The sequence below is a fragment of the Microtus pennsylvanicus genome, chromosome 3 (assembly GCF_037038515.1).
Source record: "Microtus pennsylvanicus isolate mMicPen1 chromosome 3, mMicPen1.hap1, whole genome shotgun sequence".
In the NCBI taxonomy this organism is placed as follows: domain Eukaryota; kingdom Metazoa; phylum Chordata; class Mammalia; order Rodentia; family Cricetidae; genus Microtus; species Microtus pennsylvanicus.
This window is the reverse complement of record NC_134581.1, coordinates 24,162,820-24,274,159: the sequence shown is the minus strand read 5'-3', so window position 1 is coordinate 24,274,159 and position 111,340 is coordinate 24,162,820. Positions and strand designations below refer to the sequence as shown.

Sequence of the window (111,340 nt, the reverse complement as noted above, 5' to 3'; positions counted from 1 at the left end):
GCATTTCCTCCTTTACAACATGTTCCGTCATGTGTAATGATGCTTATCCGTACCGTCAGCACTCAGGAAGCTGAGGCAGGAGGATCAGAATGTAAAACCCGTCTAGGCTGTGTGGGAGAGACCTTGCCACAATCAAATGGGCCAGGTCTGAGCATTTCTTTTGCTCACCTATCACGCGGATAGATGGTTTCTCTGCTCTTCCACTTTTGAAATCCCATCCTGGAGGAGAATCCCTAGCCAGGGTTTTCTCCCATTCCGCAGACTGTCTCTTGACTCTGTTATTATTTCCTTTCCCGTGCCACGTAGACCCTTTGCAAATCGACTCAACTCCATTTAGTCAGTTGGCTATTATTTCCGAGGCTTGTGAAGGCCTATTCAGGAAATCGTTGCCTATGGCTATATTTCAAAGTGTTTCCCCTGTGCGTTCCTCCAGCACTTTCCAGGTTTCAGATCTTGACCCATTTTGAATAGATCTTTTTTAAATGTGTGTGTATATAGCTCAGGATGGCCTTTAGCACACTATATGGCCTAAGTCAGGTTCACACTTGCAGTCTTTTTGACTCGGCCTCCTGAGTGTTGAAATTACAGAAGTGTATCACCATACCCAGTTCTCATAGTCGCTTTTATACAGAGTGTGAGAGAGATGCCTCTAACTTCAGTCTTTTATATAATGGAAATCCAGTTTTTCCAAATGCCATTTACAAAAGAGGCTGCTTTATAGAGAATTACATCGCTGTAGGTAGAAACTTGGATTTGTTTCTGGGTTCTCTCCTTTCCTGTCGGCCTCTATTTCTGTTTGCTTTCTGTTGCTGCGATAAAAATGCCATGACCAAGCATCCTGGGGGAGGAAAGGACTTATTCCAGCTTACATTTCCAGATAACAGTCTGGAGGGGAGTCGGGGAGAAAACAAGCAGGCGCTGAAACAGAAAACACCCACCGAGGAAGGCTGCCTGCTGCCTCTCTGCTTGCTCGGCTAGATTCTTAGAGCTTAGGTCTATCCGCCAAGGATGGCACCACCCACAGTGGACCCTCTCAACAATGACCAATCAAGATGATTCCTCGCAGCCCTGGGTGCAAGCCAGCCTCACTGAGGCAGCTCTTCAGTTCACGTTCCCTCGTCCCAGGTGGCTCTAAGTTGCATTAAGTTGACGCTGAAAACTCGTGCAGGGTGTTAGGAATCTTTTCCTAACAGAGAGCTCTCCGCCGACGCATAATCCCAACCAAGCCAAATCAAAACAAGACAAATTAAGAGATAGCCAGGTTTAATGGAAGTTCTGGGCTCTCGGGCGGCCCGAGGAGAAACCGGGAAGCTGAGCAAACTCAACCAGTGAGAGAGGAAGAAAAGGAAACCACGTGTTCCTCTTTTGGGAGTTCACTTAAATATTCTTGGGAAGTGGTCCTGACCTCCCCTCCAGGGAGGGGTCAGGACCTGGCCTTCTGGGATTTGGAGTCCAGAGCACTAACTCTCAGGGTCAGGTGGCTAGGATAGATTCAAGGGGCTGGGGTCTAAGCTCCCAACTTAACACAGGGTCTGCCCAACATCAGTCCTCCTGTTACAGCTCTATGGCGTACGTTACAATCAGACATTTCAATACCGCCAGCATCACTCCTTTGCTTAGAGTTACTTTGGCTCTTTGGGCTCCTTCTGCCTCCATGTAAATTTTACTTTTTTCCCCCTAGTCTGCAAATTATTGGGATTTTGATGGGGATTTCATCAAAGCTGCTAAGATCACATTTATTATGTAGCCATTTTCACAATATTAATTCTGTTAATTTATGTCACTCTGCCATAATGTCTTTTCTATCTTCTTTCTACCATTCTTGTAGTTTTCATTAGAGAAATCTTTCTCCGCGTTGGTTAGGTTCCTGCCTACGTGTTTTATTCTCTCTGAGGCTATTTTGAATGGAGCTGTTATTTGGGTCTCAATGAGTTTGTTACTGGTATATTAGAAAGCCACTGGATTTTTGTATGTTAATTCTGTATCTTGTTAGCTTGCTTTTAAGGTCTAGAAGGCTTTTGGTGGTATCTTTAGGTCTCCTAAACTTAGCATCATACCGTCTGTAGGTAGGAGGTGGTTGAATTCTTCCTCCCTTGTTTCCACCCCTTTTAGTTCGTTCGCATGATGTATTGCAGTGACTATGGGCTCAAGTACTACACTGACGATTGGTGACGAGGTGCAGACATCCGTTTTCTTCCTTATTTTAAAGGACCTGATTTTCAAGGTAATACTTTCAGATTTTGCCCATTCTGAGTGATGTGGTCCGCAACTCTTCATGGAGAGCCTTCTTGTTCCCTATATTACTTTCATTGCTCTGCACAGGTTGAATCAGCCTTGCGTCCCTGGAATTTGATCCTTTTTAGTAAAAGGCGAAAGATTTATACGATCTGAAGAGAAACCAGAGTATGATCCTTTTTAAATAGTAAAAGAGGCTTCATAGAGATATCAGCAAAATACAATGTTTAACAATGTTGTGATCTTTCTAATGTGTTGTCGAATTTGGCTTGCTTTTTGTGAAGGATTTTTGCACCTATGTTTATCAAGTACCTTGGCCTAGAGTTTTCTCTATTGACACATTTTGGCATTAGTTTGGAGTTGGCTTCATAGACTTAGAAGCATCCACTCCATTTCTAGTTTATAGAAAGCTCGAGGCACACTGACCTTAGTTCTTCTTTAATAACACTGAAATTTCAACAGTGAATCTCCCCATCCAGGGATTTCCCTTGGTGAGAGACTTTAATTACTACTTTAACATCACAACTTGCTATTGATCCATTGAGGCCTTCTCCACTCTCCTGATCCAATTTTGGCATATCATAAACACTGAGAAACTTGCTTTTTTTTCTACCAGATTTTTCAAATTATTGGAGTATAAATTTTCAAAATAATTTCTAACTATTCTCTGGATTTCAGTGGTGTGTTGTAATACACACACACACACACACACACAACCTTCCAACATTTCAATTTGAAATATTTGTTCTTCACTGAAAACGGACTATGACAACATCCACTAACAAACTGAGCTAGAGCCCACTACATAGGTTTTGAATTTGTTCTTCAATTTGTCAGTCAGTACAGCCATCTGTACTGATGGAAACTGGACCAGGCCATGCTATCATTACTAAAGGCTCTTTATTAACTCAAGAACTATTTCAGTTATTATTATGCGGGTGCATGATGCGTGGGGGCGGGCACATGCATGCTGCAGTGCTTGCGTGGAGATCAGACGGCAAAATTTGGGAGACAGTTCTCATCTTTCACTGTGGGTTCTGGGGATCAAACTCAGGTTGCTAGGCTTGAGTGGCAAACGCTTGCATCCTCTAAGCCATCTTGCTGGAACTCATGAATGGAATCTTAAGGATTCCACTTCTTTATCATTGAGGACAGGTATGTCTGTTGTAAAATCAAGAAGGCTTAGTATTTTACAGCAGGACTAACCACCAGTACACGCAGAGGGATTTTTGATGTTCTATCTTGTTAAACAGAAACAGGACAAATAAAGTACCTTCTTGTTGATTCAACAGCGGTGTACAGGGTTCAGTTATATCCATCTGGAGAGGGGAGTTATTTGTTTATTATTGGTTTTCATTCTGCGACCATCATCTGTGTGAGCGCTTCATGGTTGAGTGCCCATCTCCACCAACTTCTGTGTCTCTGATGATATCATATTCCATTTGTTATGATTTTGGCATAAGAGGAACCCTGGTAGTGTCCCAAGGCAGGTGGGTCCAAATCCAATGGGTGATAGAATATGGCATGCAGGCAGGGGAAGGGAAGGGAGTGAGGAAAGGAAGGGAGAGGAGGGAAAAGAAGAGAAAGAGAAAGAGGGGGGAGGGAGAATAGAGAAAAAGCGGGAAAAGTCCTGCCTGACCCTTCAGAAGAGCAGCAAAAAGAAGAGACAGGCGGAGTGGGTGGAGCTTGTCTCTTAAAGGGACCTTTGCACCTGCATAGAGACTAGCACCCTGGGCTGGCCAGGGTCCTGCCTGGGTACATCCTGCTAGCTGACAGGGCAGGCCAGCATGATGCTTGAATCCTGACACTATTAGCATCACTGTCACATATGATCATGTGACATAGTTCTGCTCCATTGATGTAACCGTCTCCATCACTGTCAAAGACTGGAAATGCCACAAGGTTCTCTTTTTTCCTCTCTCTATCTTTTATTTTTCTAGCTATCATGGTGAACAAAATATCCCCAGAAGTCCATGGCACCATTATCAGCACCTACTTCCTAGATCATATCTTCAATTCAACTTCTGTTGGGTTTTGACAGTGTGACCTCATGACAACTGCCAGTTGCTTTGTGGCAGTTGGGCCATCACTGCCTTTACTGGATATGGAGAAAGTTTATTGGTGAATTCAGCCACCTTCTTCAGCCAGCTGATCATCCATGGAGACAGTGAGGGATGGAGGAGCTGAGAGTGAGGGCCGCTGGGCCAGCAGAAGGTACATGATGGTGGCCAGCTGCGCTGGTGATGGGGAAACACAGAATCAGGCTGCGTCACTGTCTTGTTCTGTCCTGCAGCCTGGCCCCCAACAGCAGCTTGGAGTCCCTGAGAATGCCAGTGCTATTCTTTGTTGTTGTTTGTGGTGGTGGGAATGGAATCCAGGGACCTGCGGGTGCCAGTCAAGCCCTCTTCAGCTGAGTCACCCCACTCTTGAAATGGGGACATGGAAGTTCATTGGCCTGGTGGAGAAACAGGGTCTCTCTTGGGATGAGGGTTTGATATTGCCATTGGGTCCTCGGCTGGGAAAAGGCTGCTTGTAATATTTCTTTTATATCACCACAGCTTCTTATCCTTTTTACAAACTGCCAGGATTGTTAAGATTGTGTTCTACTGTTAATATCTATTTTCTGAGCTTTAAAAATTATATTTTAAGCAATTTACTTCATATATGTATGTGTGCGTGGAACCACATGTGGAGGCTCTAGGGCAACGTAGAGGAAGGGGTTCTCTCCTTCTACCATGCGGGTCTTAGGGTTCAAACTCAGGTCATCAGGCTTGATGGCAAGTGCCCATATCCTCAGTGCTGGCCCAATACCTATTTTATATTGAAATTGCTCATCTACTCTTTCTGCCTGTTTTACTAGATTTCAGTATGAAGATGTTTCTCACTTTGTGACATTTTGTGAAGCATTTCCCTCTGTTAGTTGGACTGGCAAGGGAACTTTAGGAAGTGAAGCTTAGCTGTAAAATGATCTTGGAATGATGCCTTATAAAATGATGAACCTTTAACAGGATTTCTGAGTTTTCCTAATGTTCTTAGCTAGCAACATTTTTCTATCTCTCTCCAGGTCATGTTTAGCAGTATACACCTTCCCAGAGACCTCTTCTTTTCCTTTTAGACCCTCAGATGCATTACAATGCATTTACAATTACAATGATGCTCTTGCATTGCTCCACTGTGACTTTCATAGCAGATCCCCAATGATCCCTCAGCAGATCCCAATGATCCCTTAGCAGATCCCAGTGATCCCATAGCAGGTCTCAGTGGTTCCATAGCGGATCTCCAATGGTCCCTTGGCAGATCCCCAGTGATCCCTTAGCAGATCCCAATGATCCCTTAGCTGATCACAGTGATTACATAGCAGATCCCCAGTGATCCCTCAGCAGATCCCAATGATCCCTTAGCAGATCACAGTGATTCCATAGTAGATCCCCAATGGTCCCTCAGCAGATTACCCAATGATCCCTTACCAGATCACAGTGATTCCATAGCGGATCCCTAATGATCCCTCAGCAGATCGCCAATGATCCCTCAGCAGATCCGCAGTGATTCCATAGCAGATCCCAGTGGTTCCACAGTGGATCCCCAGTGTTCCCTTAGCAGATCACAGTGGTCCCATAGCAGATTTCCAGTGATCCCTCAGCAGATCCCAGTGATTCCATAGAGGGTTTCCGGTGATTCCATAGCAGATCCCCAATGCCCCCTTAGCAGATCCCCAATGATCCCTTTAGCGGATCCCAGTGGTTCCATCGCAGATCCCCTGTGATTCCATAGCAGATCCCAAATGATCCCCTAGCAGATCCCAGTTGTTCCATAGTGGGTCTACAATGATCCCTTAGCAGATCCCAGTGGTTCCATAGCAGATTCCCAATGGTCCCATCCATGGAAGTGACCCTCACCAAACATGATGAGATACTGGGTTCAGAGTGTGCAAGAAACCAAAGATCAAGGGGAATTTGGAGCTGTCGAAGGGGCGGAGGTCATCTGACTGAGAAAAGCTGGATTCAAGAAAGACGTTTTCTCCACATGTAGAATTGTGTGAACAGAGCCAAGAGATGGGCTGAAAGTCTTTATTGGGATCCTCAGGAACGTCAGGTTCCTTATATCTCCCTGGGGAGCTCAAGAAGATGGAGCCAGAAGGCATATGAGGCCAGCTGTGAAGGACTGGGGCTGGTTCTTAGGCACAAAGTACCTGGAAGACCCAGGCTAGCCTGGGGTGGCACAATTCAGTTCCAGAAGGTTGATGGAACCCTTGTCTAGACGGGCCCTTGGTCTGGTCGTGTGACTCATTTGATGCATACAAATGGTGGATTTGAACTCCAAATGCACATTTCTCTGGCACCAGCAGCTCTAGAAGGTTAGGAAGTCCCACGGAGCGTGGGCAAGAGAGGAAGCCGGCGAGCTGAGGCTCAGGCACTGCTTCCACACAGGGAAGAGCTTCCCTCAATCAGGAGATACAGGCATAAGGCTGGTTTTCTCTTGCTCTGCAATGGCGCCCTCTGGTGGTCAAGAGGGGCATTGGCTCAGCTTCCCAGGCTCTTTTAAACGGCGAGGGCGTCCAGTGAGGATAATAAAGACAGTGATACTAGAAATCACTACGTGGCGCTGAGAAGCTTCGTCGGCACGTGACCAGTATACTTTGCTAGGTTCTTAGAAGGCATTAACTCATTTAATTCCCCAGATTAGCCCAGCCTCAGAGGCGTGAACTCAGGCCCATGAAGTCATCATAGGCGAGACGCCCAGGTCTTTCAAAAGAAATTATAACCTCCAGAGCGGGGAGAATGCCGGAAATGAAGATTTTAAGCAATTCAGCCTGTTGTACTGGTGTCGTGTTTAGTTTTCTAATCATTCCCTAATGATGGTTCACTTAGGCCCTTGACACACATAGGTTTATGAATGCAAAGGCCATCTTTATTAACTGTGCTTCTCTGATTATTTACTAGGACAGGCTGGCATTTGGGGGGTAGAAAATTTTAGTCTGAACCCTAGATTTTACTGGGTCAGTCTGTCTGTCTGTCTATCTATCTATCTATCTATCATCTATCTATCATCTATCTATTATCTATCATGTATCTATCTATCTATTATCTACCTATCTATTATCCATCTACCATCTATCTATCTATTATCTACCTATCTATTATCTATCTACCATCTATCTATTATCTCTCATTTATCTATCTATTATCTATCATCTATCATCTCTCTATCTATCATCTATCTATTATCTATCTACCTATCTATTTATCTATCTGACATCTATCTATCTGTCCTCTATCTATCTATCTATCTATCTATCTATCTATCTATCTATCTATCTCTCGATCTGAGACAGAGTCTCCCTATATAACCCTGGCTTGCTTGGAACTCACTCTGTAGACCAGCCTGGCCTCAAACTCATAGAGATCTGCCTGCCTCTGCCTCCTGTGTGTGCCCCCACACCCAGCCTACACTTTATTGGAAGTCTTTACCGGGCAAGGATGAGGTCTTGCTGTAGCCATGTGGATGGAGTGCCTTCCCCCTTGGGCTTCACCTGCCTGTAAATCCTAGGCCCTTCCCCAAGGTCACGTGCAACTATGGTGGCATTGCATATAACAGGTGGTAGGCAGCTCAGGTGAGGTCTTGTGGCCCTCCTCACCCACCCATGAAGGTACAAACAGTTACCAAGCCCAGCTTGCAAAAGATAGTCCTTTTGCAAGAGGGTGCAGCTGAACTTCCCAAGAGGGTGGCTAATTGACTCAGCAGATTGTCACAACACCTCCCTCCCCACGTTTTACATGGGTGCTAAGGATCCAATCTTGGGGACTCATACTTAAGTGAACACTTTATCCACTGAAATATTTCCCTGGCCTTGGGTTTTGTTGTTGTTGTTTGTTTGTTTGTTTGATGGTGTCTTACCTTATATTCTGGGTTGACCTGAAACTTGTGCAGTCCAGGCACAAGTTTCAAATACACGATCCTCCTTCTTGGGGCTGCAGGCATCCAGGTAGGCAGACGTATGTGAATCCACAAGAGCCTGAATAAAAGGGTATCAAAGATGTATTAAGGAACACCCACGAATAACAAGGTAGAGAGTCATCGAGGTCCCTTCTGCCCGGGGGTGAGTGGAACCAGCAGTCTGATCTCCACTCGAGAGATCTATCACTCAAGAGAGTGAGCACCTGCCTGCCCCCCCTTCTTTTAAAGAAGTTACCTCAGCAAACAAGCTCTGCCTCCAGCAGGCGACTTAACCCAAGGTCACGGGCAGGGCGAATACACACCATACCAACACACCTCTGAATCTACTTTGCAAGGAGAGATGGCAGGGGCTGAGCCCCAGGATCCAGACAAGAGAGGGCAACAAAAGGCTGCTTTGGGGCCTAGGGAGCTTATATTGATTTCATCCTGGGGTCCTGGCTGGCGTTTAGAATATCTGTGCATCGGTCATAATTCTGAGAACATACACAAAATTGAAACCTAAACCAATAGCTTCGTAGACTTAAGAGACATCCTCATTATCCATCCAGTTAAAGTTTGACAGCTAAGCTGAGACACAGGGAGGTTGGACCACCTGGCTCAGGTTACCAGCTAGCAGCACAGACAAGCTAGACCTAGGTGCACAGGCCACCACACCATAAGCTCCTAGCATTGGCAACACCGGAGACTCAGCAATGCCAGCCACAGAGGGAACCAAAAGTCTGGGCTGAGTGGAGACAGGAATTGCTCTATTAAATGATAGTCACAGGGCCCTGCATCTCTACAGCAAAGGAGCAGAGCCAAGCGTGTCGTGGGCAAAGGTCAACTGGGAGGCCATCTTAGGGCCCACAAGTATTCAGCAAAGTTCAGGGTGGTTATGAGGGTGGGTTTTCTTTAGGGAAACTGAGGCAGGAGTTAACTTGAGGGGCGGGGCTGTGGGATAGAGGCAGGTGCAGAGGTCACTGTGAGATCGTGACCTTGGGAAAATTCTTGAAATTTGCAGCAACCTAGGGTTGCCACAGCTGGGGAGACTAGGGTCAAAGCAAGCACAGGTCCCATGGATTTGCTAATCTGTGCTTCTCAGAGGGCCCAGACACAGCCTCACCTGAAACCTGTTTAAAAAGCAAATTAAAGCTGATAAGTCTCATAACTTTAATCCTAACACCTCGGAGGCAGAGGCGGGTGGACCTCTTGTGAGCCCGAGGCCAGCCTGACCTACAAAGCAAGTTGCAGGCCAGTTACACAAAGAAACCCTGTGAAAGACAAAACAAAACGAGAAGCTGCAAAATCCCATCTGTATTCTAACCACGCCCACCCAGACGGGATGACGGACAGCTGCTAGGGCTCTTGGCTGTGGGTGGTTCTCTAGGCAGAAGACCGGAGTCCTGGGATGTGTCCAAGACCCCCTGGACCTCACCCGATATACTGTCTACTGGTCTTCTTGACCTGGGCAGTCTCACCGGGAAGGACAGTAAGAGAGACAGAACTGGAGGCGGTCGTGTCCAAGGCCATGGTGAGGGCTGCCCTGGGTGGAGGTCCGGTGCAGACACTCTGGAAAATGACTGTCACTGGAGCTATGATGAGTCACTCAGGGGGAAGTTGGGCTACTTTCAGCTCCCTTGAAAGAAAGCAAGGAAGTGTGACAGGCGTTGAAAGTGTTCCCTCAAGCATGGGTAAGATCGAAATGGGTGTGGGGAGATAGCCTGGGCTAGCTCGGTCTTCAGGGTGGCAGCGAACAGAGAGAGGCTTCAGGAGCAAAACTGGATGTATGTCTGGGCCCAGTCATTCCTGCCTGTCCCTAGCCTCAGTTTCTTTTTCTATAAAACACTGTCTCACCTAGTTCACAGGTGGTCATCAGTAAAGGAAGGTGGGTGCAGAAGGGGCTCCTGCCTGGCTTACAGGAAGTACGCTACAAAGCAAGCAAGTGCTCTCTGTGTGTGTATCCCATGGACTTGCTAATACACTGTTCTCAGAGGGCCAGACAAGAGGCACGTGATTACCTACAACAGGTTTTAAAAGCAAATTAAGGCCTCTAAATCCTAAACCTGTGTTCCAACTACCCTGAGGGGACAATGACAGTTACTAAGGCCTGAAGACCTGCAACTAATTCATAGGGTTATTAATAATTCATAATTATTAGGGTTGTTATGCTAGAATGGACGAACATTTAATTCTTAACACCGGGGTTTGGCCAAGACCTATAGCAGACCTTTGACAAGGCAGCGTCCAGAAAATCCCTTGCCTGAGCAAACTGGGGACTTTAAGTCATTCTCTTATTTCATCCTAAGAAGAAATTGTGGGGTGTGGCTTTTTAAAAGCATCTTCATTGGGAGGGGCTGAGGGGAGGACTTGGGGGAGGAACTAGACTGGGAAAGGGTCTGGTGGCCATCTTAGGACCCTCAAGTCCTCTACGGAGTTCAGGGTGGTTATAGGGATGGGTGTTCCTTGTGGAAACGGGGGTGGGGATTAACTCAAGGAGAGAGGCTGTGGAGTGAGGCGGAAGCAGAGGTCACTGTGAGATGGTGACCTCGGGAAACCTGAAATTTGCAGCGGTCTTGGGTCTGCTATAAGGTATGAGAGAAAGAAGGCACATTTGAACTGTGGTGGCTTGGGTTGTAAGGCATGGAGGCCAATATCTGTAATAATTACTGATTTATTTTATAAACATTAGGTATCACCATTGTGCCACTAGCTCCTTCTCTGGGCCTGCGGACATAAAAATGTAAGGAATATAGATAGACAAATGGAATATCGTTGTAGCTTGTGACCAGCCTCAAAGGGGATATAAGAGTTGCCTGTGGGGCTAGGAATCCAGGTCAGTGGTAGCATTCTTGCCTAGCATGCACAAGTCCTGGGTTCAATTCCCAGCACTAACACACACACACACACACACACACACACACACACACACACACACACACAGTGCTGTTTGCCACTGTGGGGAAGGGGTTAGTGAGTCATGTGGATCACACACTTGGTCATGTATGGGGAACTGGGAGAAAGGCAGTTTGACCCCATCCCCTCCTGCAGGATGTCGTGGGAGGGCCTGCAGGGACATCTCCACTCAGTTAACCATTTTGTCAGCGCTTCTTCAGGGTAGCTGGCTCCCTCGTTCCTTTCATTTCCCCTTCCTGGTCTCTGAGGCTGTGAAACTGCCAGAAGAACCCAGCATGGAGAGGAGCTAACTGGCTGCTGCTTCCTCTTCAAGCTGAGCGGTCCCCGCAACACAGGGAGAATCCGACAGCGCGTGATAGTGACGGAGGCGGGGGGGGGGGGGGGGGGGGCGCGGGGGGGGGCGCGCCTCGATGAGTGCGGGTGGAGGTGTCGTTTTGCATCTGATTCCAAGATGTCAGTCACCCCACCTGTAACCAAGGTCAAAAACCCTCCTTCTGGGGTCTTCGGCTCCAGATGTTGAGGGACCCTCATTAGTTAGATGCGGGAAGCGAAGATGAATTTGATTGGGTGAGCATTGTCGCCCAATCACAGCTGCTTTGCAGAGAAGAGCAATCCCTGCGCTGTTTATTGCCACAGGGTTGGAACTCTGACTTTTCACCCACGCTTGCCGAATTTGGTGGTTCGCAAACTGTGGGCAGCATTGAACTACCATGAAGGCCTTGTCAAACACAGCAGCTTCAGCTCAGCAGGCAGTCTGGGGCGGGACACCCGCTGCTGCTGGAGCCCTGGCTCCGGAGGACACGCCTAGAAGCCTTATCCAAGATCTTACCTCTGTTAGTCGGCCCAGGCATGGGTCTCAGAACCAAACAGAAATAGGATTTGCATGAGTGTGGCCAGCTGCACTCTGCACTGAAAGACTGTAGGTTCTTTGCTTACTGTGAACTCAGCCCCCTTTTTTATGCTTAAATGTTCACCTGAGCATAGTGATGAGTTATTAGGCGTGATGTTGGAGCCCCAGAAGCTACAGAGATGAAAATCCTGGGAACGAGTCTCTCACTTGCATAGAATGCTCTACCCTTTATTTAGATGCCCAAAGAATTCTCAGCCCGGATGGCAGATGGTGAGATTCCACTTTATCTGCAAGATCATTGTTGTTTTTTTTTTTTTTTAAGATAAGGTCTTACTATGTAGCCCTTGCTGGCCTGGAACTCACTGTATAGACCAGGCTGGTCTCTAAACTCACAGGTATTCTGCATATTTATGCCTCCTGAGTGCTGGGATTAAAGGTGTCCACCATCACAGCTGGCATTGCCTACAATTTAAGAAAAACCCAAGAGAAAAAAACAAAACAAAACAAAACCCTGGAAGCCTGTTCATCCTTTAACTGATGTAAAATCATCCTCTGATTAATGGTTGCACGCATCACCTATGGGAGGACACTTCTGAGTTCATGGTGTGGCTAGGCAGCCTCTTGCAGCGGTTGGCAGCCAAGTCTTCTCCAGCGCAGCGCTTCTCAACCTTCCTAATGCTGCGGCCCTTTCATCCAGTTCCTCATTTGTGGTGACCCCAACCATAACATTATTTTCATGGCTACATCATAACTGTAACTTTGATACTGTTATGAATCATACTGTAAATACCTGTGTTTTCTGATGGTCTTAGGGGACCCCTGTGAAAGGGCTGCTCAACCCCCAAAGGGGTCATGACCCACAGATTGAGTGGATGAGGTGGAACTTGGTCCAGAGGCAGCGAATCTGGGCTGAACTTCTTCTAGGGCAACGCTGCTCAAGTGACTGTGCACACGGAATCACTGAGATCTTGTTCAAAATGAAGATTCTGACTCAGGGCCTAGTGACAGGGCCTGGGTCTGCAGATCAGAGTTGTAGGGCAATGACAAGGTTGATGTCTGTGACATCCGAGGCCTCGACACTCCACCCCTTCGAAGGAAACCGAAGCGGTTTCTTCAAACAGTCCTTCTGGAGATGGAAGGTGGGACACCATAAAGTATCTGTATGAGGACCTGAGTTCCAGCCCCGGTGCAAAAGCTGGGCAAGCAGCATACATCCGTCCTCACAGCACTGGTGAGGCAGAGTCTGACCCCTGGAGCTTACTGGCCAGCCCAGCCTCGCCAGCTGACACACTGCAGGTTCAGTGAGAGACGACGTTTTAAAAAAGTGGAGAGCAAATGAGGACGCCTAACATTGACCTCTTGCCTTCAAAAGTGAATGCGTGTGTGTGTGTGTGTGTGTGTGTGTGTGTGTGTGTGTGTGTGTGTGGCGGGGGCGGGGCTCATGCTTTTATAGATTAGACAGACCTAGGAGAGACGTCTTCACTCTTCAACAGCGATGGAATTAGTGGGCCTCGTATGTGACTGGTCTTCACTAGTCTGTGATTTTGATGTTCTCTGTGACGTCTGTGGGGCTCAGAACTCAGTGTCTAATGGGAAGAGCAGGAACATTTGGGTGCTCTTCTCTTGCAGCTAACGACCATCTACGCATCTACGTTGCTCATGTGTAAAGACACAGCCCACCTTGGCACCCCTGTAAAATAAGGGGGAGCTATTGGGTGGAGGATGGGTTAGACAAAGTGGAGACACAAAGTTCATAAACTTCCCCCAACTTCTCTGCCAGCTGTGCTGAGAATGAACTGTGGGAAGACAAGAACAAGACATAAACAAAGGCACCATCGGCTCAAACGTCAGCACTGGAGGTAGCTGGAAAGGGTAGCTTCTGGACGTATTTTGCAGAGGGAATCAACAGTCTTTGCTTACAAGACAGGTTCGGCTGGATGAAGGGCAAGTTCAAGACTTTGGGGTTGAGAATTGGAAGCAAGGAGCTGGGTGAAATAGTCATGGTGGGGGGTCACAAATCCCATTGGAATATAAGAACAGTTTCCCACAAAAGACAGAGGGGCAGATGGTGTGCAGCAGAGGAAGTGGGCTCCTGCAGGAGATGTCACCACGGCCACCAGTGGGCTCTGGAAAAGGTGAGCGTTTGGATAAAGTACTGATAAATCACAAAACTAGAGATATTTGAGCAAGAAGGACAGCATTTCTCTTTGTTTCTTTATTAATAAGTAGAGATACACAAAGACTTGATAAAAAGTTACATAAAAGGCTCAAGCATCATCAAGATGTCCAGGGATCACTCTCGCTTCACGACAATGGCCACCTGCTAATACTGTCACTCAAAGGGCTCAGTTTCAAGTATCTGGCATTCTAGGTAAACCCCAGCCAATGTGGAGTCTCCAACCAGGCGGGCTGCTAAAGGCAGGGACCCCTCTGTGGCTCTGGACTTAGGGTAGCAGGGTCTGAGGGGCTCTGGGGTTAGAGTTGACATGGGTTAGTGGGTCACATCTCCTGGCAGGCAAGACAGGTACACTAATTCCATCAGGTACTCTCCTCAGCAAGAGCCATGGGGTGGCTGGAAACTCCTAAGGCAAACATCCTGATGTCCCCTGTGTGGCAAAGTGCTTGGGAAGGAAGTAGCCATGGCATAGCCCCATTCTGGGGGAGAAGGAATGACCAGGGGGAGAAGAGCCCATAAGGAGATGTCAGAGTAATGGGAGAAAATGGGAGCACACAAAAGAGGCGCAGGGGTGAGGGGATTCCTGAGAGGGTGAACTTCAGGGGATGTGATAGGAACAGGTTTCTGAAAAACTAGAGGGAACCTCAGAATGAGAACTCGGCTGTAGATTCAAAGGTCACACGGTGTCATGGCCAACCAGGTTTCCAGGCTTCCTGTTGGCTGGTGATAGAGGTGCACTGAGCATGCTTGACTTGGGCTCTCTGGAGACTCTGCTGAAGGGCTCCTTTCTAATTCTGGAGTGTTACCTACCTATCTCACTTACGGCAAACATGGGATTCTGGGAAATGAACGTTTACCATCGGCCCTGAGTCAGAGACTGCAGAAGGCCAGATGTTAGCTTAGCATGTGGGCAGTTGAGGATGGATGTCCCGGATGCACTGCCTCTTCTGAGAAGGGCAGGAGTACTGGGAGCCTCCTTCTAGTCACCTGTGTGACTCAGGGCAACTGCTCTGCTTCCAGTGATAGTCCCTATTCAGCACGGTGGAGGTGTGGCTCCAGATGCAGGGGTGCTGTGGGCAGGAGATGGGCTCTCTGGTAGTGGCTGCTGCCCCGAGTGCAGGGCCTTTCATCTCTGTATTCCATGGGGAGCAGCCTGCACCTCTCCGGGCAGCAACTGCAGTGGGTGCGACTCCGGGAGCCTGAGGCCAGAGAAAGCCCGGTCCTCTTAGTGTTGAAAAATTCCTAAGTATTACAGGATCTGGGAAATGGTGAGATACCTCAACTGGAATGTTCTTTGGTTTCCTTTTTAGGAACAGAAAAATGTGGGGCAGAGGGTGGCACTTTGACAGGTTAGAAGTTGGATCTTTAGCTAGCAATCACTTCCTTCTGTAGCAGAACTGTCCCTTGGCTGGGGCCTTCGGTGACGATGGTCCTGCGTGTCAACAAGTTAGGACTTTCTGGGTTGAAAAGAACCGTGAGGCTGGACATCCGCTTGGTGCTCACTTGCCTTGGATTTCTTTCCATGAGTTTCTTTCTCCAGAGTGGCCCAGGCACCTGGTGGGGACCTTCCATGTTGCTTACTGGCTGCACTGCCTTCTCTTGTGACCCTCCCACAGAGTGCATCTTGTCCCTCCTGTCCCCCTAACCCAGATGCCACCTGGAAAAACTCAATCTTTACCCCACCAACAGAAGCAGAGAGGGAAGGATGCACCCTGGTGGGGGAGCAGTGTCCCACTGAAGCAGTGTAGGGACTGTGTTACCAGCTCAACTTTCCCTTCCCCTCTGATCTAAGACAGGAGATGGAAGATCTAAGGCAGTGGAAGTATGCGCCAAGAGGCAGCTGCACTGCTGATGCCAGAAGGGGTGTGCTCATTGGCTGGGCTTAGAAAGGTGGTGGTCAGCTGATGCCAGAGGGGTGTGCTCATTGGCTGGGCTTAGAAAGGTGGTGGTCAGCTGATGCCAGAGGGGTGTGCTCATTGGCTGGGCTTAGAAAGGTGGTGGTCAGCTGATGCCAGAAGGGGTGTGCTCATTGGCTGGGCTTAGAAAGGTGGTAGTCAGCTGATGTCAGAGGGGTGTGCTCATTGGCTGGGCTTAGAAAGGTGGTGGTCAGCTGACTCGGATAGAGATGGCTTCAGGTCCTGATGCTTCATGGGTAATAGTGATGAGTGCTTTCAGCTAAGAGCGATCACAGAACAACAGCTTTCCGGATGGTGTCACAGTCACCTCCTTGGACATGCCCCTGTGTTTGTGTCAGGGGCACAGCAACACACAGGAGTGAGCAAGCAGGAAGAGACACATCTGAGAAGCTCAGGGCCCTGTCCACATCTGAACACAGCATTTACCCATTGCCCGAAAAGCAAACGGATCTCACCCACTTTCAGGATAAGGAAATGGTCATCTCTAGGGGTGAGATGGTCCCGGTTAGCTCTCACTTCAATGGCTGTGGGGGTGGGGCGGATAGCAGGGAGGGGATTTTTCTAATCTCTGCATTTTCAACTACACTGGCATCCTCCAGATAAATTCATTGCCCTCTCTCCGGTCTCTGGGGTCTGCTTCCTGGGTTTGACTCCACCCCAGGCTTCTGCCAAGGCCTCTGCTAACATCTGCCATCTCAGTCATTCATTCTGGATGGAGTTTGGCACTGCTAGGAACTCTCAGAAAGACAAGAGCGCTGTTCCAGACACTATCCGTGAGGTCCGCTGAAGACCTGGGGCTTCGCCAGGCAGTGGGCACAGACCTCTTTAATAAAATAATCATTACTCAAATAATTTAAAAATCTACAAAAGACATCAGAGCTCAGACACTGGGGACGGGGTTGGGGAGGAAGCTTGTTCATGGCTTGTCTAGTATATTGGGTGTGGATAAACACTTCCACAGCAAATCAGCCCTATGTACTTAAAAGAAACAGCACATCCACCAAGAGACTGGGTACTGGGCTCGATCAACACACGGAGGGCTTGGAAGCTGTTGCTTGTCTCCTGGGAGAGGTGGCAAAGCCAGACCCTGTCTGCTCCTTCCCATCCTGCCAGGCCCCCTTCCTGTGCCCAGTCCGGAGCCAAGGGCTGTGGTAAGAAATGGTTCTCAGTGCAGTTAGGCAGTGGGCTGGCCCCGAGGGCTAGCAGTTCATGGTTGCTATGCCCAGGGTTTCAGGCTGTCACAAGATCACACACTGAAGTTTGTGAGTGCCAGTGGCCCGGTCTCCTCGCCATTTCGTTTTCTTTTTCTTCTTCTGACTTTTCTCTGGAATCTGTTGCCTGATGAACAATGGAGGGCAGAAAGACAAAGTCAGTTCAAGCTTTTTCTCCTCCTCTGTCCCCTCTCTGTGACTCCTGGGATGGAGGGAGAGCTTGAGGGTGCTGCTGTCCTGGCCATCCAAGGAGACCAGGCTATGAAGCATCTTAATCTAAGAAGACTGGAGAGGAAGGGAAGGGAAACCAGAGTCACCTGACTGGAAATCAGTGACATCAGGTGGTGACTAATTTATTCAGACTGTAAGCGCCACCAAGCTTCACAATGGAATTGACTTCTGTTTTTGAATTTTCCATATTTTAGATAACTGGTCAACTGAGTGCAAAAGCCTGTTCCACAGTTTCCCTTAGCCGTTCCCAGGTCAACTGAGTGCAAAAGCCTGTCACACGGTTTCCCTCAGCCGTTCCCAGGTCCAAAGGCTACCTTTGGTGCCACCAGCCCAGAGCAGTACACGGCAGTGTGGGGGGCACATCACTTCCGGCACTAACACGGGGATCAGGCAGTGCAGCAGAGTGTGGGGCTAGAAGTGGGGGTGTACACATGGCGGGGACCAAGAGGTGGTAAACATGGGGCACCATGAGAAGGTTAGATCCGAGTCACCCACATAAGGTACTGCAGATGGGTTTAAGGGTTGGGAATGTAAAATGGTTAGAAGACGACGGACTAGATGGTGGCAGGGAACACAGCCGGGAGGCAACTTTGGTTATCCAACATGAAGTGAGAAAGGTTTTAAAGGAACGTTCAGGAGTCTGTTCTCGGGGCTGCTGGCACTTGAAGACCCACAGGCTGTGAATCTGGGAACACACACACACATACACACACACACACGTGCCTCTGGAATTCGAGCCCAGGAGCCATAATTGTCTGTTTCAGGGGGCAGAAAGAGGGGCCTGATCTTTGCTGTGTCGGATATGTTGAAAGCTCAGGGTTCTGAGAGTATCAGGATACCTGATCTCCACGACATGCCTGCAGCCTCCACACCCCCGTCCCATTATATCTGGGGGCAGCGTAGAGATGGAGGTAGCACAGGGGGGAAGTGCAAAGAGGTACAAAAAATGGCAAATCAGGCTTGGCACTGCCCAGGCTCCTGGCCCAGCACAGGAGCTGTGTTCTTCTTGTATTATTGAGATATGGCTTGCCCCTTCCACCCCAGAGGTCGTTGCCAGGGAGGGGCACAGCTGTCAGGGAGGGAACAAGGCTTACCTAATTACTCTAACGAGGTCATGGAAGGCTTTGTCCACGTTGAGAGGCGGGTCCTTGGCACTGGTTTCTATATATGGGATCTGGAAGGCAAAGCTCAGCTTGGTCAACCTGGCACCATGACCCACAAAGTCCTTTTCCACCTTTAAAATGGACACTCTAGAGGTTCTAAGGATCAGATAGAACCCCCACAAGGTTCTAGGGCTTCTTGCCTTGTAAGGCTGGAGAGTGTCACTAATGGCTTCTCTAGCCCCCTCCTGTTCTCCAGGCAGAGATAATAGTTCCCTGAAATAGAACCCAGTTAGTCTTTTTATACTCAGGAGCAAACTGTTTCGCTTCCCACACCAAGGCATACTGTGCCTTCTTCGGTCCTCTTCTGGGCATGACCTCTGACCTTTGCCCTGAGCTCCTCCAGAGTGAAGTTCAGTGGGAAGGCTGAGAAGTCTGCTGGACTTCTGAACCCGGATTACCCTGGTCCCTTACCCCCAGCTCTCCAGCCTAGGCTGATGGGAGCAGCCCACGGGAGCTGTGGCTGCCGCCTCATAGGCCACTTCCATACCATGCCTTGGACAGGCTGAGTGGAACAGACTCTGGGAGGTAAGGTATGCCAGAGAGTCAGGAAGGGCTCATCCCTCCACACGTCCCTGGCCTCCTGGAAGGTGGGGGAGGAGTAAACTGGCTGAGGTTAGGCCAAAGGGCTTTGCTATTTTTCATAACATTTATTTTTTCCTGATCACAAAATTAGTGCCTTTTATTCTAACACACTTTATTTTATTTATTTATTATGTATACAATATTCTGTCTGTGTGTATGTCTGCAGGCCAGAAGAGGGCACCAGGCCCCATTACAGATGGTTGTGAGCCACCATGTGGTTGCTGGGATTTGAACTCAGGACCTTTGGAAGAGCAGGCAATGCTCGTAACCTCTGAGCTATCTCTCCAGCCCCTATTCTAACACACTTAAAGAAGCTAAGCACGGGAAATAAGTGCACGGGGAGACTGGCAGCTGTTGGAGCAGCTGTCGGGAAGCTTTGCCCAGGACACACAGGGGTCAGCATCCATATGTGTGAAGTCTAGCGTCCACACATCGCAGTGGCTTCAGCACAGGCCTCAGTGTAGTGCAGGAACACACAGAGGGCCCAGCTCAGGCCTTTATCATTTTTATTTGAGCCTCTGATAACCCTGAAAGGACAATACCCTCCACAGTAGGATGGTTATTTGGCTTCCCAGGTTTCCCTGTTCTTGCCTTTGCTGAGTTAACTCTCAGAGGTGAGTGCCATCCGGCAGTGTGGAGACAGAGCTCAGAATGGCATGCCTGCAAGAACTCCACGTTGCCAGGCCAGCAGAGTCAGTGTGAGCCTTCTGCTTCTCCACTTGGGCAGCTGTGTGCTACGTCAGCTTTGGGGCGTCTTGCGAACTGGATGCCGTGTCTACCCATGTTAAGCATCCCTGATAAGAACCAGGTAGAACCTGACTTATGGATCAGGATGTTGTGCAGCCCTAGACACATGTAGAAGGGAGGCAGGAAACTACCTACAGTCAGAGCCCCTGGGCATCCTACACTTTCGGGAGCTCAGCAATCCTCAGCATCTAGGGGCCTCAGAACACATGGACCCACCTTTCTTTCTCTCACCCAATATACAGTCTATGAGCAAATGCTGCTGGTTCTTAGAAGCACAGCCAAACCTTGCCACCCTCACATACTGCTAGGCCTCCTGTGATACTGGGGCAGCCCCTGCATGATTCTCCGCTCTTCTCCCTTCCCAGTGGACAATTCTCAACACGTCACAGGAGAGAAGCTGCTCGGCCACACGTCACACCTCTCTCTAAACCATCCAGTGGCTTTCCTCCTCAGCCTCTGTAAGAGCCACAGCTCCTTATAGCTCTCTGACTCCTCGCCCGCCTCCACCTGCTTAGCCACGGCAGCTTGTTTGCTAGCTCGCAAACGCCAACTTCAGGGCTTTTGCACAGATCATTTCTGTTGTTAGGATGTTCCTGGATATCTGTCTGGCCATCCCTTTGCCTCCTTAAGTCCTTGATGAATTGGACCCACCCTACCCCATTTAAAAGGTACCTCCTCTGCCCTGTCCTGACCTCCCTCTCCTGGTGTGCCTGTTTCCACAGGATGTGTCAACCTCAAACTAATTTACTTTGCCTACTGCCTGTCTCCACCAAAAGCAGGGAACTCTTGTTCCCCAGGACCTAGGATGATGGAATTAATAAAGGAATAAATACAGAAGACAGACAGGCAAAACTAGCTCCCAGCATGCCTTTCTCTATGTGGAGAGTAGGCCAATGGACAGAGATGGGGCTGCCTTGCATCAGACTTTCCAGCCAGCAGACAGGACCCAGTGCACTGTGCCAATATGGGGATGGGGAACAGAGACTGACCCAGCACCGTCCAGAGGGCAAGCACACTGCACTGAACTCAGAAAGCTAACATACTTGTGACAGGCTATAGCTGGAGCCATCTCAGTTTTAATGTTTATCAAGTGGGGATAATGATGTCCGTGGCTATAAGGGTAGAGGATCTGATAACCGTGCTCCCCCAGTACAGTGCTGGGCACGGACTCAGTGAACAGAGCAGATCGCTGTGACTCAGCATCACCAGGTTTCTCATGCATGAACCGGAAGAGCTCGATTGTGAGCCAGCTGGAAGAGCTACCACCTCTGCACAGCCTAATGTTGGCTATGTGCTGCCCCAGGCAGAGCAGCCCTCCACGGAACCCCAAAGCTTCCAGGCCACTCTGAAGGAAGCTGTCCCCCTCCCCACCTCCCCAGAGCCTCTTATGGCTGTAGAAGGTGCTTTCTCACTGGCCTGCTGCTCATTTCAAATAATATCCTGCCGCATTGCACCCTGTGGCCTCTCTGCCTCTGTTTCTCAGGAGAAGGGAGGTCTTACTCCCATTTCCAAAGACCAGCACTGCAGGAGGGATGACATATGGGCTGTCACACATAGTCCTGAGGTCCCCAGAGCACGTGCCTACATATGTGCACGTGCGCATGGCACACACACACACACACACAAGCACGCATACACGCTCATGCGCGCACATGCACACACACCTACATTGTGTTTGGTCGCCATTTCTTTTCCTTGCTCCCTGGTGATTTTCCTCAGGTGCATTAAATCCACCTTGTTGGCCACGAGGATCATTGGGAACGACTCCCTGGGAAGCAGAACAACAGCCACGTGAGATGCATCCTCCTCTTTTCCAGAGGAGATAAGGGCTTGGAAAGGGGGAGCCTGGGGTGTGTTGCAAGGCTAGTGTTGAGGCTGGCCTGAGGCAGCTGGTGAGGAGCCTGGCTTCCCAGAGATACCCCTCAGCTCTCCAATACTCTAATATGCAAACCATGCAAGGCTACTGCAGTTCTCAGCTCATGGAGAGCACCAGGGACGGGGCTGGCATTGCACACTTGGCAGCCGCAAAATAAGGATGGCCCCAGGAAGAGGAAGTGCCGGGCGGTGAGGCATGTCCGTCAGCAGCTGACATGAGAAGTGCCGGACGGTGAGGCATGTCCGTCAGCAGCTGACATGAGAACCACACAAAACTTCAGCCCCATGGCACTTTGGGCAATATTAGATATTTTCATAAGAAAAATACCCTGTAATTTGTAAAAAAAAAAATGCTACTTTTTATTTCTTTGATTAACAAGTAAATTAAGATTTCCCCACCCCCGGACCACTCAGGGGTCTCCTTTGAGGTTCGTATTTTCATGGGCTGAATGCACATCAATCACCTGCAGCCTGCTCTGCAAGCATGCGCCCCTCTGCTAGGTAAAGCTACAAGCCCTTCCCTGTGGGATGGCTATTGACTAGATTTCTCCATCTCTACTGGGATTTAATCAAACCCTGCTGTTTTCCGGCATTTATTTTTTTCTTTCTGCATTGCTTCTTTGACTGGCAGTGTTAGAGGGGCTTAGAACAGACACTTGGTGATTTAATTATGTTATAGGGTGTGAAGGGGAAAAAAGCCTTTAATGTGCGACTTGTAAATCTCGTAGTCAAATGCAATTTAACCAATTTCAGTGTGTTCTGGAGGGGAAATTCACTTTTTTTTTTTTGCATATAATGCAATTTGGTTAAATTGGAGTTGGAAAGCAAAGACATTACCAACGACTCCTTGATTGAGGGATAGTTTTTGAAAACAGGAGGGACATGAGTGTTGGAGTCTTGGGAGCAGCTTAGGAACCAAGAAAGGGTCAGGGAAGACCTTAGAGGAAGTAATGGAAGATCTGTGTTGGGGAGGGGGGACAGAGAAAAGGGAGGAGGGAAGAGGGGGAGAGGTAGAGAGGAGGACAGGGAGGGAGAGGGAGGATGGTGCTCTCCTGAGACAGGAACAGGAGTAGAGCGGTCTTGTCTGCTGCTCTCACCGGTCCTTGACACGCAGAATAAGCTGGTGGAAGCGGTCCACATGCTCGAAGCTGGCCTTGTCAGTGACCGAGTACACGATGAGGAAGCCATCCCCAGTGCGCATGTACTGTTCCCGCATGGCACTGAACTCCTCCTGCCCTGCTGTGTCTAGAACTGGAGAGGAATTAGGTCACTCAGGGGCTGCCCTTGATCCCTTGGAGCCACTATAGACTGTAGAGCCCCAGGCTACAGCTGCCACTACCCGCTGTAGCTCAGTCCCAGCTGTCCTCAGAGGAGAACTTCCAGCCACCTCAGAGGCTGCTTCTGTGTAAGGCTCTGTCTGACTCATTTCAGCCTCTGTGCTCCCTGGACCACGATGCTATGGCCTCATGAAGTCAGAGATGACAAGCCTCATGAAGTCAGAGACAGCTTTCACAGGTCCCTCTGGGGAACCCCAGAGCTAGGCATGGATTCCTGATTTAGCCCTTAAAAACTGAGGTTCTCTGGGGTGCACCTGATCCTCAGCACCTCCATTTCCTCCTTCACGTATACAGAAAAAGGGCCTTCACCTTGAAGCTTCAGGTGTGGAGAGTGCTCCAAAGAAACCAGCCCAGTGAGGAGGGCCTAAGCCCTGTGTGGACAGGGATTGTCTCCAGTAGTCAAGGTCCATCCTAGGATGGAAATGGCAGGAAGGGGCATCCGGGGCAGGAACTGGGTGGTAGCTGGGGGGCCACAATAGCCCCCGCCACCCTCACACTCCTACTGCAGGAACCCCAGTTGCTCACTCTTCCTTCCTGACACAAAGTACTCCTGTCTAGTTGAGAGCCAACCCCCAAAGTACCTGTATTGTATTGGAATAATTATAGGAGAGTGAGGTTAGGTAATTTTGTCTATTAATTTTAGAACTATCTGAACACCTACTATACGCCAGGCAGGCTGTAGGATCTTTGGTTACAGGTAAATGGGGTCAAAATCCAGTAGGGACGCAGATAAACAACTGAATGGCTGGCATGACTTTACCAGAGGTAAATACATGGTAGAGGGTCAATCTAGTCAGGGGAAGGGTGGCTACAGCCTTTGTTGTTTTTCTGAATAGGTCAAGAAGCTATCGCCCTCTCCCAGGAGGTTACCTTTGAGTAATGACTAAATGCAGGAGGGATCAGAGTCACATGACCCCAGAAGCAACATTCCAGCAGAGGGAATACCCAAAAAAACTCAGAGGTAGAGGTGTGGCCAACAGCTGGTGGGCTGGGGGTGGGTAAGGCCATGAGAGTCTGCTGCCCTATGCTCTCCCTCATCTCGAGCAGGACGGGGGCCTCGGTGGAGCATGTAGGCTAAGACAGGATCCAGAGGACATTGTAAGAAGGCTGGTCCAAGGCTAGGGCGTGGGGGACAAGCCACCAGTGGAAGCGGGGAACTAGTTAGGAGGCTTCCAGATCATCCAGGCAACATGAGATGGGCAGTGGCTGAACCACTGCTGGGGAGAAAAGGGACAAGATTTGAACACTTTCTAAGACACGGCTGTACTGAGCATGTGGCGGGACCCTAAGCTGAGCCACCGAGTGAAGAAGCCAGAGCTTGCGGGGCTCAGTTTCTCACACGAGCCTGGCAGATCCCATGCAACACCTCAAGTCAGATCCTGAGAAGAAAGAGGGGAAGGGTCCTCATGTAGAATCACTTGTGGACAGGAGGCAGGGAAAGCCACAGAATGAGGATCTGGGGACTGCCCCCTCAGGATTCCACTTCTAAGGTAGGCTGGATCTTCCAGTCCTGTCTTTCTTCCTAGGTAAAGCCTACTCTGGCTGCCTATCAAAAGTGATGATTGGTTTCTGTGCATGGGAAGAAATGAACGTGAGCAGAAGTCACAATACTCATATTGTAGTTAATATATGCCCTAAAAGTCTGTGAATATATTATAAAAAATAACCTAGGGAACATTCAAAAATCAAAGCTCAATATGAATCTGAAAATAAAACGCCCCTAAAGCCCAACATGGTGGCACACACCTTCAATTCCAGCACTTGGGCAGTGGATGTGGAAGGACTAGGAGTTCAAGGCCAGCCTGGGCTACAAGACATTCTATCTTCAAAACAACAAAAACACAAAAACCCCCTGGGAAGGAACTGCTCATATCTGACTTGCAGGAACATTCCCACATTTTCTAAAAGAACTCTTGGAGAACATAAATCATCACAGTGAAAACTAAATCCAGGAAAGAGAAGGATGGGCGGCATTATAAATGGTCTCCGCCAGGAAAACATCTGAATGAAGATAGCACTTACTGCTCAATTAGAAGACTCTGGAAGCCAGGCTTGGTGGTTGGATCTGCCTTCTCCACTACTAATGAGGTTAAGGGGGGAGGATGGGAAGTTTAAGGTGAACCCAGGCAACTTAGCAAGGCCCTGCTTTAAAATAAACAGGTAAAAGGGGTCCAGGATCTAGCTCAACAGCAGAGCACTTGCCTGGCCTGGCTGAGGGCCTAGGTTAGAGCTGCAGCAGCACAAATACAGAGCAAGAGAACACATGACAATTTAGAACTAACGTCTATAGGAACCATGTGTGAGAAGGGGGCCATGAACAGGGAATCAGCTACAGGCTGAGTATACCTAAGTAGCAAGTTCAACGTCTGAAGGGCTCTGAAATGCTTTATTTCCAAATATAAAAATCTCTAAAATCTAAAGAGGAGGAAAACACTAGTTTAAACTTTTAAAATTACTTTTTTTAAATTGTGTGTGTGTGTGTGTGTGTGTGTGTGTGTGTTGGTATGTTCCAGGAGTGCAGTGCCCAGAGGCCAGAAGTCGGAGCTGTTGCTGGCTGTTGTGAACTCCCCAGCGTGAATGCTGGGGGCTCAACCCAGCTTCTGTGCTGGAGCAGACAAGTTCTTAACCTCTGAGCCATCTTCCCAGCCTCAGTAATCCCAGTAGTAAAGTGATGTCCTTATTCTGGCAAAGGTTAACAGATATTTAACCCTGCCTGAAGTTTGCTTTCTCTGGGAAGAGGGTACAGACCCTGATTATATCCTGATGTTGATAGGAAAACACAAGTAGGCATGCTCTAATGTCTATACCATAACTCTGAAAAACAGAAATAAAACCTCGGACTTCCTAGTCAGTTCAAGAGAACAAAGCACATGGGGCGATGTGCAACAAGGCAAAAACAAAACAAAAAGAAACAAGACGGCAGAGATACGTCTATCAAAACTTCAATGACATTCTATACAGAGCTAGAAAAAATTCTAAAATTCACATAGGAGACAGTTCTCAAAAGTAGAATCATAAAGCGTATGTTATCATTAACAATGAGGGGAATGAAAATCAAGAGTTTACTGGGATCCTATCTTGCTCCAGTACGAAGGGCTATCATCAAGCAAAAGGCACCAAACACTGGCAAAGACCATATATGCTGCTGTCGGAATAGAAACGGGTGCTGCCACTATGGAAATCAGCATGGAAATTGTTGGAAAGACCAAGAATGGGAATACTACACAGCCGTATCACCCGAGTGCATACCTGAGCGGATCTAAACCGCTACTACAGTTCCACAGAGGCATAAAGAGGAACAGAATGCTGCGGTTTGCAGGAAAACATCCCAGTAAGTGAGACACGCCAGATGCAGAAAGATGAAAATCACATCGTGTCTCATATGTGGAATCTACATTAAAAAAAAAAAGTCAGGAGTGGTGTCACACTCGGCAGACAGAGGTAGGAAAACTGTGAGTTCAAGGCCATCCTGGTCTGTATGCTAGGGATATTCTATCATTCTGTGTGTGTGTGTGTGTGTGTGTGTGTAAATAAGACAATTTGAAAAGAGAAAAAAGGGGGTGGGGGACAAAAGACAATAACAGGAGTAATTATGCACATGTGTGAAGTCTCATAACAAGGCCCATTATTTTGTATAACATATACCAATAACATTTAAATAATTACAGAAAGCCATGAATGATCAAAACACACACAACCTGATACACTAGTAATTGCATGTAAAACTGAAGACGCAAATGACTGAAAGTTATTCTTGGCCTGAGGAGACATGCAGCTGGGAGGAGGTGATGCCGAGCTGGGCAGCCCCTGCTCTGACTCACACACCTGGAAACACCTGGGACAGACCCCAGCCCATGTCCTGCCACCCGGCCTTCCTAGGAAAGTGACTCTGCCTGCCTTCCCTATGATCAGGAAGGTAGGAGGCCTCTGGGGACAGCCTTACTCATTGTGGGGAGAGGAGATCTGCCAGTGTGTGCTGATGCCGGCAGAACCGGGAGGCAGAGAGAGGCTGGGGATGGAAACTCGTGGAGGCTGTTCTTAGGTCTAGTCCCACATGCCAGCATCACACGTCTCAGGTGGGTGGGCAGTCAGCATCGAGGGTGTCAGCCAGGGGCTCTGACGTCCCTGTCAAGACTGTTCCCTGTTCTCTTCCCTTCCTCCCATCATCCTCTCCCTCTCCACCCCCGCCCCACTCCTTTCTTCTTCCTCTTTATCCATCTTGATGTGGGTCTGGCCACCTGGATCCAGACTAGCTGTCCAGATTCCAAACGCACGCTGAAGCTGTGACTGCCAACTTAAAAGTCTGTTCTGCTCCTCGCTGGTTGTCCCAAAGCCTGTCACCTCCTCGCCAGATGTCCTGGCTGCCCTTTGGCTCGGTGGCAGACCTCTGAGGAGGCCTCCCTCATGGGAGGTCTCAGCCTCCGACTCCCATCTCTGAAATCTTCCTCCAGCTTGTACGTATTTGTGTTTGTCTTTGTGCCTCTTAACCTGGCTCAGCTCTATACTTCATGGTGGAGTGGCAAATACCAGGAACCAGGCACTGCTCCCTGGGTTCTTCCCCCAGATACAACTCCAAGGAGAGCCCCAAAAGGTGTGCAAAAGCATGGATGCATCCAGACTTTGGTGAAATGCCCTTTGAACTTTAAGGGCAAGCACTAAAAACTGACTTTTCAGCTTTCACTGATGGGGGAATCAAGGATTCCAGGACACAGAAGAAGAAAGTGACTTCTAGAGATGACATATCCACAAGGACCACAAGGACCCTATCTAGAGATTGTTGCCTTCCTGTACTCCCCACACCTCCCATGCGGAGGAAAGATGATCAATCCTATTTTTCAGGCAAGTTAAGTGGAGAAGCCTATATCTCCCCCTGGGTACAGGTTTGCATCAAACCATGTCATCCCACTGAACATACAGGGACAGGCTTGCTTCTTCCTGTTGGAACTGGGCTCACTCTCTGGGTCAGGTGTGTCACAGGGCAAGGCCAGGTGACTGGCAGCAAGACCAGCTGCATCAGCCACTCACTGTTCCCAGAAAAGGGGATTTTTTTTTTCATCTGCAAAGCACTGACGGGCTGTGAAAGCCAGGTCGCCTGGGACTGCCTCCAGGGAAGGAGCCTCCAGCTGGCTCCCTGGCCCTGGGGGAGGATTCCCTTTGGCAGCGACACCAGCTTCCTCCAAGGCTTAAGAACAAGAGCAAGTGATAGTCCACAGTTACTAGCCCCAGAGACACCTGTTCCTGACGCCATACTATTCCAGTCACAGTGCCTGGAGAGAGGGGACCGAGGGGGTAGGTGTGTGTGAGACCTAAGATCCCCTGGGTTGGTGTGCAAATCGTAGGTGTGAGTGCCCACTTGGGGAAGACGTTCCGTGACTGTGGAGTTCTTAGAGGAGCCAGGGACACTCATGCTCTGATGCTGCTCTCAGGGATGGGAATGCAATGGTTTGAATATAAAATGTGTTGAAGGCTTGGCTCCCAGCTGGTGGCTCTATTTTGGGAGGCAGTGAAAACTTTCAGAGGTAGGGCCTAGGTGGAGAAAGCAGGCAACTGGGGACAGGCCTTTAAAGGGACTCTTGTCGCTGGTCTGTTTCTCTCTCTCTCTCTCTCTCTCTCTCTCTCTCTCTCTCTCTCTCTCTCTCTCTCTCTTCTGGCAAACAGCTTCCTGCTCTATATATTCCTGCTATCATGACGTTCTGCCTTACCTCGGGCCCAAACTGAGTGGAGCTAGCAGACTGCCAACCAAACCCTCCGCACTAGTGAGCGGCAATAAACCATTCTTCCTTTTAAACTGTCCTCTCGGGTGCTGTCCGTGATGAAAAGACTACCAGACACAGAGAAGAAATTGCGGAGGGGAGTAGAGGTCTCAGAGGTAGAGCCTCTGCTCAGAGGCTCAAAAGCAGAGCCAGAGCATCACGGGAACAGAACCTGGGAGCGGCCCTGGGAGCTGGGAAGAAAGGAGAGACACAATGCTGGCCCACAACCCTGGTTCCATCTCAAAGCCATGTTGGGAGGCCAGCCACTTACAGGTGAGGAGACTGAGGCACGCTGAGGCTGGAAAGCTTCAGGCTGGTGTGCTAATGAGCCACGGAGTAGCTGAACCCACCTCTGCGTTGAGATCTTTCTGTTCCTTACAACTATCTGCCTACGAGCAAGCCAGAAGCTAACAGCAGCAAGGCCAAAGCCTGATAACAGGCAGGTGATACAAAGGAAGGGTAAAGACACCCGAGGCTAGCCCTCATGGAAGGTTTGAGGCTGTACTTTCCATCCCCACTCCCAGCTGACTCCACCACAGTCTCCCAGACTCCACACCTGCCCCCAGGCAGATACGCAGACCTGGGAAGCGAAGATGCAGGGATGCCCTGGTGGGTCCCTTTAACAGGGTCCTGAGCATTAGGGATTCTAAACACACCGTCACCGGCTGGCTTCCTATTCCCCTGCAACCATTACTTCCTTTACTCTCCCCTCCACCCTCGTCTCGGAAACAAAGCCGACTCAGAATAAATTTCACAGTTCCCCCCAAACAGCTCACCTCGAGTCTGTGGGCCTGTCGTGCATTGCTGGTGGGATGTAATGTTAAACACATGACCCCTAGCAGTATACCTAGGAGAAGTGAAAGTTTTACGTTCACACAAAAGCAAGAGCTGAGTGTTCCCAGCAACGCCATCCATCCAAGAGCCAAGAACCAACGAAAGAACGAGTGAAGCCCATACACCAGAGCGTCAGCCACACACCAAAGAGAAGACTCTAAATGCCTGCTGCAGCTCACCAATCCTGCCAAGCACCGGAGCCATTCACAGAAGACTCATGCTGTAGGATCCATGCATAGGAGATGTGAGAACACAGAGAGTAGATGGGGGAGTTTGGGGTCTGGGGGACGGAAGATGAGGAGTGGCTGCTCATGCATGAGTGTCTGGGGGTGGGGAGGGGGAGAAGGAATGGTTCAGGAATCGATAGCTGTGATTCTAGTGATTATCAATTTGTGAATTGATTGGTGGTTTATGGACAAACAACTTTGACAGGTATTGTAAGTGTGGATTATATCTCTTCCCCTCTGTGTGTATGTGTTTGTTTATTTGGTTGATTTTTCTTTCTGTCTTACAGCGCTGGCTGCCCTGGAATTTACTCTGTAGATCAAGCTGGCCTCTACCTCACAAAGATCCATCTACCTCTGCCTTCCGAGTGCTGGGATTAGAGTTGTACACCACCATGCCCAGCTGTGAATTATATCTTAATGAAAAATATATGAGAAAAAAAATTAGCCTCCCTCCCTTTCTCTGAAACCCATGCTCTACCCCTCCTTCTCCTGATGGTGGATATACCTCTGTGTTTCTGAGTCCATTACTTCCTCTAGGCAACGCCTTGATTCTGCTCTTTCTATGAAAGGCAGCTCATATTTGACGAGTCTAAAATTAGTCTTTTGATTCCCAGTCCCACGCGACAATTTATTTTCTCTTCGCCCATCCCATGCCTGTTCTCCACCCACAAACCCTGTGGTTCCTTCTCAAACTACATCTGGAATCTACCCCCTTCTTGTTCCCCCCCACACAGCCCTAGGCCACAACCTCATTGTACCCAGTTTGATTCCTCCACACCTGAGCCAGAGCAATCCTGAAACCATCAGTCAGATCATACCACCTCCCTCCTCTGCTCAGAGCCATCAGTCCCATCCAGATACCTCAACTCACCTATGAGCCTCCTTATGATTAGCCATGCAGAGCACCTGCACCTACTGCAAGGCAAATGCATCTCTCCCTTCAGCTCCCTGTGTCCCACCTGCCCTAGCAGAGCTGCCAGGACCAGCAGGAACAATCTTTGCCAGGCCCCCAGCCTGGCTTCTAGTCAGCAAGGGAAGCCTGGTCAGCAGCCTCTGCTAATATACAGTCCTAAGAGCCAATCACCAGCAAGAAAAGATTTAGCCATGACCCCAGCACCCTGGACATCAAGGAGCTCCAGGCCACTGAAAGCATTTGTGCAGAAATGGCTCACACTGCCAAGAGAAAGGGTTGTGTACAGACCTGCAAGGCTGGATTCATCATCTGAGGCCAGGGGCCAGACTTGCTCCCACAGGGCAAGAGGGAAATTCCCCAAGTCACTGTCTTTGGGAAAGAGGACAAAGGGTAGGCAGGCCAGCACTGACTGCTGACCGTACTCCGTGCTTGGCTGGAGAGCATCTGATGTGCCCACTCTACTGCTGACCATGGGTGGTGAGCATAAATGACCGTGGGGCTGAAGCCCCAGCCCAGAAAAAGCTCTCAATAAACATTCCAGTTCCTTCCTGCCCTTCCCATGTCCTCCTCTCTTCCTGCTCTTCAGAAAGAGTGTGGATTCGAATGTTCAGGGAAAGCCAGGTCCAGGCCCCCCAGAGAAGACAAGAGCACTTGTGTCTAGTTTTGAGCTGAAGCCAGGATGGAAATGTCCTGGTTTCTGAGGGTGCCAGAGGACAGACGGCCAGGCTTTCGCTCCTCACCAAGACAGCCCTTGCTGAGAAGGCAGCAAGGAACAGCAGCAAGGTTGGGAGCCTGGGTCTGAGAGCTCCTGGGCAGAAAGGGGTCTGGAGAACAGCTCTTTGCTGTTTTGTGGCAATGGATGTTCCAGAAGCTGGCATGGAAGAGAGTGAACGTAGAGGCATGTAAGGAGGGGAGGCCCAGGAACAGCTGCTTCTTTGTAAGTGGACAGAAGTGTATGTCCACAGCTATTCTGAACACTTAAAACTTGTACCAAAGTAGAAGTCAATATGACAGGGTGGAGAACATGCTTAGTGGGGTCAGGAGGCTGAGGCCTGGCTCCGCCATTAGCCAGGTATGGTCCAAGCAAGTCATTTCTCTACCTGCACTGAGTGTAACCCAGGGGGCTGGCATGACGAGCTCAGCCGCCTCCAGGCTCTAACCCAGCAGAACCAACAGGACACAGCATTGCTAAGACAAGGAACTGAACAGAAGGACCCAAAGAGAATTACAGATCCCTCATAGCTGCCCTTTCCGAAACAGCCAAAGGAGGGGAAGGCCCAGATGTATTGTCGGAGGGAATGACACCAGAAAGTGGCACACGACGCAGTGAGGCATTATTCGGCCTTAAAAAGGAAGGAAGGCCATTGCTAAGAAAAAGAAGTCAGCTATGAAAGGACAAGGATGCGATCCCACCGATCCTTAGCTTGTGTATGAGGCATGCAGGGTTGCCACATTCGGAGACAGAAAGTAGAATGGTGACTGTCACAGATTGGGTGAAGCAGAAAGTCAGTGTGTATAACAAATAGGTAAAGAGTATCGTGGGGGCGGGGTGGAAAAGTTCTGGAAACGGAGGGTGAGGATGACTCAGGGCAAGGGTAACGGACTGAATGCCACACGCTGTACATTTCAGTGTAGTTCCAATAGGAGATCTTATTATATATGTTATATATAATATGTATATTATATATAGCATTTATATAAATATGTATTTGTCAAAAGAAAACCAACTCGAGGGAGGGAGGACTTAGTCAGAGATGTTTAGTTCACCGGCCTTGATTCTGTTGGTCATGGGCCTGTGCCGAGACCAAATATCATGACGGCAGGGATATGTGAGGACAAAGCTGTTTGTCTCAGGGTGGACAGGAAGCAAAGGCAAGGGAGGGACTGGAGACACACCTCCTGTGACCTGCTTCCGCCAAGTAGCTCTCACCTCCAAAAATGTTGTCACTGGCTGGTGACTAAGCATTCAACACGAGCCCGTGGGAGACATTCCGTATTCAAACCATAACACTAATCCTTATTTTCACCTGCAACAGCAGCTACCATGACAGTGTTCATAGAGTGTGTGTCCACCAGCTTTCCAGCAGTACCGCTCATTGACATCATCACTATTGTGAGGATCCCCGCCTCTCGCCTCCTCCTCCCTCCCCCCGCCCCTGCTACATGCAGAGTCACTGTCTCTACCATCGTCGTTCATGTTGCCACGCTTTTGGCCTCCTCAGTCTGGAACAAGAGAAAGCAGAATCCAGAGCACTTTGAGACTGGCTTGGTGTGGGGTAACTGAAGGCATCTGCCCCCAAGCCTGGCACATCTCTAGATGGTAGCCAGCAGGGAAGCGGGACCACAGAGCACTAGTTGCCCAGGAAAGCCTTGGCCCTCCCAGGTTTGCAAACCTCCCTGAAAGATACTGACCCCAGAAAGGTTAAGTGTCTTGCCCAAGCCTATATATAACAGGCCTTTGATTAAGGTTTTCTGTACATGGGGTCGTCCTTCTAAAAGCCACAGTCGGCTGAAATGTTTTAGCCCTTTTTAATGGGGGATCTTAGGCTGTAGACCGTGCTAGTCTGGGCGTCTAGTATCTATTCTCAGGGAAGGCCTTGATGGGCAATGCCATATGCTAAATGTGCTGTCTAGTTTTATGTCGACTTGACATGAAGTGGAGTTATCAGAGAGGAGGGAGCCTCAACTGAGAAAATGCCTCCATACTCTCCATACTGGGCTGTAGGCAGTTTTTAAATTAGTGATTATAGAGGGCCCAGGCCATGGTAGGTGGTGCCATCCCTGAGCTAGTGGACCTGGGTTCTATACGAAAGCAGGTTGAGCAAGCCATGGTAAGCCAGCCAGTATCACCCCTTCACGGTCTCTGCATCAGCTCCTGCCCCCAGGTTCCTGCACCAGTTGACTGTTCCTGTCTTGACTTCCTTTGATGATGGACTGTGGTGTGGAAGTGTAAGCCAAACAAACCCTTTCCTCCCCAAGTTGCTTTGGTTTTGGTGTTTCATCACAGCAATGGAAACCCTAACTAATACACTAAATCAGGCCCAGTTTCACTGATCTGAGCTTCAAAGTAATGCTGCAGCTCTATTTCTCTGTCTCTGCTGCTAGGAACTGTTATCACAAAATCTAAAAGGCACTCTGGAAAATACTTTCTCCCCTTCAGAAGCAAATGTTCAAAGTTACTTAGAAAAACACTAAAGAAGCTTACATGGCAATAAAAAGAAATAACATTGACTGAGCCACAACTTGTACCAAGCAGTGTTCTTTTCTGCATGTATTATGCAATATTTTTCTGAATGTTTTCTGTGGAACACAGCTCAAAATGAAGTGGCCAAAATGGTTCTTTGGGGAAATCCTAACAATATACTCTACTAATGTGCTCCTAATATACATTGTAAGTAAAGGGTTTTATGAGACCTGTAGTAAAGAAACTTATTTCCACTTGTCTAACTCAGTCTATTCTAAGGCATAGTATATTCCAATAGATAATGCCTACAATTATTTTAGAAAGTGCAAGGTGAGAGCCAGGCAGTGGTCACGCACGCCTTTAATCCAACTACTCAGGAAGCAGAGGCAGGAGGATCTCTGTGAGCTCAAGGCCAGCCGGATCTACAAGAGCTAGTTCCAGGATAGGCTCCAAAGCTACAGAGAAACCCCGTCTCAAAAAAGCTAAAAAAAAAGAAAAAAAGAAAAAAAAGGAAAAAGAAAGAAAAGAAAAGCAAGAGCAAGCTGGATACAATGGCATGCACCTTTCATCCCACCTCAAAGACAGGGACCAGAAGTGGTGTGGGACAATTCTGTATTCTGTCAATTATGTTTTAAATAAATGCTGTTGGCCAGTAGCCAGGCAGGAAGTAGAGGCAGGACAACCAGGCAGGAAGTAGAAGCAGGGCAATGAAAACAGGAGAATTCTGGGAAGGAGGAAGTCCATGCCTCTGGAGTCCTGCCCAGACACGGGAGATGGAAGATGTGACCTGCCCCATTGAAAAAGGTACCGAGCCATGTGGCTAACATATACTAGAATAATGGGCTAATATAAGTTATAAGGGTTAATAAGAAGCCTGAGCTAATGGGCCAATCAGTTTATCATTAATATAGACCTCTGTGTGATTTCTTTGGGGCTAAACAGTCATGGGACCTGGTGGGAGGACAGAAGCCCCAACAAGCAGGTCCTCATGTTACACCAGCAGATCTCTGTGAGTTCAAGGTCAACTTGATTTACATAGCAAGTTCTAGGCTAGCCAAAGCTATACAGCAAGACCTCGTATGAAAGGAAGGAAAAGAAAAACAGAAAAAAAAAGCAACCGCACAACAACAATAAAAAGGAGTCCATGAGATGGCTCAGTGGGTGAGGGCTCGTCCTCCAAGCCTGATGACCTGCATTGACCTGCACCATTCCTAGGACCCACACAGTGGAAGGAGAGAAGCAACTCCTACAAGTCCTCCTCTGACCTCCACATGTGTGTCATAGCTAAAGAAAGTACACAAGCTCATGTGCATACACACATGTACTAAATAAAATGTAATAAAGGAAGTGCATAAATGTAAATTTATTGTAATAGTTATGAGTATAAGCTTTGCTAAGACAAGAAAACAAAGAAAATAATGTAGCAAACCAATCAAATCTGTAACTGCGAATAAACTGTTCAGTATTTGATAATTCATTTATTTATTTAAAATATTTGCTGACAGAAATAACGGGTGTGTGAATACTAATGTAGATGTCTTGGTCATGGAAGATCTTGCCAATAGAGTGTTATTTAATAGGCTATGAATGTAGCTCAGCTGGTAAAGTGTTTGCCTACCGTGCCTGAAGGCCTGGCATATATACCTATAATCCCAGAACTCAGGAGGCAGAGGTAGGAGGATCAGAAACTCAAGTCCAACCTCAGCTGCACAGCGGGTTCAAAGCCAGCCATACATGAGACCTGCCTTAAAACAAAAGACAAAATTTTCATGAGTTATCTCTGCAGAAAGAACATGCTAGGGGTGGGGGGAGAGGACCACATACAAATTCCCGAGTAGGGATTCACCTGTCTACCTGCACCCTAGGAGGGGAGAGGACCACATGCAAATTCCAGAGTAGTTTGTCTTCCTGCACCCAATGAAATGCTCAAAACCTCAGGCTGCACACAAAGACTGGTGTGTTTTATGTATGATGCACTTCTCATACTATAACATACATCAATCACTTTAGGGGAGGGTGGGGATGCTGATAGGCGAAATACAGGTGCCCAACAAAGTTCTGACAGTTCCAAGAGAGGTGAAACTTAGGAATGACGAAGCCATTTTAATATGATTGGAGGGCCAGTTGTCAAGAGGTTATATTGGTTCCAAGCATCTGCATATTTAACAACAGAGTGTTTAAAAAAAAATGCACCAGACAAAACCCCAGCCGAAAATAAGGAAATTTACAATTTCACCCTGAGATGCAACACCCCGCTTTTAATAAATGACAGAACAAGTACTCAGAAAAGCCAGTGAAGATACAGAAGACTTGGGCATTATCAGTCATTGTGATCTGTGAGACAAACTCTGAGAACATCTATGAACACAGCCCATCTTCTGGGCACTGAGACAAGCCTCAAAAAAGACTTAGAATAATTCACTGTATGTTCCCTGACACATTGGAATTAAAGATCCAGAGCAGAGAGGTCTTCGGGAAAGTACCAAATTCTTAAAAACTAAGTCAGATACTTCTAAATAGCCTACGGGTCAGAGAAGAAATCTAAAGGGAAATTAGAATTTGATAGGATTAGAAATAAAACATAAGCCAGGTGTAGTGGTTCATGTCTTTAACCCACCCAGTGCTTGAGAGGCAGAGGTAGGCAGATCTCTGTGAGTTGAAAGCCAGTTTGGTTTACAGAGTGAGTTCCAGAGAAAGTTAAATAGTGAGACCTTGTCTTGGAGAAAAGGAAGGAAGGAAGGAAGGAAGGAAGGAAGGAAGGAAGGAAGGAAGGAAGGAAACATATGATGTTACAATTTGTGGGGCACAGCTAAAGGAGTAATTCAGAGAATTTTATAGCACTAAATGAATATTCAAGAAAGAAAAAATGACTTGAAGCATCAGCATCTGCTTACACTTCAGGCAGTTCTAACAAAGTGGAGCATGGTGTTGTGTCACTGAAGCTCAGGTACTTGGGAGGCAAAGGTGGAAGGATCACTGAGCCCAGGAGAAGGTGACTAGCCTGGGCAGAACAGCAAGACACCCCTTTCCAAGGGCATGAGAACAAGAGAAACTTACATCTAAAGTAAGTAAAGGAGAAAGAATAGTAATGAGTGAAAAATCAATGGAACTAAACGAGAATAATCAATGGGTGTAAGTGCTGGCTTTTTGAGAAAATCAATACTTATGAAACCCAACCCTGCCTGATCAAGAAAAGGAGAAAGAAAAGGTACAAGTTACTAATATCGGGAATGAAAGATGACATCACTGTAGAATTTACAAGTTGTAAAGGTTATAAAAGAATATTACAAGCACCCTTATGGCAATAAATTTGTCAATTCTGATAAACAAAACAATTTTTTAAAAATCACCCACTACCCGAGTTCACTGAAGACTAGAGATGACTTAATGACCCTATGTCTGTTGAGGGCATTTAGCTGACAGTTTAGAAGCTTCTCCATAAAGCTTGCAGTCCAGATGGTCTTGTTGGCGAATTCCAATGAATGTATACAAAAGAAATTAAAAGAGACTTATTAAAACTTTCCTAGAGAATCGAAAAAGAAGGGTTAATTTCCGACTTGTTCTAGAAGGCCAGCATTACTTTCATACTAAAGTTAGATAAATAAATTATAATTAAAAAATGGTCTAATATCCCTCGAGAATACAAGTAAAACATTTCTGTATCAAATTCTGTCCAACTGAAGCCAATGGCATATGAAAGGGCAATTCATCAGAACCATGTGCTGTTTATTTCAGGGATGAAAAATTAGTTACACATTAGGTAAAGGGCCAGCAAAGGCTCTGTGTGGTACCTGCTACCAAGCCTGACGACAGAGCTCAACTTCCAGGACCCACATGGCGGAAGGAGAGAATGTCCCCCAAGTTGTGCTCTGACCTCCACATATACAGGCTGCAGCACACGCCCCAATCTCCTCCAAGACCCACACTAAATAAAAGTAATTAAAATGTTTTTAAAAATTGAGGGAAAACCTCAACATAATTTACCACATTAGCAAACTAACAAAGAAAAGCCATGGGATTATCTCAGCCAGAGAAGGCATTTGACAACACCCGACAGCCGCTCCTGATTGAAACCGGCTGCAAACCAGGGAAGGGAGCCTCCTTGACCTGATAAAGGGCATCTCCACCAAATAAATCTCCAGTTAACATCAGACTGATGCCAAGAGACTGAACACCCCCCTTAGGAACAAGGCACAGATTCTGTTCTTATTCTGCCACCCAGCACAATACTGGAGGCTTTAGTCACCGAAATAAGGCAAGAAAAAGAAATAAAAACCATTGATTGAAAAGGAAAAGATAAAACTACCATTACCACCATGATCATCCATGCAGAAAGGAATCTCACAAAGAGCCACTAAGGCTAATACAGAAGGTTATATGATTGATACATAAAAATCAATCATATTGGAGGATCAGGAAGCACAGGGAAGGCAGTGAGGGGAAAATGGATTTGAGTAAAATATAATGACATATATGTGTAAAGTGCCACAATGAAACCCATTACTTCATAGTTAATGTGAAAGTAATTTTAAAAATTAGAAATCATAGCCAGGCAGTGGTGGTGCATATGTCTTTAAATCCCAGCACTTGGGAGGCAGAGGCAGGCACATTGTGTTTGAAGCTAGCCTGGTCTACAAAGAGAGATCCAACAAAACAAACCCAAAAAATTAGAAGTAGTCTAATTTTCTATATTCTAGCAGCAAACAATTGAAGCTGAAATTTAAAACATTCATCATAGCATCAATGCAGATGTAAGTATAAACCTAACAAAATGTACATAAGAGACCTATGTATTCAGAAGCACAAAACAATCGAGAGATCAAGGAAGACCTAAATAAATGGAGAGGGACAGTGTTCACAGGTTAAAAGGCTCAGCATTGTCAGCTAAGACATCTGTTCTCAGAACTGAGGACGTGGTTCAGGGCTATGTCACTTGCCTAGCATGTGTTACGGTTCAGTACCAAACACTACAAAAATTCCTTCAGGTTGTACACAAATTCAGCACTATCCCAAACAAAATCAGAAATTAACACTGAGTCTATAATTCATATTCATTCACATGGCTTCAATTGCTAAGTTATCATAGAGCTATAACTGTTAAAGCAGTGGCGATTTGTCTAAAGTCAGACGTCCAGACCAAAGACAGATTACACGGGGAACTGGTTCTCACTATTGGGACAAAGTCAACTGGGAGCTGGAAGGAAGATTATCTTTAACAAGGAACTCTGGAAGATCTGTCCCACCCCCGTGCCACATGCAAAGTGTACAGAATAGAACAAAACGTAAATGAAAAACCCAAACAATTCAACTTCCAGGAGAAACCATGAGAAACACAGCCGTGACCTTGGGTTAGGCAAAGATTTCTTAGACAAAATACCAAAAGTACACTCTGTGAAAGAACGAATAAACTAGACGTCATCAAAACAGAAACATCTAGTCTTTGAAAGGAACTGTTGGGAGGATGGAAAACAAGACACAGACTGAGAAAAATATTTGCATTTATCTGAAAGAAACTTGTAAGTCAGCAGCTTTCCAAGCTCTCCTCCTAGACCAGCGCCCTGTGATTAATGGGCTTAGCTCAGGAAGAGAATCATGGCCAGCGGGAATCTAGCAAGGGGGGGGGGGGTCTCCAGCTTCAACAATCCCTACAGGGTGTGCTAAAAACCAAGTCATTGCCCTCCACCCTTGGAGTTTCGGAATGAGAAGGGGTCTGGATTCACATCTCTAGGAAGCTCCTTGACCACCATACTTTGAGAAACCCTAATTTTGAACAGAGTAGAAATACAATGCCAGATGCAAGCTCTCCCAACAAAGGGGCATTTATTTCCTAAGTACACTCCCAACAAAGGGGCACTTCCTAGGTACACTCTGGTTAGTAAGAAATCAGTTTTCATATATTGTGAGAGCCTCCTATTCTTGGGAGACCTTTCTCAGTTTTCCTTAATAAATCTAAAAAGAGAAAGCTTCTCTTTTTTATTAGCTTGAAACTTCTGTATCTGCTCATCAGAGCTTCTGCTTAAAGAAGCAACTCCCATACACCGTTTCTGAGCTGGCAGGATTCTCCCTGGCCTCTTCTTTCACAGTCTGCTTTCATTACCACTAAGGTCTTTGAACACTCTACCAGGACCAGATCTCTATCTAGAATTCCCCCTGGATGCTACATACTGCCTTACAGCAACCATCCCATAATATCAGCAAGCAGGAAACCATGTTGCCCCACTTAAGCCTATCACATTTCCCTGATTCTCCCCATGGTAACCCACCCCATGCAAGGCTGTCATCAGGTCTCACCATCCAAAATGGCCCACTGATTGTCAATCTCCGTATGCTTCAGGTACGAGTCTTCAATGGTGGGGTCGTAGTCAGGCACAAAGATCTTCTGGAAAAACTGGATGGTGAGGGCGCTCTTGCCCACACCTCCATCTCCCACCACTACTAGTTTATACGTGGGGAGGTTGTCACTGGGTACAGCGCTGGTGGCCATGCTTCTGGTAGCCACACCTAGGGAAGAAAGACACACAGGATGAGGGAGGGGTCTCTTTCTTTTGAACTAGGGAAAAAATAATCATGGGCTTTCTTTCCTGAATTTGAGAGAAATATTCATGGGAACAAAAACTCCCAAAGGTCAATTAGAAAGTGAAACAAGGCAAAACAACGTGAACATGTCATGTGTGGTCCCACTGCTCAACGTGAACACGTCATGTGTGGTCCCACTGCTCAACGTGAACACCTCATGTGTGGTCCCACTGCTCAACGTGAACACGTCATGTGTGGTCCCACTGCTCAACGTGAACACGTCATGTGTGGTCCCACTGCTCAACGTGAACACGTCATGTGTGGTCCCACTGCTCAACGTGAACACGTCATGTGTGGTCCCACTACTCAAAGACAATCACCGTTCCAATGACCTGTTCACCACTATTCCCTCAACACAACTACATGCCAGGTCTGGTCTGATTCACACCATCCCACTGGTCTTCACGGAGCCCAGCTAAAAGCTGTGTGGAGAGAGTTCCTCTACAACTAGCCTCTGCCCCAGAGCTGCACACGTAAGAGGGGGTGTGTGTGTGTGTGTGTGTGTGCTCTGAGCGGAGCAGGGATAGAAGACACACACCTTTCACATCACCGCCTATCAACTATAACAATTCCAATATTATCAATCTGAATGCCCTGCTGAGAAAGACCTGAGGCTGTTGAGCCCGGAGGACAGAGAGGCTGTGCAAATTCAGCACGCCTGTGCTCTGGGAGGCCCTTTCCAACCCAAATCTGCCATCCTGTCCTTCCATCTTCTTGTACTTTATCATGCTGAAGTCAGGCCAGCATTAAAGGGAATCTGTCCATCCATTTAAGCTGGGACAAAGAAGGAAGAAGCGGGTATTGTAGTGGTTCTCAGCAGGAGCGGTTCTCTCCCCCACCAGATCTCTGCGATGCTGGGATGTTTCCGGTATCACCAAGGGGGCAGAGGCAGGGAAGCTGCTTCACACTCTAGGAAGCACAAGCCGGCCTTCCCCAGCAAAGACCTGTGGGCGCTGAGAAGCTCCCCACTAAGGCAGAGGAAAGAGCTGGAAATGGGGGCCCAGGGTTCTGAAGAATGATAGGACCTTCCCAGGCTAAGACTGATCGTGACGAGGTGACAGAGAGCAGAGTGACCTTGGGATATGATGTCACAGAGTGCCCAGAAAGAGAGGCAAATGGGGGTCATGGAAGGTGCACTCAGAAAACCAGGAAGGAAGCCAATGGAGTGCTATCCGTCAGCAGCCAGCTGTGGGCTGGCAGTCAATGTCACACACCAGTGAGGGAAGGACACTTTGTAAGGGCCAGAGGTGGTGGCTGGCTCCAAGGAATAGATTTTTCAGACACAACAGTTGCACACATGACCTCCCAGCGACTGCGACAACATGCACAAGACGGGCACAAGCCCAGGCCAGGCCAAAGCCTAGTGCAGCCCAAATTCCACCACTAGCGAGTCGCCACTGGCCACTGGCTGCAAGGAGGAGAGTCAGCTTTCTGGTTAGTTAGCCACACACTGGGGCAGACTCCATGCCCAAAAGTAGCTGGGTAACACAAACTGGACTAGACAGAAGAAAAGGAGGAGATGCTCAAAGTTGGGTGGGTAGGGAGGTGAGGGTAGGGAGGGTAAATGTGGGAGGAACTAGGAGAGGCGGTGAATGGTGAATATGATCAAGATGCATTGCATAAAAATATTCTGAAAAGAACAATTAGGACTGCTAACAGGGACAAAAGCAGCCCACTGAAGATCCTGGCAGGGAAAAGCAAGCCGCAGGGCTCGCAGGCCACTCCGAAGCAGCATAAAAACCAATCCTGGGGGAGCAGACGCTTGCTGCTATCTCTGTACAGATGAAAACACCCCAGTGCTGCACTGGGGAAGAGAGAGGCTCAAGGGGTAGCTGGTAAAGAGGGTGGGGGATAGCATAGCCCAGAGCACAAGGGCTTGGGGTTCCTGCCGCTACCACTGGGTCCCTCCCACCCCCACCCCAAAGCAGAGTTTTCTTCTAGACCAGACTAGCAGCCAGTTTGAGAGGTATTTATAATTATTTTTGACTCTACAAGATCTTCGACGCTAGGCTGAGACACAAAGGGTGTTAACAAAAATGTGGGCTGTGTGGCCATGTTGATTTGCATGTGGCTGAAGGGCAGCGCTGTTGCTGGAGCCTCCCCAGTCACTGAAACCTGATGTTGACATTTCGGACTCCCCCAAAGTGTGGGGGAAGTACAAGCTTTTCTGCAGGCAGGAAGAATATAAATCTGTCAAAACTGGGCTGAGAACAGGCTTTCAGAAATGGATCAAAATTAAAAAGGGGCATGCCCTCTAAAGAGTTAAAACACTCTGTCAGGTGAGACTTTATTGCAAGGAAAAAGTCTAATAGGGGAGCGTCACAAAAATGTTAGGAATGGGGAGATGGAGGTATGAATAATCCAAATGTTGGGGGGAGAAGGGGGGAACAGATACACGTAGCAACCAGTTAACTGGCTGGGTGTAGTGGTACACACCTTTAATCCCCAAACTGGGGAGGCAAAGGCAGTAGGATCACAAGTTCAAGCAAATGTGGGATACATAGCAAAACCTTCTTGCATATGCATGCATGCATACATACATACATAGAAACAAAACCAAAACAGGATGCTTAACAAACCTAGAAAAAGATTTGTACTATATATGGAAAAACACCAGACCTCTGAACAGCAAAGGTATAGGGCCACTATTACAGGGAGGCATGCATACACGACTGTCCTGGCCCAGAAGTGGAACCAGAACAGCAAGGTTTGGAAGTGGCTATTCCAAAATCAGACTGCAGGGCTCTTCGATTTCCTGTGTCTGTTTTCCATCTTTCTCTCTGTGTCTCTCTGTTTCTCTCTCTCACACACACACACATCTGCTCATGAATACAGTCAACATTCTTAGCCATGAATTCTATATTGACAGATTCAAATCAACTATGAGTTGTAAATTATTGAAAATTTGGCAATCTTATCAAAAGCAATCTACAGATTCAAATGCAATGCCCATCAAAAATCCCAGCAAAATTTTTCACAGATCTTGAAAGAACGGTACTTCATATGGAAAAGCAAAAAACCCAGCATAGCCCAAACAATCCTGTACAATAAAAAAACTTCTGGAGGCATCACAATCCCTGACTTCAAACTGTACTACAGAGCTACAGTACTTAAAACAGCCTGGTATTGGCATAAGAACAGACAGGAGGACCAATGTAACCAAATCGAAGACCCAGATATTAATCCACACACCTTCAAACACCTGATATTTGACAAAGAAGCAAAAAAAAAATCAAATGGAAAAAAATTTAAGAATATTTAACGAATGGTGCTGGCATAACTGGATATCAACATGTAGAAAAATGAAAACAGACCCATATCTAACACCATACACAAAACTCAAGTCCAAATGGATCAAAGACCTCAACATAAAGCCAGCCACACTGAACCTCATAGAAAAGAAAGTGGGAAGTACACTTGAATGCATTGGTACAGGAGACCACTTCCTAAATATAACCCAAGCAGCACAGACTCTGAGAGAAACAATTAATAAATGGGACCTCCTGAAACTGAAAAGCTTCTGTAAAGCAAAGGACATGGTCAACAAGACAAAATGACAGCCTACAGAATGGGAAAAAAATCTTCCCCAACCCCAAATCAGACAGAGGTCTGATCTCCAAAATATACAAAGAACTCAAGAAATTGGTTATCAAAAAACAAATAATCCAATTAAAAAAATGGAGTACAGACCTAAACAGAAAACTCTCAACAGAGGAATCTAAAATGGCTGAAAGACACTTAAGGAAATGTTCAACATCCTTAGTCATCAGAAAATGCAAATCAAAACAACTCTGAGATTCCATCTTACACCTGTAAGAATGGCCAAGATCAAAAATACTGATACAACTTATGTTGGAGAGGTTGTGGGGTAAAGGGAACACTTCTGCATTGCTAGAGGGAATGCAAGCTGGTACATCCCCTTTGGATGTCAGTGTGGTTATTTCTCAGAAAATTAGGAAACAACCTTCCTCAACACCCAGCAATACCACTTTTGGGTATATATCCAAAGAATGCTCAATTGTGCCACAAGGACATGTGCTCAACTATGTTCATAGCAACACTGTCATAGCCAGAACCTGGAAACAACCTAAATGCCCCTCGACCGAAGAATGGATAAGGAAAATGTGGTACATTTACAAATGGAGTACTACACAGCAGAAAAGAATAACAACAGCTTGAATTTTACAGGAAAATGGATGGAGCTAGAAAACATCATTTTGAGTGAGGTAACCCAGACACAGAAAGACAACTATCACATGTATGCACTCATAAGTAGTTTTTAAACATAAGCAAAGAAAACCAGCCCACAAATCACAATCCCAGAGAACTTAGACAACAATGAGGACCCTAAGAGGGACTTACATAGATCTAATCTACACGGGAAGTAGAAAAAGACATGATCTCCTGAGTAAATTAGAAGCATAGAAACCTTGGGGGAGGGTTAAAGGAGAGGGGAGCAGAGAAAAATGTAGAGTTCAAAAAAAATCAATAAAGAAATAAAAATAATAATTGAAAATTTTTTGGGGGGAGGAGTCTTGGAGATCTAAACCAGTCACCCAGATCTTTGTTGGTGAGGACAATGGAGAATCAGGTGCCCGTGTAGCTCCTAAGGATGGGCTGAAGGCCTTAGGTGGAAAGATCACAGGTTTTAACACAATTAGTTAGCAAAAACAGTCTTTCACCAGCCTCACCTGAAGCTGGCAGGCTCTGTCGATGGTAACTTAAGAACAGCCTGGGAAGACCGTGAAAAAGATCAGCAGGAAACAAGGCTCCTCTCTGGCTTCTGACCACACCTGTCTGGAGGGGAAAGGCGCATCCCTTCCAGTCCTCTAGACTGGTTGGCCAGCCTGGCTGATGCTGACATCAGCGAGACGAGGCCTTGAGAAGCTGCTGCCCCTGACCTCCCCGCTCAGCCTTGAGACCTGCACTGGGAATAGAATCTGCTGTACTCTTCTTCTAGCCTTCTCCCAGTCCCAGATGCTGGGTCACAATACAGACATTAAATCTTATCATTCTTTTATAATTTACGTATGCTATATTAATAAAACACTTTTGTATGTGAAAACATCATTTGGGGCTGGCTCTGAAGCTTGGTTGGTGAACTATCTGCTTAGCTGCACTAACCCTCTGGCCCCCAGAAGCTGGAGGCCGTGAGCATGCCTGTAATTCCAGCACTGGGGAGGTGGGAGCAGGAAGATCAGAAGTTCAAGGTCATCCTTAGCTACGTAGTAAACTGGAAGCTAGCTTTAACATGAGACCCTGACTCTAATTTTTTTTCTCCTGACATGTAAGGGCTATTTTTTTTCTCACCATTATTCCTTAAACAGTATGATATCGCTTTTTATGCAGTATATCTATCGTATTGGGCGTGTATAATGCAGAGGTGACTTAAAGTGTATGGGGAGGTGCTATGGCATTTTATGTGAGGGACTTGAGAATCTACAAATCTGGGTATCTGTCAGGGTCTTGAAACCCTGTATGCCCCCCGCCCGCCCATACCAAGGGATGACTGTAATAGACTTGTATAGTGTAACAATTTGAGAGTGTTAAAATCTCCCTCACAAAATAAAACGTGCAGGCTCCCTGAAAATATTGTCTGCTCTCATTTAAGCTCTTTGGGATAGAGCTGGATGTGGCTCCAGCACCAGAACCAACAATGCAGATGAGCTACAGCTTCAGTGGCCTAAGCTACCACATACAGGGGCCACAGGAGAGCGAACCACAGGACTGCAGGAACGGGGGCAGACAGGAAGGGCAGACACCCTCTTCTCTGCTTCTCCGGTTAGCGGAGCCTAGTGCCTCTGTCCTCTCTCTCCCCAATGGCCAATGACGCTGGCCAGAGCTCAGGTGCTTGCTGGTAAGAGACTTTTCCACCCTCCCCTGGAAGCCATGTAAACGAGCAGCAGCAGGCAGATGGGAAAGGGCGAGGAAATAAACCATTTCTGTTGATTGTGTTCTTCAAAAGACCACAAGGTAAGACACACACTAGCAACAGAGGACCCAAACTTGCCCTTTGAGTCAGAGTTCAGACCACCCACAGCAGAATCACCTGCCGACTTGCTATAAACAGCTTCCCCTTGCTGAGGCAGCTGGCAGGAAGTGGTCAGTGGAGGTCTCCCTTCTTTTTATAGAGCTCTGACCGACCTCAGGCGTTGAAGAGTTCCAGGCCACAGGGAACCGCAGCAGGCCAGGGTTCCCTTTCTCTTGGACTTCACTTCTTCCTAGGACTCAGTGGAAGAGGCTCACTCTCACTGTGTCAGGCTAAAAACCCTCTTCATCTGTCCGCAGCTGATGGGTCAAGTTCAAACTCCTACACTGAGCATTTAATGACAACCTCTCATTAGCAGCCCGCAGTAACCGCCCTAGCCACCTGTGCAGCAGTGGTACTCTATTCCCCGCAGCTAGCCTTTGCTCTCCCGGTGTGCCCACCGTCATGAAATGTCCACTGTTCACAGAATGGCGGTGTGCAGAGGGGGCCAGTCCAGGCCCAGGAATCACTTCTCAGGGGAGACACAGCCTCCACCTTGTGCTTTGAGCTCCATGGTCCACATGCAGAGGCCACCATCACACTTGGAATCTTCTAACATTTGTCATGCACCCCAGGGCATGGGATGCCTCTGTTGCCCTCTGTCCTCACAAAGCCTAGCATGGAACAGGCTGAATGCACCAGGGTTTAAGCACTGGCATTCCCAAAAACGTTATACAACCCGCCAACCACGGGGCTGGCCTAAGTACACACAGGACTCATGGAAACCCTCTCAGCCAGGCATTGGGACTGTGTCCAAGGGGTGAGATGAACCCCACAGACAGGACTCTTTTGGAATAAATGTGAACCAGAACAAACTGGATCCAGAGAGCCCCCAATACAGAAGTGGTTTTGACTGCCTGTCTTCTCCCGAGGGGCATGTTTTTCACCCAGGGGGAAAATGGATCCGATGTCTTTGTCAGAAGATGACAGGGCATATGCCACACTACTACAAAGTAAGATGGTCTTGTATGGCACAAGGAAAGATTCTTAAATGCCACTCAAAGGCTAAGCTGAAAGTCACCACAAGGCACAATCACTGTTGCCACATAGCCATGGAGCAAAGTACTTATATTTATATCCTTCTTCTAGTAAAAGTTATTGTTGAATGTTTGTTTTTCACTTTGGGGGATAATAGGTGGCCCCTTGAAGGTTAAGAAGGTAGCTGGTTTCTTGTCACATTTTGCCATTTATTTTCTGTTGGGTTTCTGTCCACTGACCAGTTGTATAACCTTGGGTAGCCTCGGGATCTTCTCTAAGCATGAAATAAAACGGCATTAAATATGATAAGCTCAGAAAAGGCACCCAGATATTTCCTCTCTCGCCTTTTTACTATGTTCCCAGAAGCAAAAGCATACCCATCTCAGTCCTGTGACTCCCAGCCATGGCCTCTTCCCTCATTTGAAATCTCCCTGCCACCTCATTTCCATCACAGCCAGATGCTGCAGGCCTATGTGGGAAGGTCGCCCATCGTTTGGGGCATTGTTTCCATGGGAAAGGCTCTGAGGTTCCAGCTCCCTCCACATAGGAACCAACTTTTGGAACAGCAGCCATTTGGCAGGGAAGGCAGCTGAGCTGGTTTCCATGGTAACCACTGCTCCCCCCCCCCCCAAACCCCGCCCAGCCCACAGGCTACACCAGCAGTCTAACCCATTACGTGCTCTGGAAACTTCCTCCTAAACGGCAATGCTGCTTTTTTTTTTAAATGATTTTATAACATCAGGCATCTTTAAGCTGAGAAGTAAGCTTTTTCTTTGGTTGTTTTTTTTTCCCTCTCTACCCCTCTTTTTCCATAACATGAAATTATTTCCTGAATTCCAGAACCACCTCCCCAAGCAGATTACAAGCACCATGAGGGTGACAGCCATATCTTCCCCATCACCTCCCAGGGCTGCAGGGATCTTTCTGTCCTGCCCCCACTTAGCCCTTCTACCCTCTCTGCCCGCTCTTGTGCCAAGAAGGGACACAATGCCCCTTCTTCTGCAAAAAGAAGCAGGTACTTGGGTGCTAAGCCTAGCATAACCTTGTCAATCAGTAAGTTTCAAAATATGATGGGTACAGGGGGCTGCAGAGATGGCTCAGCAGAAGACCCAGGTTCAATCCCCCACATCTACATGGTGGCTTACAACTCTCTGTAACTCTGTCTAGTCCCAGGAGATCTGATACTCTCTTTTGTTTTCCCCAGGCACACTTGCTACATGTGTGGTACACCGACAACAGTACAGGAAAAACACACACATAAAATTAAAACAAATAAATCAAATGTGGTGCGTATATCTGAGAAAATACAGGGACAAGACGACACTAAGCTCAGTGGCTGTCAGTATGGCAGCCGAGGGGGTCAGTAGCAGTCTTGATTCTTCAGCCAGGCAGGTGATGAAGTCCCACAATGAGGCTTCTTAATCTTTTAGACCCTCCATTTCCCCAGTTTAAAAATAAAGAACAAGAGCCCAGTGGAAATAACATGGAAGATGCCTGAGCAATGACAGGGGAATTAACTGACCCTGACTTTTCTTCCAACATACTAGGTCCCAGTGTCTTAGTTCAATTCCTTGCCCGTGCGTGGACCTGACTTGAGGGACTCTCACTCCACACAGGGGTGATGGAGGATGCTTGGGACATCAGTCTGCTTCCCTCTTCCCAGATCCTACAGAGTCCAGAGCGTTTTTTTCCCCCCAGAAGAACAGCCCAAACCACTATGAGAGCTGGTCATGTGAAAGAAACGGTGCTGGCAGCAGACACTGCCAAGGAGAGGTCCCTGGCCACCCACCGACCTCACCTAGCACCACTCTCAAAGCAATGTCATATAGTCCTGGATGAAACCAGTGGTGCCCAGAGTGGTAACAGCTGCCATTCCTTAGTAGATCTTTGCTGTGGAGTGAACAGATGCCAAAGGTAGTGCTTAAAACTGCCATGCCTTATGGCCCCTGACCTTGAATTCATTTGCAGCATCTCACAACCTCATCTGCTACTGTGGTTCTCTTCTCTGGGCATTGTCCGTCCTGTGGCAGCTTCCCTGACAGGAGGCTACAGATTGTTAAGAGGCCAGAGCAAGGGTACAAGCACCCCAAGGCCGCTGCCAGCTTCAGTGAAGATCTGGTCCTCACCGTTCTTTCGCCTCTCTATTTTGAAAGTAATTATTCTAAAGACTCCCCCTGAGCCCAGCAGTCGGGCTGGGAGAGGAGGGTGTGCTCATCATTAAGGGCGCTCTTCTGAGAGTGCATTCACGTGGAGCTGAATCCGTCCTGGGAAGCTAACCTCATCTCTGTGATGTCTGGGTGTGCCCAGCACTGGGGGGGATGAGGACACATTGGGGGTAGCGGCCCAACCCTTGTAGAGGAAATGGCTCTGCATTCCAGGAGCTGCCCTTCCCTTCTGCACAATTCCCAGAAATGGGATGCTTCCCCCAGCTGCTGACCTACCAGTAATGCAGGACCCACCAGGAGTCTGGGGCACTTGGCATCCCTCCCTAAGCCTTTCCCCTTCTTCTCGGTATGACATCTGTGCCAACTCAGCCCCTGGACCGATCCCCACCTCTAAGCAGCCACCTCTGCACCCAGTGACCTCCATCCATTCTTACCGTTGACCCACCAGCCAGCTACATATGTAAGCGCTCACCTCAGAGGACTGTAAGCCCAAGTCCATATGACCAATGTGTGGCTGAGTGTTGCTCCTTCCCAGAGCCACGACAGATGTCACTGACTGATGGTGGGCTCCTTCCTTCCTCTTAGAGTCCCTTCCTACCTAGTGCTGCTGACAGGCAGAAACAAGGTGACTGACATACACAGACAGCGTGCTTGGCATCCCAGATCCAGCTCACTACCGTTCTTGTTCTCCCCCAAGCACCTCATGAAGTGGTTTTTCTTTCCTTGGGGGAGGGCCCTTACTTGATCATCTTTGGATGATTCTGTCATTGTCTTATGTTATCTCCTCTTCTCTGCCAGTCTCTTCCACCATCAAGAGAACCAGAAAGACCACACTAGAAGCAAGCAAGGAGAGAGCCCTAGTACCTTTGTTCACCCTGGTCCGACTCACCAGTATAAAGAACCTTCCGGACAGGGGATGGGCACCCATCTACCATCTAGCGCTGAGTCTCTGAGAGGTGTGCAGAAACTTCTGGCTACAGTCATGACAGCCATGAGGGTGTTCACAGCCAACACTTAAAACAAACAATGTGTCAAAACTGTCCGGAGATTCTGCCATTCAAATAACTCATTCAGTTCTCAAGTACTGATTTGATGAACCCAGTTTTATAGCTCCAGAAACACAGGGCAATGAAATGGCTCAGTGGGGGAAAGCATGCACTGAAGACCTGAGTTCAATCCCTGAGACCTACATGGTAGGAAGAGAGAGAGAGAGAGAGAGAGAGAGAGAGAGAGAGAGAGAGAGAGAGAGCTGACTGTCACAAGCTGTCCTCTGACCTCTGCACACGCTCGATGGTGCGTGCACACAAACATACGCGAGTTACACAAATTAACAGGCAAATGTAATCTAAAAACAACTGAGAAGCAGGGAAGTTAAAATCACTCTCCCAAGGTCTCCCAGCAGAAAGGAGTACTGTGACCCCAGAGCCACCTCCAGCCACCACTCTGGGTATCCTCCGGTGGCTGGCAGGAGGATGGACATGTATGTGCAAAGCCAGGCCAGGGCAGAGAGAGTAGAGGCAGGTGTGCTGGTGAGAGCACAGCAGTGGGTAGGGAGGTGGTATCAGGGTCAGACACCATCAGGTCAAATTACTGGCCAAAGGCAGGCCAGAGCAGGGTAAATGCAAGGACCTATGGATACACACACACACACACACACACACACACACACACACACACACACGCATGAGCGCGCGCATGTGCGCACACACACAACTTCCCCTCCCCAGACTGGGATAAACCCTGCTACACAGATCTGATCTCGGCAGATACCTTGTGAACCAGGAAAGAAGTGGGATAATCTAGACAGCTCTGAAGCTCTCATATCCATCTATATTCAGAGTTGCTGCTTTCAGCTGGGCCTGAGGCTAGCCCCTTACCTGGAACTCCAGACCAAGGAACTGGCATGCTATTGGATTAAAAGTCTGTAACCTTGAGCAGTCACTCACCCTCTGGAAAAGTGGCAACAGCAGCAGCGCTTGGCCTCACGATGCTGGAGGCACTGCATTTTGTTCGCTTGTTTGACCCAGCGTCTGACACAGAGGAACTCCCTCATAAGCATCACCATCATCAACATCCTTCAGAAACCCATCCAAGTCTCTCCTCCTGCAGGAAAAACCTCTACTCCTTCCAGGCCCTTCCAGGGCCCAGGGATGGTCTGCAAACTACCAGGTCAACAGGACAGCTCAATAGAACTCACTACTCACTGCTGGAAGGTTCTCATGGGAGTCTGCAGACTCTGTGCTGGAAGAATCTGCCATGATCTGTACAGCAGTTCCCTAGGACAGTAAGCCCCCAAGTGCTCACTCACAGACTGACCAGGGGCCATGCCTTCTCTCGCATGTCTCTAAGAGTTCTGGAAATAGTTGCTCTCACTTCAGAGCACACAAAGACAGCACATTGTTCGTGGGTTCAGCGTTCACCAGTACCTCCCTCAAGATCTTAAATACCAGTGTTCTCTACCAAATACCAAGGCCTCTCTGGGTATCTTGTGCTTTGGAGATTAAGTATATCATGAGGAAGATTAAAAACTGACAAGTGCTGTAGGATAATGTTCTTGTACACTGTAAAGTTTTGTCACTCATATTGGTTTAATGAAACACTGATTGGCCAGTAGCCAGGCAGGAAGTATAGACAGGGTGACCAGATGAGGAGAATTCTGGGAAGAGGAAAGGCAGAGACAGAGTCACAAGCCAGATACAAAGGAAGCAAGATGAGGATGCCTTACTGAGAAAAGGTACCAAGCCACATGGCTAACCATAGATAAGAATTATGGGTTAAGTTGTAAGAGATAGTTAATAATAAGCATGAGCAATAGGCCAGACAGTTTATAATTAATATAAGCCTCTGTGTGTTTCTTTGGGAATGAATGGCTGTGGGACTAGGCGGGACAGAAACTTCCAACTACAGACAAGCCATAGGACATAATAAATGAGTCCAGAGAAGAGTGAACTGGGTGAGGAACCAGTACAGACAACCTCTTAGGATTCACATCAGCTCACAGTCTGTGCACTGATGCTATAATGTAAGATGTTGTTGTGTGTTTTTTTTTCCTTTTTTACTCTTTGTTTTTTGGGGGCCCACCACCCAGCTCCCAAATAATCACATGGAAATTTATTCTTACTTATAAATGTCAAGCCTTAGCATGGCTCATTTCTAGCCAGCTTTTCTTAATTTAAATTATCCCATCTACCTTTTGCCTCTGGGCTTTTACCTTTCTCTATTTCTATATATCTTTTTTTTCCTTCTTATTTGGTGTCTGGCTGTGTGGCTGGTCCCTCACTTCCTCCTCTTCTTCTACTTCTTGCTCCTCTCTTCTCTCTTCCTATTTATTCTATCTGCATGCCAGCCCCACCTATCCTTTCTCCTGCCTTGCTATTGGTCATTCAGCCCTTTATTAGACCAATCAGGTGTTTTAGGCAAGCAAAGTAATACAACTTCAGAGTGTTAAACAAAAGCAACATAAAAGAATGCAACACATCTTTGCATCATTAAACAAAAATTCCACAGCATAAATGAACGTAACACATCTTAAATATTCCACAACATAACAGTAGGAGTCTGGGAATAGGGGCATTTTAGTCAGGCAGGGGGGTCTAGGGAAGCCTTCCTAGTAAAGGCAATGTGAGAACAGAGTCTTTTAAACCACACAGTTATTAGCCAGGTATACAATGAAGACAGGCGCGTCCCAGGTGAACAACAGAAGCTGCAAAGCTGTGGCACACAGTGTGCTCCCAGTTTGGGCTCCCTTCTCCAGCACGGTCCTCCAATTCTTCAGCCCTGCTACTCCTAAGCTGTCCTGGAGCACAAAGACTGTCCTGGTAAATTGTGCATGGGAATCTTTACTTTCGGAAGAGACAGAGCCTTCTAGACTTTCCCTCTGTTGCTCAGCACCCCTTCTCCCATACAATCTCTGCTCCCACTAATTCCTAGCAGCGTGTCCAGACCACGGGGTGCTGGTGCCCACAGGCAGCCTTCCAGTAAGGGCCTTCCAACTGAACCCCCTCCAAAACTCTCTTTGAGGAGCTGCCTCTGTCTTCACAGGCCCTCTGAGCTGAGTTCCGAAAGGCCTCGTTCTCTGAGCCCTGTGGAGCCCCTTGCTTCAGTTTATGGAATTTCAGGCAGACTCCAAGTGGCAGCCATTATCCAGTGACCCCTAGAATCCTTAAAGACAGGGTTCTATGGCTTTGTGCTTGTCTACCTGAGGTCGGACCGCAAAGCTCTTACGTGACCCCGTGGCCATACTGCCTCTTTTAAGGAGCATGCCCCTTTGTGCCACCCCTTCTATCGGGTTCCTCTGGTAGCATGGAGCAGGGGGTTGACACAGCTGGCAGCTGCAGCTGGAGAATGCCTACAGCAGGGCAGATATTTTGTTTCCGTTCGTTTTTTGAGACAGGGTCTCACTGAATAGCCTAAGCTGGCCTGGAGCTTGCTATTCTGCCTCGGCCTTCCAACAGAGAGTTTACCTTTTTAGACTAACCAGAAGTCTGTTTGTGTATGTGTGAGAGAGAAATCTAGACTTTAAAATACTGACCATTGGGGCTGGAGAAGAGAGCTCAATGGTTAAGAGCACTGGCTGCTCTTCTAGAGGACCCGGGTTCAATTCCCAGCACCCACACAACAGCTCAAAACTGTAACTCCAGTTCCAGGGGATCTGACACCCTCACACAGACACACATTCAGGCAAAACAGCAATGCACATAAAACAAAAATAAATTCGAATACTGACCATCAGTTTAAAAGGTTTCCATTGTACAAGCCAAACAAATGACCCCCATCCCTCCTAATGGCCCTGCCACGGATCAACAGCCACCTCCCTGGTTCTTTCCAGCATGGACACAACCCTAGGGCTGTTGCAGTCTGGGACAGATGACTCTTTTCACTGCTAGCCTGGCCTGAATCTGGCTGCAAAGAAACAAAGACGAAAGCAGTGGAACTGACCCCATGCAGGGACACGGGTTCCTGGGCCTGCAGGGAAATTTCCAGGGGTGTGTCCTCCACAGAGAGGGCACACCGCCTGCCTCGGGAGTGGCTCAGACCTAGGGAGGTAGAGGGTGAAAGGTACATTCAAAAAGGATTTTGTTTTCCTCATTTATTTTCAAAACATTAAAGGCCATTATCAAAGACTGTGACCATTTTTTTTTTATGCTTGACCGAAATGGGGACTAGGCTCTTCCCAGAGGTAGGGTGAGGCAATCTAATTTCCATTTTTAAAGAGTAGCCAGATGGATGGGCCAAACAAAGGGGAAACTTCCTGGAAATGAGCTGGGCATGGCAACAAGTGGGCTGATGGGATTTTTCTGTGTGGAGGCCTGTGGAGTGGTACAGGGAGAACCAGCTGCCTGGGTCTGAGCATCCACCAGGGCTCAGGGCAGGGCAACTCTCCCAAACTCAGGATTCTAAACTTTCTAGCTGAAAAAGCAGGACACACACACACACACAGACACACACACACACACCCTGAGCTCTATAGTTTTCTGTTTTCCAGTTTTTCCTCTGCCTTCCTAACCACGCAGATTTGGTTTAGAAGGGAGAGGGAAACCAGGCAGACTGCTCTGGAGCAGACTGCCCTAGACCCAAGGGCAAGCAAGGCTCAACCAAGGTCAGAACAGACTGGGTGGCCGGTTGCCCACCCTCTGCTTGCTTCCTTGTGTCCATCCTGCCTTCCTTCGGTTTTTTGTTGTTATTGTTGGGTCTTTTTTTTTCTCTTCTTTTTGAGACCTCTCAATATGTAGCCTGGTTGTCCTGGAACTCACTATGCAGACCAGGCTAGCTTTGAACTCACGGAGATCCATCTGCTTCTGCCCTCCCAAATTCTGGGATGTGCCACTTCACTTAGCTCCCTCTGCTTTCTATATAGTGTTTCCATTAAAACTCATTCATCTAAGAGCTGGAGTTGTAGTTGCGTCGGTAGAGTGTTTGCCTAGCATTCACGAAGTCCTGGGTTTGATCCTCAGCACCTCATAGACCACACGGAGCAGTTTACACCCATAATCCCAAAACTTGGAAAGTAGAGACAGAAAGACCAGGAATTCATGGTCATTCTTGGCTACATAGCAAGTCTGAAGTCAGCCAGGGATACACAAAACCGTGTCATGGAAAAAAAATATATCAATCTTGCCTCTTTGCTAGTTGTATAATCTTTAGCAAATTAACAACTGTGCAAAATTATTATTATTATTTTTTTGAGACAAGGTTTCTTTGTAGATTTGGAGCCTGTCCTGGAATTCACTCTGTAAAACAGGCTGGCTTCGAACTCACAGAGATCTGCCTGTCTCTGCCACCTGAGTGCTGGGATTAAAGGAGTGTGCCACCACCCTAGCTATAAAACTATTATTGGCAAGTGACAGACAGCAACATGGTTGTAGGAAGAAGAGCCAGGCTGAGGCCTGTGGCCAGGGTATACCCCGACCACACCCTAAACCCCATGACATACCTCCCTGACTGCTAATGTGCCTTGGACTTGCTGGATGAGATTCCACATATGTCCTCCCAGAGCCCCGTGATCTCTCTTGACCACATTTCACAGACTGCGACTGAATGCCTAGTTGTATATGACGTAGTGTGACCTCTCTACTCGATGGTCAATGCACATCCCTGCAGAGCTCAGTGAATGTCTGCGGACCCAGATCATTTCTGCTCCGCTGAGTCACTCTACAGAAAAGAGATCCACTCCTGGCTTGGTCATTAGGAGAGGCAGCCTGTTTAGAACTTACATTAGCCTTAATGATGGCAGTAACCATCCTACAGCATTGTGTTCTTCTGGAACTCCAGGATACTGAATTCTGCCTAGAGGAACTCTCTAATGCCCTTTTGGATTTAAAGGCTCAAGGTTAGTCTAGAGCAGACTTTCATCACAGCTCCTCAATCAAGTGACAGAAGTAAGGAGTTGTCAGCTCTGAGAGAAAGTGTGCAGGAAAACTGATCACTGGGAAATGGTAGTAAACTAGGGTTGAGAGAGAGAACCACAGAAGTTCTCCAAGCAAATAGCCAAGCAAGAAGAGAAGGGATGTCACTGAACTTCATGTCTGGCTCTTTTCTGAGCCATGGGAAACCCCCTTTCTCCTGAGATCGCGGTGAAAGTCTGTTGTATAACACAGTAGTAGGTCGGTAGGGCTTAGGGAGTAAATAGGCCAAGCCTACCATACCCACGTGGGGCACAGCAGGTAGCTGATCCTGGAGGTAGACAGCCAGTAGGCACGGTCCTCACCCTCAAACAGCCAGAAACACCGTGGGCATGGGGGGTATCACTGACGCTTAGGCAATTTTTTTTTACATTTATTTATTTATTATGTATACAATATTCTGTCTGCGTGCATGCCCGCAGGCCAGAAGAGGGCGCCAGACCCCATTACAGATGGTTGTGAGCCACCATGTGGTTGCTGGGAATTGAACTCAGGACCTTTGGAAGAGCAGGCAATGCTCTTAACCTCTGAGCCATCTCTCCAGCCCCGCTTAGGCAATTTTTAAAAATGGCACCCTTGGAGAACTTCAGTAAGGAGAAAATCCTCCGGGAGAACTGAGAGCTGCTGGGTGTCTATCTTCATACACACATGTGGGATGGAGGGTTGACCAGAGAAGAGAGGCAGGCAGAGGGAGCTGAGGCATCTCTTCTGTGTGTGGAAGGGAGGCTCATACAAGCAGGGACTCTCTTAAGATCACAAAGACAAAATAGAGAAATCAGAGCAGGGACTTCATCCAGGAAAGAGAAATCAGTTGGGTGGCGGTGGCGCACGCCTTTAATCCCAGCACTTGGCAGGCAGAGGCAGGTCAATCTCTGAGCTCGAGGCCGCTGATCTACAGAGCCAGTTCTAGGACAGGCTCCAAAGCTACACAGAGAAACCATGTCTGGAATAGAAAAAAAAAAAGGAAAGAAAAGAGTCAAATCTGAGAGTCCCTGAGGGTAGGTTGTCTGCTTGGAAGCCTAGCTGGGTGGCCCCAGACCCTTGCCTGGCACTGTTGGAGACCCTGCCTAGGGCAAAGCCACTCCACCCTGTCCTATTCCATTCCACCCACGAGGAGGCTTTCTCCAAACCCTCTGCCCATCCTTCCTATTCACCCACACCAACCCTAAATAGAACCGTCGCTGTGAACTGCTCTCTCTATTAGAATGGTTATTTTGTTAAGGTGCCAAGTGACCAGTTCCTGCACCCCTTTCCATCCTTCCAGCCATCCCCAGCTAGAGTCCAGAAATAAAACAAAGGCTTTGTTCCTTTATTTTTATTTCCTCCATAAAATCTTAAACATGCAGGAAACACCCACCCAGTCCCAGATAAGTGGACTCAGGCCACAATCCACGGAGGGTGGGTGGAACTCGGGGCAATGAGTGGAGGGGACAGGAGGCTGGCTGGGAAGCCAGCTGATCTTAAATGCCACCAGGGTACCTGACCTTTGCAGACCCTGACTTCCACAGTGCAGCTGGAAAGGGTGTGGTGTGCAGGGGTAGACCTTCCCACTTTCTGCCAAGAATCTCAACCTGAGGAATGTGGGTGTGGAAGGACAGCGGAGGAGCTACAGCCCGCACGACACTGTTTTAAAAATGCGTGTACGTCCCCAAGGTGTTGGGACAGTGTCTCCACCCTTCTTCCCTCATCTCCAATAAAGGTGTTGAAAGAGCACGCAGGGGCTATTTTGGACTTTGGGCATGATTCCAAAGAGGAAGGCACTCGCTGAGAAAGATGCATGGCTCTGATCAGCTGCAGTTTCCACTCATGCTAATTAAAACATGAAGAGGCCAATTTGTGATTATCTAGAAAGGGGGAAATTTTCCAGAAAGTGTGTTGAAATTCTAAAGGATAAGAAAAAAGAAAAAACAGTAAACACCTTGAAATTAATTCTTTTGAAATGAATGTAACACTCTTGGGAGGCAAGAGCCTGTCCCCAGCTTTCCCCTAAATGATCGGCTCTTAAGGAGTTTTAGGTGTCCCCCAGGTTCCCTCTTCATTACTGGTGATTCTACTGATTCACACACAGTGCCACATGCTACAGTTACTTTCAACCTCGGTGCTCAGTGTATACTGTGGGCAACCCAACACACAATATGTGGCATAGGTTTTTGTAAACCCAAACTTTTCATTTTCTGGGTCTGTAAACAGAACACATTCATATATTTCTGTATAAGCAAACTGAGTTCTATAGTCTACGTAGCTGCTCTCGCTGATGTCACTTGTATAGGAAGACAAACCCTAGGTCCTTCTGAGGTCTCCACTCTCAGCTTTGGTGACTTTTGCAGCATCTCCACCAGATGGAGAAGGCTCCAGAAGTGTGAGCCCCCCCTTGCTGGCAACTCAAAAAAGGTGCTTCAATCCTCACCAGTTCACAATGAGGATTTGAGGACCACCCCAGGTTACAAAACTAGTTTAAATCACAGCCCCCACTAGTGACACATTGGGGGGGGGATCTGCTAGCAAGGAAGGCCTTCCAGAACCGTCTGCATCTCCACAACACAGCTTCATAAAGCAGCTCTCAGCTGTTCTCACTCCAGTCCCAAGATGAACGTTAACAGGAGTCAGCCTGTGGGTGGAAAGAAGAGGTGCCACCAGTCATCACCAGGCGCGTCCCCCACCTCTACAGCTGAAGAGTTGGTTATCCCTGCCTGGCAGAGAAGAGAATCCTCTGTGAGGCACCTGGAGCCCTTTATAAAGGAAAAGCAGAAACATGAAGAACTGGGGATCAGACAGTGCCTCCACTTGACTCGGTCTGCTTCCTTAAAGCTAGTCCTGTACTTCTGTTTGTTTGGCTTTGCCTTTTTGCAACAGGTCTCTCTACAGAGCCCTGGCCGTCCTAGAACTCACTATGCAGACCAGGCTGACTGAATTTACAGAGGTCTACCTGCCCCTGTTTCCCAAATGCTGGGATTAACGTTATGAGCCACTATATCCAGCCTTTATACTTTTGTTTTGAAACAGGGTCTCAAGTAGTCCAGGCTGGCCTTGAAATGTATCAGGGACGACCTTGAACCCCTGATCCTCCTGCCTCAACCTCCTGAGTGTCAGGACTACAAGCATGTGCCACTGTGCCCAGCTTACTCCTACAGTTCAGAACACACTATGGGCTTTTTCAATGACTGTTTAAGATGAACGTCACAAACCATCAGATTCTAAAAACAGAGTCATAGCTTTTCTGTCTTCTCTAAACTGCCCCTTCTAGTCTCCACTTAAACTACAGTTGGGTTAGAACAAAATTTTGATCTGAAACACATCGATCGAGGCAGATGTTGGTGAGGACAGATGCACGGATGTACAAGTTAGAAAAAGACCTTCAAGAAAGGTCAAAGACCAACAACACACATCACCTTCCTTCCCGGTGTGGTCGCAGGAGGAGAATGGAGCTACCAGCACCCTCAGTGGGTTACCTGGCTATGAGGCCTCACTAGCAAATTCAGGGGTTACCTAGGTATGAGGCCTCAGTAGCATTTTCAGTGGGTTACCTGAGTATGAGGGCAAAGAGAGGTCTAATAACTGGAAACCAGGCACAGCCCTCAGCAGGCTCATGCTGGGTCCAAACTCACCAGGTCAAAGGAAGGATCAAGTGCAGAGAAAATGGTCACACCTGTTCATTCTGAGTCATGGCGTTCATTACATTATCCTTAGCATTTTTCTTTTTCAAAATGAAAACAATATAGTGAGGAAGTGATTTAGGGGTTCATAGGCGGCTGCTATCGGATTAATGGAGTCAGAGTTACTGCCAGTCAGTCCTCTCTACCCTTCGTGAATCAGCCACAGGTTTGCCTCTGAGGTTTCTGCTGCATACAGGGTTCTCATGCAAAAGGTCTTCCACCCACTCTCCTTAAAAGGCCCCCGCCCCACGGTATTGATTACACAGAATCAGACCTCACAGCACCAGCAGAGAGGAGACTGGTTGTGTGGTCCTCTGGTTCTGTAAGCAGCAGATGCAGCAGAAGTAGCACATATGCTTGAAATAGAATGTGCTCAGACTCCTCTCCGGTGCAGCATCTCAAAGCTCATGATGACAGAGAGCTGCTCAGCCTTCCTGAAACCTGGATTCCACAAGCACAGAAGGTTAACAGCACCCCGTGACGGTGCCGAGGTTAACGGATGGCAAATACAAAGTGTACAGGACATGGCAAAAGCACAGGTCTTTGCTGAAGGGAAGGTGGATGGGCAGGTGGATCGATGGACAGACAGACGGATGGACAGACAGATGGATAGGTGGGTGAATGTATAGATAGCCATGCAGATAGGCTAGCTTTAGACCAAGCCACTGAGAAGAAGTTGAAGAAAGCAAAACCACCCATCCTATAAGACACATGACTGAGTGGTTCGTGAGGAACCACTCAGGGTGAAAGGAAGGAACTTTAAGATGATGAGCAAATTTCCCGGTGGGACAGAGTAACCTGAAGGGCAGTGAGTGCCACGTCTACAAGGGTCCAGCTTAAGCCAAAGCTTTCACAGACGGAAGGGCAGTCCTGGCACACAGGAGCCAGGGGACAGTCTGCAGAGTGAGTCCTATCCTCTCCCCATGTAAGTCCCAGGGTTGAGCTCAGGTTGGCAGGCTCGACAACAAAAGTCTCTACCTACTGAGCCATCTCACTGATCCTCATTTTAGACTGTTTTTCAGACAGACTCTTGTAGCCCAAAGATGGCCTCAAACTTGCTATGTATCTTACGATGACTCTAAGCTGATCTTCCTGTTTGTGCCTCAGGTGCTGGGGTTACGGGCTTAGAGTATAACACCTAGCTCTAAAATTTTTCTGTAGCATTAATCTGAGAAAAATATTCATTTAAAAAAACAGGTCTGATATGATGCCTGCTTGTATTTTTTTATATAAATAAAGCATAGTAACAGCTATGTAAGTATTCAAATGAGAATCTTTCTGTACCACATCTTAAATTCTCTCCATCATGATGAGAAGTGGTTCTGCTGGGTGTGATTCTACACTAAATATTCTGGAGGGGGCCTACTGGGTCAGGTTCTATCAGTTGAGATGGCTGCAACCCTGCTTGTGCTCTTATTCTTGTGGCCCTCTCTAGTCTCCCAGCATATTTCATCTGTGTATTTCATCTAATTCCCATGACAACCCCGGGCAGAGAAGCCACAGGCAGAGCCTGGGCCAGCACAGCACAGGACCCACCCAAGCCCTCTAGACAGTCTCCAAGGGCCAGGCCTGACCTTGGAGCTCCCTACCCTGCCCAGTTTAGCCCCTCACTCCTTGCTGCAGAATCAATTCAATTCTTGGCAGTCTCCAAAATCTCACTAGTGGAAGAAGCAAATGTGAATGGTGACTTTCATCCATTGAGAGATAGCCTCATACCTGGCTCTCCAAACAGAGAATAAGCCCTTCTGAGACCCAATGTGTCTGTCACCTTAACAGCTGGGGATGACCCATATTTTCATTTGGCCATCTGGCTACCCTCAAGCCCATCCAGTAGAGCTGGCAGACACATAAAAGGACTAAATTAATTAACAGGCTAAATTCACACGGTTGCTCCATGCCTCCCATGAGAGGTAAGGCCCGAAGAAAACTATTTTGAAGCACATAAGCCAGATGAAAAGGTGGGGGTGTGGAAGGCAAGCCAAGGAGGGCTGGTGAGGTGACACTCTCAAGGAATAAGAATGCTACCCAGAGGACAAGAGACACCACTGTGGGTAGCACAGCAGGTCGTGATGGGGTGGGCCTGACCTGTGGCTTTGCAGTGACAACACAACTCCCTTCCTCAGAGTCTCCCAGTGTCGGCTACCAGCTGAGGACACACAGCACCTGTCTCTGTCGACGTTGGACACCATCTCTGTCCTTTAAGATGCTCTACAGAAGAACAGTACCTGGCTGAGACATACGACACTCTCCAAAAACCGTCGCTGAAGCAATGGGCATTAGACCAGGAGGATCAATCCCATGACTCATTTTCAGAGATTCCTAACGGCCCCGAGTCATAGGCTTCGTAGCTTTGCTAGCATGATGAGATTTAGAATCTAAGAAGCTAACCTCTGGCCATGTCTGTAAGGGTGTTTGGGACATGTTTCATGCAGGAGGGAATACCTGCCCTGGATGTAGGCAACACCTTCCAACGGGCAGGTGCCCTGAACTAAATCCAAAAGGAGGAAGCGAGCAGAAAGCCAGTACTCGTCTCTCCTGCTCTCGAACTGTGGATACAGTGTGACCAGTCATCTTACATGCTTGCCACCCCAACCAGAAGCCGTCTCACCGGAACGCCTTCTCTGCCAGGAGGGGCTGTATTCTCACACTGTGAATCAAAATGAACCCTTCTGTAAATTGCTTTTCTCAAGCCTTTTGTCACGGCGGCAAGAGAAGTAACCAACGCACAGGTTCAACTCTGCACGCCAATGTTCTCTGGCTTCTCATACACACTTTTTAAAAAGCGGCGTCTCAAGATCATGAAAACCAAGACTCTAAACTCCAGAGTCTCAGCTTCCATGGCTACTTGTCCCACACAGTAACTGCCAGAAGTGTACAAGATCTTACAAGAGCCTAGGGTGTCTTTGGGAGCCTTATCTGAGCCTCATCTAGCCTGTGTTATTTGTGTGTTGTTATTGCAGCCCAATGCACCCCTGCAGACTTGGACCATAGGGCCCAGAGGTATCATATACTATGAGGTAAGGCTACAAAGGGCTCTGCTCAGCACCTGTAGAATGGGCACCGGCCAGGTGCTCCAAACTACAAGGCACTCACATCCAGCTCCTTCGTTTTTCCCTTCTCTATGTCCCTCGCAGCCGGCTCGTGCCTACACTCACACCCTCTAGACACTAGAGCGCATTCCGGCTTTGCACAAGGACCTAGTTCACACTTAGTACTGTTTGTGCAAACCATGCAGTACCCAGGAGCGGTGTGTTTTCAGGTACTTCCAGGGTGGCACACTGTTTGGGGGGTATGGCATCAGCAGACAAGGTTACAATGACAACAACCAGAGTCAAATATAGCATAGAGATCACAGTTTCCTGAGAACTCAGGAGATGCAGGAGGTGAGGAAACAGGTAATGTTAGGACCAGTCACTCTAAGGGCTCAATTCATCGGAGTCCTCCCTAGTTCCAGATGATCACTGGAGATCAGGGTGAAATATCTGTGCCTAAAACTCGTTATATTTGTGTGAAATCATAAATGCAGCCAAGTGTAGTGGTGTGTGCCTTTAATCCCAGCACACTGGAGGCAGAGGTGGTAGATATCAGTTCCAGCCAGCCTGGTCTACACAGTGGCTTTCAGGTCAGCCAGGGCTATGGAAACTGCTTTATGCAGGGGCAAGGCAGACAGCTCTAGAAGGTAGTCACCTGCCTGGGGGGGGGGGGGGCTCTCCTCTCCAGAAGGAAATGTCAAGGTCACATCTGGGGGGCCTGGGGACTTGCTTAACCTCCTGCTTCAAAGAGACTGACCTTGAAACCCCACAGCAACAGGGCCTCACACCTCCCACCCTGGTGGAGAAAGGCCCAACCGTACCATAAACCCACAGACAGAGATGCTAACTGCCTGCTGGGTAGTGTGAGCAGACCCGCGAGGAAACACCACGGCCTGAAACATTTTCAGCCCCAGCCAGCAGGGACTTGCAATTTACAGGAAATTCGAAGATTTACGGAATGTTAGCGGCTCAGATTTCTTCTCTGGGAAAGGGGGCAGGAGAAACTCTACACACTGCCTCGGTGAAAGCACTTTGTTCAGAGCTAAGCCCTGACGTGTGCCGGTTAACAGACATAGCCACCACCTCACACTTCAACCCACCGCTGCAGGATGCAGGATGCAGGGTGAGGAGACTGCTGCACTAGCCTTAAAACCACCCGCCGTGGACCTCTCTCTCTCTCTCTCTCTCTCTCTCTCTCTCTCTCTCTCTCACACACACACACACACACACACACACACACACACACACACACACACACACACTCAAAACAGGGCAGGCCAGACACAGGGTCAAAAGCACAGACTTCTTTGACACAGTTCTGGGTAGGTTGTTTGTCCACGGCCCCCTTTCTGGGTACCACCATCATTAACATCTTTCTGGTGGGTCCCTGTCTGAAGATGGGCAAATCCCCCCTCAAGCGCCCGGTCTCTGTATGCTTTGCTTTTAAGTGTTTTTCTCTTATGCCCGCGTCCAGGCAGACCTCTAGAGGCCACAGTTCTGAGCCCCATCGGTCTACTCTCTCTAATTTGGTCCAGAGGAGCAAAAACCATGGTAGTCCAGAGAGGTTCCCCGCCACTAGCGCTTGGGTCAGAGCTCAGGTGAAACTGTCTTTGTCCCCTCTCCAGACTACACGTTGTCCCAAGCCCCAGGCCACCTCAGCTCTGCAGAGGTTTCTAGCTGGATGTCAAGAGCCCCCGCAGACGCTCACATCTGCTTTTCTAGACAGTCTTCCTGGACCTCCTGCCCCTAAGGAGGGTCTTTTGAGTTCTTCGACTGACCACACTGGGCTGTCACTCAGTTTGTGCCCCTACCTTCCGGGTGGGACAGGAGTTGGCATTGAGCCTGACACATGGTGGGGCACCGGGCCGCGTCACTTTAGTGTGTGAGCGCAGGCCCCAGTTGTGACCAGAGCCCCAGCAACCCGAACCCAGGGCGCAGTAAAGAGTTGTTTATGAAGCAAGCTGTCTTTCATTATTCTCACGAATGTGCCACCCCTCCGCAGATCCCTACCCTGGTTAACGCCATTTTAAGCCAGAAGAGCCCCACCACCCCGTCGCCCACCTCCCCGCCAAGTCCTTACCCGGGCAACCGAGGAATCCCGGGGTGACTACAGTCAAAGGAGTCTGTCTGAGCGGTGGCCAGGCCCTCCCCCACTGGGGTCCGGGTGGCGAGCGACTTCACCGCACACCGTTGTGCTGGGGCGGGTGGCGGGGGCAGAGGCCACGCACAGCCAGAGCCGGGCGCCTGGGTGCAGCGCAGCAGGGCGAGCGAGCGCAGAGCGGGCCACACCGCCGGCCACACCTCCAGCCCCGGAACAAAGCGCCCGCCGGCCTCCTCCCCGCGGGGCTGCACTGCCGCTCACCGCGCGCTCCGGCCCGGGCTCGGCTCCGACCCTCGGCCGCCACCTCCTCGCTCGTCCCCCGCGGGAGGAGGGAGCGCCGCGCCCGCGCCCGCCGGGCCCCGCGCCGCCGACTGACGGCTCCCCGCCAGCCAGCCCGGCCGCCGCCGCCGTCCCCGCCCCGCCGCCGCCTTAAAGCGACCGCGTCCCTTGCGCCTCGAGCGCTTTCCAATTGGCCGCGGCGACCCCAAAAGGGCGCCACTGCGGGCGCTGGGACAGCTGGCATCAGGCAGGGTCCCTCGGCCCCACGTACTCACCGCACCGACCCGCAACCCCGGCAGCCACCGCCGAGCCTGGGACACAAATGAGAATTCGCTCCGGGCGGCTTTAAAAGAGTCGGCGCTCCAATCTTTAACTCTCTTCAGCGGCCGCCAACTTCGAGACCTGCAGACGCCTCCCCAGTCCTAGATGACTCCTGTCAACAGAGTCCCCAGAACCCCAGGGCTCGAGGGCCTGCTAGGTGCGAAGTTTCAGGCCTCAAAGTCCATGCGAATTTGCTAGTGGGACAGGAGGCGACAGTCGTGCAGCTTTTCGCTGTTCCTCTGGGTAGCAGTCATCCCCCGCCCCAGGCCACCCCCTTTCACAAGACTTTAGATAGGATCACATAACGCTGAATGTACGCTTTTAAAATGTGCGTTTCGGTAGGGTTTTGGTATATTCACAAAGTTGTGCAACCATAGTTATTATCTAATTCCAGAACATTTTGGTCACTACCCTCTTTCCCCAATAAATAAAAACCTCTGTGGGTAGCCTTTCCTCATTCTTCCCTTCTCCCAGCCTCTGGAAACCTCTAATCTGCTTTCCAGCCACGGTGGATTTGCCTATTCAGAACATTTTCTATAAATGGAGTCATACAGCATGTGGTCTCTGTGACTGACTTCTTCCACGGTGTCTTCAGGCTGAATGTATGTGGGCCAGTGTAGCAGGGAGTGTAGCAGCGCCTCAAACAGACACATCTCCCACCGTATGCACAAGAACCATTTTGTTTGACTGCTTGTCAACCGATGGTTATCTACGTTTTTATTTTGGGCTGTTATGGATGAAGTGGCTAGAATATTACTATACAAGTCTGTGGAGCTTGGATACACCTCCAGTGGAATCACCAGGTCACTCAGGTAACTCTTTTCGGGGATGGATCCGTTTCCAAAGCAGCGTTTTACTTTCCAACAACTGTCTCCACATTGTGTGTGTGTGCGTGCGTGCGTGCGTGTGTGTGTGTGTGTGTGTGTGCGTGTGTGTGTGTGTGCGTGCGTGCGTGTGTGTGTGTGTGTGCGTGCGTGCGTGTGTGTGTGTGTGCGTGTGTGCGTGCGTGCGTGTGTGTGTGTGTGTGTGTGTCATGCACATGTCTGTAGACGACAGAGGACAACATTAGGTGTCGTTCTTGGGTGTTATTCACCATTTTGCTTTGTTTTGATGTTTGGTCTGGGGAATCATGGTTATTGTTTTGGTTTTATTGTTGTTTATTTTGAGATGGTGTCTCCTTGACCCGGAGCCTGCTGAGTAGGCAGGCTGGGATGCAAGTCTAGGGGACCTGGCTATCTCTGCCTCCCTCCCCAGGTAGGGAAGGCCTGACTTTAGACACAGCTTTTGTTCCTTTCTTGTTTTTGTCGACACTTGTAATTCTGTGTCTTTTAAATATGGCCACACTAGTGGGGGTGAAGTGACCTCTTGTTCTAAGGCTCAATGCTATTTCATTCTTCTCTCCCCCCCCCCAGACAGGGTCTCCCTACCTCCACATCCACTTCAGGGTCATTTCCTTTCTTTCTTTCTTTCTTTTTTTTTTTTTGTAAATGGCCTTTATGACTTTACACACCCAGGCCTGTCTCACCGTTTTGCACCGCATCCCGCAGGCCAGGCTGAGATTCTGCCTAGGGCAGGTTTCTGTTGGCCTCCCAGCCACCAACCACTTGGTGAGAGCTACTCCTTACACTCAAACCCCCATATGCTGCTCTCAAAGCCCAGGTGGCCGTCAAGAGACCCAGGACAGAAAGAACACACTAGACGGCAGTGAAAGTGCCTGTCACTGGCAGTAAGGGAGTAATTGACGTGGCTGAGGAGGAGCCTTGAAGACCGGAAGCCCACCTTGACTTCGCCTTGCCCTGCCGCTGCCCTTTCCTCCCATTATTATTTACCACGGCCTCAGGGTGTTCCATATGAGTGGAGTTTATATCTATTCTATTTCCATACAGAAATCCTTCTCATGTCTCCCCAGAAATAAGACCTTAAATAGCTTAATTGTCATATTCCTGAGGGCCTTCAACAGTCACCCAGGACGGATTATCCCTTTTAGGCTGCCTCCCCTGTTCTTTGAACCCCGAAATAAGGCTGTGGCTTAGTTGCTGGTGAGCAGTCTTTTTAAAACAGGACGACTTCTGAGAGGAAGTCGATGGAGCACCCACTGAGTGCCGGCCTTGGAACAGCCCCCTCCCCCCCCCCAGTTCAGGACTAAGCAGTGTTGGAGAGAGATTTACAGAACTACGTGGGAGCCTAGAGAAGAGAGCACCTAGGCAAAGGTCCAGAAGAAGCAAGTGAGAGCTGTGTAGCCAGGTCAGAGGACAGGGATGGGGGTGGGGGTAGGAACTAATCCAGCAGCTGGGCTAAGAGCTAAGAGACAAAAACTTGTATACTTAGGCCCCATTGAGCTGAAGCCTTTCCAAAGATTCCAGCAGATACGCATGGCTGATCAGGTGTGCCTGAACGTGGTACACCAGACTTCTGGCCAAGGACTCAGAGAGAGCACAGACCAGATTTCATGCCTTTAGGTCCAAGGCCAGCCAGTGGGCCAGGAGCCAATTCCCGGACTAGAATAAAGGTCAGAGTTGCTGGCTTGACACACAAAGAGACCTCCCTAGTTGGTGAGAAAGCAAGCGAGCTGCACTCACCGCCCTGGGGAATGCCGGAAGCTGTGGGTCAGAACAGACTGGAGATAAGGGTTCAGTGGGTAACTTGGAGTGGGCTGGAGCCTTCAGGACTGGAAACCATCCATGTCCTCGCTGCTCAGTATTCCTCTAGACTCCAGGCTCAGTGTGGTCTTTGAGGAAAAAGGCAGCTCTGAACTGCTGGTACCCCACACGTGAGGTGCCAGCTACTGGACACAGTGATGGGCTACCAACCTCCCAGGGGCCTGTGCAAAAAGCCTTATCTGTCTTGGTCTAGATGTAAAGAGGTTGTGAGTTCGATCCCATGCAGCTCATGGCCCTAAAGATAGGCTCTCCTGCCTACAAGACCCATACTCTTCCTGCCACGCATGTGGCCTGAACAGGCAGGCCGCTTGTGAGTGTTTGGTGCTAGAGACGTAGGGAAGTAAATAAGAAGACAGCCTTTGTTCTAGGGACAGCATCTTCAGGCTTTAACTGTCTTTTCTGCTAGTGCAAGTTCAAGATGGTCCGTTCTCCACTTAGGACATAGAACCAAGAACTGCTGAAATCTGCTTTCAGAGTTCCCACGGCTTCTGCCAAACACTTCTCACTGCCCCGATTAGAAGTGAGGCCTCCCAAGAGTTTCTTTGGGGTCATTCATAATCCACCCCAGCCAGAGGTGCCCTCTTGCTCTCTGGAACCAGAAGAGCAGTCTCCCATGAATCTTCACATTCACCACCAAACTCCTCCAGTCGCTCACCTCACAGACTTGTTTCTAGCAGTGTGGACCTTTCCCCTTGGAATTTCCACTCCAGCAGATTTAAACTTCAGGGGTTGCGACCAGTAGGAAAAAAATAGATTTTTACATTGTGAATCGGAAATACACACCACACACACACCACACGCGCGCGCATACACACACACACACACACACACACAGCAGAAGCCTCTTCAAACAATTGTTATTTTTATTATGTGTGATACCCTGACATATTCCATTCTATTCTGTGTCCTTAACATGCGATATTTCGACAACCAGGGCTGTAGATTAGTGATATTGCCACAGAATATTTTAAGAAAAGTCAAAAGAAGACTTTGAACTGGAAGCTAATCATGCTAATGAAAATGGGGGGGGGAGTTTTGGTTTTCAGATATCAAGATTTCCTTTTCTAGGGGAGGGTAAGCAGGTGTGAACCAGTAAATTCCTGTCAAAACAGAAGCTGAGGTTTCTAGCTGCCTCTTCCATCCCCTTATCTAAAATATTAGCCAGTTTGGGGTACCAGCTAGTGACTGTTTGCCCAGGAGGGCTTATGATAGAGGAAATAGTGACAAGTAAGCTCTTACCACGTGATGGTCAAATGGCAAATGAGAACACAGGAGACCTTCAGCAGCTCATTTCTTCTGTGTGAGGATTGTTGAGTGCTGGGCCTTAAAAGGCACTGGAGAAAACAGGATGAGGGGACTGGATAGATGGTTCAGCAGTTAAGGGCACTTGTTGAGGAGGACGTGGGTTCGATTCCCAGCACTCAGTGGCTAAGGACTATCTGTAAGTTCAGTTCCTTTCCTTTGGCCCCTGTGGGCAGAAGCACAATTGTGGGGCAGAGACATACATGATGGCAAAATTCCCACACACATAAGATTAAAAAAATAATTAAACCTAGAGGAAACAGAAGAAAAATGACAAAGAAGAAGATGACACAGAAGATGACAACAGCAGAGCAATGTCTTCCCTAGTCCCACGGTGTCTAGAAAACCAAAGCTTCCCAAGAAGTAAGGGCTCGACGGAATCCTGAGCCGAGTTTGAAGCTCCGTGTGGACCAAGCCTGGGCAGCTGGATCAGGAAACCCTCAAGGCCAGAACAAAAACTCCATTGAGGATAGCAAGGCTCTCAAGGCTCTTAGTTAAAACGAGAATTAAAAATCCAGCCCCAATCCAGTTTAATCCCGGATTTACGTGCTCATTCCTCTCCCATCTGCTTAACAAAGGAAAAGCAGTTCTATTTATTTATTTATTTATTTGGTTTTTCAAGGCAGGGTTTTCTGTGTAGCCTTTGCTGTCCTAGAAGTCACTCTGTACACCAGGCTGGCCTCGAACTCATAGAGATGCGCCTGCCCTCCGCCTCCTGAGTGCTGGGATTAAAGGTGTGTGCCACCACCACCTGGTGAAAAGCAGTTCTTGATAAATTACACACAACGTTTGCAAATAGTAAAATCAGTCCATAAGTAATAAGGTTAATTCTAAAGTGCAGGCTCATATGCGGGCCAGTGCCAAAGCATGGTCCTCGCATGCCTGCGGTACAGGTGCTGCGTACCAGTCTCCTCTGAGATTAAAGCATTCCATCCTGCAGGGGAGCTCCTTAAGCAATCAAGTCACTAAAAAACACCTTCAAGCTCTCCCTCAATCTGGCCAGATTCACTAGGCCCCTCCCTACCAGACAGGGCAGAGCCAGCTGCAAAGATGACTCCCAGACAAAATGAGCTGCAAATGAAGACTCTGAGAACAGATAAGCTGCCCAGGTAAAGTAGAAACACGCTGAATGGCCTGGAAGAAGTTTCTCCAGAACTTTCCACAGGAATGATGCTCTGTGTTGGGTTGACACTGGAAGAAGTTGCCCACGGAGATGGACTGTGTGCTTCTGATTGTCACACGTAGAGCAACCTGCCCCCTGGGCACATCAGAATCAAGAAGAATGCCTTGTCCAAGGAAGGCTGCTGGTCCTTATGTCAAAGTTTAATGTTGCACTAGCTGACCAAGGAAACATTAGTACAGCTGGGCAGACAATAAGGTGGGTTGAGAGAGACAGGCAGGAAATTGATAAAAGGCACAACTGACTTTAGAAACATTTACTAGGATCTCCTATAGCTAATAAATACAAATGCCTCCCGACTCAGGGCTTCCACTCCCAGGTCTCCATCTGAGGAAGTACATGAGCATGTTTACTGGGAGATACATGGTGCTGGATCTGCTTTATACACGGCTGCCCCAAACTAGAGATAAGCCATATGTTTCTTAACACAATAACAAATTCTGTAAAAATGTGGTTAATTCAGACAGTGGGATACTACACCACGATAAAGAACAAAGCAGTGAAACACAATAACACAAATGAAACTTGCAGAGACAGCCCTGAGGCCCAATGAAAATTAAAACTAGGGAGCTAGAGGGATGACTTGGCAGTCAGCAGCGAGGACACAAGTTCAATTCCCGGCACTTCCATCTGCCTCACAACCACCTGTAACTAGAGCTGCAGAGGACCTGATGCCTTCTTCGGGCCTCCATAGGTACTTGCATCCATATATATATATATATATATATATATATATATATATATATATACACACACACACACACACACACACACACACACACACACATATATGTATATATATGCATCCCCTACCCAGACACAGGAAATAAAATAAAATCTTTAAAAAACAACAAGCCAGCTGATAGTGCTAACAGTCAAGGCAGTGGTCTGGTTTGGACAGCAGAGAGATAGAGAGCCAAGTGGGAACCTGTGTCACGGTAATCACACCTGCGCAAGTAAACCTGGAAGCACACAGTGCTGCGCATTAGTGATTAGTGTATTTTACACACATCAATGTGTGCTATGCTTTTGAAACTTTAAGCATCTCCACTAATGATTAATACGTGGAGGAAACTGTGTATGGGACTGCTTAAGGGGAGAAATTAAAATATGCAAAAGAATTAAAGGGTATAAAATTTTAAATTATAACTAAAATCAAGATTGCATCAGGTCAGTGTAATGGCAGACTGAACGCAGTTGTGAGAAGACTTCATGATCCAGATGCCAAATCAGAGGGTGGCACTGGGACCAAAACACAGAGGAAAACAAGTGCAAGTGATCATAGCACTGAAGTTACACAGGACATACTAAAATACCCAACAATCACATCACAAGGGAGGAATGACAGGGAGTGTCTGTCGGTATAGGGAGAGATACAGGGAGAGGATGTTCCCAACTTTATGAAAGAATCAATCCTCAATCAGTGCAAGGAAAATCATAAACATAACCCCAAACTCTTGAGACCACATTTCACCCTAATCAGAATGGCTATCATCATGAGCACCGAAGACAAAATACTGGTGAAAACTTGGGGGAAGCGGTGCCTGCAGCTGCTGCTGTCGGGAGTGTCAACTAATGCAGCCACTGTGGGAATCAGTGTGGGGGCGCCTCCAAACATCAAAAATAGAACTACCATATGGCACCATATTCCATATACCACTTGTGGACGTATTTCCCACCTGCACCACCTCAGAGATTCTTGCACACCAATGTGTATTATGATGCTTGCAAGGAAATGAACCCAGCCTAGACGCCTATCCACAGAGGAATGGATACTAAAAAACTGGCATATATGCACAGTGGAATTACACTCATCTGTTAAGAAAACTGAAATTTGCGAAGCCTGAGGCAGCAAACTCTACAGGAGCAGGACTGAATCAGTGACCTGGGCTGGAGCCGGCCTGAGGGAACAAATTCCACAGGAGTTGGACTGAACAAGCAACCTGGGCCAGAGCAGGCCTGAGGCAGCAAACTCCACAAGAATAGGATTGAGCTAAAGACCTAGGCCAGAGCGGGCCTGGGACAGTGAACGCCACTGGAGCAGGAGCAGATCCAGACCAGGGACATTTGTAGAAGCAGGACTGGGCCAGTGACCTAGGCTGCAACAGGCCTGAGGCAGTGAGCTCCACGGAATCAGGATTGAGCCAGCGACCTAGGCCAGAGTGAGCCTGAGATGGTGAGCTCCATGGAAACAGATCCAGACCAGGGACATCTGCGGAGACAGGACTAAACCAGCGACTTGGGCCGGAGCAGACCTGAGACAGCAAACTCCACAGGAGCAAGTACAGGGGAGCAACGGCTGAGCAAGTAGGCCAGAGCCAGAGACTGCTGCAGGTCTGGGCATGAATCTGGGACCTTTGAGGGAATAGACCTGAGCCAGGACCCCACAGGTCTGGGTGTGAGTCTGGGACCTCCTAGGAACTACGCCTGAGCAAGGACCTCTGCAGGTCTGGGCATGAGTCTGGTACCTCTGAGGGAGTAGTCCTGAGCCAGGTCCTCTGCAGGTCTGTGGACACCAGAGTTTGGGATCTCTGAGAGAAAAGATCAGAGCCAGAGACCTTTGCAGGACCAACCCGAAGCCAGGGACTTCTGTAGGAGCAATCCAGACCAGGGACATTTACAGAAACAGGTCTGAGCTGGCAACCTAGACCAGAGCAGGCCTGAGACAGCCATCTCCATGGGAGTGGAGCAAACCCTGGGAGCACTGAGCAACCTCCAGGAACACAGAATGACCAATGGGGTAACTAGAACCGTGGCACTGACTGCACCACGAGGAACAACCATTTGAGCCTTGGACTCACTGACACCTAGATTAATCACCAGAGTCACAGACAGCCCCACCCACACCAATTAGAGGAAAAGATGAGTAGACAAGGTTAGAACATATGCAACAGCACAATACCAGTAAAATCTAGAGACCCCACAATAAGACTTGAACCAAATATAGATGAAGCAGAATAAAATGACCTAAAAAATAACTTCAGAAGAATGTTTGAGACTCTTAAAGAGAAAATGAGAAATTTCCTCAAAGAAATGGAGGAAAAGACAAACAAAATATTGGAAGACATCAGCAAATCCCTTAAAGAAAACCAAGAAAAAATAATCAAACATATGAAAGAAACTATTCAAGACTTGAAAACTAAAAGAGAGACAATAAAGAAAACACAAGCCGAGGGAAATATTGAAACAGAAATCATGAGAAAATGATCCGGAACCACAAATGCAAACATAAATAGCAGAATACAAGAGATAGAAGAGAGAATCTCAAGTGCTGAAGATACAATAGAGGAAATAGACTCATCAGTCAAAGAAAACATTAACTCTAACAAAGGCTTAACACAAACTATTCAGGAAATACGGGACACCATGAAAAGACCAAACTTAAGAATAATAGGTATGGAAGAAGGAGAAGAAGTTCAACTCAAAAGCACAGAAAATATATTTGACAAAATCATAGAAGAAAACTTTCCCAACCTAAAGAAAGATAGGCTTATGAAGATACAGGAAGCATACAGAACACGAAATAGATCAAAAAAAGTCCCCTCGCCACATAATAATCAAAACACTAAACATACAGAATAAAGAAAGAATATTAAGAGCTGCAAAGAAAAAAGGCCAAGTAACATATATATAAGACCTATCAGAATTACACTTGACTTCTCATTGGAGGCAATGAAAGTCAGAAGGTTGTGGTCAAGTGTTATGCAGACATTAAGAGACCACAGATGTCAGCCAGACTACTATAGCCAGCAAAACTTTCAATCACTAAAAAAGATGAAACAAAATGTTCCATGACAAAACCAGATTTAACCAAGACCTAGCCACAAACCCATCCCTACACAAAATGCTAGGAGGAAAACTCCAACACAAGGAACAACAACAACACAGACAGTTGATGATCTCACAGTAGTAAATCCCAAAGAATGGAAAATACACAAATTAACATCACCACCAACAAAAACTAAATTAACAGGAGACAACAATCACTGGTCACTAACATCCCTTAGTATAAATGAACTTAACTCACCTATAAAAAGACACAGGCTAACAGATTGGATATGAAAACAGAATCCATCCTTCTGCTGCATACAGGAAACACACCTCAAGCTCAATGACAGACATCGCCTTAGAGTAAAGGGTTGGGGGAAAAATTCCAATCAAATGGACCTAAAAAACAAGCTGGTGTAGCATCCTAATATCTAACAAAATAGACTTCAAACTAAAATCAATCAAAAGAGACAAAGAAGGGTATTTCATATTAGTCACAGGAAAAATCCATCAAGAGGAAATCTCAATACTGAACATTTATGCCCCAAATACAAGGGCACCCTCATATGTAAAAGAAACACTTCTAAAGCTTAAATCATACATTAAACTCCACACACTAATAGTGGGAGACTTCAATACTCCACTATCACCACTGGACAGGTCAGTCAGAAATAAGGGAACTAACAGATGTTATGACTCAAATGGACTTAACAGACATTTATAGAATATTTTATCCAAACATAAAAGAATATACTTTCTTCTCAGCACTTCATGGAACCTTCTAAAAAAATTGACATACACCCATCAGCACAACCCAAACCCACTACACTGGCACAGCCACGTGCCAGTGAGGGTGTGGACAATAGGAGCTTTTGTTTCTTTCAGGACAGGATGCAAAATGGAATATCTGCTTTGGAAGACAATTTATAATTATATAACAATTTCTAATTACTTATAAAGCTGAAAATATTCTTACCAGCATTTGAGTTCCAGATATTTGCTTGCAAGAGTTGAAAGTTATGTCTACATAAAACTTTACACTTTGGTGTTTGAGGCACCTTTATTTCTAACTTCCAAAACTTGGAAGCGGCCAGATAGCTGTCCCTAGGTGAGTGAATAAATACTTTGCTACATTCAGACGCTGGTCTGGTAAGCAGTGCTAACAGAGAGATCAGTGAGCCCTTCAAGCCATATAGCTTTGAATGTATGTTCCTGAGTGAAGAAGCCAGACTTTAAAGGACGCCAACTGTGGGGGCAGAGAACAGCTCAGCTGTCAAGAGCACTAGCTGCTCTTCCAGGACACTGGTTCTGTTGACAGCACCTATGGGGCAGCTCCTGCCTGTAGTTCCCACTCCTAGAGATCTGACGCTCTCTTCTGGCCCCCGTGGGCACCAGGCGTGCATGTGGCGCACATACATACATGCTGGCAAAACACAGACACATAAGGTAAAAAATAATAAGTTTTTAAAGGATGCATCCTGGCTGAATTCATTTCTGTGGCATCTTGAAAGGTAAATCCACAAAGCCAATGAAGGGATCAACAATTGTCAGGGGCTGGCTGGGGGGTGGTAAGAGGAACACAGAAGAGATTTCTAGGGTAGGGAAAGTATTCTGTGTGATGCAAGGCTGATTGATATAAGTCATTATACATTTGCCAAGACGCAGGGAGTTTTCCACACCAAGAATAAACTACGCTGCAGACATGTCCAATCTGTGGTCTGCGGGCCACGTGTGGCCAATGAGAGCTTTGGAATGCAGCCCAATTCAGAATCATGAACTTAGTTAAAACGCTACAAGACATATTTTGGTAAACTCCATTGCACGGTGCTTATGTGTGAGCTTTGCAGATAATGTCATGTCACAATGGCAAACATTTATGCACACCTGATAGGTCATTATGATACAGCCATATAGGTTTTCAACTATAACAAATATAAGACACTGGGGGAAGATGCTGATAATGGGGCAGCCATGCATATGTGTGGACAAGCAAGGAAGGAGAAGACAGGCCAAAAGCCCCTACAAAACCTGTGGCTGGCACAAGGGACTTAGCAGCAATGTGGGTGGACTGACAACCTGACACAGCCTCAGAAGCCAGCATAGAGATGTGGTAAGTACCAGAAGTACCAAATGCCTCTCCACCCTGCATTGGCATTCGGGAAGGTCAGTGTAACTTCAAGGTAACTCCAAAAATGGGGTCCATGTCAAGAGGAAGCCCAAAGAACAGCAACTGAGAACAACCTGGGTTTACTGGTAGGAAACGCATCTGGCCAAAGCTTAATTCTGACACCAGATGGAATAACTATTTTGAATGAAAGTCAGCTGTATGGCATTTTTGGGGGGATTTTGGTGCTCATTACTGTGGAGTGTAGGGAAGGGAGGAAAAGTACGTGCTTGCCATGGAGGGCCAGGAAGTTCCTCAAAGAGATGGTCACATACCAGCATATAAAGACCTTAAAAACATAGCTGAAGAAAGTTAGAAATGAATGTGAAATGAAATATATAATCCTGATATAGTTTGAAGTATATACTCACTCAAGAAATGGATTTTTGTAAATATATATGTCTATGTACATATATGTACACACATACACACACACACACAAAGGAGATATACCAGATGTGTTCTCCAGGGCAGTTGGGGGAGGAGAGAGGGTTCCTAGCTATTACCTAGATGATGGGGCCCACCCAAACTCTATGTGCTAACAGTCCATGGAAGGAAGATCTCATCTCAGAGTTGCACACATGCAAGGCAAAAGAAGGTGAGGTTGGGAAACTGGGGAGCATGTAATAGTGTGCACACTCACTGGTGTGTGAGAAATGACTTTCAACCTGTGCCCTGCCCTGAGGATCCCACTTCACACAGCAGCATTGGGATCCATTTTGAGTATAAATGCAGAGGTGGGATGGGTGTAGAAGCCACCCCCTGACTGACACCATCCATGAGGCACACGACGTATTCTTGTCAGTACAAGGTCCCACCTATAAACTTATCATATTAAAAGCATTTCAAAAAAGTCAGACCTGTAAGCTTGCCAAACACACCAGATCAATAAAGGGTGCACTATCCTCACCTGGGATCCCTTTAAGAAAGGACATTTAACAGAGCGGCGGTGATGTTCTACTATGCTGACTTGTTTTCTGACCATTGGATACCCATGCCAAGGGCCCAACAAGCAGACACCTCCCAACTGCCCCCCCAGAGTTATGGCGCAGCATGTGTGTGTGTGTGTGTGTGTTTTGTTTAAAGGGTAATGTGAGGTTTGAGTTAATATTAGTAACTAAAATTGGAATAAAAGAGACCACACGGAGCTAGGAGCCAATGGTGAAAAGCACTGACTGCTCTTCCAGAAGACCTGTGTTCGATTCCCAGCACTCACACACTGTGGCTCAAAAATGTCTGCAGTACCAGTGCCAGAGGGTCTTACACCTTCTTCTGACTTCTTTTGGGCACCAGGCGTGCACACCGTGCACAGAAATACATGCAAGCAAAAATATTCAAGCACATAGAATAAAAATAAGACTCCATAATAGCCAATGATCATGTTTGAAAGGACTGGCATTAGCACAAGATACCCTAAGACCAAATTCTTAGAAGAGATTTATTTGCCTCAAAGGGACATAAGGACAGAGAATAAGAGACAAAGACAGGAGATAGAGGACTAGGGAGAGGGGGAAGGAGAAAAAGGATAGGGAGGGGGGATATTTCCCCGGGAGGGACAAAGGACTGCCTCTGGGTGGAGAGGAGACAGATGTGGCCCATAGGTAAATGCCAGTTTATAAAGATGAATGGGGGTGGGGGCCGGAGAGATGGCTCAGAGGGTAAGAGCACTGGCTGGTCCTGAGTTCGATTCCCAGCAACCACATAGTGGCTCACAACCATCTATAATGAGACCTGGTGCCTTCCTTGCCAGCAGTACATTGTATGTTCAATAAATAAATAAATCTTTAAAAAAATAAAAAATAAAGATAAATGGGGATACCCTGTGTTGGGATGAGGTTTTAATTTTGCTTGGACAGACTAAGTATAGTAACCAATGGGGGGCTTTTGATTGTTGGACTTAGTTACTTTGATAGTTGGACCTTAGTAGTCAATCTCAGGAGGAGAAAGTGGCCAAATAGACCTTGGTGGCTAGCATTAAGAATGCAATCTCTTAGCAAGGCAGAGGGAATGGGTGAAGGGCAAGGCCTGCCAGAGCCATGTTTGCCAGGCTCAGGCCTGCTATAGCCCCTTCAATATTATCAAAGGAAATCTGGATTACATGGTAAATTGCAGCTAGCAAAACTAAATGTATCTGCTGTGTAACAACTTTCCCGGGAGAGACTAAGCATGCATGTCTACTACCCCAGACGGGGGACCCTGACAGGCCAAAGAATGGGTCCCACCAAAGACCAACTCGGTGGGCCAATGAGTTTTATCCAGCTTACTTTCCTGTTTCCAGAGCTTCGATGGAATGTTTCAGTCTCCAAGGAAACTTACACGACAGTAGCCAGTGTCAATAAATTCTGACATTGTCAGAAAACACCGATGTGGCTGTATTTCTGAAAGTGTTTTCAAATACGCAGGTTCCTAAGAAACTGAGTGGCTTTCATCTGTAGTGTATGACAACTGGAGCCCCTAAGCCTTGGAAATGCCATTAGGGCTGCAGTTCTCAACCTGTGGGCCATGACCCCTCTGGGGGGTTGAACGATCCTTTCACAGGGGTCACCTAAGACCATCGGGAAACACAGATATCCACATTATGACTCACAACAGTAGCAAAATTACACTTATGAAGTAGAAACGAAAATAATTTTATGGTTGGGGTCACCACAAGGGGAACTGTGTTAAAGGGTCACAGCATTAGGAAGGCTGGGAACCACCGCAGTAGGGGAAGGGAAAGAGAGATCTACTTCTGCCTCTCAGGTTCAAAGTCATCCTCAGGATGGAGTCAACCATAGTTCTAGCTTAGATCATTTGGGCTTTTCTGGGCAATCACTCGATGCAGGAGGCTTCTGAGATGGGGGGAGGAAGAACAGAATAGGAATCTAGGAGCTGAGGCTTGTTTCCAGGGTTACCAAAACCCCTGCTATATCAAATGCAATGGAGGCCCTGGCAAGGCTTTTTTTCCAAGCTGAATGCTGGGACAGATAGTGGCATGGGATACAAGCTGGTGTGGCAGCAGCCAGTGTGGCAGCAGCTGGGCAGCTGACTAGGTAATGGGATAACAGCACTGGGTTCAGTAAATGCCTCTGCACAGATTTCCTACATAATTTTGCCCAACATCCCTAACTATTCAGTGCAGATTTGCAAGCTTGTCTGTTCATTCCCTTGAAGCCACAGCCCGAGCGTACACGAGTTGGGAACCTAACCCTTATATGTGCTTCCCCGCGCCAGGTATGGGGTGTGATAAGCCTTCGCCGTTCAGTCACAGACTGGTAATGGGCTAGCTGTCCCGGAATGCTGGTTTCACTGCCTGAGCTGAAAGAACAAAGTTTTGAAATTTCATTGTTTTTTTGGTTGGCTTGACATTTTTAAAATTTATTCATTTTTATTTTATGTATATGAGTGTTTGCCTCTGTGTATGTATGTGCACCATGTTAGTGCCTTGTGCTCTCAGAGAACAGAATTCCATCTGGGACCGGGAATACAGGTGGTTGCAAGCCACCATGTGGGTGCTGGGAACTGAACCCAGTCCTCTTCGAGAGCAACAAGTGCTCTTAACCCCTGAGCCATCTCTCCAACCCCTGATAGTTATTTGTTTGTTTTTGTTTGTTTATGGCAGCATCTTATGTATCCCAGGCTGGTCTTGAACTCGCTATGCTGCCAAGAATCACCTAGAATTTTTGATCCTCCTGCCTCACCTCCTAGATGATGGGAGGATTCTGGCACTGCTTTCCACTCCTTTCTTGTCGATAGCTGGGCTTCAGGCCGATGCAAACTGGATCCCGAATGCCTTGTGTTCCTTCTGTGACTTGCACGTCTCGGGAGTTTCTCAGAAGGCAGCACACGGCGAGTGCAGTGAACGCCTGGAGCTTTGGGTCCCTGGGAATTTGCTGGGATAGACTGTGGGAGTGATTTGAAGAACAGGCTGTAGGAGAGTGGACTGCTGCTGTCATCGAGCAATGTCAGGGCCTCCAGACACAAGTCAGTCTAAATGATATCCTAAACACGGCACGTAATATTCAAAGATGCACTCAAATCTTTGAGCTAGATGTTAATGAGGTCTGGAGACCCCAGAGGGCCATTTAGCACAACGCATTCCACTTGAGGGAAGTGTGCGGGATTATTGGGGGAGGAAGTCTTTATAATGGGGGCTGTGGACTGACAGCTCTGCCTCAGAAACATGTCAGGCCAGCTAGCTGGGAAGAGAGCTGTAAGAAGAGCCTAGAAGACAGGGCTCTCCCCACCCCATCAACAGACAAAGTTCATTACCTCTCTGGAGTGGTCAAGAATTATGGAGTGGGTGCCAAACATGGTAGCTCCTGCCCGTAGCCCCAAATATTTGGGGAGACTCATTTGAGTTCAGGAGTTTAAAGTCGGCCTGGGCAAATAGTTTGATCTCATCCCAAACAAAACATTGTGGTCTGTGATTTTTTTTTACTCTCTTTGCAGGCTAACAATTAGTCCCCCCCACCCCACACCCCCACCACGTAGTTTTATAGGTGCTGGCAGAAGATATGAAGTTTCTAAATCAGACACAAAGGAGAATTTATTAGTCAAAACAAAAACAGTACCAAGGTTACCGAATCTCGGTTCCCCACAGGACCACGTAAAAGGGCTGGGGTGTGTCACAGGCTTGGAACTCTAGTTCCAATAAACCGAGGCTCCTCCATGGAAGTAAATGTGCCTCTGAGAAAAGAGCATCTCTCCAAGGCTATGAGCAAACCTTTGCTTTGCTCTGGAAGAACACTGTATCTTTCAAGGCTCTGACACAGTTCTGAAAAGATAGTCAGGAATACAGGCAGCCATCGCTTCTCTCGGGAATACAGGCGTCCATCACTCTTTGCACAACACGTCAGACATGAAAGGTTGTTGGGAAAACATCTGCTTGTGGGTTGTAAGGTATACATCATATGAAACAGCTCTTTGCTGCTCGAACTTCTCAAGAAGCTAGGACAGTGGGCAGCCCAGGGCTCATTAGTTCTGGTCTTGATGGCAGCCTGAGGCTCTGTGATAAAACACACACCAAGAAGTTCCAGCAGTTTGGTGGGAATGCTAACTGACTTCTTAGCGTGAAGAAAATACAGCACAACGGATATAGGTTGCCAGGCTCAGAGAGGCATTTTATAACTCACTTGTCTTATTGGCAAAGTCATCACCGCCCAGGTATCACATGTCTTTAACCACAGCACGGGAGAAGCAGAGGCAGACAGATCTCTTTGAGTTCATGGTCAGTCTGGTCTACAGTGTGAAATCCTGTGTAGTAGTTTGAATGTAATTGCACCCCCAATAAGCTCGTAGGGAGTGGCACTATTAGGAAGTGTGGTTTTGTAGGAGTTGGTGTGGCCTTGTTGAAGGAAGTGTGTCACTACAGGGGTGGGCTTTGAGGTCTCCTGGGCTCAAGCCACACTCAGTGCAGGCACAGTTCACTCTCTGTTGCCTGTGGATCAAGATGTAGGACTCTTAGTTCCTTCTCCAGCACCATGTCTGCCTGTATGCCCTATATTCCCTGCCATGATGATAATGGACTAAACCTCCGAAACTATAAGCCACCCAAATTAAATGTTTTCCTTAATAAATTTGCCATGGTCATGGGGTCTCTTCATAGCAATTGAAATCCTAATTAAAACACCTTGTCCCAAACAACAACAAAAACAACAGCAATGATGACAAAAATCATACCCACAATCAACAACAAAATACTGTATATGGAGAGCACTAATTAGAATAAGGAGTTTATTAATAACAATAAGAAGACATGAAATAGGAACATTGGGGAGATCTGGAGGGAGGTGCACGGATATGCTCAAAATACATTGTATAAATATATAAAATTGTCAAAGAATAAGTAAAAATAAAAGTCTTACTTAAAACCACTAGCAATCAATAGTGAGTTCAGCAAGATCTCAGAACAGTAGTAAGTATGGGAAACAAGCAGACATATTCCAGGTTCTGAGAGCAGGTAACTGAAAATGAAGTTAAGAAATAAAATGTTTCAACACTGGAGGGTTGGGAGTGCTTGTTATTCTTCCAGAGGACTTGAGTTCGGCTCCCAGCTCCAGTTCCAGGGATAGTTTGACTTCTCTGGCCTCCACAGACACTCTTGCAAAACCCCCAAATATGCATAATTAAGTAAATCTTTTTTAAAAAGGAATAGCACGGGGGCTGGAGAGATGGCTCAGAGGTTAAGAGCACTGGCTGCTCTCCCAGAGGTCCTGAGTTCAATTCCCAGCAACCACATGGTGGCTCACAACCATCTGTACTGAGATCTGGCGCCCTCCTCTGGCCGTGTGGGCATACATCGAGGCAGAATGTTGTATACATAATAAATAAAGAAATCTTTAAAAAGAAAAGGAATAGCAACTTTCAATAATAATGGGAAAGAAAACAAAATGCAAATGACTTCTGCTTTTTCAATAACATGAAAATATTGTTGAGATAAAACAAAAGCAAAAGTCTGACGATTTAACTTGATCTAGATGCCCAAGACCCTGCGTTCTATCCCTAGCTCTGGGAAGAAGAAATAATGAGATCACCCTGTTTACAGACTGAGTGACTCAACAGCAATCCAGTGTCAGTTCTGCCCGAGCTAATCTTTAGAGTCAGCACAATCCTGCTCAAATTGAACAGAATTTTCCCAAAGATATTAACAGGCTGACTCTGAAGTTTGCATTAAAATCAAAGTAATTAAAAATAAGCCAAGGAATGTTGAGAAGGAAAACAACATGTATGCAAATGCTGTAATTAAACATACTACTTTGTATACTAAGTTAAAGATAAAATAAAATTGAATGATTTTGATTATGTGGTTTTAAGATAATCTTAATTGTTATCTAATGTCTATGAATAGCAAAAAAAAAAGAGTCCTAAAAAAATCTCACACTAGTATAACCAGTTCATTATTTGTTTTAAGACAGCATTTCACTCTATATCCCTGGCTGGCCTGAATCTTGCTATGTAGCCCAGACTGACCTGGATCTGACAGAGAGTCCCCTGCCTCTGCCTCCTGAGTGTTCGGGATTAAAGGTGGGTACCACCATGCCTGGCCTCGCCAACTGAATTTTTATAAAAGAGAAAGCAATTCAGTGAAGTAAAAGTAACCATCCCCTGCTCACACAGCCAGAAATACATGTGGGAAGGTGAGCCTTGACTCCTCCCTCACATCCCAGGCCGAAATTAGCTTGAAACAAAGAATGGTGCACCAAGTCTGAGGAATAAATGCACAGCTGTGCAGAAGAATTAAATTGTGAATACATGAAACAGCTGGGATGATGGCCAGGGGAATTTCAAATTCCAAGGGAATGAATAAGCTGGTCCCCAAAAGATTACATGTTGTATAATATCGTTGATATAATTTTACATAACTTTTTTTAATAACAAAAGTTTAGATGCAGAGGAGAGAATAGCAGTTGTTGGAGGTTAAGGGTAGATCTGGGAAGATACCCAGGAGGAAGGTGGGTGTGGCTAAAGATAGACCCGAGGAGACACCCAGGAGGAAGGTGGGCACCGCTATAAAGGACAGCATAGTGCTCCTTTGTTTAGAATTCTGGTGCGAGGTTATCTGTTGCCTGTGTTTTTGTGGGTTCAGTTAACTTCCTTGGGTTGGAGGTTTTTTTTTCTAGTACTTTCTGCGGGGCTGGGTTTGTGGATAGGTATTGTTTAAATCTGGTTTGGTCATGGAATACCTTCTTTCCTCCATCGATGGTGGCTGAAAGCTTTGGAACAGAGGCAGATACCCACAACAGAGCAGTGGACTGAGCTCCCAGAGTCCAGTTGAAGAGTGGGAGGAGCGAGAATATGAGCAAAGAGGTCAAGAACATGATGGGAACACCCACTGAAACAGTTTACCTGAGCTAATGGGAGCTCACCAACTCCAGCTGGACAGGGAAGGAAACAGCATAGACCAAACTGGACCCTCTAAATGTGGTTGACAGTTACGTGGCTGAGGCAGACTGCGGGGACACTGGCAGTGGCACCAGGATTTATCCCTACTGCTTGTACTGGCTTTTTGGGAACATATTCTCTTTGGATGGAAACCTTGCTCAACCTAGATATAGTAAGGAGGGCCTTGGACCTTCCCCAAAGCAATGTGCTTTACCCTCTCTGAGGATTGGATGGGGTGGGGTGGGGGTAAATGGAGGGGATGGGAGAAGGGGAGGATGGGAGGGAGTGGGAACTAGGATTGGTACGTAAAATGAAAAAAGATAGTTTGTTTTCTTTTTAAAAAAATAAAATCAATTATAAAAAAAGACTTCTCCTGAACGGCAGTGAATACACCAACTTGTGCAAGTGATAAAATGTTTATAGACCACACACACACACACACACACACACACACACGGAACAGCAGCCACCAGCACTGCTACCGTCTGAGATGAATGAATTGTACCACCATCACTAATCTGTTTGTGATACTGCAATTTTTTTAAAATGTTACCATTGAGAGAAACCCGGCAGGGCACACAAAGGATTTCTCTGTGCTATTTGCTAAAACTGTAATAAGAAACAATTATTAGCGTATAAAACCTTCAGCTAAAACCTGAAATTAAGTTGGGCAGAATCCTATGCACTTACAATGGTAGCTACTTGGTGTATTGAAGGGTTATTTGAACTCATAAGTTTAGCCAACCTGAGCAATAGACGGAGTTATAAGGACAGAGAACTGTAAGCTTCTGCAGAGGTAACTCCCCTCTCTAGCTACAGTATGTGTGTGTGCCTGAGTGGATGGATGTGCCCCACATGTGTGCAGGAGCCCCTGAAAGTAGAATTACAGGCAACTGGGAGCTACCATGTGGGTGCCAGGAACTGAACTCAGGTCCTCTGCAAGAGCAGTAAATGTTCCAAACCACTGAGTCATCGCTCCAGTCCCTAGAGGCCCTTAGAGGTAACTTTGTAATATTTGTTTTCATTATCTTTTTTCTTATCATTCCAAGAATTGGAGCTTTTTATAACTCTTAGAAAGCAATAATAGCAACAGCTTCATGGCCTGTGGGTAGGCAAAGCTTTATCAGGATAAAAAAGCAATGAACATTGTTGTGGGATATTTGATTGCACTGTGAAACCTGAGACTGTGTTAATAAAATCAGCCTTGGATCAGAGGGCGGAGCCAGCCACTAGTAGACAGGAATTAGCCATAGAGAGTACAGTGAAGCCAGGAAGATGGATAGAGAGATGCACGGGAAGGAATAGGGAGGGACTTGGAGAGTCATAGTCTTTTGGGGATGAATGGAGACACACTCTCTTGCTGGGTCTCTGGCCAAAAAGGAAGGTCAGCTGGTTACTTCCTGGCTTCTCTGATCTAACAGGTTTTCACCCCAACATTGGGCTCCCGAGTCTTTATTGGTAAATAGAACAATAGAGACTTAGTTAAAAACTACATTTGGTGGCAGCAGCTGAGTGCCAGTGGGACCAGAAATCCTGTCAGGACACAGCCTGAGCGGCGAGATTCTGACTGCAGGGCCACGAGTTGGCAGATGGTAGTTAAAATATCAGTGGGTTCAGGGGCAGTCACCAAGCCGACAGGAAAACAACGAAATATGGCATACAATTTTGATAAATTGTAGTTCGCCAAGCTATGGTGTTTCCATACGTATAATCCCAGCACCATGGAGAATCGATCACAAGTTAAGGCCAGCCTGAGTCAAACAATGAAAGAAATAGTGCTACCCACCTCTTCCAATTTGACGGAGGAAAACCAAACAAATATCTCCACGAGGATGCAAGGGATGTAGGTGGGACGGCCGCTGTGGTCTCTCCTGGAGCTCCCGGGCAGCACCATTCCACATGTGAAAGAGGACATGACTCCACAGCAACACTGGTGTCAGTGTCCAGAGACACCAAGACGTCAGCTTTTCCACAACATTCCTGGATGGCAAGAATTATATTCCTCATTAAAAAGGAGAAACTGAGGCTGAAGGAGGAGGCACCTTTTCCAGGCTTGGGGGCGAGGGGTGTGAGAGGGGGCGGGAAGCAGATGTGGGATTCAGCCAAATCAGTCTGACTGAGAAGCTCTCAGTTCTGCTTTTGTGGTTCTATTTCCTTATCGTTTAAAATGAAAAAAAAAAAACTGGAAGATGTCACACGGCCCAATTTAGTGGATGATTTTTTCACACAGTTCCAGCGACTTGGTGGGGGGGCTGTTGGGTGGAGATGTGCCTGCTAATTTGGGTCTCTTAAGAGGTTCCTTTGAGCAAGCCACCACCTTGTGGCAAAGAGCATGACTTGCAGGAGAAGTTAATCTCTCGGGCCAAAAGATCCCATTGGCCACAGTTTGACATCTTTGCATTAAAACAAAGCGAAATAATAAGCACATTCCTTAGCATAAGTTTAATTAAGACGTCTGTTTTCCAGAGATTTGCTTTTGGACAAAACAATCTCATTAATATTATCAAACACAAAAAGACCAAGTTCCAGGGGCTGGAGAGATAGTTTAGTGATTAAGAGCATTGGCTGCTCTTCCAGAGGACTCAGGGCTCAATTCCAGCACTCACATGGTGGCTCAAACCCATCTGTAACTCCAGTTCCAGATCTGGCAATCTGGCGCCCTCTTCTGACCTCGTTCTCCTCCCATTCCCCTACCTCACTCCCAAGTCCTTCAAACAATGTCATAAAAAACAAGGTAGCCCTAGGTGATGCATTTGGAGGAGACTAGAGGTTCAAACAGTACACTTAGATCCTTATTTTTAGGTTTATTTGTTTTCCCTGGGTACATGCTGCGGTGCCAGGAGAACGAGGAGGAAGTCAGAAGAGGCTTAGGATCCCCCTGGAATTAGAGCTACAGGCCACCTTGTGGGTGCTGGGAATCGAACGTAGGTCCTCTGAGAGACCGACACGTGATCTTAACCTGTGAGTCACCTCTTCAACCGCATTCCGCCATCTCTGTCTTTTAATGATTTAAGTCAGACTTTTGATATGCTTGGATTAATACCCACTGTTTGAACCTGTTGGGCACATGTGAACTTGACTTCCATAGTTAACTTTGAATTCACAATTATTTGTAGACTTAAAGACAACTCTCATATTCCTGAAAAGCCATCTCCCACGTGACCCTCCTTTAAGGATATCAAGGCTGGATGAAAAGCTAGCTGTACATAAACTCTGGCAGGCTAGTAGGAAGAAGGAAGGAATTGAGCACGGAAGGGTGGGATCTTTTTACCTTAGCACCTAGAGAACCTGATATTCTCTCCAGCCAATGAGAGCTCCCCACTGGCAGTGGTAAACTGGGTGCTGGGTTGCCAGGACGACCATTGCAAAGACGCTGCCGCGTGAAGTTGAATACTTCCTGTCCTCATCCGGACCCCGATATCTGGTATCTATACCGTCAACAAAGGCTGTTTCCCAGTAGTTCATGGGGACTTATAGGGACTACGGGACCCTCTTTCTCGTCTCGAATTCCTTCGTGGACGCTCTGCTGCCTGCGGACGCCCCGGTTTCCCTAGTGAAGGGGCTTTGCAGACACTCCCCACACCTGCACGCCTCTAAAAACAGCCTGGCGATTCCCTGGGCTCCGGGAGAGGGAGGGAAGATGAGGGTGCCTCCGTCTGCGACTCCGTGTATTTTGTATCAGTACATTGATTTCCCTTCTCTTTAAAAGAGTCTCTGGGCTTGCTGGTTTGACAGGTTGTGGGGCAGCTGTCGCGCTTACCACCCATTTCCCAGGATCAGAGTTTTGTGTCTTTGCAGAGCCATGGGCAGCAAGAAGAAGGAAATTGCCCTACAGGTAAGCCTCTAGGGGCGCTAGCTCCCTTCTCTTGGTCGGAGAGGGTTGTGTGGGTGTGGGGTGCAGAATAAAGACGACTTTCTACTTGCTAGGAGTATGCTACAGTGTTCTGGAACTCGAGTGCCCTATCCTTCTGCGTTAACGTAGAAATGAATATCTGGAGCACCTAGTAATGACAACCTTATGTATATAAATATATCTCCGACCGAGGCAGAAGTTCTTAATGGGACTTTGCAACCATAAGACTCAAATGGGCGGTAACATAAAACCACAAATCCGAGAGAAGAGAAACAGCCTAATTCCCCAATCTTATTTCTGCTGAACAATAATTACAGGTTATATATATATATATATATATATATATATATATATATATATATATACACACACACACACACACACACATATATATATACACACACACATACACACACATATATCCTGTGCACATATATACATACACATGCATATGTGTATGTATGTGTGTGTGAGAGAGAGAGATTCTTTGGATCTGGGCATGCATCTGTGAACTCTGTGGTGACCAGTTTCCCGGCACTGTTTGTTTAAACAGCATGGCTTGAGATGTGTTGTGTGATGAACATGTGTTTTGTAGACGTGTTTTCTTCATTTGCACAGGGGACAAGCCAGCTCTCTCCTCCTTCTCCTTTCCTTCTCCACATCCCCCAGCCTCATTGTTTTTTGAGACAGGGTCCCTCTATGTAGCTCACCTGTGAAGTGAGGTTGTGTGAAGACCCCATGAAGCGTTGGCATCCTAGGACTCCAGAGTGGGGATCTTCTATGGTCGATTCTTAGGGCCTGGTTCCTCCCTTATTGCTGTGCGAACCATTTCCTCGACCTCTCTGAGCCCTGTGTGGATGCAGGCCACCATTCCGCACTTTTGATATAGGTGCTAAGGACTCACAGTTAGATCTTCATATTACTGAGCCATCGCCCCAGCTCCCTGGTCAGTGTTCAGAGATGTTGGAATGTCAGATTGACAGTTTACTTTCAGGTAACTAAAAAGTACCCCCAAAATATTCTTTATACCATATTTACCTTTAAGAAAAAAAAGAATTATTTCTGAAAACTCTGTCCGTATGTACACCTGCATGCCAGAGAGGGCATCAGATCCCAGTCCAGGTGGTTGTGAGCCACCATGTGGTTGCTGGGAATTGAACCCAGCATCTCTGGAAGAGCAGCGGGTGCTGTTAACTGCTGAGCCATCTCTGCAGCTCCTATGCCGTACTTTTAAGTACATGTTATTTTTTGTAATTTTTGAAAATGTTTTAAAATGAAGATGTGTTTTGATTATATTTTGAAAGAGTGGAAGGGGTAATAATATTAATTTCCCTTGTATTTCATACCTCACATATTCCAGAACTCCTTATAAGTATGAAAAATGTGAATGGAAGACAACAAACTAGTAATTCCTGACACAGAGTGAACATAAACCACAAAGGGAAGCCAGTGTGGCACCGCTTGTGTGCAGGTTAGCAACACGGGACAACTTTCTCCTCGACTCCTGCACAAATAACATGCAGCTTTCTTAGTGCCTGAAAATGGCACACGTTGTTTTTAAGTCAATTTTTTTCCCTGGAGTATAAGGGGAGAGGGAAGAAAAAAGGGAGAGTGTGAAGAGAAGACAGAACTGCATTGGGGAACACTGCAGAGAAAGAGCTGTACCCGGCTTTGTCTTTTGGGCCGCCAACCAGCTCCAAGATTAAGACAGTTTTGAATGTTCAGCCTAGCTTAGGCCCTTTCTGGTTAGCTCTTTCAACCTAAATTAACCTGCTTCTCCTTATCCATCATTTGCCTCAGGAGATGTTACCTTTCTTCCTTCTGCATATCATACTTTCACTGCTTCTTTATGTCTGACTGGTGTCTGCCTGGCTTCTGACCCCGAATGTGTCCTTTGTTCTCTCCTTTTTCTCTCCTTCTTTTCCTCTGGAGCCTAGATTTCACCTCCTATTTATTCTTTCTGCCCACCAGCCCTGCATATCCTTTCTCTGCCTAGCTATTGACCGTTCAGCCCTTTATTAGACCAACCAGGTACCTTAGGCAGGAAGAAGAAACAGATACAACACATCTTAACATAATTAAACACACATCGTTAAACAAATGCAGCATAAACAAATGTACCACATCTTTACACTGTTAAAGTAAAATTCTACAGGAGAAACAAAGGTGTTACCATCTTGGCCTGGTAACAACCATATTCTCCAACAGAGAGCAACGGGGAAAGGGAAGTGGCTTCCCACCTCTGCCCTTACTGACACTGCTTTTGATCCTTCTGGCTGCAGGTCAACATCAACACCCAGGAGCTTTGGGAGGAAATGCTCGGCTCCAAAGGACTGACTGGTGATTCAAAATGAAACCGTGTCCCCCTGATCCATTCCCTTGAAAATCATTCAGTAACGCATGTGAAGAAGGGGTTACGATGAGTGGTATTTTCTTTTAAGCCTCTGTCTCAATCCCCAGTACTACGTAAGCCAGGTATGGTGGCACACACCTATAATCCCAGCATTTGGGAGCTGGACACAGAATGATCAGAGTTCAAGGTTCATGGCAAGTATGAGGCTAGCTTGGGCTACCTGTGGCTGTTTCAGAATGTACACACAAACAGAAAAAGAGCCAGGCCACTTCTTTGTGTCTGCGTGCACAGTAGCCCTGCCTTATCTACGGTTCTACTCTCCTCTGGTCCAGTTACCTGCATCCTACCATAGTCCCATGGAAAAATTCCAAAATATAAGTTCATAATTTTAAAATTCCACACTGTTCTGAGAAGTGCTAAGATTTCATGCGCTCCCATCTGGGACACCAGTTCTTTGGTCCAGTGTATCCACATGGTGTCTACTCGTTGTTCATTGTCCTCTTAGAAGCCGGTTATCATACGGTCTCTGTCCCCAAGGGCTTGTATCAGCTTTGTCCTATCCAGCTTCTGTTCTCTATTGTTACAAATATTCTCTGTCATGCTGGCCTCCTGGACCGGGTTCTTTCTGCCCTCCTGTTCCTGAAGCTGTTTATAACATACCCACTCTGAGGCTTAATATTAACTCCACACTCTTTGGCCTATTAGCTCAGGTTTCTTATAGTGGCTGGCTGGTGGCTACCTGATTCTGCCTACTCTCTATGTCTCTATTCGGATTTCCCATCTGGCTTTACTCTGCTAAGCCATTGTCCAAAACAGCTTTACTCATCAATCAATAAAAGCAACGCATATACATTGAACCACAGTGCCTTCGAACATATCCCCCGAGGAAGAGGGGTTCTGTTGTATTTCATTTAGTTGGACATCAGTGAATTCAGTCCAGTAAATGAGGCAGTACTGTCAGGTGAGAGGGTTCTCTTGGTGTAGAGCTGATTGCTGTGCTCAGCTTGGTGGCCAGTCACAGGAAGTTGTAATGACCTGAGGCACTAAAGGAGAATGTTTTGGAAGGAAAATGACGTATCGCAGAGATTTGGAAATAACCAGGGACTGCACAACCATTGTCCACACCTATCTTCTTTGTATCAGCTACCCATTGCTGGGTAACAGTTTACCCACACAACAGCGTCTTAAACATGGATTGTCCTCCAGCAGGTCAGGGTTATGTCCAATCCAGCTGGGTACCTCTGGCCCCAGACGCTCTCCCAGGGCTCAGCTTGCATGTCACAGATGGGTTTTCACTTTGGAGCAGACTCGCTTCCAAGCTCGACATGGCTGCTGGTGGCCCAGGCTCACTCAGTGGTAGTCAGCAGGGTCCATGTCCTCACTGGCTGTTGGCCAGAGACAATTTCTGGCCATCGGTTTCTGCATGAGGCTACTCACGTCATGGTAACTTGCTTCCTCCAGAGTTGGGGCACTAAGGGGACACAGCGGCAAGTTGGCCTTTCGTCAACTTAATCTTAAAAGTCATATCCATACTTTCTTGTGCTTATTAGAAACCTACCATGAGACCCAACGCACTCTCAAGGGCAGGAGGCTGGAGTCTTTGAAGTGCCCACCTCCCCAGCCATTACTCCTTCCTCTTCTCTAGGTATCTCTGCATTCTGTTACTCTCAGCTCTATAACGCCTCTGTTTATCTCCATAACCGTTCAGCATTCCAGAATGTTCCCTCTCTCAAAAACTCCACATCTTTCCAGCACATTTCTTTACTATTTCCCGAGATGTGTCCTAAACTGAGACATCTTTCCTGAGCACGCCATGGGTTTTCCCACATCTTCATTTTCTCCATGTTCTTCTACCCCGAGGACAACCACAGTTCTCACTCCGGGGCCCAGCTCAAAAGTAGCCTGCCTCTGTGAAATCTTTGCTGATCTCCACTCTCCTCCTCATGGGAGCCCCTAGGGCTCTGTCAGGCTCCCCACCACACTTCCAGTTTGCCATCCCCTGTCTGTCACCCCAGCCTCCAACACAGCATTATTAGCTTTTCCATCGGGCATCTGGAGCAGATTTGTCCAAGCCTGGGGCCAAATGGATATTGAACAATGCTAGACCTATTGATCCAGGATGTGTGGGTGTGAGTGTTGGCACACTCACAGTTGGGGAGATTATGAAGCCTTTTTGATGGTGCCAAGGCTTAACTGTTGTACTCATGTTTCTGGTCAGGGCAGCTAAATGCAGCCTCAGGGTGAAACAAAACATTACTTTTTTTTTTTAACCAACAATGAAAGAACTAGCATTCCACAATCTTTTGGAAATTCTGCCATGTGCTGGCTGCCCTGCTAAGCCCTCGTATGACCGTGGCTAACATTTCCTGAGCACTGACTCTGCCAGACCTACTCAGTAGTTTGATGGTGGAAGGCTCCTCTCACTGGGCAGGTTAGAGGAACACACACACACACACACACACAAACACACACACACACACACACACACACGGCCGGGGTTAGTGGGTGAGAGAGAGAGAGAATCCATCTTTCTGGCACCGTATAAACTTGTTTCTAAAGCCATCCACACAGGAAGCCTCATCTACTGCTGCGCTTTCTCATCCGCCTTCAGATTCATACAGAATTAGGCATCTTCCAAGCATTCTCTGTTTTGCTTTCCGTCTGTCAGAGCGAAACCTTTGTGCTCCTCCTCTCTAGTGTTCCCACCTTCTGCCCCTACACTCTTGTGAACACCACCTCTCCCAGAGCCAAGGAGGAGAGAGGATGAGGTGCTTGTAGAAGGTGTCAATGAGACAGAAGCTGGTGGAAGCTGACCTTGGAGGTATCGGTACAGACACTGCGGAGACTCCACTTTGGTCCCCATTTCTTTTCCTTTAGAACTTGATCTTGCCTTCCCCAGTAGAGCTGTTTGCCGTATCCTCAGTCTTCAGAGACATTTTCCTTACTTCAGCCAAGTGCAGTTTTCCCTATGGTGCGTTGGAATCCAAACATCTGTCAGTTATCAAGGTCTTGTTCTCAAAGAAGCCCCGAGCCTTGCTCTTAGAATAGACGCCAAAGAGGCTCAAGCCCCCTTCCCTCCAGGCATCCCGGTGTCTTTTTTATCTCTATTCCTAGATTTTCTAATTGATAATGGAAATTCAGGTTTTCCATCATTGGACGAGAGTCAGCTGCATGCTGCCTGTCAGTCACCTGTAGTGACCTCCTACTTTTGGGGTAATTTGTGTTCCCTTCCGATGTCCACTGAGTAACACTCTGGCCCATGCCTGATTCCCCCAAGACAAAGGGATCACCTTAAAACATGTTTCTACCTCTATCTGTACTCACTCGGTCTCTTCCTACCCCCCCCCCCCATTTAAGACAGGCTCACGTGTAAAACAAACTCGTGTGTAGTTGAGGATGACTTGAATATCTCCTCTTCCTTCCCCCACCTTCCAAGTGTTGCAATCACAGTTGTGAGCCACCACACCAAGCTACTTTAGAAATATTTCAGATCCAGAATGCCACGTTGGAGTGAGGGATGGTTGTGTTCTATGCTCAGTCCCAGTCTGCTAAGTAGACGTCTGTCCTGCAAGCACATGCACTACAGGGGTGGAGGTGCGAAAGCAGACTGTCTGCAAGGACGTGGCTGTCTGTGGAACATCGTCTCTCCTTGGTTCCTGCAGTTGTGGACGTCTACCAGGGCTGGTGTGGCCCCTGCAAACCTGTGGTTAGTCTCTTCCAGAAGATGAGGATCGAGGCTGGTTTGGACCTTCTCCATTTTGCTTTGGTAAGATTCCTTCTTAGCAAGAAGTCACACAACAGTGTAAACCAATTAAACATGGACGAAGCAAGGAGCAAGAAGCACAAGTCGCCCTTTTCAAATAGAAAGGCACCAGCTGTCACTGTGTCCTGTGGCTGTCACTGTGTCCTGTGATGTCACTGTGTCCTGTGATGTCACTGTGTCCTGTAGCTGTCACTGTGTCCTGTGGCTGTCACTGAGTCCTGTGATGTCACTGTGTCCTGTGATGTCACTGTGTCCTGTGATGTCACTGTGTCCTGTAGCTGTCACTGTGTCCTGTGATGTCACTGTGTCCTGTGATGTCACTGTGTCCTGTGATTGTCACTGTGTCCTGTGATGTCACTGTGTCCTGTGATGTCACTGTGTCCTGTGGTTGTCACTGTGTCCTGTGATGTCACTGTGTCCTGTGATGTCACTGTGTCCTGTAGCTGTCACTGTGTCCTGTGATGTCACTGTGTCCTGTGATGTCACTGTGTCCTGTGGCTGTCCTGTGTCCTGTGGTTGTCACTGTGTCCTGTGATGTCACTGTGTCCTGTGATGTCACTGTGTCCTGTAGCTGTCACTGTGTCCTGTGGCTGTCACTGTGTCCTGTGATGTCACTGTGTCCTGTGATTGTCACTGTGTCCTGTGATGTCACTGTGTCCTGTAGCTGTCACTGTGTCCTGTGATTGTCACTGTGTTCTGTGATGTCACTGTGTCCTGTGATTGTCACTGTGTCCTGTGATGTCACTGTGTCCTGTGATGTCACTGTGTCCTGTGATTGTCACTGTGTCCTGTGATGTCACTGTGTCCTGTAGCTGTCACTGTGTCCTGTGATTGTCACTGTGTCCTGTGATGTCACTGTGTCCTGTGGCTGTCACTGTGTCCTGTGATGTCACTGTGTCCTGTGGCTGTCACTGTGTCCTGTGGTTGTCACTGTGTCCTGTGATGTCACTGTGTCCTGTGGCTGTCACTGTGTCCTGTGGCTGTCACTGTGTCCTGTGGCTGTCACTGTGTCCTGTGATGTCACTGTGTCCTGTGGCTGTCACTGTGTCCTGTGGCTGTCACTGTGTCCTGTGGCTGTCACTGTGTCCTGTGATGTCACTGTGTCCTGTGGCTGTCACTGTGTCCTGTGGCTGTCACTGTGTCCTGTAGCTGTCACTGTGTCCTGTGGTTGTCACTGTGTCCTGTGATTGTCACTGTGTCCTGTGATGTCACTGTGTCCTGTGGCTGTCACTGTGTTCTGTGGCTGTCACTGTGTCCTGTGATGTCACTGTGTCCTGTGATGTCACTGTGTCCTGTGATTGTCACTGTGTCCTGTGATGTCACTGTGTCCTGTGATGTCACTGTGTCCTGTGGCTGTCACTGTGTCCTGTGGCTGTCACTGTGTCCTGTGGCTGTCACTGTGTCCTGTGGCTGTCACTGTGTCCTGTGATGTCACTGTGTCCTGTGGCTGTCACTGTGTCCTGTGGCTGTCACTGTGTCCTGTGATGTCACTGTGTCCTGTGATTGTCACTGTGTCCTGTGATGTCACTGTGTCCTGTGATGTCACTGTGTCCTGTGATTGTCACTGTGTCCTGTGGTTGTCATTGTGTCCTGTGGCTGTCACTGTGTCCTGTAGTCTATGTAGACATAAAGGCATCGACCTCACCACAAAGTTGTATGCAGGGAAGAAGCACATGTCACTAAGATGCATCTGTGTATCCGTCTTGGTTAGTGAGCACTGTTGGACAAAATGTCACTTTCAGAGTCCAGCGTGTCAAGACTTTTATCCTCGATGTCGTAAAGGGGCTCTTTTAGCAAATGTTTGCTTAAAGCACAGAAACATGAATTCCATAGAGGTGTGAAAGAGACCCTGCTGACCCGCTGCACAGTGTTGCCTTGCCAGGTCCGCAGACACTAAAGACAACGGGAGACAATGGGTCTGCCTTACACTCATTTCTCAGAAGGTCAGACTCCAAGGGCCATAGGTGGTCAGGGGATGCCTGAGGACCTTCAGACCTGTCACTGCCAGTGACAGCCATAGGAGGATGTCAGATGGTGGGGCTCCCTGGACCAGTTGAGTAGATAGGTGGGGGAGTCAGAGAAGCTTATCTCCTTCCCACTGGACTCCTCAAGGTAATGTCACTGACATAACTAACTGCCACAAGTACGTTGACAAGCCAGTGAGTTGGGCTTCATTCGGGAGGTGGATCAGGAGGGCATGGCGTTGCTGTGACTCTTCACTGGCTGCACCTAGGGGACCTGCTGACAGCTTGCTTTCTTCAGGCAGAGGCAGACTGTCTTGATGTTCTGGAAAAATACCGAGGGAAGTGCGAGCCAACCTTTCTGTTCTATGCAGTAAGTATCTTTGCAGGAGCGGAATTGTTATAGTGACTTTTATTGTTTTATTAATAAATAAAGCTCAGGGGTCAGATATTAGGGTATAAACCTGATAGATCCACAGAGTGATGGAGAAAAAGATCAGCTGCACTCCTCTCCACCTTCCCAGGTCAAAAAGACCCGTAAACCTTTCTAAGCCCCTCCTTTTTCCTCTTTGTGTCTCTCTATCTTCATGTGGTTGGCCAGAAAAATTCTATGGTTTATTCCCAGTCAGCTGAACATGGACTCTACCCTGTGAATCAAGGCTTTACTCCATTGGAGGTCTCGGAGCAACAATACAAACAAACCGCCCACCACACTTCGTTGGATACAAATCTGGTATTCAGACCAGAAGTATCAGTTCTCCTGAGCCACCGTGAAGCCCCAGCCATGCTAAGGGGTGATGCTGTCCCTGACACACCCTCTAGACGGATTCACTAAGTCCAAGCAGAACTTCCCTGAGACATGGGCATGCACAGGTGTGTTCATTCTTGCCTGAGGGCCCTGTGCAACAGGAGACAAAAGACACAGCTCCATGGTGGCCTCTGGTGGCTGGACAGCCTTCTTAGGGGACTGTGCATGGCAAAGCACACACATCCTGGAGTGCACACAGTCAGACACGCTACTCTCAGAGCAGTTTTGAGAATGCCTTCTTTTAGAGGAAATGATAAGCTGTGAATCTGCCTTGATACCTACAGTGTGAAGTGAAAGAAAAGGCGAGGGAGTCTCCCGGGAACCCAAAGGTTCTGTAGTGACAAGTGACGTGGTTGTCTTTGGATGTGCCAGCCCAATGCCCCTTAGAACCTACTGTTGCATCCTTGGCTTTCCAGGTTGAGGCTCCCTGCCAGACTCAGGAGGCAACTGGTGGATAGGCTGACACAGACTCAGCCCCGCCCCCTCGTGGTAGTCAGGGAAACCAGGGTCTGCTCTCCTAGGTCTCCTGGCAACCAGTCTGGGTTGCTCAGTTCAGTTCTTAGCCTTGGCACCTTGAGTGGTACATATTAGGGACTTGTTTTAATTATGTGTTACATTTCTATTTATTGGTGTGTGTGCGCGCGTGTGTGTGTTTGCACACGTGTGTGTGCACGTACCTGTGTGTGTGTGTGTGGCACATGCACGCACACACACACACGCACATGCCACAGCACGTGAAGGTCAGATGACAGTTGGTTCTCTCCTTCCACCTTGTGGGTCCTGGACATTGAACTCAGCTCAGCGTCCTCAGCGGGAAGCATCTTTACCTGCTGAGCCATCTTCCTAGTCCCATGTTAGAAACTTAGGCTAAAATGTCACTTGCTCTATGTCTTTTGGCAGTGAGACCCAGCTTCTGCATGGCTGGGGTTGTGGGGAGAAAGAACCACTCAGTGGGAAGGAGATGGCCACGCCCAAGCAGCCACCCTGGCCATTAGAGCTGTCACAGAACACTGTCCTTACTGAAGTTATTAGATTGGTTGGGCCAATGGTGGTTAAAACATAATTCACAACCATCTGTGGGGATCCAGGCCACAATCTCCAACTCATGGTGGCCCGCCAGGGGATGGAGAGAAATGGAAGCAGGGCCGTCTTACAGGAACTGCTCCTCAGATCCGTGTCTCAGTGACATACGTGGAGAAAATGAAAGCGGGAAAGTCAGGCCCACCCTAAGCGTGAGCACTACGAAGTCCTCCCTGACTGCCGCAGCCAGGCCTGGGAAGTCACACTTCCACTTCCGTGTTGGCGAGCTTCAAGAGAGAAGTCCCCTATTAAAGCAGGTGTTACATCCTAGCTGTGTGTTTGGAGCGACCACTCCCCTGTGCTTCCACCGAGGCAGGTCCTCTGTCTCTCTCAGATTAGTGCTGGTATTCTTTGCCTCAGTCTGAGTGCTTGGTATATAGTAAGTACTCAATAAATGTCTGTCAATGCTACATGCAAGTCACATTTAGTACACAATTTTTCTGTGACTTGTTCCTCCCTTAACTAACTGCCAGTTGCCCCGAAGGAAGCTTCCACAGATGGGGGTCAGGGAGGAGTAGAGATCAGAGAGAAATTGTTTAAGAAACAGGGTCCAAATTGAGGGCCTCATAGTGGGATGGGTTCCAGGAAGGAGCTGGAGGAGTGAGGGTGGAGGGTGTGGGCCTGGGGTTGGTGAAGACCTTAGGCATAGCTTTCACCGTCCTTGTCTCCTGACATCAGTGACCAGCCATGAAGAGGGTTTCACGTGGTCTGTCCCACCTTCCAGGGAGGAGAGCTGGTGGCTGTGGTGAAGGGGGCCAATGCTCCCCTGCTTCGGAAGACCATCTTACACCAGCTGGAGGTGGAGAAGAAGGTTCTGGCTGAAGGCAGGGAACGGAATGTGGTAAGCAGAGGTCACTTGTCCAACTGGCAGGCTCACAAGTGGCCTCACATGGTCCCCTCCCCCACCAGGAAGCTTTCATGTCCCACACTGGGCCTGTCCTTCACCCAGGCCTCGAGAGAATACACGTTCTGAAGTTTCCGCCTTTCCAGAGACCCTGGACCTTCTCTCATCCGTTTCCCTTTCCCTCACAACTAAACTCTTAGTCATGGCTGCAGGGAGGAGACAAGCTTGCAGAGCTGAGTAGTAATGTAGCCCACCACACCACACTCGAGACAATCAATTCTTTAATGGAAGAGTTCATTTTGGCTCCGAGCTTAGACTTCGGTTCATAGTCAGTTGGGTCTGTGGATTCTGAGCCAGTGTGGAAGCAGCGTGAAGTGAAGGCTGGTCCTCTCAGGAAGGCTGGAAAGAATAGCCTCCTCTCCCAATCTCCTTCAAGTACACTCCCCTACTGACCTTATGGCCCCACCTCTTTAGGTTCAACCATCTTGCCAAACCAAGGACCATGAGTTTAATGCGTGGGCTTTGGGGGAACACCCAAACTACAGCAAATGGATGGAGGGATCTCCCCCCAGCCTCATGCTGATATCTCTCCTGGAGACCCCCACACTCGAATCCCTAAATGATTTAGCTGTGAGCACACAGGTCATTTCCTTAATTCAGAAACCTAGCTGTCATTGCGGGGGGGACACGGGGTCAGCATAACTTGCGGCTTTGAGAAACTATTTCTAATATCAGACAGACCGCATCATCTTCACCAAGAGGAGGCAATCTTTAAACAATCCATACGCCATAGATTTACTGAGGGGTTTCCAGGCACCGTGTGCACCTGCTGGGAGAACACTGTTGGGCGTTCACGCTCAAGCTTTCAGGCTAAGTTCCAGAGAACGCGGTCCCTTTTCCAGAATACACAGACCCAGGCCATACTTCCATGTTTCTAAAGATACTAGCTTTGCCTCCCTGAGAAGGAAGACCACACACTCAGTTTTCACGAGCTGCCTCTGGGGAAATGGTGTGGCCCTTTATTTCTCTGCACCAGGTGGCTAGTCCCTTGTATCTGAATACCAGCTGCCATTCTTTATTGTTTCCTGGTCTCTCCTTGTGCTTGGTTAAGAGGCAAACTCCAAAGGCTCAAGACCAGCAAGGGTTCCCGCATCATCCAGCCACTAGAAAGGCCCTCGTTACCCAGACCCTGATGAACCTTGTCCTCCTCCCCAAGGCTGACCTCTGCATTTTGATACTGTTTCTTTAGATGTTGAAAGTCTTCCTAACGATTTTCATTGGCTAAATCCTTTCTATTCATAACTCCTTTATCCTAGGTTACTGATGAGGCTCTTTCTGGTGCAGCCAAGTGTCCTCTCCGAGAAAAGGATGGCGGTGAAGATGCTGGCATAGGCCTAGGTGAGTACAGAGCCGAAGAGCAAGGTGGGTTCTGATTTGATGTGCACCTTCAACAAGTGAGTCACCAGGCTACTGGGCATCTCAGCTCCGGGAAGCTGGCCATGAGCATTTTGTCTTCAGTACTTAGCTTCAAACAAATGGGATCTCCCTTCGGCCCTTTGGTGCCATCACGAGTCCATTTGACAGCTGTCTGATGAGACTAAAATATAACTTCACTGGCAATCCTTGGACATCGGGAAATGGTCTTCCTAGAAACTTCAGTCATGACGAAGAAGAGGAGCAATAAATTCTGTCTGAGCTGGGGAGTTCAAATTTCACTTTCTGCCTCTCTGAAACGTCACAAGCCCTCCCCTCTCCACAGGCTTTCTTCCTCTGCTCACAGCCCCACCCCCTCTCTTCCTCTTTCTCCAGCTATACAGGTTTTATATGCACCGCCTTGTGGCTCTTCCAGAGCCTTCCTAGAAGAGTAGCCTGGCTGTGTGTGAGGATCAGAGAGTTAGACAGGCTGCTGCTGGGAAGATGTCTTGTGTGAGAGCCAAGATGCCAGGGAACCGGGACTGGATGCCAGGGAACCAGGACGGGGTGCCAGGGAACTGGGACTGGATGACAAGGGACCAGAAAGGGATGCCAGGGAACAGAGACTGTTGATAGGGTGCTAAAGAACCGGTACGGGGTGCCAGGGAACCGGGACAGGGTGCCAGGCAACCAGGATGGGATGCCAGAGAACAGGGACGGGGTGCCAGGGAACAGGGACTGGGGATAGGTACCAGAGAACCGGTTCTGGGTGCGCCAGGGAACCGGGACTGGGGTCAGGGTGCCAGGGAACCGGGACGGGGTGCCAGGGAGCCAGGACTGGATGCAGCTGTTAGTAGGAAGCTTTGAAGTCATCATCACATGAGATTCATGGCTATTTCCCCCGGATGCACAGTGAGGACTGTTGAGATTGGATCCCGACAAAGCAAGAGGCGTGGCTAGCAAAGCCAGGACGTCATGGGAAAGACAACCTGTGAATTGGCGCTCACAGGAAATATCTCTTCTGTGTTAGGGCCTCTTCCCCGCTGTGCTATATCCTTCTCAGTGAAGCCTCTGTCCCAGAACACCACCTGAAACTCCCTCTCCCTCAGCCTCTCTTCCCTCGGCTAAGATTGTGAACTTTGTCCACTTCTTGGGGCCACCCCTCAGCTTCACCCCTGCTGATGCTCTGTGGCCAGGCTCTGAACCCACTGTTCCTGAAAGGGCACTCCTGAGAGACACAGTGACCTTCCTGCTGCCAAAAGACACAGTCTTTTCCTGCGAAGAATGTTGATATCCATGGTGTTCATGTGCCTTCCCCTTCAATGCCCTCGCCACCACCGTGTGTGTGTGTGGTGTGTGTGCGGTGTGTGTGTGTGTGTGTGTGCGGTGTGTGTGTGGTGTGTGGTGTGTGTGTGGTGTGTGTGTGCGTGTGTGTGTGCGTGTGTGGTGTGTGTGTGGTGTGTGTGTGTGTGTGTGTGTGTGGTGTGTGTGTGGTGTGTGTGTGTGGGGTTATCTGGAGATGGAACCTAGGCCCTCATGCATGCTAGGCCAGTCCCTCTGAGCTACAGCTCAAGTCCCTACCCTCTGGCTTCTGAGATAACATCTCTCTATTTCTCTGGCCTTTTCACTGGACTTTCCCTTGGAGCTGAAGCTAGAAGAGACCTACAAGGGCCTCATCTCTTCTCCCTCTATGCTTTAGGGATCTCATGAGCCCACCAATTCATCACAGAATCAATCCTAAGAGTGCTTTAATGTCAAGTGTTTGCAGTCGATCAGAAATGGGAACCACAGAAAGATGAACAGGTGGTTGCTTATGGTGACGGATACTGTGCAATTCAGTGTTTCTGTCGCCATGTGAAATACCTGGGAATAATCATCTTATACAGCACGGTGTCTATTTTGGCTCAGAGTTTTGGAGCCTTCTGTGAATAATAACTGGTCCTGATGCTTTGGGGCCCATGGTAAAGCAGCACAGGGCAGGAGCATTTGCGGGGAGCAGGGATCTCACCATGAGGAGGCAAACGAGGGGAAGGAGCTGGTCTGGCCACCTGTCAATAGGTCACATCTTTCAAAGGTTTAACCACTTCCTATCAGGGCCACAGGCTGGGGACCAAGCCTTTAGCTTCTGGACCCTTAGGAGGCATTTATCCAGTGGATAGCATATACCTATTTAGTACAGGCTTCACAGAGAGCCCCCGTAGATACAGCCGGTTTTGTTTAATTATGGCACAACAGACACAAAAGTTGAGAAGCAGGAAATAGATTGTGGGAAATGCTGATTCTGTAGAAAATGTAGATAACTTCCCAGGGCCAACTTCATGTAACCAGGAGCCCAAAAGGGACGGGCTCTTGGACCAGACAAAGCTTTCCCTACAGTTTCCCAGAACTTGGACCTAAGTGGTCCCCGATTGTCAGGGTTGATCCCCAGCAGAGCCAAAATAAAGCTAAAGCCAAAACGAAATAAGGAAGCTCAAGCCGATCCAACCAACGTGAGACAGAGAGGTCTGAAGCTACAATGTAGTAGCATGTGCTGGAGTGGAGAAGCGCAAAGTTCATGCAGGGCCTGGGATAACCATTTCTGCCACATGGCAAGGAAGGCAAAAAGCAGAAGGGGGCTGGAGAGAGGCTGGGTGGTTAAGAGCACTGGCTGCTCTTCCAGAGGACTCAGCTTTGATTCCCACATGGCAGCTAACCACTGTCTGAACTCCAGTTCCAGCAGATCCAGTGCCATCGTCTGGCCTCGGTGGGTATGGTATGCCCATGGTGCACAAACATACATGTAGCCAAAAGATCCATACATATAAAATAATTTTCCAGAAGCAGAAGAGTCCAGAGAGTGAGAAGAGAGCAAGGCAGACAGCAGTTAAATCTGAGACCCACAAGAAGAGGTGAGGAAGACATAAAGATGTCGCCTCTGCTCCAGTGCTCGCCCAGCTCCAGGCAACTTACTCAGTCATTCCAAGTTTCTGAACTGTCTTTTGGAAATGCCCATCCCTATGTGTCCCCAGACCGGAGTTCAGAGAGTCAGACTCTGTCCCTCTGTGTCGGGCTGAGGTTCCTGGCTGTGGTCTGGTGTCAGATTGGTGCCATTTGCTAGAGTCTGAGGCTCAGCCTAGAGGCCAGAGGATTGAAGCCTGGAGTCTAGACCTGGTACTCGGTGCGATCGATGGAGCCTGTACTGAAACAACACTGTTCCTGCAAATGACCTCCTGAGAGCCTCAGCATCTGACAGCACCTCCCCTACCCCGTTTCAGTGCCATCAGAGAAGAAGGCCTGTACATTAGGCATCATTAAGCCCGACGCAGTGGCCCATGGGAAGGCTGACGAGATCATCATGAAGGTAGGAGATGCAGGAGATTCCCCCATGGTGACTACACAGGGATGGGCAGCGGCCGCTGTATTGTGCTGAGGAAAGGAGGCTTCTGATGAGTCACCTCAAACTTTATCCCCGGTTAGGACGCTATTAGATCCAGGGACAGGTGCTGGGAGCGGGGCTAAGAACCTGCACGGCTTCTATTGTTGCCCATTTTTATTTTTTACCTTTCCATTAAGATCACTGTAAATGTGGGCATTACAGTCACATTTGCAGAATACACACATGCACGCACACACATAGATATTTATGTGTATATATATGTATATATTGTATGTATATTCTGCAGATCCAGGAAGCAGGATTTGACATCCTATCAAACGAAGAGAGAACCCTGACAGAGGCAGAAATGCAAGTGTTCTATCAACACAGAGCTGGGCAGGTCAGCTCATCTGCTCCTATTGACCCAGCTCACTCTCTCTTTTCTCTTCCAGCACTATGCTGATAAGTTGATAGGAGCTGGGAGGGGAGCAGGAGGAAGAACAAGAATATGGATGGCAAGTGGGTGGGTAACGGATTTGCACTCAGAATATGGTTTGGAGCCTGTACGGCTCAAGTACAACGGCTCTAAGGGAAAATTCTAACTGTTAAGTAATGGAATAAAGACTTTTATTAGAAGGATGCTCCAGAACTCCCAGAATTCATGAACGGAAATGAAAAAGTTTAGCAAGAGGACTTGGAGAGAAGAGGAGCCAAGAAAGTTCTAGGGCCCACAGGAGTCACGGCAGTAGGCAAACCACTCGACGTTGCCAACTGCAGCTTTAGCCCACAAGCCTTTTCTGCTTGCTTCTGCTTCTGCTTTGCCTACTTGGGGAGTATGGTTGCCCACTCTTAGGCCATAGCACCACCTCCCAAGTCAGAGGTGTGATGGTTGCTAAGCATCCTGGTTGTGAAATGAGGAACGAATGAGATGGAGGAGAGATCTTCCCCAGAGGAAGCCCAGGATACTGTTGTTGAAGGAGAAAGGGCTGCAGAGCAGGGTGAGGGGCAGTCCCATCTGCACTGTACCTTTGGAGAGCCAACGCCTATATATAACATCCCCATGTGTACAATGCTTTTAGCATGCCTCTACCCAGCCGGCTCACCTTCCTGAGGCCTTGGGGTGTGGTTGGTCATCACCATTACAGTGGGCAGACATGGCTGTGTGTCCAGGGGTGTACAAGGCTGCTTACACCTCCCTTCCAGTCTGTGCGGAGCCCGGGCTCACTGGCCTTCAGCTGTCAGTAATGCCTGCCCCAGGTCACTGTTCTTCTTCCCTGTGCCTAGGAGGCATTTGAGAAGCTAGTCCATCACATGTGCAGTGGACCCAGCCACCTCCTGATCCTCACCAAGACCGAGGGCACCGAGGATGTAGTCGCTGCTTGGCGAGACTTCCTGGGGCCTTGCGACCCCAATGTGGCCAGGAGGGAACACCCTGAAAGGTGACGCCAGCTGTAGTTCCTTCATCCACGTCAAGCTGACACTTCATTTGGTGTTGGGTTCAGAATTGTGGGTGATTGCCCTTTCTATATATCTGGGAAGACTTTGACATCTTCCTACCCTGACTGACTCTCCCAGCCTTTGCTGAATACCCCCACCAGGGGACGCCCCTCCCCCCTCTTCTAAAGGCTGCAGCTGAGTTTGGCTCAGTCATAGATCTCAGAGATCCAGACAAGCCTACCAAGTCAAAGGCTGCAGGATGGCCTGTACTATAGATTCAATTCCCACGGTCATCTGGAGTCAGCTTCCCGTTCAGCACACCTACCTAAACCTGCTTAGAGCTTTCTCAGTGACTCAGTGAGTCACAGTGCCAAATCCATGGGTGCTGGCCTTGAGGTGACAGGCCCATTGAAGGCGTAGGTCACAAACAATCCCACACCAGTTTGGAATTATGATTAATAGAATGGTTATTTATTTAAGGAGGGAAAACTTACAGATCACCGTCCCAGACAAAAACCCTCTGCACAATCAGGAAGGGAGCCTAGTCGCCAGAAGCAGAGCCGGAAGCCAGAGCTGCTTTTTTAAAGGGAGAGAGACCACGCCCCAATGGGCTATCTCAGCGGCTATGGACAGACAACAGGAAAGAACTTCACTAACAGCTAAAGCCCAAGAGCTGTCCCTTGCAGTCGTAAGGGGCAAGGGCATCTAACTGAGGCTAAGTAAAGCAGTGGGGGGCTCAGATCTTAGGTCACCACCTAACGGGCAAGTCCCTAAATTGGCTTCAGTTCCCTAGGCTGTAAAGTGGGGAGAGGACACAGGCATGTAGAGCTGTGCTCAGCACATGGGTCCTACCCAGCACTATCAGTGTTACAGTTCTTATCAAAGTTAGTCGTGACACACCGCATGGTGCAAGCCCTAGGCAGAGACCCAACAGTGGGAATTGTAGTCTCCCTCTGGGCAATGGTAAAAAAAAAAAAAAAGTCAGGTCCTGTGTGTAATGCCCCTGGCCAGCAGCTGCTGGCATGGTTGCTGTTCTTGGATTCTCCACAAAGAGCAAGCACCCTCATGCTGATTGGTGGTCCTGTTACCAGAGAGCAAAGCATTTCTTTTCAAGTGAAGCAATTGTTTCTTTCCCATTGTACCCCTGCTCCCAGTCTCCGGGCTCAGTATGGGACAGAAATGCCCTTTAACGCTGTGCATGGAAGCCAGGACAGAGACGATGCCAACAGAGAGCTGGCCCTGCTCTTCCCCAGCTTCAGGTTTTCAGATACAGACACGGAAGCCCCGCAGGGTAAGTTGTCACGGCAGATTTCTTCATTAAATCTGAGGTGAAAGCCATGTACGATCGTGTGTGTGTGAAACCGACAGCTTGCCTCCTAATTAGCAAATAAATCTGTTCTGAAGCCAAGGTCACCATGTAACTGGTGCCAGCGTTAAACCATCTGGTTTATTCATCAAGCATTAGGATTGCTACTTAATACCGTACTGGCCCTTTTTTCTGCTTATTGTGGAGTCCCCGTTCCACTGTGAAGACACTTTGCCTTTCTTTCTGCAAACCATGAGGAAAATCTCACAACTTTAAACAAAATTAAAAATTTATTTTTATAATTTCACATAAGCATGCTTTGTACACTGATCCCACCTCCCTCCCTCCCTTGCCCACCCTCCCTCCCCAACAAATCTCTCTAGTGTTCATGTCTGTTCATTTTGCATTATGATCCACCAAGATTAACCAGGGCCACCTGTTTGACCGTGGGTTTGAAGCTATCTGTTAGCAAATGCCTGGAGAACTCAGAGGGAGCACACCTCACTGAAGATGGTGATTCCCTCTCCCAGAGTCAGGAGTTTAGAGGCTGGCCTCAGGTGGGCCCCATGCAGGTAATGACAGCTGATATGAGCCAATGATTACAGCGGTTTTATGAGTTCAGGGAATGGTGGTTGGTGACCCTTTACCCTGCCTTCTCTTCCTCTTTTACAATGTTCACTGAGCTTTAGCAGGGTTTGGTACGGGACTTGCTTAGGACTGGGCCCACATCTGTCCCTCATTTTCTGCATCCCAGGCAGCCGTGAGTCTTTATACACTACTGTCCTTTGTCAGGAGAGGCTTCTCTGAGCAAAGCTGGGTAACACCTTTGTCTATGAGTCTCAGCACTGGTATTCAGAAAGCAATTGCTCATAGTCGGTCAAGTTAACCCTGAGGAATGTTCCCCACATGGGCCTACTCCTCCCATACCTGGGTTGTTAGCTAGGCTACCAGGCACTGGTCCCTTCCTCTTGGAGGGTCTTGATCCCAGGCAGATGGCACTTGCTATTCTGTCAACGCTGCGTACATGGGCATGCCTTGTTTCTCAGATGGTTTCTTCATACCGGAGAAAGTTAATCCTCTGCCCATCCTGCACCCGCACCTCCCTAATCTCCAGGCCTCCTTCCCTGCCTAAACCTTCCCACCCACATTACCTCCCCACTTTCTTTTCTAATTATGTTCTACTATATGCCTTTCTTTACCACACATCGCCTTGCTTCTTTGCTTGCACAGCCCATGTGATACAAATCATACAAATCACACTATGATCCTCGTGTGCACATGGCATTTGTCCATTTGGGTCTGAGTTATCTTACTTATTTTTTTCCCAATTCCATTCATTTCCCTGCAAATTCATTTTTCTTTACTGCTGAGTAATATCACACTGTATCTGTACAAACCTTGATCATTCATCAGTTACTTCCATTTCCTGGCCTGTGAATAGGGCAGAATGAACAAGGCAGTTATCCCTGTCGTAGGACAGAGTCCTTTGGGTATGTGCCCACAGTGGGATGTTTTTGGGACCCCTCCAGATTGATATCCAGAGTGGCTGCAGTAGTTCCCATCGACAGTGTTCCCCAACTCTGCACCAGCTCTGGTTCTTGGTGTTTGTGAGAAGTGCCTTTGTTGGCATGGGAGATGGTATCTTTTTTCTTTTTTTTAAAGATTTATTATGTGTACAGTGTTCTGCCTGCATATATGCCTTCAGGCCAGAAGAGGGCAGCAGATCTTATTTTAGATGGTTGTGAGCCACCATGTGGTTGCTGGGAATTGAACTCAGGACCTCTGAAAGTGTAGCCTGTGCTCCTAACCTCTGAGCCATTTCTCTAGCACGTGAGATGGTATCTTAAAGTGGTTTTAATCTGCACTTCCTTAATGTCCAAGGTTGCTGAACACCTTCAAAGTGTTTTAATAAAATGTTTCACCTCTAAAGTGAAAATTTAGTAACTTTCTCAGACTTACTTCAAAGCCAGGTGTCTCTCTCTTGTCCCTGTGCCCTAACCCCTTCCCTGGTAGGCTTGCTGAGTAGCCAGGCTGCCATAGAAGGGTCCTTTCTGGAGCCTGCTATGGCCTTCTGCCCCTCAGCATTAGAGTGAACCAGGAAGGATCAGTATCTTTCCCTCCATGGGAAGCACTCACAGGGCCCGGTCAAGATGGGCCCAGTCGTCATCTTCTACGGATCTGAGTGAGAAGCCAGAATCTTTGTGCACAGAACATTGATTCTGTAACTGGTGGAAGAATTGGGTCCGGTAGCATTGAGACTGCAATGAGGTGAAAGGGTAGGAAATGGAGAGTCCAGGGAAAACAAACAACCCAAGAATATAAAGGCTAGTTTCTTATGAGGAGGCAAGCTGGGCAGTGGCTCACACCTTTAGTCACAGTACACAGAGACAGGCAGATCTGTGTTCAAGGGCAGTCTGGTCTATGAAGTGAGAAACTCTGTCTCAAAAAGAAAAAATGTGTACATTACCTATGTGTTTTGGTTTTATTTACCTAAATGTTTGGCGTGCTTATGGTCTCAAGATCTAAAGCTCATCATTCCAGGACAGGTGGGGTGGATGTGAGGAACATGCTGAGTGTACCCGTTTAGGGATTCAGGAAACCCTGGGGAGCGTGGCTCTGGGGCTGGGGATAGGAGACCCAAGTTCACACAAGCAGCACTGTTCTTCAGTTTTCTCACTTCATGGGCAGTCCTGCCAGGGCAGCTCCCTTCAGAGGCATGGTGGAGGCATGAAGGTGTAACTCAGGGTCAACAAGGGCAGGTGCAGGTGAACTGGCGGGACACAACTTGACTAGGATACTGTGGAGCACTGGAGATTTGGGATCTGACATTTTGGCCTCAGCTGATAGAGCAGGGCGGGGGGGGGAGTGTTTCTAGAAGGGTCTGAGCCCAGATCACACTTGGCTTCTGTGAAGTAGCCTCACGGAGGAGCAGGCACTGACCTTTGCTCAGCGCTCTCCCGGCTACAGGCTCTGTAGACAGATCCTGGCCCCACTACTCACCAGCTCAACAGCATCTGGAAAGTTACTTACCAGGGCTGGGCCCTAGACTTCCTGTGTGAACTGGAGACAATGATAGACCCATTAGACCTCACACTAATAATACAGATCACCATCTTCCTCACAAAGCTGCTGTGAAGATGAAGGCAGACAGGATGTAAAGGTCTAGTGACTGACCTACCTCAACGGTTCATTTTTAACTCTGTATCCACCCTCTTAACACAACCATTAGGACCCCTTGGCTATTAGGCCTGGAGACACACTCCAGCTCTGTCTTTTTGGGGGGTGGGGTGGAGGGTGAGAAGGACAGAAGTCCGGGCCATGGCTGTTTCAGGAGTATTACAGAACAATGTCACTCCCTCCCCTAGGTGCTGAGGCTCAGAGCAGCGAGCCCCATGGAGGCCCTTTGTATCTCTGAGTGTACCTGAGAACTGGGACACTACTGCCTGCTGCCAGGGTCAAGGTCACAAGGTCACATGAGGAGCCCTCGGAATGTTCATGTCTGCACAGGACCTTCAGAGGAAGATTTCAGAGCACCAATATGTTCTGGTTCAGTCCTATTTTGTAGACACCAAGAATAACTGTATACGCTTCCCTGACTTATTAAACAGTCTACAGAACATACCCTACCTCCTTCTAGTTACTGCACTCACTCCACCGAGGACACTGGATCTCCCCAACACTAAATCTACTGCTTTGAGCCTAGCTTGGTACCTTAAAAAAAAAACAGATATTTGTGTGTGGGGGTGTAAGTGTAGATGTGTACATGTGGGCGTGGGCACAGGTCAGAGGACAACTTGAGGAATTCAACGATCTCCTCCCACCTTAGAGGTCCTGAGTATCCAAAGGTCATCAGGCACGGCAGCAGGTACCCTTACTTGCTGAGTATCTAAAGGTCATCAGGCACGGCAGCAGGTACCCTTACTTGCTGGGTATCCAAAGGTCATCAGGCACGGCAGCAGGTACCCTTACTTGCCGAGTATCTAAAGGTCATCAGGCACGGCAGCAGGTACCCTTACTTGCTGGGTATCTAAAGGTCATCAGGCACGGCAGCAGGTACCTTACTTGCTGAGTATCTAAAGGTCATCAGGCATGGCAGCAGGTACCCTTACTTGCT

General features: G+C 47.9%; 2 protein-coding genes across 8 annotated transcripts; one reads left to right on the top strand and one right to left on the bottom strand.

The window, feature by feature from the left end:
- Positions 1 to 14,110: 14,110 nt before the first annotated feature.
- Positions 14,111 to 66,718, bottom strand: Mras (muscle RAS oncogene homolog). 6 transcript variants are annotated; one of them, XR_012909964.1, is made up of 7 exons: positions 66,071 to 66,718; positions 40,373 to 40,582; positions 22,931 to 23,084; positions 21,627 to 21,726; positions 18,561 to 18,640; positions 16,220 to 17,362; positions 14,111 to 16,113 (listed from the first exon to the last, which is right to left on the bottom strand). XR_012909964.1 is itself a non-coding variant. In XM_075964891.1 (6 exons), the coding sequence occupies exons 2-6, from the start codon at positions 40,563 to 40,565 to the stop codon at positions 17,263 to 17,265; spliced, it is 627 nt and encodes a 208-aa protein (XP_075821006.1). In that variant the 5' UTR covers positions 40,566 to 40,582; positions 66,071 to 66,368; the 3' UTR covers positions 14,111 to 17,262. The 6 variants fall into 6 exon arrangements, 3 of the variants coding, with proteins under 3 accessions (XP_075821006.1, XP_075821005.1, XP_075821007.1); XR_012909965.1 differs by having other exon boundaries at positions 21,623 to 21,726; positions 66,071 to 66,344; XR_012909963.1 differs by lacking the exon at positions 66,071 to 66,718 and adding an exon at positions 65,496 to 65,688.
- A 21,579-nt stretch (positions 66,719 to 88,297) lies between these two features.
- Nme9 (NME/NM23 family member 9) lies at positions 88,298 to 110,831 on the top strand. Of its 2 annotated transcripts, none has more exons than XM_075967723.1 (12): positions 88,298 to 88,477; positions 88,852 to 88,888; positions 91,189 to 91,246; positions 94,922 to 95,025; positions 97,285 to 97,356; positions 99,596 to 99,712; positions 101,032 to 101,113; positions 104,383 to 104,468; positions 104,791 to 104,883; positions 105,768 to 105,922; positions 107,075 to 107,211; positions 110,592 to 110,831. In XM_075967723.1, exons 2-12 carry the CDS (start codon positions 88,856 to 88,858, stop codon positions 110,639 to 110,641), a joined length of 987 nt encoding a protein of 328 aa, XP_075823838.1. In that variant the 5' UTR covers positions 88,298 to 88,477; positions 88,852 to 88,855; the 3' UTR covers positions 110,642 to 110,831. The 2 variants fall into 2 exon arrangements, with proteins under 2 accessions (XP_075823838.1, XP_075823837.1); XM_075967722.1 differs by having other exon boundaries at positions 88,789 to 88,888.
- The last annotated feature ends 509 nt before the right edge of the window (positions 110,832 to 111,340 follow it).

Coding starts and splice junctions, on each gene's coding strand:
- Mras (XM_075964891.1), bottom strand. CDS start 40,565: ATGGCCACCAGCGCTGTACCCAGTGACAACCTCCCCACGTATAAACTA. Junction 23,085..40,372: donor TCAGTGGGCCATTTTGGATG/GTGAGACCTGAT, acceptor ATTCCTCTCCAG/TTCTAGACACAGCAGGGCAG. Junction 21,727..22,930: donor ATTCTGCGTGTCAAGGACCG/GTGAGAGCAGCA, acceptor TCTGCTTCCCAG/GGAGTCGTTCCCAATGATCC.
- Nme9 (XM_075967723.1), top strand. CDS start 88,856: ATGGGCAGCAAGAAGAAGGAAATTGCCCTACAG. Junction 91,247..94,921: donor CGGCTCCAAAGGACTGACTG/GTGATTCAAAAT, acceptor TGGTTCCTGCAG/TTGTGGACGTCTACCAGGGC. Junction 105,923..107,074: donor AGGAGGGAACACCCTGAAAG/GTGACGCCAGCT, acceptor CCCTGCTCCCAG/TCTCCGGGCTCAGTATGGGA.